Source organism: Cyprinus carpio, chromosome B4 (genome assembly GCF_018340385.1).
Source record: "Cyprinus carpio isolate SPL01 chromosome B4, ASM1834038v1, whole genome shotgun sequence".
NCBI classification, from domain to species: domain Eukaryota; kingdom Metazoa; phylum Chordata; class Actinopteri; order Cypriniformes; family Cyprinidae; genus Cyprinus; species Cyprinus carpio.
In genome coordinates this window covers 2133816-2277994 of record NC_056600.1, presented here as the reverse complement: position 1 = coordinate 2277994, position 144179 = coordinate 2133816, and the positions used below count along the sequence as shown (strand labels likewise).

Sequence of the window (144179 nt, the reverse complement as noted above, 5' to 3'; positions counted from 1 at the left end):
TATATATATATATATATATATATATATATATATATATATATATATATATATATATATATATATATATATATCTCGAAGCGGTGGGGGGCCGACCTGGACCAAAAAATGCCAGGGCCAATTTTTTGTCCCAGTCCAGCCCTAATTTTAAGGCTATATTGCCCACCCCTAATCTTAGATATAGGTTTTTAAATTGCTCTTTTAATAGTATTCCAACTTGTTACCCATCCTGAAACTAGCCGAGGAAGCTGGTATGACGTTAAATACATCAACCAGCCAATTATCAGTCAGTAGCCTACCAGTGTACAACCACCAGTGTCAGAGTATGTTTTTGTGTTGTAATTGAAAGTATTATTATTATTTTTTTCTGTTCCACACAATTAAAGTTGTCATTTCATTTATTGTACTTACTCGCACATGAACTGTATGAAAAAGAGCTGCACAAAGTGAAATTTCCATGGGGAAAAAAAACAGCATAGCACGATTTGGAAAAAAACATTTGTGTAAGCAAATTATGTACACAACCGGAGTACAAGCAGATTTTATTACTTACACTTTTCCACAAGGTTCTGCATTCTGGCCCAGGTGGTGAAGATCATTGTCTGAAAATGATGGTGCTGATATTTTTCTTGTTCAGGGGTCGTGTTCGGTACTGATGGCCGTTTGAGTCTGTGTAGATAAACAGTAAGATATTTAGTGTTAACTGGGTAAAATGGGATTGCAGCTGTAACCAAATGCTAATTTTGGAAAGACTCACCTTTTTAATGTATCCTTGTAATTCTGAATGAGAAATATAAAAGCAATTAGTGCTCGGTAATATGATTGAGCAAACATCATGAACGTTTACTATCAGACATGTTTGTTTCAGGTTACAGCTCTCTGATGGACTTTTGTCCGTGGTATTGTGTGTATCATTGAGTATTTGATCTGTACCTGGAGAAATGTGATGTTTTCTTCTTCCATATCCTGCCAGACAGCCGCCATATTCTCAGACAGATCTGATATCTGTTTGGAGAGCTCCTTCATTCTGGCCTCGAGTTTTCTATCTTGACATTCCTTTTCTTTACGCAATGATCTGATGTGTTTCTCCTCCTCGTCTCTAAGAAACTGATGGAGCTTCTCAAATTCCTTCTTCATCTGGTTTTCATCCTTACTAGTGCGTTCCTGAAATGGTTTAACCCTTTCTGTTAACAGTATACAAGTTCACTTCTGATTACAACACTAGTGGTGTGTTCAAATCATTAATTCGCAAAATCGTCGTAAGTTCTTAACACACCATAACCACATACCTTACTGAGCTCAGCCTGTTTCACACAGCTCTCCCGGGCTTTCTTGAGTTTATCAAGGGTCTCCTGCAGTCTGTTCATCTGTGTCTTGAGATCTCTCTAGAATCACATCATAAACTCTTAATATTGAGCTTAAAGAAGCCAGATCAGATTCCAAACTCTTCATACCTTCAAATTCCCAGCGGCCTCGTCGACAGGAGAACACTTGTGATTTTCATGCTTCTTTGATGTGTAACAGACCACACAGATGGGCTGCTGGTCCTTAAAGCAGAAGAGTTTGAGTTCCTCTTTATGTTCTGGACAAACGTCTCCTGAAACAGCAGTGGGTTTTCTGTTCTTGAAGGTCTCACAGAGTGCTCTGAACGCCAGGCTCTTGGTGGGCTCGTCGTGAGAGCATTCCTTCCGACAGACTGGACACTGCGGCACATCCTGAGTCGTCCAGAAACGCTGGAGGCATTTCTCACACAAACTGTGGCTACATTTCAGAGTGACCGGATCGGTGAAGATATCACAACAGATGAGGCATGTGAAATCCTCCTCAAAACAGGACAAAGCTTCAGCCATGAAGTCAGTTCTCAGTAGAAACACCCGACTTATAAAATTTCCAACAGAAATTGTAGTAATAGCAATAGCTGCTTTACTTCTAAAACCCAATCAATTTACTTCACTTTCTAATTGGAGATATACTGCAAAACCTGCTTTGCCTTTCCCCACTACACCCAAGACTTTAATTTCTTTCATTTAACTTTCATTTCACAAGAAACACTATCAGCTCCTCCCTCCAGGATGTCACATTACAGCAAATAGCAAGCAGGAAATGATCTCACATTGCACATAGCACAAAAATCTTAAATTAGAGCAAACATTTTCCATTTGGGGATTAGCAACTAGTTTGTAATTCACTTGTTTACTTAATTTGGTTAACTGTATGTTTGGTCATAATCTCAGAATGCACAAGTAATGATGTCTAGTCTCTTGCACTGATTACTTACATTTTAGTTTAATAGTGAAGTGCTTAGACATTTTTTACTGTACATGTATGATACAACTAAGCAAACGTCTTGAGGGTGTGTAAATGATGACAGAGTTTTCATTTCTTTAATGCCAGCAGCAGGAGTTGTATAAATTATCACTATATGGCATTTTTCACTGAAAGGTTTGTAGTAATAGTAATTTAAGGTTGTTTTTTTTTTTTTCATTTTTTTTGTGATTATTTTTTTTAGTTATAAATAATTATTTATTTTTATTGTTTTTACGACTCTGCACACTCCCTAGTCATGTTCTCGTGCCCCACACATTAAAAAACCTTTGTGGTAGACCACCTTCTCTTGCATTAACTCTCGTGATTAGTAGTTAATTCACGGTATCATGTGTTCCGGAGAATTCAGTTCCACTTCCTCCTTCAGTGCATCTGGGCAACATCAAGACGAAAACCACTTCCTGATGAACATCAGCGTTCTTTGAGCACTACTTAGAGCAGAACTACTATGCATCACTCATTCATAATTTTACTTGGTTTATGGCAATGCTCATTTCTTATTCATCAGTTGCATTCGCAATTGCAAATTTTATGACAACAACTGCTACAACTGATAGCAGACTGCTTGAGCAGGTACTGTGAGCCGTCTTGAAGTGATAAAATATGATGTAATTCATATGTTGTGTTCAATTATTTACATATGTGGCAAGTAGCGGTATAATAAGCAAGATATTTTTTACAGTGGGGTCTTGTATCATCCTGAAGATATTATTTCTTTTTTTATTTAATTTTTTACGTTAGATTTGTAGAATAGCCTTGAAGAACCACATGAAAAACTTCACTTAACACTTCACTTGTAGATAGTTACAGAGCTGTCTCCTCCCATTCATAGTCAAAACACTTAAAGGGTAACTTCACCCAAAAATGAAAATTAGCTTGTGTTTTACTCACCCTCGAGGCATCCTTGGTGTATATGACTTTCTTCTTTCAGACGAATGCAGTCGGAGTCATATAAAAGTGTTACATTAAAAATGATTTTTTTTTCTTTTTAGAAATACCATTTTTTTAAAATAAATAATAAACACTCAAATACTATTTAATATTAGTGCTTGTGTTATGTGTTTTATTTAAGTATAATCAAACCCTTATCACATAATGAACTAAATTAATTATTTAATGAATTAATTGATTTATGTAATTATTTAATGAATTAAGTGTTTTCATTAGAGCTGTCTGTAAAAACCAGCAGGCAAGAGTAGTGTTATCAGTCTGGAGAAGGAGGTGAATTTAATTCTATCGTAAGCTCATTTTGTTGTTTTTAGGGTGTGATGTGATTTGTAGGTTGAAAGTACTGAATGTTTTTACACTTTTTTTTTAACTGTATAGCCATCTGTGTTAAAGGAAAGTTATCTTTTGTTTAACCCACAACATCTGGCTCTGAATTCTTTATTTTTTATAGAAAAATTTCGTGGGTTTTCATGTCTCATGATTAACTGGGCAACCAGAAGTGACTGGTTCGTGGGTTCACTTTGAGATCAACCACCCCCTAGTGGTGAACCATCAGAGTTTCGAAACAGTGTGACGTAATGAAGCTTCCTTTGCTAAATGAATGATAGCCGCCAATCATTTGAGTCAAAAAGAGTACTCTGTTGTTTAGAATATTAGAAATCATTCTTAAAAACAATATATACAAAAAGATGGAGATTAAAAAGGCATTTAGAAATGTCTGTTAGAAACATTTCTGGAATAATCTGTTCATCTTGATTGTTAGTGGCATTGCTAGCATGGTTAGCCAAACGTCAGTTACTAAAGAATTTAATTACAGATCACTAACTTTATTTTTTTTTTCATATATTTGTGATATTTACATATAATAAAGTGATAAACAATGAGAGTATTTGTGAATACTCCATCAAATAATGAAGGAAAACTGCTATGGTTACCTCTCTTCAGGCAAACGATTTCATTTCATGAGTGAACATTTGCCGTCAGGTGAGACTTACTACTTAAACTGATTAATACTCTACTACATATATGAAAAATGAATGCTAGTAAAAGTTGCTTAACATATGCTTTGTTTTAAAACATTCCTACAGTCATTGGATAAATAAGCTGCACAAACTGCAGGCCTTGGAGAATATGAAGCTGATTATGGAGGGTACATACACCCTCAGGTAGGCACATTTCTGACAGCTCTCGGTTTAATTGTCTTCATGGCCTGAGATTTTCACCAGAGCAGGTATTGCAGGTGTGTGTCATCCTCCACAATACAATCAGGAGGAATTCCACTGGAACATCAACATTAACACTTTATTGTTTTTACATGGATAATCACATTAAACTTTGCGTTAATACATCACCCGATATACTTAAACATTGCATGATTAAATAATTGCATAGCCATATAAATTAACATACACTGGCCACAAGAATTATGTTCACATTCAAGTCACACTGCATGAACATCATTACTTTTGATTATTATCTTGGCATGTGCACAAAACACAGTGTTTAAAAAAAAAAAGCATTAGTTGGTGTTTACAGTTTTTGTCTATTTGCTGGGAAAACATTAAGCGGTGTGTCTACATCTCCAGTACAGAAATATGGGAACACTTTCTCTGGAAATCCACCTGTGTAGGTGCACAAACTTCTGTTTCTGAAGGGTTCAGTGAATCTCAGCTCTCCTTCATCAAAGTCCAGCTGCAGTCGGATGATATTCGGCCTCTCGTTGCAATCAATATCACTGACAGGTTTATTTCCTTTCTTGTATGTACCATTCACATAACGAAAACACCAAAAATGATTCTTTGGATCCATTTTGTAAAGTTTTTTGCGGTTTACTGTCTCTCCCACCACTCCCAGTGTCCAGTGGTCATTGTCTCTCACCTCTACGTCCCAGCAGTGCACACCTGAGCTGAAGCCCTGTGAGGCCAGCACTCCCACATACAGCCTCTCTGGGTTATCATACATATTAATTTTCATTTCTAAGTACTCAACACTGGTGTAATCCTGTGACACCAGCAGTTTACTGGAGGCTGTGTCTGGATCCAGAGTCACAGGAGCTGAAACACAGATGACTGTAAACTACAGAGCTTTTCATCAGGCAACCTTACTTTCATTTGTGGTAAAATTCTTTTTTTTATGTTTTTTATTTGATGGGTTCATATGCTATATATTAAATGAAATGAATGGATGTTTATTTAAAAAAAACTTTATTCTTGTAACTTGTCATGAAATAGCCAAGGAAGCTGGCATGGCGTTAAAACACCAACCAATCAATCAATCATCAGTCAATATCTGATGATTATAGTTAAGCAGGCGTTGTTACTTACACTGTTCAACAAGGTTCTGCATCCTGGCCCAGGTGGTGAAGATCATTGTCTGAATGGGATAGTGTTGATGTTCCTGTAGTTCAGGGGTTGTGTTTGGTACTAATGGGTGTTGGAGTCTGTAGATAAACAGTAAGATATTTAGTGTTCACTGGGTAAAATGGGATTGCAGCTGTAACCAAATGCTAATTGGGAAGAACTCACCTTTTTACTGTATCCCTGTAATTCTGAATGAGAAATAAAAAGCAAATGGGACTTAGTAATGTGGTTATGCAAACATCATGAACATTGAATATCAGACATATTTGCACCAGATACAGCTCTCTGATAGACTTTGGTACCTGGTGTATCATTGAGTATTTGATCTGTACCTGGAGAAATGTGATGTTTTCTTCTTCCATATCCTGCCAGACGGCTGCCATATTCTCAGACAGATCTGATATCTTTGAAGAGAGCTCCTTCATTCTGGCCTCGAGTTTCTCATCTAGAAGTTTAATTTCTTTATGCAAGGATCTAATGTGTTTCTCCTCCTCGTCTCTAAGAAACTGATGGAGCTTCTCAAATTCCTCCTTTATCTGGTTTTCATCCTTACTAGTGCGTTCCTGAAATGGTTTAACCCTTTCTGTTAACAGTGTAAAAGTTCACTACTGTTTACAACACTAATGGTGCATTCAAGTCATGTTCCTAATTCGTATATATGAGCTTCCCAGGAGGACTTGAACATGCCATAACCTCTTACCTTAAAGAGCTCGCTCTGTTTCACACAGCTCTCTTGAGCTTTCTTGAGCTCTGTGATTGTCACCTGATGTCTGTCCATCTGTGTCTTGAGATCTCTCTAGAATCACATTATAAACTCTTAATATTGAGCTTAAAGGAGCCAGAAGTCGGCCAGATCAGATTCCAAACTCTTCATACCTTTAAATTCCCAGCGGCCTCGTCGACAGGAGAACACTTGTGATTTTCGTGCTTCTTTGATGTGTAACAGACCACACAGATGGGCTGCTGGTCCTCAAAGCAGAAGAGTTTGAGTTCCTCTTTATGTTCTGGACAAACGTCTCCTGAAACAGCAGAGGGTTTTCTGTTCTTGAAGGTCTCACAGAGTGCTCTGAACGCCAGGCTCTTGGTGGGCTCGTCGTGAGAGCATTCCTTCCGACAGACTGGACAGTGCGGCACATCCTGAGTCGTCCAGAAACGCTGGAGGCATTTCTCACACAAACTGTGGCTACATTTCAGAGTGACCGGATCGGTGAAGATATCACAACAGATGAGGCATGTCAAGTCCTCTTCCAGAAAGGACAAAGCGTCTGCCATGACTGAAGTCAGCCAATAGAAGTTTCAACTGAAATTGTAGTAGTAATAATAGCTGCTTTACTTCTAAAACTCAGTACATTTACTGTACTTACTCGCTGGAGGTGCTGTGAAACCTGCTTTACCTTTCCCCACCACACCCAACCCTTTCATTCCTTTTGTTTAACTTTCGTTTACATAGAAGAACTCCTCCCCCAAGGATGTCATATTACAATGAATAACAACCAGGAAATGTTCACATAGTGTGGCTGCACCTGCTCAGCATGAAGTCTTACTTAAATTAGAGCACACAATTTATATTTCGGGATTAGCAACTACTAGTTAGTTTGTAACTTGACTTGCATGCTTAATTTGGTTGAATGTACACCCATAATTTCAGAATGCAGTGACAACTTCTGCAGTGATTACATATGTGCAGTGCACCGATATTTAGTGATTATTTACTGTAAATGTATGATAGCAGTAGACAAATGTCCTGAGGATGTGTAAATGATGATAGAGTTAGATAGAGTTTTCATTTCTGAACTATCATTTTAATGTCAGCAGTAGCCACAGTGACCACGGAGTAGGAGAAAAGATCTGAGTCGTATAAAATTGTCACTAGATGGCAGTTGTCACTGGTAGGTTTGCCAAGCCCAAGACGGTTTGTTTTTTCTGTTTTCAGATGCCCTGTTTTGATTGTTTGTTGGTGTGTTTTCAGCTGACTACACCGTGATACAGGTTGGACCTGTGGCGGAGGACATCTTCACTCTGGGCTATTACTCAGAATTGCAAGGGAATAAATTAGTATGAGTATAATTAGTGTGGGTGGTATCATTAGAGCAGTTTTTTAGTGTATGTGTCAGAAGTGGGGATATGAGAAAGGTTTGAGTTTGAGCAGTTTGATTTTGAGCAATTTGCTTGTGAGAGGTGACATCACCACACTGTATTTTCTTTTTTTTCCCAAAATATTTGTATTAAGATTTTCTTCATGTAAATACAATCACAATCTTGTTAATACAAATTTGTCCATGTGAACATAATGGCTGCATTACATGAATTTAAACCCATTAAAAGGCAAGAAAGAAGCAAGAAAGAACTAATACAGTGAACAACGCTTCTCTCTTCAACATGTCATTAATCATAGAAAATAAAAAAACATAGTATAACATATAATCTTATCTCAAAGTGTACATTCTTCCACTTTATTTAAAGTGAAATTTAAACTTAAGCTTAAATTGTGGAACTACCGGTTTCCTTGTCTCCAAAGTCCAAAAAATCATCTGTCAAATCTAAGTCCTTAATAAAGTCTATGAAAGGTCCCCAAATCCTATGGAATAAATGTTGTTTAGATTTCCTAATGTATGTTATTCTCTCTAGGGGGAGGCTGGACATCATCTGCTTTAACCACTGGGTGGCGCTGGGTCTGTTCACATTCTTCCAAGACAAAGCTATACATTTCTTTGCAGACAACAAACTTATATTTATAAAAGTATATTCAGTTTTGCTATAATTATGTTTGTCTGGGTATAAAGCTAATAAAAACAATTTTGGGTCCAAAACTATCTGTTTGGAAGTAATTTTTTCAATTAAATTTTTTACCTCCTCCTAGAAGATTTTTATTTGCCTGCATTCCCAAATGTAATGTATTAGAGTCCCTTTAGAGCCACACTTTATGCATACATCCGGTATATTATTATTATATTTATTTAGTTGTACAGGTGTAATATATACGCGCATTTTATATTGTAGCATTCTAAGACGGCTATTTATAGATATGGTATGGGTTTTAACACAAGCCCTTTCCCACTCCTGCTCTCCAAGCGATAATGACAGGTCCACATTCCATGACATAAGTTTATCCCTCGAATTCTCTGCTACAGTGGAGATCAACAGATTATAAAAATCAGAAATAATGCCTTTTCTCAATTTATTTTTAACCAACAACTTTTCAAGCGATGTAAGGGGAGTTTTACTTAGATTACTATGATTTGCTTTCACAAAACTTCTCAACTGAATGTATTTAAAATAGTGTTTTTTATCAAGTTTAAATTTGGATTGTAACTCTTCAAAGGACATAAATATATCAGACTCTGATGGATAAAGGTCATTAATTGTTTTAAGTCCTACCGATGCCCATCGTTTGAAAGTTGCATCTGCCCTTCCTGGTACAAAGAGCTGGTTGCCCCATATTGGGCTAAATTGTGACAAAATATTTGATTCTTTGAGCGATTTACTTACATCATGCCTGACTTTAATCATATTTTTAAGTATTGGATTTCTAGTTTGTTTCTGTAGGTTTTTTGCCGTGTCAGAATCCATGAATAATGGGAGAGATAATTTTAAATCATGAGACTCCATTTCGACCCAGTGTGGATTGTTTTTGCTTGAAAAGTAAAAGATGATAGTCCTTAACTGTGTGGCCCAATAGTAGAATTTGAAGTTGGGACATTTTAGCCCTCCACCATTGAAGGGTAAATAGAGTAAGGAAAGACGAAGCCTAGGCCTCCCATTATTCCATATAAATCCCACAGTAAATTTTTTCAACCATATAAAAAATGCAGGAGGAGGTGGCAGTGGAACATTTTGAAAAAGGTAAAGTAACTTTGGCAGTATATTAATTTTTAGAATATTGACTCTTCCCATTACGGATATAGGCATGGTTGTCCATCTGTTGATTGAATCATTTATTGTTTTCATTAGATTCTCATAATTAGTTTTAACAACCTGATTCAATACTGGAAAAATCTGGACACCTAGATAGGTAAAATTTTCCACTACTTTAAATTGAGTAATCTCACAAATAGGATTGTTCCTTTCAGCTACATTTAATAAAAGAATGGAGGATTTAGTATTGTTTACTTTATAACCTGATATTTTCCCAAACTCCTGAATTACCACACTGTATTTTACTTGAAATTCAGTAGTATCACACTGGTACACCAAATAGTCTTTATTGCTTTTTACATTGATAATCACAATAAAATCTGCTGTATTAATCCATCATCATTTATATGGAAACATTGCCTGATTAAATAATCACATTACTGGACATACAGTGGCACCAAAATATATCTGGACACTTACTCCATAGTAAATTTATAACGGTCATTTCATTAAAAAAAATCAAATGCCTTTTTGTTTTAAAGAAAGATGGACAAATGCAAAAAACATAACATGCACTCATGGCTATCTATGGTGTTTAGCATTCACTTATTTTATCATGTGTTAAAAAAAATGTCATGTTAGTTTTGTGGCAGTTTTGTTTTTGGTGTTTTGTTTTTTTGATTGTAGAAATACTCAGTGGTGATCTCTGGAAATCCACCCGTGTAGGTGCACAGACTTCTGTTTCTGAAGGGTTCAGTGAATCTCAGCTCTCCTTCATCAAAGTCCAGCTGCAGTCGGATGATATTTGGCCTTTCATTGCAATCAATATCACTGACAGGTTTATTTCCTTTCTTGTATGTACCATCTACATTACGAAAACACCAGAAACAATTTTTTGGATCCATTTTGCAAAGTTTTTTGCGGTTCACTCTTTCCCCCATCACTCCTAGTGTCCAGTTATTGCTATCTCCCACCTCTACGTCCCAGCAGTGCACACCTGAGCTGAAGCCCTGTGAGGCCAGTACCCCCTCCTGCAGCCTCCTTGGGTTATCAGACACATGCAGTTTCGCTTCTACATACTCAACACTGGTGCAATCCTCTGACACCAGCAGTTTACTGGAGGCTGTGTCTGGATCCAGAGTCACAGGAGCTGAAATACAGTAGACTTTAAACTACAGAGCCTTTCAACAGTCAGTCCCAATGCACTACTACCCATGTTTTTGTGTTTTGTAAATGAATGAATGAATGGGGCAGTTGTGGTCTAATGGTTAGGGAGTTGGACTTTGAGCAAGGCACTGAACCCCTAACTGCTCCTCTGGCACTGCAGCAAAACTGTTGCCCATTGCTCTTGGTGTGTGTTCACAGTCTGTGTGTTTGTTCACTACGTGTGTGTGCACTTGGATGGGTTAAATACAGAGCACAGATTCCAAGTATGGGACACTCATATTTACTCACCTTCATGTCTTTCCAAACCTGTATGCTGTTATTTTTTTTCTGTTCCACCCAATAAAAGTGGATGGTAACGAATGGCTTCTTCCAAAAAGACCAAAAAAATAAATAAATAAATAAATTGTTTTATGGTACTCTAGGTCCATTTCATGGCATGTCAGAATAGGCTGATTACAAGAGTTCAACATGTAAAAAGCATTTATGTCATTGTAGAATTCATAATCACAACTCTACCACTACAACGCCACCTGGTTACGCTCAAAATGACAGTGGCTTCAGCAGTAAAATATAGTTAAACAGTGATTTTATAATATATTCATCTGATAAATTTGAGTCCAAGGATGTGTACGTCATGTGTTATCATTTAGTGATTATGGTAATTATAACATACCCATGAACGCAACATTTCATGGTGTTTTTGGTCCATGTTGGACAGCCTCTAGTTATCGTGAACTGTATGGAAAAGAGCTGAATGATATTTCCATGGAAAAAAACAACAGCAAATAATCTAAGCAGTTGCTATTACTTACGGTGTTCCACAAGATTCTGCATTCTGGCCCAGGTGGTGAAAATGATTGTCTGAATGTGATACTGATGAATTTGATATTGCTGTAATACAGGGGTCCTGTTTGGTACTGATGGGCATTTGAGTCTGTCACATAAACAATTAGATATTTGGTGTTCAAATGGATTGCAGTTATATCAAAAATGTTACTTGTGAAAGACTCACCTTTTTAATGTATTGCTGTAATTCTGAATGTGAAAAAAATAAAAGAGCAATTAGTGCTTAGTCATGTGGTTGAGCAAACATCATGAATATCGATTATCAGACATGCTTGCTGCAGATTAGAGCTCTCTGCTGGACTTTTAGTCCCTGGCATCACATTAAGTGTTTACTCTGTACCTGGAGGAATGAGATGTTTTCAGCTTCCATATCCTGCCAGAAGGATGCCATCCTCTCAGACAGATCTGATATCTGTGTGGAGAAATTCTCTATTCTAGCCTTGAGTTTCTCATCTTTAGGTTCCATTTCTTTACGCAACGACCTGATCTGTTTCTTCTCTTCCTCTGTAAGAAACTGATGGAGCTTCTCAAATTCCTTCTTGATTTGGTTTTCTGTTATACTGGTGTGTTTCTAAAATGGTTTAAGAAGATTTAGTCCTTTGTTAAATTGATGTAAATCTTCTCTATGGATTACAATACTAATTTACCTTAATGAGCTCAGCCTGTTTCAGGCAGCTCTTTTGGGCTTTCTTGAGCTCTGTGAGTGTTGCCTGATGTCTGTCCATTTGAGTCTTGAGATCCTCCTAGAATCACATTATAGACTCTTAATTTTGAGCTTAAAGAAGCCAGAAGTCGGTCAGATCAGATTCCAAACTCTTCATACCTTTAAATTCCCAGCGGCCTCGTCGACAGGAGAACACTTGTGATTTTCATGCTTCTTTGATGTGTAACAGACCACACAGATGGGCTGCTGGTCCTCAAAGCAGAAGAGTTTGAGTGCCTCTTTATGTTCTGGACAAACGTCTCCTGAAACAGCAGTGGGTTTTCTGTTCTTGAAGGTCTCACAGAGTGCTCTGAACGCCAGGCTCTTGGTGGGCTCGTCGTGAGAGCATTCCTTCCGACAGACTGGACAGTGCGGCACATCCTGAGTCGTCCAAAAACGCTGGAGGCATTTCTCACACAAACTGTGGCTACATTTCAGAGTGACCGGATCGATGAAGATATCACAACAGATGAGGCATGTGAAATCCTCCTCAAAAACAGGACAAAGCTTCAGCCATGAAGTCAGTTCTCAGTAGAATCACTTATTACCCAAAAAATTCTGACAGGGATTGTAAATATGCAGGAAATAGCTCTACTTCTAAAACGCTGTAAATTGTACTTTGCACTACTGTTGGAGATATTGTGACACCTGCTTTATCTTTCCCCCACACCCCACCCTTGCATTTAAGTCTGTTAACTTTCATTTCACTAGAAGCTTTAGCGAACAACTCCTCCCTCCAGGATATCACATTATAGCCAATAACAACCACATTAGAAAGTTTCACCTGTTCAACATAAATTCTTCCGTAAATTGAGGCATACATTTTGCACTAGAAACTGCTATTTAGTTTATAACAGACTTGTTTTCTTAATTTGGTCAACTATATTTTATAAGGCAAGATTTCTATGAAGTAATTTACTTCAGTTAACTAAGTGTAATAGTGCAGTGCACCAATATTTAGCAATTCATTAGTGTCCAACTAGGCAAATGTCCTAAGGGTGAGTAAATAATGGCAGATTTGTTTTCTTTTTTTTACTGAACTATCCTTTAAAGTCAACAGGCGCTGCAGTGACCAGAGTGGAAAAATAAGAGGGGTTGTCTAAAATTGTCACTAGATGGCAATATGCATCCATGTAATTTGACCTTAGGCCAATGCAGGGCATTTCAAAACATTTCACATTTGATTTTCTTTAAAAGAAAATCAAAAACCCACAAGTGGTTCCCGAACAACCACAATTTTTTTGAAAGAAGTTCATTGTCGCTAAAAGCTGTGTGCATTCATGTGTGTGTTTCCTTTTATTTCATTAGCTTGTTTTTCTCCAGCATATGGTGTCTAAGAGTCCTACAGCTAAACGAAGATCAGTTCATTGCATGGCACTTATTAATCACAGTGGGGCCCTGCAGCTGCTGTTTCTACACTCTCATATGCTTAAAAGGTTAGTTCACTCAAAAAAAAGAAAATTACTCTCCTTCATATCCTTTCAAAGCACAAGTTGAATGTGCTTTGTAATCATTTTTTGCATCTAAGGAGAATAGCCTATATATGATCTGTTCTATGTACAATAACCAAATGAAAATTCTCCTTTTTTTTACTTTATTCCTCAGGGAAAAAGCATAGAACCACAGCATACAGGTTTGGGAGGATGAGGGTGAGTAAATAATGATAATTTTCTTTATTATGTCAACTTTTCCTTTATTAAACAGAAAAAACAAAAACGGGAGATGTAAAGAGATGTATCGCACAAGCAAGAGTATCTGAAAGCCAGAAAGACAGATCGGAGGCAGGAGCTGTGATGTTTGAGGGACCCAGGTGTTTTTATGTGCGCTCATCTCCCAGGGCTCTCCTGCACTGTCTGCGGCGCTTCATCCATGTGGGACGCGACGCTGCATCAGATACTCTACAATGCTGCTGCAATTTGTTTGTTCACCAATATTGTCAATGTCAGTTTTCCTCATCTCCTTCACTCTGTCTCTCTCTCAAACAGTCCTTACATTAGAATTATTGGCAAAACCTCTGTTTGTACTCTAGTCCAGTCAAACACTACAAGAGCTTTCAGTCAAAGGTAAAATGCTCTTGGCTCTCTATGGTACATGTGGAATTGTCATTTTCCATAAAAAGATGATTTTAACCTTGATCCTTTTCTGTTAGAGGAACAGTTTGTCCCAAATGATATTCACTCTTCAAAATAAAGGTTAAAAAAGAGGGGCTTTGCAGCAAAGCCATTAAAAGAAACATTTTTTGGGTTCCACAAAAAACTTTTTTTTCTTCACTATAAAGAACTTTTTGTGGAATGGAAAGATTCCATGGATTTTAAAGATTCTTCATAAAGAACCTTTATTTTTGAGAGTGTTCTGTCATTATTATAGATTCCATTATTGAATCCAAACCCATTAAGAGTTGCTTTATTGTAAAAAGTGTAGCATATGAGTTGACGGTGAATAAATAATGGCATTATTTTATAATGAACTAATCCTTTGACATAACAATATATCATTTTGGTGACAGAGCACTTGCTGCCTGCCTAAGTAATATTCTGTGGCCCTTTGGAAAGCTTAACAAAGTGTTTTATCCAGAATTTAATCTTTGATAGTATATGAATAATCTATCTCATAAATTAATTATACCATGTCAAAAGGCTTCTTTGCATGCCCTCCACGTTTGTAGTGGCGAGCCTCGGTGTATGCGTAATGGGTGCATCTCATTTCAGCTTTCACACATGAATTCAGACCATCGCAGAAATTGGATTAAATGCACAATTTCACCAGATGGACCAGAGCTGCTTACAAAGTGCCAGTCACCTTTTCAGCCCATGTCTCATCTCTGTGATGAACACTGGGATATATAGACAAACAGACCATCAATGCCAGGGGCAAAGATGCAAAGTTTTCTTGAAAGGGCTCTTGATATGCAAGCGCATCTGTCCAGGTTGTTGTGGGTAATGGAATACTTCAAAACAGGCACACATTCATATCTAATTCTGGTCTTGTCTCACGGGAAAAAAAAACCTCAGGTGAGATCTCTTTAAAGGAATAGTCTTCCATAAATGAAAATGTCTTCACCCTCGGGTCATCCGAGATGTAGATGAGTTTGTTTCTTCATCAGATTTGGAGAAATTCAGCGTTCCATCACTTGCTCACCAATGGATCCTCTGCAGTGAATGGGTGCCGTCAGAATGAGAGCTGATAAAAACATCACAAGTAATCCACACCACTCCAGTCCATCAATTAACATCTTGTGAAGCCAAAAGAAACAAATCCATCATTAAGATGTTTTCAACTTGAAACCAATGCTAAAATACAAGTTTTCTATACATATTATGGCTTTCTCCAGTGAAAAAGCAGATATCTCCTGAATCAGACGAGAAATCTGCACAAAGTACTGTTTACAAGCCAAAACTGCTCTAAACAAATATGTGTGGATTTTAATGTGAGGGACAACAGGAGATTTTTTTCACTGGAGGAAGCATTTTTATGGAGTATGGAGTTTAATTTTAGCCAGAAGCAATGTTTTGAAAATAAACTTGATGATAGATTTGTTTCTTACAAACATGCTGATATTGACTTCTCAAGATCTTAGTTTATGAACTGGACTGGAGTGGTGTGGATTATTGTGATGTTTTTATCAGCTGTTTGGACTCTCATTCTGACGGCACCCATTCACTGCAGAGGTTCCATTGCTGAACAAGTGATGAATGCTACATTTCTCCAAATCTGATGAAGAAACAAACTCATCTACGTCTTGAATGGCCCGAGGGTGATTACATTTTTAGCAAATCTTTGCATGAACTTTTCCTTTACTGACCTCACTTGTTTCTCCTAGACAGCAATGAAATCCATCAGCAGCTGAGTGGGGAATAACATGCATTGATAAAGTGCTCAAAATAAGACCAGAAACATGTCAAACATGCAACTTGAGCAATATAGTTATCCTCTGGTGGATGCTATATGGATCTGGCTTCAGGGATTGAGGAACAAAGGCATGAGATGGCCAGTGTTCAAGCTGCACAATCGTGCTTTTTAAAGGTGTAACATCAGTTCAGAAAAACAGAGATGACAGCAGCGCATTTGAGCCGAATCGCTCACCCCTGCAATCTTACCTGTCTTTAAAAAAAACACTTGTAGGTTGTGTTCGGAGGATTAATTTGTACCTAGAGATGTCTCACATTGAGGTTTTTTCTTCCAGGGCAATATAGAGAAACGCATGTTCTGTGCTGGCGAGATGGAGAAAGGACCAGATCTCTGGGTGCACATGGAGATTGGGTTTCAGAGCTCACGCTCACTGTGATCTGCAGCAGTCAGCTTCTACTGTAGAGCTGGGACACACGCACACAATCAGGTAGAGAGCGATGAATTTCAACATGAATTTCAGCACAAACACGTACACATGCAATTATACTTAGAGCTGCTCTAAGCAATTTCTGTGCCACTGGTGGCACCAAACCAAACGGCAAAACAACTTGATTCTTCTTACTGTAGGTTTTTCTGAAGCAAATTGCTTACAGGAACAAGTGAAAAGGCTCCATACATGTCTCTGTAGATATGGCTCGGGTGTATGCAAGTATGGGATTATTTTCACTTACATTTATCCGCCAAGAGAAAATGGTTAGACTCGTCGTTTAGAAAAGTAATAACACACAAGCCACATGATATTCATGCTTAAATGGTGCAGAACGAGTACAAAAGTTGAATTTCAAGCAGTTTTCAACATTGCTAATAATCAGAAATGTTTCTTGAGCAGCAAATCGGTATATTAGAATGATTTCTGAAGATCATGTGACACTGAAGACTAATGATGCTGAAAATTCAGCTGCGCATCACAGAAATAAATTATAATTTCAAATATATTCAAATAGAAAAGAGTTGTTTTAAATTCTAAAAATGTTTCAACATTTTTACTGTATTCTTAATCAAATAAATGCAGCCTTGGTGAGAAGAAGAGACTTCTTTCATAGATATAAAAAATTGTAATTATTCTAAAATTTTGCCAAGTACGGTATAATTTTAAAACAGGAAATTACGACTTTGAGTCAAATTGCTTGCATGAGTCAAAGTAATCTCTCACAATGCATTTTTTGTTCAAGCAGTGTCAGTCCGCACATGAGAACAGAGAGTTCCTGAACGTGTCTTTGCGCGGTGTGAAGATGGCTGTGTAAACTGTGTGTGTTTGAGGATCACACTGCAGTGCAGGGTGATGAATGGAGGGACAGAGGAAATTCGTTGCTCAGGTAACCAGACGGCCGCCGTTTCCCCTGCGTGGGTAGATATAGACACGATCTGCTGGGATGCAAAGCAGGAATGCCTCATCTAGCAATTACAGCACGCAGCACGGAGCAGCAGGCCATAGGAACTTTATTAAAGTTACACAAATGTCTCATATTTCTCTCGGTAGACCAGACTCATTCTCTCTGTAGATCAAATTCATCTCTCATCTTAAACCCAGTAATTTAAAAACTCCCAAACCTATTTACTCCTCTCGGTAAGTCGTTTAAGATATTGGTTGAGTCTCTTAAAGAAATGCTGGGTCATGTTTCACTCTTAAATGAAAAAGGAAAAAATTAATTTATAAGAAGTTAGGATTCGCAGAAAGAAAACAAAGCCTATTATTCATATTAGAAATTAAGCACGCTTCCTCCTGCAAAATCTTCTTCTTATTATTATTAAGGACAGTCACAAAATTTAAATAAATTATTTTTAATTAAATAAATTCAACAAAAATTAAAAACTTCACTATTTATTGCGATTAATCGCATCCAAAATAAAAGTTTTTATTTACATAATATATGTGTGTATACTCTGTATATTCATTATGTGTATAAAAATACAAACACATGCATGTATATTTTTAAGAAAAATATGTTATATATATATTAAATATATTTATATATGATATAAAATATAAGAATATGAATATATAAATGTATAAACGTAAATATTTTCAAAATATATACTGTATGTAGGTGTATTTACATGTACATAATAAATACACGTACACAGTACACGTACATATATAATGTAAACAAAATTAATAATGCATATAATATATATATATTATTTATGTATGTGTGCATATATATGAATATAAATGAATATAATATTATATTACTAATAAATGTAATATGTTTATATAATTGTATATAAAATATAAATACATTAGAATAATTATATTTAATATAATTTGTATTTTATTGAAATATAAATATTAGATACTTCATTTTAAAATATCTGCAAATATTTATTCTTTTTTAATTACTGGAGTGAGAATTGGATATATGTTTATCATTTATAAATCAAATTCATTTTCATTTCTGTTTTTCTTTTGATTTTGGTGTGAAGTGTTTCTCAAGCTTTCATCACACCTGGAACTGTTTGTATTTGTATGTTTCAATATTTGTTTATACTGGGAAGGGGAATATCAAATGACAAGATTATTTTCAGCAAATATGTTGCGGTTTAGAAGACGCAGCGATTACAGAATGATGAGTGTTTATAATCCACTTTCCCACATGATGTAACATGGTTTTATTATTCAGGAGATTAGAAACGGAGTAAGAAGTGTTAGTTAATATCCTCCTCTGGCTGTCATGACTGATGTGTCTTTATTCGTCTTAATAGATTTGACAGGAAGCAAGTCATCCCTGCGATCCTCTTCGTAATATATGAGAGAAAGAGGAAGGGGAAACCTTGTCCAGTAAGCACTCATTGATTGGAGGTTGGTTCGATACACGGCGACCCACTGCGTTTGATTGTGATCAGCAGTGATGTATGTGCGGTTAGCAGACAGGAAGTGGGCGGGTTAATCATTTGACTCATGTTGGTGGTTGGTCTGTGGCTATAAGGTGCTTTATTGAGTTTGTTGAATCATTGACTCTTGATTTTACAGGTCGGCATGACCGTATATTTCATGCAGCTTGAACTGATGAAGGTGAACTTGATAAATGAATCCGTTATTTCTTGCACACATACTAATGAGTAAAAGATGTAGATATATGTGGTGCCAAAATGTTGTTGGAATTGATTACATTTATCTAATGATTCAGTTATTGACAAGAAACTAGACTTCTCAATCAATGCATTTGAGAAAATAAACCATGCTTGTGCGTGCACATCATTGCATGCATCTTTAGTGTTTCACATGCACTTGTGTTTCCGAAAGCGGAGATGAACCTCTGATGATGGAGAGACTAGAACATTCTCCAGCAATAATATTCTTATGGCTTTAATGAAATAAAAGAGCAACTTTCTGTTGACTTTGCTAATATATAAGCGGATTAAATGAAATCCTCCTCCTCCTCATTAAATAACTCATTTGGGAGGAAAGATCATGTTATTGAGTTCCAATGTCAGGCTCGGGGTTGCCATGGAAATTAATGCACAATCCGTGTGCATCTAAGTATTTAAATTTATAAGAGCTAATATATTCTGATTAATAATGCATGCGATTCATAAGCACGAGCTCTGAGAAGGTGCTCAAAGTTTAAAGCAGTGTTTAAAGAGATTGAAGTTTTTATTGTCTGTAATCCTGGGGATTATGTGGGCAGCGCTGAGGTTAGATTAGAGATTACAGCCGGCTGCTGTGTAATCCAGCTCTGTTTAATAACATTTCATACTGAGATGCTCCGCTCAGTAATGGGATATTAGGATCTCCTCTGTGTGCAGAGAATCGTTGTACGGTTTCAGCAGTGTAGCAGCGCTTTTCACCGGGTTTGCATCACAGTATTTGTATAAGTTTTACTTGGTTGCATGTTTTTTTCTTCCTTGTGTAGTTTTGTTCATGGCTTATTAGGATGTGGACGTCACATGACCTGCCCATGTTGACTTCTGAGTAATTTGTAACCAGTAACCAACACAAACTGTTTTTTATCAAATGTTTTGATACAGTAAGTCTTTTTATTAATTCAAGATTTTAAGGGCCATTTTTTCCAAGTGAGTTTTGTTACGTTTACATTAAATGAAAGAATCAAAAGAATAGTTCGTCCAAAAATGAAACTGTGCTGAAAACTTACTCACTCTAGTCTCAGGCCATCCCTGATGTAGATGAGTTTGTTTCTTCATCAGATTTGGAGAAATGTAGCGCTGCATCAGTGTCTCATCAATGGATGCTCTGCAGTAAATGGGTGCCGTCAGAATGAGAGTCCAAACAGCTGATAAAAACATCACAATAATCCACAGACACTCCAGTCCATCAGTTAACATCTGGAGAAGACAAAAGCTGACACAAATCTATCATTAAGATGTTTTATTTTCAAAACATTGCTTCTGGCTAAAATACGAGTCCATAATCCATAATAACACTTCCTCCAGAAAAGAAAAAAAAAAAAAGTCTCCTGTTACATCAAAATCCTCACACATATTTGTTCAGAGCTGTTTTGGCTTGTAAACGGTGCTTGATCTGTGCAGATTTCTCTCGTGATTCAGCCCAGATCACTTTTTCACTGGAGGAAGGAATATAATGAAATTATGAACTTTACATGATACATGCCACGATACCACAAAGGAACATAACGCAACTATCAGTAAAACACTGTTTACATGGAGCAACACAAAGAAATAACATCAGCAGAAGTTCATCCACCTAGAACAGAAGATGCACCTCAAAACAATGATTTAGGCAAGTTTTTAATGAATAATTCATGCAGGTGCTCGAACTGAAAACATATACACTCAGGGACACTTGCTTTACTGTACCATAACTGCTTTCTGCTTGTTTTGATGAGTCAAAATGATTGTCTGTGGAAGTGGACAGCATGTCACTGATGCTGTTTATGGGACGTCCTTTAATACATCTGTGTGTGTGTGTGTGTGTGTGTGTGTGTGTGTGTGTGTGTGTTTCTACAGCGTTTTAAACTCTCAGTTTGACTTGGTTTTTCTGGATCAGTGCGAAACAGCAGATTTCTGAGCACATGCAGTGAAATATGCAAAGCAACAGCCGACTCGTGGTTTTAATATCTGAACCGCTTCGAGGGGTTTTTCAGTCACCACACACACACACACACACACACGCTTCTTTCCAAAAGTGCTAATTATTCAGAATCTGGCATCACATGGATGCGCTCGACGGCCTGCAGATTGTTTCTTGGCTGAATGAAGATTCAAAGTTTGGAGGAGGATTTTAGCATAAAACTTTGTGAAGGCTTTACCCGTCCTTTCATTATCCGACTTACTTTTAACAACAAGAGAAATCAAATCGGTGTGTGTGTGTGTGTGTGTGTGTGTTTAGCTTGGAGTTTAATTTGATTTCCTCTGCTTTTTCTGACTTGTTTCCTTTAGTCGCTCTATGTAAGAAGGACACGGCGGATGAGCACCTCAGCGAGATCAACCTGGTACCACATACACGTTTACAATGAAAAGCAAATTACGTTCGACAGCGAGAAAATGAAGCAATTTATTTATCATTACAACCATTGTACTGAATTATGCAAAACTATTAGCTCATGTTCCTGCGGTTTCTAAGCTCTAACCATCGTGTACTGCATTAATGAGATTCAGAGCTCAAAAAGACAAACATGGACTCATAAATACATGCCAGAGACGGAAAGACATGCATCGGTGGAGAGAGAGAGAGACGGTAGATTAATTCACTTTACAAAATAGAGTTCAGACTCATTTCTGATTTGATTAGTCGCATCTGAAGTTGTCACGCACACAGTTAGACTAATGAATTATACTTTATTCAGATTAATATTAATTAATATTTATTGAACATTAGTTTCTTTTATGAATGTTGCTGCTGTTCATTACAGTGATTTGATCAGGGTTACTGGGTTAAGATCACTTACCCGCAGTAAGAGACACATGGCCTCAAGCGGCTTATTGTGTTAGTCTGAAGTGAAATCGGTGCTGTGTGTGTTGCATTGTGGGTAAACTGTGTAGCATTGTAAATAAGTCTGACTTGTTCTGTTCGGACATATTTAAAAATATGTTAAAAAAAATTATAAAATAAAATAAAATATAAAACATTTTAAAAAAGCATTTTCAGTTTGTAAATTTTATATTATTGATGTATATATTATTAAAAATTTTTTGCTTAGCTCTTCCTTCGGACTTGATTTGTTTGGCTCTATTAACACAAAAAAAAAAAAAAAAAAAAAAAAAAAATATATATATTATTATATATATTTTTTAGATATAGATATTAATATATATTTGTTTTACATATATATATTTGTTTTTTAGAGTCATTAAATAAAAATAGTTTGTTTATTTGAATAAAAATTGATTTTTTAGTCAATATGCGAGGGGAAAATTAATTAAATCTTTTTTTTTTTAAATACCCTTCCAGGTTGTCAAAAGCAGTAATTATTATATCTCTAATTCAAATTCACATTACGTTTCAAAATTCATATGAAACGAATGATTAGATTTAAAAAAACAAAAACAAAAAAAAAACATGACTTTTAAATTAGATTGTTACAGTATTACTCTTTTCATTCTTTTTGTTTTGCATTGAGTTTTTCATAAACATAAGAAACCAACACAGATACAGATAAAGAATGACTCTGCACAGCTAGGTCTTATTTGTTATTGTCCCCAGTATGAGTGAAGCCTGACAGACAGCTGATGCTGATGTGTCTCATATCATCAGAAACAGACCTGCATCATCAGTGATGCAAGCGAGTTTGTGTTGATGCATGCGAATGTGCAGAGAGATTTGAGGTAGAGGGATGTTTTTGGTATTTCGTTCGGTTTCATCAGACGCACTCAAAGGCTGCGGAGGTCCCATGGAAGGACGGCGTGCTTGTAAATAACAGAAGGCCGTATTCAGATCAGACGCGACCTCGTGCTCTCTGGGCTTTCCTCGCAAAGAAGAGAAGTGAAGAAACACATAGAGAAGGAAGGAAAGAAAGGGAGATGGAGGGATGCAGATAGAAGTGTATTATTCATGAGCAGGAAATGAGAGGAGGAAGGAGAGACGTGTTTCTGCAGGTGTTGAGAGCGTCTCTGTCCCTGACTGCCTGTATTAATATTTCATACTGAAGTGATTGTCTTCATGCGCCGGATTTTTCTCTCTCTTGGTAGGATCACAGATGGATTTTCCAGCTGGACTGATGACTTATTACAGATGTTTCGTTTAGCGCTTCCTTCTGCGATCCTTTTGTTGAAGTAAGGGAATATCTGGGCTGATAACGAGTCATTTAACTCTTTGTGTTTTAACTTCTACGGCTGGAGTCTAATAAGTCAGGTTCAATAGCAGCAACACAAGCTTTGTGTTCACATGTTGGCTAAACGTTAACATCTGTGTGTTTGTGTATACAGTATGGGGTTTGTTGCAGCTGGGCACCAACTTTTAACCCTATAAAGCCTGTATTGTTCAATTAAATGATCAACATCAAAACTTTGCTGTTAAACCTGTTGCCCACAATCTACTTCACGCCTTCTGTCGTCTGATTCATAATTTAGATTTTTTAAGCAAGTAAAAGTCCTGCTTCAGCTGGTGCTTCACGTGTTTTTTGCTCTCATATCTGATTTATATCAAGGAAACGTGAGAATAACTGGAGTGATAATTTAGTTGAACACTTACTGGACTGAAGCAGCTCAGCTTTACTTGATTCTCCATCAATCATGTTTTAGAGTCTCAAATCTGATCATCAGGATCTTTTGAGGAACATTTGTTTGCAGAAGCTTTACTTTCACTGTTCCTCAGCGGAGGAATGATCTTCACAAGCCTCCAGAACATCTCACATCTTCTGAGGAGCCTTTATTTCTTCATCTCTCAATCATTGCATTATATGTTTGGAGCATTTCAGTCTCATCTCACTAAGACATATTATTGGAGATATAGAAATTTGTGAAGAGTGACAACTGATATTTATATCATTTTATTTCAGTATCTGTTATAAAGATTAGAATTTCATCATAGAAATATCAGCATCTGCACCAAATTGCATATTTTTGCTCAGCTTCAGTCTCTGAATAAAATGTAGCTGTTTTTACTTCATTCTTTCAGACTATATGAGCCATAAAGGCCTGATATATCAAATATATATCACACATACTTTTTTTTTTGTCTAAAAGTTCAATAAAAGTTATTTCTTAGACTAATATTATATAATATATTATGGAATGTTAGAAATTTCTGTTTTATTTATAAGTTAAAATATTTAATGATATATTGATTTTAATATATACAATGTAAAATACTTTTTTGGTATTACAGTAATTAATTCCAGTGTATTATTAATTCCAGTAATCAATTACAGTGATTATTTAGAAATGTTTTGTTGTCATGTAAATAATGTCAGGATGCAAAAAAAATCACATTAATTCTAAAAAATCATTTTATTTGTCGTTAAGTTTATCGTTATTCTGAATGTTGATTCTCATTATGCTCTAATTACTGTAATATTTTTATTATTATTTTGTATTACAGTATTATATATATATATATATATATATATATATATATATATTTTATAAAAAAAAAATTCTGACTATAATTTCACATCTCAGGCTGCCAGGGTTAAGATCGTCCATGTGCCTGCAGAAAACTGCTGTAAGACACCAGTAGATCTCTTGTGTGCTGAGATTATTTCTATCATTTGTGTGTGTGTATGTGTGTGTGTGTGTGTGTGTGTGTGTGTGTGTGTGTGTGTGTGTGGGTTTGAGACCACTGCCAGGTGTTTGGAGTGCTGCTGCTGGCCTGTTTTCAGACAGAAGACTTGATTTATTTGTACCAGAGTAAGCTGAAAGAAATGCATTTACACCAGACAATCTTCTTATGTGATGCTGCTCGTTTGAAACCATGTTATACGGCTGGTCTGGTGTGTGTCGAGGGAAACTTCATCGAGTGAAAGGTGCTGGAGTTTAATTTCACGCAGCAGACAGAATATATTCTGTTTCCTTTCATACTTTTATCCACACTCTGACTAACAGACAGCTCTCTCTCTCTCAGCATCTCTCTTTCTCTCTCATCCCTGGAATGACCTTGTATAAATGAGAGTGTGATCACGAGTCAGCTGGGCTTTCAGCTCGCGGCAAATACACAAACAATCCCTCCCTCCACACACACACACACACACACACACACACACACACTCTCTCATGTCTGTATTACAGACACCATTAGCACGGCTCTCTGGTGGAAATAGAAAGCTAGAGATAAAGAGAGAGAGACAGGAGGATCAAAAGAAAAACAAAGAGGGCAAACAGGTGGAATTAGGAAGAGAAACAGCAAACTATTCCTCAGACGACAGGTACGTAACTTTAAACCTCCGTCTCGAAGCTCAGAGCTGCCGTAATGCTGAATTCACAACTTCTGCGCTCGTTTAAAGCCAAACAAGGTCTTTTCTCAAGTGTTTTCTTGGAGAAAGCTTGAGCAAATGTCTCCTCAGATCCCGAAATGAAAAAATAATGCAAGTTAAAGTTTTTCCAAAGTGTTTCTGCTCTGGTTGGAGAGCATTACTGAAGGTTATGGGCTCAGTCTCAAGAAAATATGTCCAAGTGACATTTCACCACCTTATAGTATTTTTATGGTATTACAGTAAGCATGTTTCATTATTCTGATTTTCATTAGATTGTAATTACAGTATTTTTTTTTTGTATTATGGTACAAATACTGTTTATGTTTAAATTTATTTTAGTTAATTTATTTTTATATGTATTTTTACATTTTTATTTTTTTTAATTTTTTTTTATATTTATTTTTATTATTATTATTATTTTTTTTTTTTGTATTTTTTTTTTTTTTTTTTATTTTTGATTTTAGATTTTTTTTTTTTTTTTTTTTTTTTTTTTTTTTATTTTTTTTTATATGTATTTTATATATATATATATATATATATATATATATATATATATATATATATATATATATATTTTTTATTTTTGCATTGCAGTATATTTTATTTTTTTTTTTAATTTTTTAGATGCAAAACATCTTATTGACCCTAAAATTTCTTAATTTTTTAATTTATCCTTATTTTGAATGTTGATTTTGATTTCATTCTAATTGTTGTAATATTGTATTTTTTTGTTACAGTAATAAATATGCAATGTTTTAAATTTAAATTTTATTTTTAAATTGAAATACTTTTTTTTTAATAAATACAATATAATACACATTTAAAAAAAATCTAAACATTTTATATAACATTGGTTTATATATATAGGCTATATACTACACATTATTTTGCATTACAGTAACTACAGATTGTGAAAATTGTTGTTAAAATAATTTCATGATGCAAAAAATCTTGTGGATTCTGAAAATCTTGGAATGTATCATTATTCTGAATGCTGATTCTCATTAAATTCTTATTACTGTAATATTGTAATTTCTTTTGTATAACAGTAATACATATTATATAATTTTTTAATTTCAATTTTGTTTTTAAATTTAAATATTTAAAATTATATATTGTTTTAAATATATAATATGATATATATTTTTGCATCAAAGTGATGATATTTTTCTGCAAAAAATGCAGAAATGTCTGAAATCTGAAATGTTCTATTATTGCGGAATATAATTTCTTATTTTTTTGTACTGATTTTGGAGTGAAATCTGACATGTTTCGTGAGATTCAGCGGTCGATGTTTCCCGTGTTTTTCTTTACGTCTTGGTCAGATGATGTAAATGACATTGTTATGCAGGAAAGCATGCATTTCCTGTTTAAACTTCAAAGTGTTTCCTTAGAAAAGCATTTAAATGGGTTTGCCGTGGTCCACCTTTTATCTGTCCGGCCCACATCTGTGCAGGAACATCCCCTCTGGGACGACAGGAGAGAGAGAGAGAGAGAGAGAGAGAGAGAGTTTTACCTTCCTCCTTATCAACACACATCTCATGCTCCTCCTCTCCTCACAGTGACAGGTGAAACCTCTGCAGATCTCAGCGGCTTGCGTCGTCTTTTGAGAGTGCCTTGTGTGTGTGGGTGTACTGTCTGCATTCAGACGTCCGCACGTAGTGCATGTGTGTGTGTGTGTGTGTGTTTTAGAGAGGCCGTTTTTCCCAGGGTGGTGTGTGAAGTGGGTCGTTCCTGACTGGAATGAGAATAAGCGGGGTGCCGTGTGACCCTGTGAGCGCCGAGCATCGGGCCTCAATGCCGCTGCTGTTGCTATAGTTATCAGTTAACCTATCAGAACGAGTCCTGCTCAGATGAACCGTCTCTCACCGTCCTTCTCTCACGTCCAGACCAAGTTATGACTCAATTATTAGGAGACGTGAGTCACTGTTATTTTATTTTGTAATGGAGGCTTTGCTGTTGATGGAGGTTAACCTGAATCATTCCCAGCACATAGTGAGGCACTACTGGACAAATAAAGGTTCTTTATTTGGCTTTGATGGTTCCATAAAGAACCTTTAACATCCATGGAATCTTTCCAATCCACAAAGGGTTCTTTATATTGGAGAAAGTTTCTTTAGTGTGGAAGCTTATTTCCACCACAAAACAAAAAATAATGTCATTGTGACTTTAAATCTCACAATTTTGACTTTTTTCTCAGAGTTTGAAGTTTGAATCCCACAATTCAGTCTTTTTTTTTTTGATTTGTGTTTTTAGGTTATATTTTACAATTCGGTCTATTTTCTCAGAGTTTGCGAGTTTTATATTTCATAGTTTGGACTTCTTTCCCATAATTACGAGTTTTTGTCTTACATTTCAGTCTTTTTTTCTCAAAAATTGTGAGTTTATATCTCACAATTGAATTTCAAGTTAGTATCTCACAGTTCTGACTTTTTTCTTAGATTTGCAAGTTGAAATCTCACAATTCGGCCATTTGCGAGTTTATATCTCATAGTTTGGACTTTTCTCTCAGAATTCAAAGTTTATATTTTATATTTTGAACACAGTTCTGACTTTTTGCTCAGAATTGCTTATATCTCATAATTCAGTCTTTTTTCTCAGAATAGCGAGTTCTCATGATGGCGAGGGGATAAAAGTCAGAATTGTGAGATAAAAAAATCATATGTACTTTTTTTATATATATTTTTTAATGCCGTGGTGGAAAAAAGCTTCCATAGTTTAGATTATTAAAAACTTCTTTTAATAAGAACTGAGCTCTGAGTAAGCAGAACTGGTTCTTCAGTGTCATCGCTGCGAAACTCTCTTTTGGAAGCTTTATTTTGAGAGTGTGAGATCAGTGGAGATTAATCTCCCGTGGATCTGGTCGACTGTGTGGGAACTGGTGGTTATATACACATCCAAACACAAAAGCATGCTGGGTAGAGGTGCAGGGGGGTTGTTGCATTTCTCTGTCTGTTCTGTTCGATTCCCTCTTTTCATTCAAGCAGCTTGAGGCCGCTTTCTCATACATTGGGTCGCTAAGGTGCAGGAGGCCGATGGAGAATAACAGCCCTGCTTGTGTAAGGAACACACACACACACACACACACACACACACACACACACACACACACACACACACACACAGAGTTTGGATTCTCAGAAGGATGTTCCATGGAAACACACACACTCGTGTGCACCAGTGGGGAATACACAGATCTCTCTCTGAACTGACACATGACTCCATTGACTTGATTGACGATGACGATGATGATGATGATGATGATGATGATGATGTAACTGATGCCGTTATGAAACAAGCAGTGGTCTGTGGTTACACAAGTTTTATTCTTAGTTTGGACGAAGCACTGCTGAACTGTGGATTGATTTTATTGTTTCTGAAAGAGCTCACCAAGTCTGATTTATTTGGTCCAAAATACAGTAAAAATTGTGTAAAATTATTACAATTTTAAAATAGCTCTTTACTGTAAGAGTATATGTTAAAATGTAATTTATTTCTGTGATGAATAGCTGTATTTTCAGCATCATTACTCCAGTCTTCAGTGTCACATGATCTTCAGAAATCATCCTAATATGATGATTTGCTGCTCAAGAAACATTTCTGATTATTATCAATGCTGAAAAGAGTTGTGCTGCACAATGTTTTTGTGGAAATTTGGATAATTTTATTTCAGAGTACTGAATAGAAAGAACAACGTTTATTTGAAATATAAATATTTTATAATATGAATGTCTATGCATGTCACTTTTGATCAGTTTAATAAGAAATAATGTTTTATTTTACATTTTTCTTTTTGAATATATTTTAAAATGTAATTTTACTTCATTTTAAATGTAATATAAATGTAAAAAAATACACTAGCTTTCTGTTTTTGTATTCTATCTACTTGTTTTTTCTTTTGGTATGTGTGTGTGTGTGTGTGTGTGTATAATATGTATATATATATATATATATATATATATATATATATACATGTATAAAATAACTGGCTACGTGTACTGTGTTAGGATAACCGAGTCTTGTCATGTACACTTGCATATCATTGCTCTTTTGTTAGTTTTGATTGCTTCTATTGTCCTCATTAGTAAGTCGCTTTGAATAAAAGCATCTGCTAAATGACTAAATGTAAATGTAATTTATTCCTGAGATGCAAAGCTGAATTTATGGAAACCATATTTCAATAATTTTTTCAACTCATTTGTAAGTCGCTTTGGATAAAAGCGTCTGCTAAAATGATTAAATGTAAAATAAGATTTTAAATGTTTTTGAAAGAGGTCTCTTATGCTCACGAAGCTGATTTATTTAATCAAAAATACAGTAAAAAAAAACACATTTATTATTATTATAATTTAAAATAACCATTTTATATCTGAATATACTTTAAAATGTAATTTATTCCTGTGATGCAAAGCTGAATTTATGGAAACGATGTTTTCAGAATTCTTTGATGAATAGAAACGTCAAAAGAACAGCATTTATTTGAAGCAGAAATCTTTTGTAACATTATAAATGTTTTTAATAAAAATGTTAATTTCTTCTAAGAACTCCAACACAAAAAAAAGATTAAGCAGCTAAAACTGTTTCCAACATCGATAATAATAGATTTTCTAGTTATGGCTCCTGGTGGTGGAAATAAAATGCAATCATCCTTAGGCTCATTGGGTTGTTTATCTGAGATGACTGGGATCTGATTATTGATCACCTGGATCACCCGTCTCTCTCTCTCTCTCTCTCTCTCTCTCTCTCTCTCTCTCTCTCTCTCTCTCTCTCTCTCTCTCTCTGTCCGTCTTTCTGTTGGTGTCCCTGTGGGAGCGCTGGCTTGTTTGTGTTTGTCTAATGAAGTGAGATGATTGTCTCTCAGTATGAAGTCACCCGAGACTGAAAGAAAAGAAGCCGTGAAGTAAGTGGAGTGATTGATAGATTGAGTGACTCAGTGGCTGTTAATGAACACACATTAGGTCTGTTAAAAACAGATACCAGGAGGAAATCATCCCAAAGTCAAAGGCTAGAAACATCAGGAAATTATTCAAATTTGGAAATTTTTATGTTCAAATACTTTCTGAAATCACATTACATACTGGTCTATGACCACCAGTGCTATTATAGTCAACTAAAACCATAAAAACCTTAGAACACATGAGAAAAAAAAAAAAAATACTGAATAATATAACACTTTATAGCCTTATAGATTGACATACTGGTCTATGACCACCAGTGCTATTATAGTCAACTAAATTGTTAAATTCCTTAGTAACGTGTTTATGAGTGAATAATGGTATTAAAAATTATTGATTTAAATTTTGTAATTTTAAGATTTATTAAAATTTTTTGAAAATATAGACATAATTAAAAAATAAACAAAAACTAATAAAAATGACAAAAAAAATTATTACTTTAAAATCAGAATGAAAACAGAACATAAACAAATTCAAAATATTAATAAAAAGAAAAATCTTAATAACTAAAATATTATCTGAAACTGAACTAATGCTGGTGGTGATGTATTTTTGTAGGCCAAGCCGGAAGAAACATTACTTCTACCAGTGGTGTGGTTGTGGGCGGGGCTATTCCTTGATCTGACCAATGACAGACGAGGGAGTGTTTCAGAAACCCGATCCGTTCGGTGATGCTGTAGTGCCACAGAAGAGCAGCTCAGCTCCACCTGTTATGCTTTATTGAAAACATTTTTTTTTTTATATTCTCTTTTTCTCTTTTTGGGTGTTTTTTTTTTCTTTTATAGATTTTGTGAATATATTTTCAGAGAGGAACAGTTTAGGTCTCTCAAAGCTCTGGAAACCGGTGCGTTTTCCTTCAGTGATCGGATATACTTCAGAGGAAAGCAGGATGTAGGGTGATAAATAAAAAAGTAGAGCCCTTAATCCACCAGTGATTGAGTGGATCATGAGAAGTGGGCGTTACATGTGGAGGGGCGGAGCTTGAATGAGGGATAGATGATGTCAGCATCAAACCCCCCAAAAATTAATTAAATTACAAAAAAAGTCCATAGTGTGTGTGTGTATATATATATATATATATATATATATATATATATATATATATATATATACATTCCCAGTGGAAATAAAAAATGAGAAAAAAAGAGATGAAAATAGTGAAGAAAAAATACAAAATACAGTAAAATAAATAAATAACTTTTGATTAAGTAAATAAATACTAAGAAATAGATTTTAAAAAATAAATAAATAATACCACTGACAATACAGTGCTGTAATGAGCAAAAATAACATAATGTACTAGAATGATTTTCCAAATAATATTTTACACATGTATAATATTATTTTTGTTGGTGCTTTGTACATTTTTAAAGCCAAGGTTCAAAACTGGTATTTTTGCAGCGATGCCACAGAAGAACCATGTTTGGTTCCCCAAAGAATCTTTTAGTGATCAGTTGTCAAAAGAACTATTTTGTCTTAGTGTGAAGAACATTTTAATAATCTAAAGAACCTTTTCCAATATTGTGAATTGATGTTGAAGGCTCTTAATGGCACCACTGATTCTAATGAAGATCTGTATTTTTAAGAGTGTGTAGGTGGAGAAACGTTGAGTTTTCTGAAAGCAGCTGACTGTGTGTGTGTGTGTGTGTGTGTGTGTGTGAGATCATTATGTAGAGGGAATGCGGTCTGTATGGGGGGTGGACAGAGCATGTGTAATCTCAGGGCTAATAGGCCGACGCAGTGGGCCAGAATAAGTGTTTAATGGGGTGTTGTGGCCCGCTGACTCACGCACACGTAATGCACATCTCACCTTAAGAGCCTCTGTAGTGAACACTGATAATAATAGAGACTCTGCTCTAATGTTGCGGCCCACATGTATTTTTATTGTCTCTCTCCGAGGCCCTCGAGTCATTACAGCTGACACCCAATTAAAGAGGCCGGGGACGTGAGACGAGGGTCCGGCCGATGCTCCGGGGAAATTATGGATTATACCCAATCAGTTTGTTTGTTGATTTAATGAGCTTTTGTGTCATCAATACCTGGAGCACGTAAACAGTTTATGATTGATGGTTTGTGGCTGAAGGAAGAGGTCAGCCAAGTGTCTGTCATCATTTGTGTCTGCAGTGGACACAAAAGACATTGGAGTTGGAATTGAGTTGTAATTGTGAGTTAGTATGATATTACTTGTATTTTAGTTGTATTTTGTTTGCTATCCAGGGGTGTCGTTTGAATGGAAAAATGACAAATAATTGGTTAAATTTGATTAAAATAAATAAGTAAATGTTAGAAAAATATGGCTATTAAACTATTCTACTTTGGGATTTTGCTAGTAGATCAATGTAAAAATGTGTAGAAAAACTGTAAATAAAAAAGTACAAATAAATGAATTATAAAAAGTTAAACCAAAAAAAGAAAACAAAATATTAAAATAAATAATCAAATTAAATAAAAAAAAGAAATACAAAAATATATTTAATAAAAAATATTTAAATAATTATTAAAATAAATGGATACATGTTAGAAAAGTTTAAAATAAGATATTACTGAAGAATTAAATTGAAAACAAAAAAATAATAATAATGGGATTAAAATAAATCCCAAAAAATAGTCACACAAATAAATAAACATGAGATAATATGTAAAATATATAAACAAATGAAAATGGATTTAAATTAATAATGCAGATAACACTACAGTACTTAACTCAGTAGAAAATAATATAATAAACACTAAAAATTGTCCAAATAAAATTTTACACAATATTACTAATAATAAAGTTACTAATTTTCACAGTATAAATTGGATCTTTGAATACATTACAGTATATAGATTCCTTCTACATTTTCGGATTGGGGTCACTTTCACGAAACTAATCATATTTGGGGGTCCATGGCATCTAAAAGATTGAAACCCTTGTTCTAACAATATTCCAAGCCTTCTGAAGTCATTCGAGATTAAAGGACCAAAGCATTAGTGTAGATTTTTAGCAAATAATTGCTTTTAATGAGCGTGTCTTTCACACATGAATTATATGGACTACTCTAATGCAGAGCTTTCATTGTGTTACAATACTCTCCCTCTGGGTTGCACAGAAAACACACCAGGCACTACAGGGGGAGTAAATGATGCCAAAATGTTCATTTTTGGGTCTTGACGTCACGGTGCATTTTAACTTGATTTTAAAAGGCGCTCGACGGATGGTGTAGCTAATCTGAGCGATTATAAGATCTCATCCTCTCGTAGGATTAAAGTGGAGCTGTGTTGGCTGATATCTTCACAAACAGACGGCGAGGAAGAGGAGGGCTTTTGGAAAGTTTAATCGGGGACGCGTCCACCTGATAAACTCGACTGTAGCTGTTCACGAACAAGCGCAGGTCTGTAAATAAAGCAGGAGATGAATGGCGGCGGTCAGGAGTTGGGGTCAGCGCCGCCCACCGCTCCGCCCGCTCTCTCTGTTTCTGATTTCTGAGTGCAGATGAAGTTAGAAGAAGCTGCTGTGGGATAAGAGCAGTGACCTCGGCCTCACCGTGTGTGTGTGTGTGTGTGTGTGTGTGTTCACAGAGCGAACTGTTCTTTAAAGAGCACACCCACTCCTTCTCTCCCTTCATGTCGCTTGCTTTCTTCTGCTTCACACCCTCCAAGTGCTGACCAAAAATAACACAACTCCTCCGTTAATATATGACTGACTGTGAGAGTCCAGCATCCCAAACAACAGCGGGGTATAAAACTAGCAGGGAGAGTTTTATCATTACAAACCATCAACTTTTAGACTTTGAAGCTCTTAACCATCCAGTGTTATTTGGGGAAGTTATGCTAAAAAAGATGAAAAAACACAAGAATAGACAATTGGAAGGGCGTCTGTAAAAGTTTAGAGAAAAAATGGTGTACAAAATGTATTACAAAAAAATAAAAAAGCAAAAGATTATATATATATTTTTTTTAATAAATAACTAATGAAGATTTGTAATTAGTAATATTGTAAAGATAGAAATTGTGTAAAATATCTTAAAAAAAAATAGTAATAATTAGGAATAATAAATAAAAATAAGATTAAACTAGATAAATAAATAAAAATTGTTTAAAATATATAACTATAGTAATTATTAAAAATAGATTTAAACAATGGTTTCCAGTGTTGGGTAAGTTAGTCTAAAAAATAAATTCATTACTAGCTATGTATTACATCTTCAACAGTGTAATTAGATTACTGTACTAATTACTCTCTCTAAAACGTATTGCATTACTTATTACTTTCTAAATTAGATTTCTGTCTCTAATTGCTGTATAATACAAGGATAGACATAAAACTGCTCTTTTAATTATTTAAAATAAATAATATACATTTACATAAATTATTCTTGAACTGGCCAAAGTATTTAAGGAGAGAAGTTTATCTTAAAAACATATAGATTTTCAGATGCAAATTTTTTGTTTTATATACTGTGTAGCTGTTTTGTTTTCTTTTTTATTATTTTTTGTGATTTTATATGAGGTGTATGTGATTTAGATACAGTAAAATTCAGAGTAATCCCTTAAAAGTAATTCAATGACAGTAATTAATATCTTAGTAATGCATTACACGCATTGATGGTTTCCAGCAGCATGCTGCCAAGTTTAATGCAGAATTGGGACACTTGTAAACTCTGTCCAGTGGTGTCTGATATTTCATCAGGATTTAATGGTTTTAACTTGGCAACCAAGAGAAAGCAAGAAATTACCAGTAGAGACCCACAGGGACCATTACAGTTTCCATTAAACCAATGCAATTCCCATTATAACCAGTAAAACCATTACAGATTCTTGTTTTGTTCAGAAGAGTTTGAACATGCATCTTGGTAATATCATGTTTTTGACATGTACAATGATTGATCATGGTTCAGCTTTCTTTTATTTGTCACATTCATTACATCCTCGCCTCACAGTGTAGTGTGAACTCACCTTTTATTTATAATGTGCTACAGCTGAATGTTTTAAAACAACTTCACAGTATGAGACAGTAATATAATCAATGATGCAAACTTCAAAATATAGTAGAAAGAAGCAGAATACACTATTTAAAATACATAGAGACTATGCAATGCATACAGAAGCTATACATATATACAGTATACCACATTAATACCATGTTTTGTGCACATAGATAACTTTCTCCAAGTATTTTTTTATGTTATTGCATTAAACAGATGTAAATTTATTGGGATACATATTTATCAGGTGTGTGTGTGTGTGTGTGTGTGTGTGTGTGTGTGTGTGTGTGTGTTGCTACTGTAGACCCTGAGATTGTTGAATTGATAATTGAGCTAAATAAAACTATATGCTACTGTAGACCAGAAAACTCTTCTGCGTTTTCTGATGCAATCAAACATAAAGAATACTGGTGAGCCGAGTTAATCAAACATAAAGAATACTGGTGAAGTGTGTGTGTGGTGTGTGGTGTGTGTGTGTGTGTGCGTGTGTGTGTGTGTGTGTGTGTGTAGTGTGTGTGTGGTTTTTTTATGTGTGTGGAGTGTTTGTGTGTGTGGTGTGTGTGTGTGTGTGTTGTGTGTGGTTTGAGTGTGTGTGCGCGTGAGTGTGTGTGTGTGTGTGTGTGTGTGGGCTAGAGGCTGATCAGAGCTGTCAGCAACAGCCGTGGAAAGCCTGAGAAGCTCAATAAACTCTAATAAGAGATGCATTTCTCTGAATTTCAGGAATTGCATTTCTTTCACTCTTTGTTTCTTTGTAGATTGTGGGTTTGTGATGAATGTTGGTCTTACGCCGACTGTCTCTGCTTGATTTGAGGAAACTCTCTGAGAGGCCTCAGCGTTTACTCCAAAATCCTTGCATTCAGCGTTGCTATGGATATATAATATAATATAAATAATATATAATATATATAAATAATTTATATAATAATATAAAAATGGACAGGCCAGGACTTACTGTGCCTGAAGAGGGAGCTGCGCCATTTATATATATAATGCAAAGACATATGTCATTTTTATTTTGTTTAACTTGTTTAAAATAATTTAAATTTAAGTAAGCAAAAATAGTATATATCTAAAAATTATTTAAAAAAATGATGACAAAAACAATCAACAAAATTACTAAAACAAATTCAAAATATTAATAAAAATTTATTGCAGTTTTAATATTATTAATAAAAATTTATTGGTACAAAGTATAAGCCATGCGAGTTTAAATAGGCAGCAGAAATTTTCTTTTTATGCAGTATCTGATTCAGATTACATTTATGTCAGAAAATAACACTGGCAGTATCTGATTCAGATTTTTTTTGTTTTTTTTTTATGTTGTTTTTGTTGTTGTGGTTATGTAAAATCTTTTAATGTGTATTTAAGTTTAAAATCCAATTTATTATAAACTGTCAGATCGAATTTGTAATAATGTATACATTACTCTATATTGTATATATATATATATATATATCTATAATATTAGATATATATATATATTATATATATTATATATATATAAATTATTTATATTTTTTTCTGCTAGCTACCAAGGCAACATTTCTCATTTTATTTTAACTTAATGTACTAATACTATATAATATAATTTTTAAAAAATATATATATATTTATTAATTTAAAATATATATAAATGTGAAAATATTTTTAAATTTTCAGGTTGAAATTAAATATAAGAGGAGAATATAAAAATAAAGTCTGATTAAATTTTTTTTTTTTTTAATTTGCCAAATATTGTGTAGTGAATTAGTTAACAACTGTTGAGTGATTTCAGATAAATCTAGTGTTTAAAACACTGAAGTGCAGCTGGAATAAACACTGAATAAACACAGGTGTTCTGGAGTACAGGTGTGAATGCTCATCTAGTGCAGGTGTGAGCCTCATGTTTACAAGCTTACTTCTCGCTTTGTTCTCTGTTAACTGATGAACACTGTGGGGATGGGCATGAATCATTTTACATTACCAAAATAAATCTTTCAGTAGCCCTGAACGCAGGCCGTGTTTTAAAGATGAAGAGGTGAGGGACGTGGGTGGGGGGTGTTAATGATGGAGCCGTTGCTCTGTTTTGGATGTAATTGTTTTGTTCACGCACCTGCTTCCAAATGCACCATCTGTCATCAGCCCGAGAAAAACTCACAAGACAATCCAACACGTAACGTCTAAATAATGCTGCTGAGAATCCTGGTGTGGGACACGGAGATGGTACAGACAGCACTGCTAAAGACTGTTATTTAAATAGTTGTCGTTGTGTTGGTGTCAAAACAAACGCACTGCCCTGCATAATTCCTGTTGGTTTTAAATATAGTAAAGGTAGCAGTTTGCATTATGCAACAATACATAGTTGTTACTTCATACTACTGGACAAAAGTTTGGAGTAATTAAATTTGTTTGTTTTTTACGTTTTAAGTCTCTTATTCTCACGAGGCTGCATTTTTTTATATAAAATCCAAGAAATACTGTAATAATGTGAAATATTTTTTTAATTTGTGTAATATTTTTTTTATGTTTATATATGCTTTTTTTTTTGTTTATTTATGTTGATTTTCAGCATCATTACTCCAGTCTTCAGTGTCACATGATCTTCAGAAATCATTCTAATATGCTGATTTGCTGCTCAAGAAACAATCAATGCTGAAAACTGTCGCGCTGCCCAATATTTTTGTGGAATCCACGATATGCTACCATTCAAATGTTTGTGGTCAGTAATATAAAAAAGAGAGAGAAATGTATAATAGTGAAGACATTTAAAATGTAACACAAGATTCTATTTCAAGTAAGATGCTGTTTTTTTGATTTTTATTTTTATAAGAATAATGCTGAAATGTTTTTTTCAAAAATATGTTGTGTATCAGATGTTTTCAACATGTGATAATAATAAGAAATGTTTCAATATTAATAATATTTTTGTGTTATTATGTGACACTGAAGGCTGGAGAACTGATGCTGGACATTCACAGCAATAAATGACATTTTAACATATATTCACATAGAAAACAGCTAAAAAATATTTCATAATTTTACTGTTTTTACTGTATTTTTGCAGCCTTGCTGAGCAGAAGAGACTTCTTTCAAAAACATCCCAAACTTTTGACCAGTAGTATGTACAGCAGAGAGTGTGTGTGTGCTGTTGAAACACATCCCGTGTGTTTGGGGGTCGAGTGAGGCGAGGCGTTGTGCTTCCTGACATGTCCTGAGAGATGTTTTTGGTGTGTGTGTGTGTGTGTGTGTGTGAGCTAATACTCTGTCCCTCGGGCTGAACTTTTCTCTGGAGTGAAATTCATGGAAAGACACGAATGTCAAAAAGTCGATTTGCAACACACATCCCATTTATTTTCCTTTTGCCGGCTCTGAGAGGGTTTTGTATGTGTGTGTGTTGTGTGTGTGTGTGTGTGTGTGTGTGTGTGTGTGTGTGTGTGTGTGTGTGTGTGAAAGTGATTTGGGATTACAGGTTCCAGGCAGGTTTATCGGAGACCCGGCGGCTTTATCCATCCGTCTGTGTGTGTGTGTAAGTCTGCAGGCTTAGTGCTGCTCTGCACTGGGTTTCTCTCTCATGAATCTGATTGTTTGGTTTGTGTTTACTGAGATCAGACGCCTCGCTGACGCTCTGACCCGCAGCATTATCACTACAGGGGAATAAGGTCTGGATTTATTAGCACTGACTGCTCGCTGCATACAGGTCAGGGATTTGAAGACACTGTCAAGTGTTAAAGTGTTGAGTGTGTTTGTGTGTGTCGTCCTGCAGTGTTTGAGCTGCAGATATCAGTGATTCCTCAAATCATGTGTGTTGCTGGAAGATTATTTACAAATTGTAATCCATTACTGATTCCAAATTACATGAATTACAAAAATTGTAGTTAGTAACGTAATCCATTACTTTACAGAATCAGACTTAATTACTTTTAGAATACTTTTGACCTAACTTGTTTATCACATTGATTGTGTTATTGTGTACAATACTGATATAAAAATACAAAAAGAAAAAATATATATTAAAAAAGTTACAAATATATACAAAAAACAATCTCTGCATTACATGTAAATAAGGAATGACATGAATTTGTGCATTTGAATGTGTTTAAAAGCCTTGAAAGAAATAGGAATAATGATAATTTAAATAAAAATGAATATGTTTATCAGTATTTGATGCAATGTTAACATTTCTTAAAAATGGAAATGATTTTTGTGAATCCAGCAGACAAATGGTAGTGACTGGTCTTTGTGTGAATGTCCACAAAACTGAAAGACTTTCTGAATGTATGCAAGCGATAGGCTATTTTAGAAAACTAAATTCAAAAGATGAAAAAGAAGAATTAAGGACAATCAGTGAATTATGAATAATTTATTGCTATTGTGTAAATAATCATGTATTCAAGAAAAAATGAACTAGTCTGATTATGCGTATTTTAAAATGTAATTTAATCTAATCACAAGTACTTAATTTTTGGATTACATGATCTAGATTACATGTGTACTGTGTTAACTGATCAGACGCACAATTGACCGTCAGTTTTGAACAGGCAAATATTTTCATATCATATTTTCTCCAGTAAATCTAATCTGAGTTCAGGTTGTAATGTGATCATATCGTCTCTCTGAGGAAGAATAAACAAGCAACCTCATTCTGAAATGATGAAGTCTTTAGTTATGAATTTGGTTTTCTGATTCATGTCAGAGCGGCTTCCTGTCTCTCTCTGATAATGTCTTTATTTGTGAGTTTGGTTTTCTGATTCATGTCAGAGCGGCTTCCTGTCTCTCTCACTGTCATTGTTTTATAATTCAACAGCAACGCCTGAATTTCGGCCCCAAAACAGAGATGCTCATATTTACTTCTTGATTTCTATAAACGCTATGAAATGTCACTAATAAAGCAGCTGAATGGTCTTGTGTCGGGCAAGAGATTGTAGATGTAGGATTTGCAGTCTGTGATTCTTTTGCTGTAGATGTTGTTATGTTGAGTGGTTTAATGTTTATTGTTGTTTAAAAGCTGAGGTGTTGACATTTTGGTTTCAAAAGCTGGCGTTTTTGTGGTTTTGTGTGTTGTCAGGTTTATTGTTCTCTGTATGCTGAAGTTTTTAAGCTGTCGTGTTTTTGGTTTGTTAAGTTAATATGGAATTGTACGCAGTCAAGTTTTTTTTTTTAGTGTAGATGTTATGTTTTCAATTTTCATTTTCTACTTGTTGTGATTTTTTTATGAGATGAGCGCATATAAACACCGCTATGTCATAATTACCAGCGGGAAACTGTGTGGTTTTTTCTTTGAGCTCAGACCCAGATAACAAAAGAAAGTATAAATACAGAAGATAACAGCTTGCCCCTTCAGCCATTGATGAGTTTTTATGCTTTTCGTGTTTTCACTGTTATACACTCGGGGGCGCTATTACTCTCATGTAAATAGATGCATATTAAAAAATAATGCGATCATCAGCAATAGACAGCATATAAATGAAAACTGCATAATGTTACGGAGTAAAATGATGATCCAGGAAGTGCTATATGTCTGTGCAAGCTTTGGAGGTGTTGGAAGCGATTACTGGATTTATGCTTTGATAATCATACTGAATATTATCAAGATGTAGTTTTTGATAAAAATTTGATTTTCTCACCTTTTTGCTCAAAATGATACATTTTTATGAAGCCTTCCTATATTCAAGTTTTGATAAAAAAAAAGAATGCTTTAAGTTAGAATAAAACAGATTTTTTTGGTTTAAAAGTAGAGGCTTTGGTCTTTATTTTGGTGCATTGCATATTCAAATATTCATACAGCAAAATATACTGTAGGCCATCAAATTTGAGTGAAAATCATCAAAATCACTGGCAACTTTTTTCAAAAATGCTGGCGGGGAAAGAGTTCAAATGTTTTATAAACTTAAGGCAATGTTCTATTTTATGATTTTGCAAACATTATGGGAATGTTACATTTGAATGTTCTCTGGATGTTTTGAAACAAGTAGGAACATTTAAAAATGAACGTTAGATGAATGTCCAACTAAAAATAAATCATTCCATGAATGATGTACAAGTAATGCTTTTTAGAACATTAAGGCCAGATAACTCTAAATGAACATTCTATTAATGTTACTGGAAGAACGTTTGTTCATAACTTTGAGAGAACTTCTTGGAGTCGTGTCTAAACTGAATAGTGGTGGACGGGGGTTTGTGCAGTAAAGCAGTATATAGTGAATGTTGAATCTGTTTTCTTACCCTTATTCCTCTAAAGATCTCTAGGTTCATCTTTTATCCGGGTTCTTTAGATCATCTTCTTGTTTGCTGCATTCTAACAGGTTCTGATAAGCTCCGCCCCCTGATCACTGAAAACAAACCCCCAGAACTCAACAAATCCGGGTTTGGGTCTGAGTCAGAGTAGCTGGATCAAGCATGAAGCTTTTCCTCTCAAAGCCAGACTCAGCGCGGATAACACCCTGTCAATCACAGCGCATATGAAAACATGAGAGGTTTCAGAAGAGCATCTGTGAGATTTACACTGTATATGACAGCTTTATGTGAGGAACAGGCCCAAATTTTGATGGCGCTTTTTGGCTGACCGTCGTTCACTTTCATTCTATGAAAAAAAATAACTCTTATGTTCCACAGAAGAAAATCCCACAGGTTTCGTGTGACATGAAGGTGAGTAGATGAGAACAGTATTTGGCTGTCTGGGTGCACTGTCCCTTTAAGAGCCAATGCACCAGGCTTACAGAAATCTGTCAGTTGCGAATGAGGAGTACAGCTTTCTTTTGTGTGTGTGTGTGTGTGTGTGTGTGTGTGTGTGTGTGTTTCACTCTGATGGATCACGTTGTCACTCTTTCTCTCCTGCTTTTACACTGATCAATGAGCTAATGGAGTGTTAGAGCGGGATAACAGCTTTTCCTCAGTGCTTTACACACACACACACACACACACACACACACATCACACACACACACACACACACATGGCCAACCCCCCTCAGGTCTTCATTCTGTAGGGGTTTGTAAGAAAGCACAAGTCATTTGTCTTGTGACACCAGTGGACTTCCTTTAGGGTCTGTGGAGGTTAAATGTATAGATACTCATGATATCTGTCTTGTAGGATTGGGAAAAATTCACACTGAGTCAATACATGAGCCGAAATTAAATCAGAACGACTGGAAGATGAATGTACTGAAGGAATCAAAGAGTCACGCAAAAGAGGAATGCCGTTAGTCCATCAATAAAAACAATAAAAATGTCCAAAAACAGATTGGTTATTATGTGAACTGTCCTTTACATTTATGAATTTAGCAGATGCCTTTATCCAAAGAGACTTACAGTAGTTTCAAGCTGTATATTTGATCAGTTTGTCCATTCCTGGCTTCATTTAATATGAAAATGGAAGTGTTCTGTAAAATGTAAGTTAATTAAATTTGAAATTAAATGTAGAAATATTTAATTAAATATAATTTAATTTCTAATTTAATTAATAAATATATTTGTATTACTATTATTAATAATATTAGTATTATTAGTAGTTGTATTTATATTAATATGTTATAGTAATTATGAATTAATTATACATAGAACACCTTAGCAATTTATATATATCTGTGTGTGTGTGTGTGTGTAGTTTATTTTTATTTTATATTTTTGGTATCTACTTATATTTGGTTTCTACATTTATCTGACATTTGTTTTATGTTATATAGCCTAACTATAATATCAGGCATTATAAATATCTGATTTTTGTGGCAGAAAATTTCAAGCATTGATTTGCACATATGTCTGTGACAACATGCTTACGGGTAAACCATGATATAAGAGATTATAGAAATGTATTATTTAAAAAAGTGGGTTTGTTAAACTCATTCCATGTTAATTCTATTTTAAGTTAACATGCAAAGTTCTGCACCTTGTTTGCAGTTGTTCATCTGTTCATCTGCATCTTGTTCAATTGATATTGGGGAATTGATTTGGACTCTACGCAGCACCTAACGCTGCTGTCTACTCCTGTCACATCACTCCAGGCTAATCCTCTCTCTCATCCACTATCACACATTCACTTGCAGTGTTGCTAATCAGGGTTTGGAGGGCAGATTATGTTTTAACGATCCGAACCACTTTATATGTCATGACTCATGAGTCTTTGATTGGCAGGTTTTTGCCCATCTGACTGAAATCACGGTTATTATGTGGCACTGACGATTTCACAGTCTGCCTCAAGTGGAACAGCTCAGGTGTGTGCGAGCACCTGCAGCTCGCTCCGGCCCAGTAGAGAGACGTCCAGCGTGATTAGCACTGATAGAGACAGAAATGATGGGACGAATCTCTCAGAAGCATCACCAGGTCTAATTTTTTGGAAATATGACCTTGTTTTCATGACAATTTAGCACATTTTGTCCCAAAATGCTTGTTACTGTAATACATCTGGGTGTTTTTCTTTTGGATCCGGAATCTTTTATCATTCCCACAATTCTATTACATTCTCATTACTGTAATGCAATGAAGTTTAAATTAAAATCTGCATGAATAAAAAGCAGTGCAACAGATATAATGTATAAATGTGTTTCATTTTCACACTTTTTTTCACACATCACAGCAATGATGTTGGATCATGGAAAATTGAAGAAAATGTGCTTAACTGTCTTGAAAATAATACATCTTTCTAAATATAGGCTTCATTCTATTTAAATTTGACCTGGACATGTAATTTACAGATTTCGTGAGATTCACCCGATGAGAGAAAATGGCTGAGCGTCTTTAACATGAGGCAGAACTAGGAAAAAAGTCCAGGAAGCCAATGCTTATGGGCACAGCAGGAAACCAGCCAACCAGAAATAGGAAGAGAAAGGGAGAGAGGGAGGCTCATAAGTAATTGAAATGGAGGTGATGTCGCCGATGGGCTGCACTGCTACTGTAACTGAAGTGCAGCCGAGCGTTTGGGATAAAATTGCTTTCTAATTATTCAATCCACCTTTACTTTTCCTCCTGAGAGACAGAGAGAGAAAATGACTGAAAGAAAGAGAGAGAAAGATGGTCTCTACATGTATGTTGATGAAGCATTTTACAGGTCGATATTTGCACGCTGTTTGTTTTGTTGTATTATGAGCCATACACTTAATGTGCATTTATTTTTTCCCAGCATGCAGCAGCAGTGGGTGTGTGTGGCTTTACTGGCCCTCCTGACTGTCACAGTGACGCTGGCTGATGGTGGAAAAACAGAGAAACAAGGTAACAGAACATTTTCTTTTCTGTATCACTCTTACTGCTCTGTATTGCCACATAGTGCTATAATTTGCTATACATTTCTGTATATATAACCCCATACATGTCTGTATTATCCTCTGCTGCTCTTTAGTACCCCATATGCTACTACACATTACCCTATTAGCCCACATTGCTTTATACAGTATTACCTCTCAATGCACTATATTATTCTTCAGTATACTGTATACATACAATATCGCCACACATGACTGTATATTTCCCTGTATTTCTCTGTATCACCCCAGATTGATCTAAATTTACATTTGCTCTTTCTACTGTATATTATATTATGTGCTTTATATTTATTAATACCATAATGTAAAATTTTCCACACTGCTCTATCTCTTCTATTCTTTCTGCTCTGTATTGCTCTTTTTTATGCCGCTCTGTATTACTCCATGCTGCTCTATATCACCCATGCCGCTCTGTATTACCCCATGTTGCTCTATATCACCCATGCCGCCCTGTATTACCCCATGCTGCTCTATATCACCCATGCCGCTCTGTATTATGCTGCTCTATATCACCCATGCCACTCTGTATAACCCCATGCTGCTCTATATCACCCATGCCGCTCTGTATTACTCCATGCTGCTCTATATCACCCATGCCACTCTGTATAACCCCATGCTGCTCTATATCACCCATGCCGCTCTGTATAACCCCATGCTGCTCTATATCACCCATGCCGCTCTGTATAACCCCATGCTGCTCTATATCAACCGTGCCGCTCTGTATTACTCCATGCTGCTCTATATCACCCATGCTGCTCTGTATTACCCCATGCTGTTCTATATCAACCGTGCCGCTCTGTATTACTCCATGCTGCTCTATATCACCCATGCCGCTCTGTATTACCCCATGCTGCTCTATATCACCCATGCCGCCCTGTATTACCCCATGCTGCTCTATATCACCCATGCCGCTCTGTATTACCCCATGCTGCTCTATATCACCCATGCCGCTCTATATCACCCATGCCGCTCTGTATTACCCCATGCTGCTCTATATCACCCATGCCGCTCTGTATTACCCCTTGCTGCTCTATATCACCCATGCCGCTCTGTATAACCCCATGCTGCCCTATATCACCCATGCCACTCTGTATTACCCCATGCTGCTCTATATCACCCATGCCACTCTGTATAACCCCATGCTGCTCTATATCACCCATGCCGCTCTGTATTACCCCATGCTGCTCTATATCACCCATGCCGCTCTGTATTACCCCATGCTGCTCTATATCACGCTGCTCTATATCACCCATGCCGCTCTGTATTACCCCATGCTGCTCTATATCACCCATGCCGCTCTGTATTACCATGATCCTTGCTGTGCTCTATATCACCCATGCCGCTCTGTATAACCCCATGCTGCCCTATATCACCCATGCCGCTCTGTATTACCCCTTGCTGCTCTATATCACCCATGCCGCTCTGTATAACCCCATGCTGCTCTATATCACCCATGACGCTCTGTATAACCCCATGCTGCTCTATATCACCCATGCCGCTCTGTATTACTCCATACTGCTCTATATCACCTATGCCTCTCCATATTACCCCACACTGCTCTGTTTAACTCATGCAGCACTATATTACCCCACACTGCTTTATATCACCCATGCCGCTCTATATTACCTTATGCTGCTTTATCTCAAAAATGCCGCTCTTTATTACACCATACTGCTAAATATTATCCCATGCTGCTCTGTTGCCCACACCATTCTATATTACAACACCGCTCTGTATTACCCATGCTACTCTATATCAACCACACTGTTCTGTAATGCCCCATACTGCTCTGAATTACCTCTCAGTACTCTATATTTCCCCACACTCCTCTATATTATCCCACAGTGCTCTATATTTCCACACACACACTGCTCACACTCTCTCTGGCTCTCCTACATACAATTGTACGGTGCAACATGAAAAGTGTTTGTGCTCTCACTCTGACAGGTAAGAAAGAGCGCAAATCGGACTGTGGCGAGTGGCAGTGGAGCGTGTGTGTGGCTAACGAGGGTGACTGTGGACTGGGCACCAGAGAGGGCACACGCACCGGCACCGACTGTAAACAGACCATCAAAACCCAGCGCTGCAAAATCCCCTGCAACTGGAAAAAGCAGTTTGGAGGTGAGAAGCCACACAAACACAGTTTACTCACACACACACAGGGCTCAGGGTAAATAAGCCAGCGCTGTGGAGTAACAAGATGGAGATTCTCACAGAATTCTATCCTCAGAAATGACACGACTGCAGTGAGAGCCAGATACAAGCTGGCAGAATATACCACCGTGTGTGTGTGTGTGTGTGTGTGTATGAGAGAGAGAGCATATGCCACCTCCGGGATTTGTAGGTATGCTCATAAACTATCAACAAACACTGAAACTGTAGGGTGTTTTCTCTAAGAAGTCTCTCTCCAGGAAGACCGTCTCACTCTGAAAGAACATCAGAAATCACAGACTTAATAAAACATGATCACACTAAACGTTGAGTGATGAATCCTCTGTGTATTTCTGTGTAGTTCAGCAGCCGTGTCAGGGCAGTTTAGCATCGAAACGCTGATGTCTGGTGCAGAATTTTTCCTCTTGAGTTATAAGGGCTCTATTTCACACCGGCCTCATTTTTGAGGGTCTCAGTTCAGGACAGCAGCCATTCAGCCGGAGGGCTGCTGCATGTAATTACATTCTCCCTGCCTTTAAATATGTCATTAGAGACAATTTTGTGCTTGATTGAAGCAGTTTAACCCCCATCCATTCCGGCAGAGACCGAGAGAAATCGCTCCAACGCATGGACAGAAAGAATGAAAGATGAAATGTGGCGAGATAAAAGAGCGAGAGCATAGATCAGGGCTTCGCAATTGGTTTTGCTTCAGGATCCCAATTTTACATTAACCATCAAGTGCCAACCCAACACAGTACCTAAATTGTTTATCGTGTAAAATTGCATTTCGATGGTCTCATGCTCTCGGCAGCCAATAATTCACCTCGCAAAACAAACTGTGCTCGGCACAAACCTCACTGTAAGTGAACCTGTATTTAATGTAGTCTGGGTTGTGTTTTCTTTTCCCTTGTGTAGCCCGCAATCCGTTTTACTTCCATAATCTGATGTATTTCCAACTGAAACAGGATATTCAACAACTTTGTTTTAAACTTTGGGAGTTATTGCATGGTGAAAAGTTTCTCCGTATGACAGATGGTTGAAAAGGGATTGGAGACGGCAGCTGAAAACTTGTTCAAGATTATCAAGACAAACATTTATTTTTTCAGAATAACATGCACTGATGAATCCTTCACAATAACACCAGGAAGATATAGAGACAGTAAATTTGGATTTCGTGTTGACTTTAACCCTGTTTATGCATGCATGTTTGTTTTGCTTTTGCATTTGCAGTGTATTTTTGCACAGTTTTGTTGCATTTGATCTAGTCAAAATCAAGCTGTGGGTTTTTGTCTTTTGCAGGTGAGTGTAAGTATGATTTTGAAGCGTGGGGAGAGTGTGACTCGACCACAGGAATGAAGACGCGCACCGGTGTGCTAAAGCGAGCGCTGATGGACGCTAGCTGCCTGAACACCGTGAGTGCCTCCAAACCCTGCGGCAAACCCAAGCCCAAGATACAAGGTACAGGAACACACACATAAAGACACAAAAACATATTGAGCATGCTGTGTTGAGCATGCAATGTGCTAAACTTGAACGAATACAAACGCAGTATCAACTGATTTGATTGGAGTGCTAAAAAATTTTTTACATCAAGGCAAGATACCACAGGTGAATAGGGTAAAAATAATAATTACCATGCTTCCCTAGTTGATTAATCACAGTACATTATGACAATTATTATGTATTACAAGTTCTTCTGTTGAAATATGCAAACAAGGTATTATCTAATTAAATATGCACTAATTTGCATACAGTTCCAGAATGGAACTTTTTTATTTCATTTTGTTAAGTGATGTTAGATTTCTTTTTTCTATCACTGCATGAATCAGAATATATTTATATATATATATAGGAATGGAACTTTTTTATTTCATTTTGTTAAGTTATGTTATATATATATAGGAATAAAATGTACTGTAATATAAACCAAGCAGCTGATATATAAACCCCTCAGTTAAACTATTCAGAATATAAGTTTGATGTAAATGCTGCTAAAATGGAGAAAAATCTCACAGCCTTTAAAGATATGAAAATCTACAGATGCAAGACCACAGGTGAATATGGTAAAAAATTAATTACCATGCTTCTGTAGCTGATTAATCACACTATATTAGTTGATTCAGTTGCAATTTCACGGCAATATTATGTTTAAATATGCATTAAAGACATAATTTAATTAATTTGCATACATTTCCAGAGCTGAAATCCAACATAAGATGAAGCCAGACTCAACATTTTGTTGACATATTAAAGGTTTTTATAGAGGGCATATTTTATCACTCCATAAATCAATAAATATTGTCAACAAACCAACAAAAATACATTCTCACCATGTTTTTAGGAATAACATGTTGCATAAAATCAGGTGAATTATATATGAACAAACCCCTCAATAAAAAACCATCAGAAGATAAAAAATGTAAAGTTTGGTGTACAGTATATATAAGTGCTGCTGAAGTGGAGATAAAAACTCATTTTGAGAAATGGCTTTTAAATATATGCATTGGAATTGATTGATGTTATAAAAGCAAAGCAGCCCAAAAATAGACCAGTGCATGAAAAAATAACCTTTTTCCTGGAATGTCTTGCCCCTAAAAAGAATAAAAAATCCAAATGATCCATATTTATTTTGAATCCCAACACGCAGCATTATGCTAATGTCTTGCTTGACATTGTTTTATAGTTTATGGTATGTTGTCATGTCCAGATTGTTTTTTATGTTATTTTTTTTTTATGCGTTTTACAGAGAGAGCCGCGGTAGTGAGGTTAGTATGGTTACACTGAAATATTGATCAATAAGGTCTTCGTCTCTGTCTCGCGCTCAAGAAGATTCTAAAGACTCTATTAAAGATTAATAAATGTGATGGTTTGACAGTGTGTCTGTGTTAAAGGCCACAGACGGCTGGTTGTGTAGGACTGTGTGTAGCTGTTGTTGTTCATATTATTATGAAGTGAATATGCTGAGATTCATGGCACTGCAGTATTTCTAATGCCACTGTCTCCCGCTGATGAATCCCTCGTTCTGTAATATCCCTCATTTGTAAGTCACTTTGGATAAAAGCATCTGCTAAATGAATAAATGGCAAAAATTCTGGCTAATCAGAAGAAATTCGTCTTAATCTACCAAGAGCATCGTTTTTCAATCTGAAAGTCACAGATTTAATTTTCCACCGCAAAACAAAACACACAAACAGACAGCAGCATCTGCATTTATGTAACTGAGTTTAATTAAGTGGCGATATGAATGTGTTTGGATGAAATGGACAGTGAACCAGTTAAAGATGACATATGGGTCAAGAGCAGCTTTTCTAAACCTCACTGATGCTGTAAATGTTATTAAGCAGTGTTAAGGTGCTGTAGTAAGGGTTGTGAATGTCTGGATCAGAAGGAGAGAGGGAGGATGAGGAGGTGCAGGGGAGATGGATGTGACGGGTCTCATGTGCTCATCTCATTTATCAGGATTTGGACTCGAGCTCAAGTGCTGCTGCCACCCTGAAAGAGCTTAAAGAGCCCAATCCATCATCAGACACCGGTCTCTATATGAACTCAAACATTTCTTAAAAAATAGCTCCGTACTCTTAATGCATGTTAACAACTGACCCGTTTGTGTCTGCTTTAATTTCTCTTTCAGGAGAAACATCATGCCAACTCCAATTTGGAATTAATTAATGTTTCTGAAAGAAGTCTCTTCAGTCTGTTCACTTAGGCTGGGTTTATTTTATTTGATATAAAGTACTGTAAATGTGTGATATTTTTTCACATTTTTTTTGTTATTTTTTTTTATTTTGTTTTATTTCTGTGATGCGCAGCTGTATTTTCAGCATCATAACTCCAGTCTTCAGTGTCACATGATCTTCAGAATGATGATGATTTGCTGCTCAAGAAACATTTCTGATTATTATCAGTGTTGAAAACAGTTGTGCTGCCTAATATCTTTGTGGAAACTGTGATACATTTTATATTTCAGGATTCACAGATGAATAGATAGTTGAAAAGACACATTTATTTAAAATAGAAATCTACAACATTATAAATGTCTTTACTGTCACTTTTGGTCAATTTAATGCATTCTTGCTGAATAAAAGTATTAATTTCTCTTTTTTTTAAGTCATACCCCAAACTACACAAAAATATTGTGCAGCACAACTGTTTTCAACATTGATAATAATCAGAAATGTTTCTTGATCAGCAAAATCAGTATATTAGAATGATTTCTGAAGATCATGTGACACTGAAGACTGGAGTAATGATGCAACCTGAAATAAATACTGGCACATCACAGAAATAAATTACAGTTTTACAATGATGCTGAAAATACAGCTGCACATCACAGAAATAACAGATATTCACATAGAAAACAGTTATTTTGAATTGTAATAATATTTCACATTTTTACTGTATTTTTTATTAAATGAAATCTTAATTATTCCAGATTTTTGACTGGTATTGTATAAATGAAAACTATGAAAGCAACATCTGAGCAAATCAGATGTTCTTCTGGGAATGCAGGTGTGTGTGTGTGTGTGTGTGTGTGTGTGTGTGTGTGTGTGTGTGTGTGTGTGTGTGTGTGTGTGGGTGTGTGGGTGTGTGATGCTGTATCTGCAGGTAATGTGTATTTGTGCCCTTTACAGTGTACCAACAAACAGAGGACAGAAGTGATTAGAAACTCCCTAGAAATTCCCTGCAGATGGAGTGTAAACACACACACACACACACACACACACAGGGTGAGGGGGTGTTTTACACACACAGAGGGTCTGTTTGAGGTAGCAGGCAGCAGAGAGGATTGTGGGGGTTTGGGAGCGGGGTGCCACTCATGTCACAGATGCATGAACGGAGGTAAACACACACACACACCACTCATATGACACTTAAAAAAACACACCATGGACACAACACACACACACACACACACACACACACACACTATCATCTCACCTGTTAGTGCGTCCCGTGGTACAGCAGGCCGGAGTGGACGGGACGTGTGATAAGGGACGTCACATTAATGATGATGTTGTTTTTTGAATGGATGGGGATTTTGAGAGTTTGTGGTTGGTCATCTGTGATTGGCCGGGCTTCTGTTTGTGTGTTTGTGTGGGCTTCTGTTTGTGTGTTTCTGTCAGGTCACATGATTTGGCTCATATTAAAGGCTGATTCTCTAATAACAGGCTGAACCGCTGCGGTGGTTTGTGTTTATGAGACGCGTGTGTTTGTTGTTTTTTGTACCTAGTTAACCATATTTTTGAGACAAATTTGTACCCAAAAGTGAGCTAAACCTGACAAAATCTCCAAAAACCTCCCCTTGGGGATGTCCTCATTGTGTGTGTGTGTGTGTGTGTGTGTGTGTGTGTGTGACTGTTTGTTGCCCTTTACAGTGTGCCAACAAAACTGTGTGTGTGTGTGTGTGTGTGTGTGTATGACTTATATTTTTTGCTTAGTGTTGTGTTTTTGTTATTTCTAAGAATTTTTGTGGTTTAAATTTTATTTAGTTTTAAATTATATTTCATTTAATTTAATTATGAACTTTATTTCAGATGTTTCTCCTTAAACTCTTGTGGGGGAAAGAAAAATCTAACACAAACGAGACATTAATTTTTGTCTAACACAAACGAGACATTAATTTGGTTACAGTGTGTGTATATATGTATGTATATTTATGTGTGTGTGTGTGTGTGTGTGTGTGTGTGTGTGTGTGTTTGGAGTAATCAACATTTTTAATGTGTTTGTATAATTTTTAATGTGTTTTTGTTCATGTTTAATAAGATGTTGGTTATGTTTAGAAGGGGTTGGTTCTTAGTTAAATTAAGACATTTAAGCAGCTTTTATAAAAATGCCTTCTAAGAAAATGTTACAGGTGTGCATCTTGAGACAGCACAATGTCACTGACATATTTTTAAATATGTCAGAGCAAGATATTTTTAGTTGAGACAGCTCAAACATGCATTTTAGTCTAGGACTAGCTTTAAGTCTTGTCTGTGAAACCTGCATGGGGAATATGTACAATGTTTTTAATATAAATATACAGTATTTCTATTAGAATATATTTTAAAAAGTAACTTAAATGTAATTTAAGTGTTGCCATCACAGGATAAATTACAATTATTAATAGAAATCCGTTCTAATAATATTTTACAGTTTTATTGTTTGTACTGTATTTTTTATTGATTGATTGATTGATTTTTGATCAAATAAATGCATCCTTGGTGAGCAGGAGATTTCTTTCAATAACATTTAAAAATCTTTTGACCGAAATGTATTAATTTGTTTACACAGTACTTAATCTTGAACTGATGATAAATCTTTGAGTTCATATTGAGATCTGACGTTTGATTGCAGTCTGTTGTGATCCACAGTTTGAGACACAGATCTCTTCTGAAGATCACTCTGGTGTTTTTCTCTGGAGAAACATCAGAGAAACTTCATTTAATCTCACTGCGGTCTAGAAGGAACAGCTGATCTGAAGATCTCATCTGTGCTTCGTCTTTCCTCCGGTTGCATTCTATGATTAGCTGTTGTTCTGCTGACGGTCTTCTGGTTGTTTTTGTGTTTGATTTAAATGGGTTTAATCTTTATGCTAATGAGATGCTAATGCTATGAACGCTTGGATGGCGTTATTGGACATGTAATCATCATCAGACATTTTAATGAAGATCTTCTGCAAATTTTGATTGTTTTGTGTGAAAATGTATTTGTTTGGCGAGTTCAGACACGTCTGCAGACGGCAGGTGTTGATGACAATGGGAACTTTTACACTTGATAAACTCTGATCAACAGGTGACGTCCGCTCTCACTACATTCAGAAGAATGTTAATTAAACTAAGTCAAGGTTCATTTCATATCTGAGATGAGATTTATGCAGAGGAACCTTTATAAATATCCTCACAGAACAATAGAATCATTCAGCGTGATTATCTGGATTTCTATTGTCACATAGTCCTATAAATTATCATGTAATAAAAAAAAGTCATGTTGAATTTAAAATATTTTTGATGTATTTATGTATTCTTTTTGTAAATCCAAATTCATGCAAAAATAAAGTATTTTTTTTGTGTATTTATGTTTTTTTTTTGTTAATTAAATTTATTGAAATAATTTATAAATTAATAAGTTTTATTTTTTATATATTGAAATGACAAATATATATTGTAGATCATATATAGAATTCATAATAAGTTATAATATATATATATGGAATTATGGAGAATGACAAATAATTTGTAGATCAAAAATAGCATTTCATACTGGTTTAAAAATAATTTAATGTATTTTTTTAAATTGTTTCAAATTCTCATTATCATTCAAAAAAAATTTATGGAAAAAATAATTACGTGGAATGGTAATATATATATTTATTTATATCACAATAGCATTTAAAAATAATATTTCTAATTAAATTAAATAAATACAAAATTTATGCATTTTTATTTTTAAAATACTGTAATATTAAATAAAAATAAAATACTGTAATACATTAATAATCAATGACAATTATATATATATATATATATATATATATATATATATATATATATATATATATATATATATATATATATATATATATATATATATAAATACCTAAAAAGGAAAATATTCAAACATGTAAATAATAAATGGGACTGAGAATACAGGGTTAAATGTCTTTGATTGCCATAAAATGTCACAATGGAAAACTGGCTTAATGTACATAAAATAGGCCTCATTTTCTTTAAGCAATATATATATACTTCTGATTTAGGGCAGAAATAGGAGCTTGACGTGTTTTCATGAGATCTGTTCTTGTGTGTGTGTGTGTGTGTGTGTGTGTGTGTGTGTGTGTGTGTGTGTGTGTGTGTGTGTGTGTGTGTGTGTGTGTGAGAGAGAGAAAGAGAGAGAGAGAGAGACTGATGTATAGTTCATCTCCCCACAGATTCACAGAAACCAAAACGGGAAGGAAAGAAGAAGGAGCGAAACCCGACAGACTAGAGGAGAAACTCCACCTGCATCCTGAAGCTGCTCTCTTCTGCTCCTCGGGCAGAGACGCAGAGATGATGCCGGATCTTATTTACAGTAGAATATTTTTAGATCGTTTGTAGCTTTAATTTACTGCTCACGGAATAATACATAAATGATAAAAGAAACAAATGAATTACTAAAATCATCCACTGAATCTTCTAACGTTGTACCAGCAGTATCAGACCGCCCAGGTCACACAAATATGTTCTAAGAACGTTTTTATAATGTTCCCATTAGGTTATGAAAATTAATGAATTTTCTCTGAACTGTCTAAAATTCCAGTTTTTTTAAATGTTTTTTTTTTTTTTAAAACATTCTCTTGGTTATGCAGATGTTAAGGGATCATTGCATTTGATCATTTTCCAAACATTATGAAACAGTTACTTTTGAATGTTCTGATACAAGAAAACATTCCTTGAACGATGCATAAATAACCAGAACATTCTATTAATGTTACTTGAAGAACTTTTATTCATAACTGTACAGATAATTCTGAGAATTTGCTATTAGCTGGACACCTGAACATCACAGTTGAATAAAATGCAAAATTTAAATTCATGAGTATGCATTGAAATGAAACGTCCTCATCAAACATGATGTTGAATTAGAATTTGAATTGTTATTTATGAACAGAAAAGATCCTTAAATGTTCTTAAATCAGTAAATTGGGGGAACTGTCCTTCCACTAAAATGAAATTTACTAAATACATAAGATTTAAAAATGATTATTAATATCATCTGATGTTTCTGGAATATCCCATACATAGGACATATTGATGGATAATAGGCTACATACTGAGAAATAAAGAAATGTATCAATTAAAAAATCGAATTAGAATTCTGCATCCTGTTTGGAGCCACAATGCAAATCAAGTTCAAATTCAAAAACTGAAATTCTCAATTCAGCCCTGCTGGAGAATGAAATAAAAGCACAACTAAAGTTAAACTAATGCTTTCTAAATGAATGTAACATCATTTCCAGTAAATAAAGATGTTAATTATTCCTTCCCGTTTGTGTTTTGTGTTTCTCGTGTCATTTGTTCACTGAAAAGAGCAGAACAGGTGAGTAATTCATCATAACACCTTTATTTGCAAGAACTCTTCTCCAAAAGTATATCACGATACAGCAAATCTTATCAATACACCTCATGTTTCATCAGCGATCACCCTAATAAAGATCGATAACATTCATATTCATTAATAAACACATGTATTTACATATCATGTGTGCTACACATAGAGACTATATAGTATAATACAAACGTTAATCTGATAACAAAGCACACGTCTACTGATGGAAGCCACGACTCGCAGTGAACAGAAGCAGCGATGAGAAGAAAGCGTACGGAGTATTTACAGCGTCCCCACAAACACAGCTCCAGATATCAGCGTTTTTGGTAGGTCTCTGTGCTTCAGGAGGGTTCAGCGTCCGTCTGTCTCCACACACACACACACACACACACACACACACACTATGTTCAGTCTATGTACACACGCGTCAGACGGTCGTCTTTGGCTGCTGCGTCGCCCTTCGCTGTTTTTTCAGAGTCTCTCGCCATGAGTGCTACCTTTTTAAGATGTTATGTTATGTTGAGAGACACTTGCGTTCTGTTCAAGTCCATTGTGCTCCAACCAACTGCCTTAGACCAGAAACATACTCCACACAAGTATTGTTGATAGATAAATACAGTACAATTGTGAGATGTTTTTTCAATTTGAAATGCGTTTCACGTGGGAATATATGTGTCCCTGGACCACAAAACTAGTCATAAGCGTAAATTTGTTGACATTTTGAGATTTATACATCATCTGAAAGCTGAATAAATAGAAATAAACTTTCCATTGATGTATGGTTTGTTAGGATAGGACAATATATTGAGAAAATTGCCTTTAAAGTTGTACAAATGAATTCTTAGCAATGCATATTACTAAACAAAAATATAGTTTTGATATATTTATGGTAGGAAATTCACAAAATATCTTCATGGAACATGATCTTTACTTAATATCCTAATGATTTTTGGCATAAAAGAAAAATGTATAATTTAGACCCATACAATGTATTGTTGTCTATTGCTACAAATATAGCTGTGCTACTTAAAAAATGTAATCGATTGCTGTGATCAAAGCTGTATTTTCAGCATCATTCCTCCAGTCTTCAGTGTTACATAATCTTCAGAAATCATTCTAATATGCTGATTTGCTGCTCAAGAAACATTTCTGATTGTTATCAATGTTGAAAACAGCTGTGCTGCTGAATATTTTAGTGGAGAACATGATACATTTAATTTTTCAGGATTCTTTGATGAATAGAAAGTTCAAAAGAACAACTTCTATATGAAATAGAAAACTTTTATAACATTATAAATGTATTTGCTGTCACTTTTGTGCAATTTAATGCATGATTAATGAATGAAAGCACTTTACAAAAAACACTGAAGACTGGAGTATTGCATCACAGGAATAAATACAATTTTAAAATATATGTAAATAGAAAACAGTCCTTTAAAATCTTAATAATGATATGTTATGATTTTAATCATGGAAAAAAATATAATTTTATTATTTATAAAATTTTAAAATATGTTCTATCAACGTTTTGCTAATGTTCCCAAATAGGTTATGAAAATGTTATTTCTGAATGTTCTCTGACTGTTCAAAACATCCAGTTTTTTAAATGTTTCGTGAATACATTCCATTTAATCAGTTTGCAAACTGTTACTTTTTGAATGTTCTAAAACTAGTAACATTTAAAAAACTATAAGATGAACAAACATTTCAGGAAAAGTTCCACGAATGATGTATAAATAATGTTTTGAGCACATTGTAAAATACCAGATAACTTTGAATAAACATTCTATTCGTGTTACTGGAACGTAGCTTTTGCCAAAACGTTCTCTGTTAGCTGGGTCCAAACTTTCAACTGCTGGAGTAACTATGCTTTAATATGCAAACTTGATTTTGTGTGTGTATTTGTTTTGTAAAATATGTCAGAATTGTCTTTTTCAGATCAACTACTGTCATGGTGGAGCAACAATTTGAAGAGAATTTCACCAAGTAAAATGGTCCACGTGTTTATCGATACCTGAATAATAACATCTGTAACATCACTAAAAGTGTGCCAAATTACAGAAACATTTGAAGGAAACTCTATCAGCCCCTGGCCTTGAGGACTGCATGGGGTTTTTTACCTCCACAATAAGTCGAATGAGACTCATTGTTGACAGAGGACTCGTGTTTGTGTACTTGTGTGAAATATGTTCATGGTCTCACAGTTCTTAGATCTCTTCCTTTCAAACTCGCCATTAATAAACCAAAAATGGAAAAAAACAACAACTTTGAAGTTTGTGAGTGTGCAGACGTCTGCTGCAGTTGCCATGGCCACCAACAACTTCCATAAAGTCCTCACTCTTCTTGTTGTCTGTCTGGAGTCTCAGTCGAATAATATCCATGTATGGCTTGATTCTTCAGCGCTGAAATACTGTACGTCTTTTATATAGAATCATTTACATATGGATTAAAAAAACGTTATAGAAAAGCATCTGTGAGTTGATAACGTCTGCGCTTCAGTATGTGTTATTCGTTTGTTTCGATAGGTCATCGGTCATCGTGTGTCTTTGGCAGCCGTTCTGCTGTGACCGCCATCATCACGCACTAGATTTAAGTTTCTCTCTCACACACACAGCTCTTTATGGTTCATAAACCAAACACAAATATAGTTACATACAATATTAGAAACACACGCAAGAGGCTCGAGGTGCTTCAGGGGCGTGTTATAAAACACAGTGTGAGAGAGCATGCCACAGCTCTTTATGGTTCATAAACCAACAGACCTCACACACACACACACTTTATATTCCTCCGCTGACCTCTGGGTCACGAGCCTGCAGCACTTTTCTTTCCATTAGAACTAACATCCACACACACACACGCACGCACACACACACATCAAAAAATAACATGCACACAAACACTATTTTTTAAAAATACGGATGTTTCTAAACAAACTGAGAACACCCAAATTGAACATTAGAATAGAGATTTTGTTAATTTCATACAATTAAACAGATTAGAAAATACATTTAAGCCCTTTAGTATTAATTGTGCTGTCATAAGGATGATTATGATGAAGATGGACCTGAACCTCTGAACACATGATTAAAAAAAAGAAGAAGAAGAAGAAAAAAAAAGATTCATTAGGTGTGTTCAGATGGCTGTAGCCTTAGCAAAATTTGATTGGCCACTCCAGGTGTCACTCCAAAATGCTAAACTGTGATTGGCTCTCTCTACAATCAGAGGAAGGACCTTTAGTTAACTAGGCAGAACTTCCTTGCTTAACAGGAAGAGTCCTAAAATGAGTCAATTATGTGGATTAAATGGATTTTAGACACCCAAAATTCAGAACGTAAGTATATATTTTTTGATATAACCTACAAATAGCCATTTTCTTTGTATTGATGAAGTTTTAGCACCCCGTCTAGCTAGCTTGCTAGTGCACTACATGGCCTATATAGCCAAATGTGTTGAGACACCTGACTCCTTTCTGAATAACAGCTTGTATTAGACACTTTAACCCAGATACGATGAATCTTACAGGTCTAATATACAGTCAGTTTATGGAAAGCAAATATGACCATCTTTTTATGATAATCACATGATTATATGTTTAGTTGACTGAGTTTTCTTTGATGAGTGTAGTTTAGGTTTGAATTAGTCTGGTCACTATGATTAGCTTTCATAAAAACTGTGGAAATCTATGGTATGTCACATATATAGGCATATTAAGAATTAATATAATAAACAAGTTTTTTTTTTTTTTTAACTCCCAAATGCTTTTTTTTGTACATATCCATTTTAAAATAAAAATATAAGCAAACTAATTAAACATAATAAAATAAAACTTATTTTCTCATTCAAGAAGCTGTTTCACTTATATACATCATACATAAGTCATAGGTCATCATACTGTAAAATATGTACTTTGTATTTTGACAGTCTAAACAAAGTTGTATATTGTTAGTAGGTGTGTGTGTGTATATATATATATATATATTATATATATATATATATACACTATATATATATATATATATAATATATATATATATACATACATACATTACTGTAAAATGCATTTTTAATTTATATGCAAAAAAAACTATACAATTTAGGGTAAATATTAAACATAAATAATTATATTTATATACATATTTAATGGTTATTATTTGGAGATAATTATTTTTTTCTTTCAACCTGTAAGTTTTGGATTTATTTGTGGTCACTACAATTAATTTTATATAAACACTGTAGAAGTGGTATATCCAAATGTACAGAGCTGAATAAATTTGTGTGTGTGTGTGTACAGGTTTATATATCCTGGTGGGGACTTAAACCTGAATACACACAGACTCATGGGGACTCGTGTCACTGTGGGGACCTAAATTGAGGTCCCCATGATTACAAAAACTTCTAAATCATACAGAATGAGTTTTTTGGAGAAAGTAAAAATGAAGAGGGGCGATAGAATATACAGTATATACAGTATATAAACCATTACGCCTATTGTGAATCCCTACAAGGATAGCTAATCAGACGTGTGTGTGTGTGTGTGTGTGCCTGTTTTTAGTGTGTGTGCGTGTGTGTGTGTGTGTGTGTGCACGCTAAACAAATCCCAGCGGGGCACTGGCAGCATCACTGATCCCCAGGATGGCAGTGGCTTTTTCTAGGTGCCGGTTGTGCCTTTGTGTTCATCTTAGAGGTTTTAGACTGGCTGTGCATCTGTAAAGATCATCTTATCTGGCGTCACTCACTCTCAGTCTTATCCCTCGCTGGAGGATGACTGAGTGTGTGTCACCAGCACCGGCCCGTGTAAGGCTGGGGTCACAGGACGGGACGCTCTGAACACTCATCGACACCTGCATTATCTGTCCTGCTCCCAGTTATGAGCACACGGTACCAGTGCACATCTCTCATGACCACCAGCACACACACACACACACACACTACTTGTCGGGGTATAATTGTCTGGGTTTAATAATTCTATGTTTACTTATTGACTGTATACTTAGTGTGGAATTTTGCTTTTTTTCAGAGCAAAATCTTTTTACCATTTTGTTTAGACTTTTAAAATACAAAGTACGTATTTTACAAGTCATCATAACTTAAATGTTCCCCTAGATATATTCTGGTCATCATCATGACCTGTGAAATATGTACTTTGCATATATAGGCATTACATATATATTTTTGTCCATCTTACTGTGTCAACAAGCCATTCAGATTGCAATCCTGTGAATTTTACTTCATTTTTGTTCAAAGTCTGCACAAAACAGAAGTTGCATTGACGGGTCAAACAGCTTCTTGAATAAGACAAATTGTAGGACGGGACTTGATTTTGTCCTAATCACTGATTATTGACTATTATAGTTTTTGTTAATATTTTGAATTAAAAAATTGTTTACTTTCATTTTAGTTGAAGTTTTTGTTAATTTTGTTTTTGTGCATGTTTTTGTGATTATTATTCTTTTAAATATGTCTATAATTAGCATTAATGTTTATGTATTAGTCTTAGTTCATTTAGTTTAGTTATTTTAGTGCACCAAGTTAAACTAAATTGAAATGCTGCTTAGGCAACTTGATGCAATAAAATATGGTTTTTATTTCAGTTAATGTTTATTTTGCTTCAAGGAAAACAGTTTTTATGGTTTTAGTTTTAGTTAATGATAATAACCCTACCACAATACTCCATAAAAAAGAATTTTCAATTTTGATTTTATGGTGACTTTAAACCCATTTAAAATCCATTTCCTTGTAAGATGAGGAGACGTCTCCTCAGTCAGCACAACATAATCTTCTACGTGTCTGTAAATGACTGCATTGAAGTGTCAAACGACTATAAAATTATCGAATGTGGAGATTTTTAGGCTGAATAATTTTAGTTGAGTAGATTGTTCACTTTAAGTACTGCTTTTCTGTATTTTACACCGTCACTGCCAGAACAAGAACTACAGTAGCAAACACACAATCACACACACAGTTGTGTTGTCCTACAATAATCACAATGAGCAGAAGAACAGCAAAACATCATTATGCACGATGCTGTTATATATGAAGCTGTATGTATGAAGTAATGGCAAGAAGGAGAGACTGTACTAAAAGTAAATGCATGCATTATTTGGAAAGTGATTATTGTCATACTTTAAAAATGTTGTGAAATACGTACATAACAGATGGGATGAGAATGAATGTGTCTATGTGTGAATCAGATGATTAATCTTCATATATATTGTAGCGTCTCTGCAACCTCCTGCTAAAATTTACCATGGTTACCAGAGATTTCTAATATCCCATAGATACAATCGTTATTCACAAAGGAAAAATGCCAGATGAGATTCAGCTTACTTTACTATGATTTTACAACAGTAGCTGTGGTCTTTTGAGTGAAACTTCATTACCGTGGTATGATAGTACTGATGCTGAAGCACTGTGATCGAGCTCATCTATCGCACACAAGCTCTATTCCCCCAGCATGCATCACTGTCAAATTTATGAGCTGCTGCTCTGTCATCGATTGACTGACATTTCCCATGATCCTCTGCTCTGAGCGGGGATTCTGTTAATCTGTTTTAATGAATCAAAAACAACTAATGTTGACTTGGTGTGTGGTAATGAGATGAGGACGCTTGTGTACTTTAGCCCTTTAAATTCACAAGGCAAGAACCTGTGAGTTATTTTAAACCCCTTGTCGGGGTGATCATACACACACACACACACACACACACACACACGCTTTCAGACACGTTGCCTGCAGGCGGATCATGAACCCAGAGAGCAGATCAGGTCATCGGGACATTGCATGTCTACAGGCAGCACTTCTGCATGGATCTGCATGTGCCTGATGTCATTTACAAAGAGGCAGAAAGCAAGCGTTTTGGCCTTTTAATAAGGATTTTTTTCAGTTTCACAAGCCGGTTTTGAGTGTCTGCTGAATTAGTGTTCACGTAGCTGGTATTTTCCTTTTTTTGCCCAAGCTTGAGTGAACTGTTTTGTGTAAATGCAAAGCAGAGGTGAGGTGGATGCTAATGGCTGCGTGCCTGTGAGAGCCTCTTTATCCTGCGCATCTGTTCACTTTAAAAGGTTTAGATTTGCATCCCTGGAGACCCCGAGCACTCAAAGCTCATCCACTTTAACATACGGGCACATCGGAGAGCCTCTTCAACCCTCTTATTGCTCTCGGAGAGCACACACATGCGACAAACACACACAAACCCTGCAACCAGCTACCTGTCATTCTGTCATTGAACGTGCTTGTGTTTAATAAAGCTTTAAAGTCAAGATGAGCCTGTTTACTTCCTGAATGCATGTTTCTGGTCTTATTTTACAAGATTCAATGGTGCACAGTATTAAAATTGTCTTTGCAGTCTAAATAAAATCACAATATATGGATGAATTTCACTCGGGTTACAGAAGTAAACAGGTTTCATGTTGACTTGTGCTACAAACTTACATACGCACAGTCATCCAGCATGCAACCACACACACGACATGGATACAGTACATGATTATATACACGTATATACAGGTGTGATTTTATACTGAAGCTCAAACGCGTTTGGTTTGGATCTTCAGTCAGCCCTGTTGTCCCCATATATGTGTATTATTGAATAGTACAGACTCCAATCTGACCATCTATATGCTCGTATTGGGGTATTTTTTTTTGTACTTTTAACATTTTTGTCTATAAATCAAATATTTTAGCACTTCTTTTTCGTCTTTTGTGACATGCATCACCTCTATGCATGTGTAAAGTGCTACAACAGATTCTCTATCTATATATATAAAAACAATAAATGAAATCACACATCCGCCCAGACGCACATTTTTACACTTATTTTAAGGGAAATCTGTGATTTTTAACATGGTGAAATGTGTTAAAATAGAGTCCTTGTAGCTGACAGTGTCAAATTCGCCACACTACAAGGATGACTGATTCCTAAAACTTTGTATATGATGGGTGTTGATGGGTCAATCTTCAGTTTGTAACTGAAGAGTTCATTTGCAAAAACAGATAACTTGGGTTGTTTTGATTAAATAATAATAGCTAAAAATACACACATTAAAACACAATAAAAACATGATAACGGAATAGAAAACATGATTTAAGGAAATGAGTAATCTGTTTTTGCAAATAACTGAACTGGATTTACTGTGTCTTTCCACACATACAAACACATCCACACATGTACCTTTGTGACCAGAACACACATGTAAAATATAACGCATGCACACACATTACTGCTCATCGGGCCGAGCGTATGTTCTTGTACTGGCAGAGCAGCAGATGTTTGAAGGTCTTTTTGAAGGTGATGTTGCAGAGGGCGTAGCAAGCGGGGTTGATCGTGCTGTTGATGTAGCAGAGCCAGTATCCGATGGTCCACACGGTGCTGGGAATGCAGCTGGAGCAGAAGGTGTTGATGAGGACCATCACGTTGTATGGTGTCCACGTAGCCACGAACGCCACCAGGATGGCCATGATGGTGCGTGTCACCTTCTTTTCCCGAGAGGATGGTGCTTTTTTCTTTTTGGGCGGCTGCTTGGTCATCTTCACGATCTTCCTCGCCACGTGGTTCTGTCTCTCGGTGGCTGGGACGATCTCCACCGTCGCGTTCGAAGGTGCGCAGCAGTCGCCTTTTGGCGATTTGGTGATGATCTTGATGCATGTCAGTTTGGAGCCTCCTGCTTTGGCGCGGTGCCTTGTGGGAGCCTGGTTGTCATTGGCTTTGGATGGCGCCGCCTCGTCCTTTTGATTGGTTACAGCTCCGCTGCCAGAGGTGGAGTCATTGGAGCTTTCTTTCTCCTCCGCAGGAACGCAGTTTCCTCGTCCTCCATCTTCCGCCTCTGCTTCTCCACTCGCCGTGGATGGCGCTTTGCCGTTCTGGAGTTTGGCATCGTGTTGGTTGGCGGCGTCATCTGTTAGCTGGGTCTGTCCTCGGTCTGTTTCTTCACCTGTTAGGTTGTTGTTGGTGGGTTTGTTGGCTGTGTTTTCCCGGATCTGATTGGACGAGGCTACATCGAGGTTGCCGCCCGATGGCTTGCGGTTGTCCTTCTTGACGCGGCTCTTGCTGGCGCGGGATATCTGCCAGTACAGCACCATCATGATAATGACAGGCAGGTAGAAAGCAGCTATGGCTGTGCCGAAAGTGACCGCGGCGTTGGAGAAGAACTGAATGTAGCACTCCTTCTCTGGCACCGTGCGGCCGCCAACGATAAACTGCCAGAACAGGATGGCCGGAGCCCAGAGGATGAAGGACAAAACCCATGCCGCCGCAATCATCATGCCTGCCATTTTGGTCGTCCTCTTCACTGGGTAGCTGAGCGGCTTGGTGACGCAAAAGTAACGATCGAAGCTGATGATCAGCAGGTTCATGACGGAGGCGTTGCTGACCACGTAGTCCAACGCCAACCACAAGTCACACACGACCGGGCCTAGCGGCCAGTATCCAATCACAATGTAGACTGTGTACAGGTTCATAGAGCAAAGGCCAATGATGAGGTCAGCACAGGCCAGGCTGAACAGGAAGTAGTTGTTGACAGTCTGCAGGCTCCTGTTTACCTTGATGGACAGCATGACCAAGATGTTCCCGATAACGGTCACCAAGCTTAGTGAGCCAGCCACCAGTACAATGAACACCACCTCCACTGTCTTATACGGGCTCTCGTCCACCGTCTCCAGGGTCTCGTTGCCCTCAGAGGTGTTCCAGAAGGTGAAGTTTATTGTATCCATGGTGTCCACACTCCGGTACAGCTGGTCAGTTCGCTATGGGCAGGATGTATGACTTGTGACACCTATGTGGGAGAGAGAGATGAGATTTAGTATGCTTAGTATGTCTAAATTTTATCTTAAAAAAATGATTTGGCAGTACAATGGTAAAGTAATTGTATCAAAATGTTATAGTACATGATTGCTTGCTTAATATTACCATGATTACATATTTTAAACCATAATTTTTGGAATACATCATTTGAAATACATCATAGTACCAAGTTTTGAAATACATTAAATTAAACAAGTAGCCTGGAAATCATTCATAATTAATAATTTGATAACATACAATGTACAATGTGCAATGTAAAAACTAGTATGAGCTATTTACTTTTTAAAAAATTATGGTAACAATATTACACATAATATTTTGGAGTAGTTTTTAAGGCTTGATTTTTTAATGGAATCTACCTGAATAAATCATGTAAAATCTCCTAAATTATTTAATCTATAGCACAATGATTTTAATATTATTAATGAAATGTACTCATTTATTTTAAGTTGATTCTCTAAAGTCTATGATTTTGAGTTATTTTGTACAAGTAAAAGAATGTATACAGCCAGACAGTTCATGTAGGAAAAACTTTACTGCGTTAGCATTAGCAAAGCTACTACTCATTGAACAGTTTTTTATTTATATTCTTTGGCTACTCTTCTAATTACACAATGGTAGCCTAATGATAGAAACTTCAACATAATACAGACTCTTTCAAATGTCAAACATAAATGAACATTAAACATTAATAGGTGTTTCTCTTTGCTCAAAATAACACATAAAGTGGCACTTAATTTCAATATTTACTTTCCATATGCAGCCATATGCAAAGCATGCTGGGAACTAACAATCACTGCTAAAAATAAAACTGCAAAATTGAGCTAATTCTCTTAAAATAAACAGGTAGCCTTCTTTGCTTTTTTCAGTTTAATTATTTCTTTCAGTTTTGCCTCAAAACTGCTTAAGTTTCCTAAACAAATAAGGAAAACATATCTCTTGTTTTTTTTTTTTTTTTTGTGAAGTTCTTAATATTTTCTATACAACACTGAAGCTCAATTTATTTACATTATTTTTATCTATACTGTATAAGATATATACACTATTTTTAATTATCACCTTAATTATTTTTAATGAAAATTACAAGACCCATGATTATTTTTAAATGTTTTTTTTTTTTTTTACAGTGAGAGCATTATTAGTGTCATTAGTATTTACTAGGCTGTTTAAACATTAGATTTTTTTTTCAGTTTAATTGTTTACATAATGTTTTATACTAGCGTTATCTTAGAAAATAATATTTTTATTAAAAAAAAAAACAAATAGTGAAATTTTGTTTTCGCGCTTAACGCGGTGCGTGTCTCGCGCGGCTGAGAGAAGAATCGGCGGGAAGCTCGTGACATGAAAGCAGCGTCGGGTTTACCTCACAGAGTTTTATAAAGTAATATTTCTGATTTATAAAATTAAAAAGTACCGAATAACCAACAACCTAAACACCATGAGGACATCTGCCAGTCGAACTTGTTAACATAAAGTGGTGAGGTGATTCAGCGTTCATCTGAGGGGAACTCACAACTCTTAATATTCATGGATATTCCCTGAAAAACTGCATATTTTCCCGTACCAGCTCTGTACAGCAGAAATTATTACAGTAAGTGTGTGTTTTGGTTTTAATAAGCCACTTTCGTAACTTATTCCACACAGAATCCGTCAAAACTTCACCGCAACATCACAGTTTGAGGCGAAGAAACGAATAACGTTACTGACATCATATTTCAGTTAAACTGGTTAACCTAGTCTCCATGGAAACGGTGAGGTAAGTTAGTTTAACTAAGTAGTTTAATGTGGTTCAATATCGTTGGCTTCATGTAATAAATGAACATTGAACGGAGTGTTTTTGGACATTTTCCGTGATCACACACACTCGTAAAACATTGAAATATCTCGTTAAGAGTGCCAATTCCAACATCACGCCAATTAAAATGTGAAGGGTGTGATTTCAGCTAATGTGAATAATGAAACGGATGAAATAAGTGAAAGGGAAATTTTAAGCACTGCTCGAACTTGAAAGCGTTCGTGACTTTCAACTTCTTCTTTAAAGTCAACAGCACGCGCGCTGTCTGATCCATCTCCAGCATTTAATTACACTGGCTCCTCGTGAGCGCGCGCAAGCGTGCGCCCGTTCACTTCAGTCCTGCTTTATGTCAAGAAGCATTTGTGGCTGTATAAGGTTCTTGAGCTGACTCATATGCTTCTTTGGAGATTTAATGTTTCATCACATGTTTTTTTAGCTCGGCGTTTTTGATTCTTGGGTTCATTTCAGTACTAGAACTGCATAAAACTAGTTCTGTGAACTTAATGGTAAATCTCATGAAAACAAGTTCAGGTTAACTTACATTTCAGAGCCCAAAATAAAAATGTAAAACTAAATAAATAAATCTTAAAATAAAATTTTTAAATTAAAGTCTTAATTCACTCTTCCACAAAGTAAAAAGGTTTTAAATTGAAGCAAAAAGTCTTACATTCATGAAGCCATCCCATTAAATCTTCCTCAGTATTTTTGTCTTGGTTTCCAATGCAAATATCCAAAACATCCTTAAATCAAGATGTGGTTACTTGAGATGCAAAATAAAATCAGAAGTATTGTTTTCTGAGAAACCAAACAAAATTAAGTGAGTTAAATATCTATCAATGAGGTATTCATCATAAACTCAGAAAACAAGACTTCCTATCTCATGTCATTTTGCTTCTCAAGTAGATGTGTCTTGATTTAAGAATCTTCAGATGATTGCAAAACATGTGGAAGAACATCTGCGTGATCGGAAGGTACAGTAAAAGTATTTCTAGTTAAGTCGTAAAATTACTTTGATGAAACCTACAGAAACCTTGCTAAAAATGGCTTTTTCAGTTGTTGTGAAATAATGTCAGAGGGCAAAAAATCGTAATGGTCCTAAAAATAGTACCCGCTGACATTTGTGAATCATGGATGACTGCACACAACAGGTTGTATGAATTCAGAGCTGGTTCTGTAACCTTACAGCTGTTTGATCCTTTGGACTGAAGATATAAGGAAAAACGACAAATTGGGACTGTCAGCTTAATCTCCCGCTTCTGGCTCAGTCGTGCCTTTCCTCTTTGTATTAAAAATCAGGATTAGAGCAAAGGAACGGTTCCCATATGAGCGCCTGGGGGCAAAATTAACCTAATGCTTGTCTCTCTCTCTCTCTCTCTCTCTCTCTCTGTGAATGTGAATAGATGTGAGTCCGGTAATGGTGATTAGAGGGAAGAGGTTATCAGTCTTACAGAGAGACAGTTCTTTCTGTTTTTCTCCATTAAAACGCTGCCTTATTTGCTGCTTTTCCCCTGAATAACCAGAGAGAATTCACTTATCTCCAGTGCCAGAAAGCCCTAATCATGGCGTTAGCCACAGCACTAAGCCAAACTAATCCCTATAAAAATGCTCATGTCCAGCAATCTGTGTTTTTAGAAGAGGCGAACGGCAACAATGCAGACGGAGCCCGCTGTGTCTGCGGGGAGGAGTCAATAACCGCAACACGACACATCACCGCCTGCTAAAGGCGATCTGCACTCCAGTGCATTCAGACAAGCACAGTTATGTGTACACAGTGGCTTCGTTCCAAAGCCTTGCTGTCTATATAGTCAGCTGCCTTCTAGTGCATCTTAATTAAAACTGCAGATTAGGGATGCTGGGCATACTGTAGGCAGGAACTGTGTGCATCATATAAATAACTCCTTACATGATGCATGCAAGTCAATTGACTCTCAGTCGACTCCAGTAGAGTTCTTTGTTAGCTTATTGAGTAACAACAAAAACAAGATGCTGAAAATATATTTACATTTAAATAAATAAATAATATATGTATATGTGTGTGTTTGTATTTATAAGTATATATGTATTTTATATTGTATTTTATATTATGTGCTGCGGTAAAGTGGTCACCTGTTTATACATTCTAATTTAACTAATACTCATAAAAATACACAGCACACACAAATGTATTTATAATTCAGTTTAACTATTTTTATTGATCTTTTAATATTGAATGACATATTTTAATTGACATTTCTCTCACTTTGTGCGCCATATTTTACAGAGCTCGAGTCGTCGCAGTGCATTCGTTCTGTCCGTGAAGGACACCTACGATGCATTAATGACATTTTTAAGAAAGTTTCTCCTGGAATTATTTTTTAGTAAATATAAAATTTAAAGATTATATGTAATTGTTTTTTTTTTGTTATTATTTTATAATATTATTTTATATTTATTTTTGTTTGTAATTGTTCAATTATTGTATAAAATACATTTAAGTGTTGTTATTTAAATCGTATTATTATGGAGTTTGCCATGAATATACCCTTTGATGCCAATATAGCGTAAAAGTATACATAAAATAACTAAATAAATAAATACAGAGTGAAAATAGTTTCAAAGTAAATCCTGCACCTGATTTTTTCAATGTAGAAACCAGCATGTTTTGGAAGGGATCGTTTGTATTTTTGTAGGCATCATTTCTTCTGGTTTTAATCTACTTTTGAGCTTTCCCCTCTTCAGGCTGTGGTTTCAGGGCTCGTTTCGTTGGGCGTTTGTGTGATATTCTGCTTTTGGAGTCATAAAAGCTCGGACCTGCTTGACTAATCAGGTGTAATGGAATGCATTTGAGTCATTAAGCGTCCATATATTCAGTTCTTCAGAAGCCGGCTGTTTTTTTTATAATGACAAACTGCCCTCATTTCCAATCAGAATTATTCTGCCTGAGACCACATTCATATCCCACTGCTGCTTACTAATGGAGTTCTCTGATCTCTGGTCCAAATTTGAGTCGGCCGGAGCCTTATGTTGAATGACAAAATGGAGAAGTTTGGCATTATGAATAAGTTTTGTCAGCCTTTCGGACTTCAGTTGTTGTGGAATTGGCTCAGTAGAGCTGAAAATTGCCTTTGCCCTATGGGACGCACCAAGGACTGATCTCCAACTTTTACCCCTTTTCTGCTTCCCCCTTTCTGTGCTTTGCTTACAGTTTTCCTCTCCTATTCGGAGAGAGGTTTGTGTCCGCAGTGCAGCCACTGTGATAAATCTCAGCGTCTGACCACAGATGCATATATTTACATAAACAGGCATAGCACAATGGCCATCTTGACCTGTATAATAGATCAGCTCCAGAGTTTGCCTGGATTAATGCTCTCTGGACAGTGGCCACAAAAAACAACAACAAAAGGAAATATAAAAAAATCACTCAGCTGATCGTATTGCTCATGAGTCTGAGCCAATCATATAATTGTTATGAGCATTTTGTTATGATTTTAATAACATTAAGCAAAAGTTCAATCAGAGCATGTTCATCTAGTCTTAATCACAACAACAACAAAAAAAATTTCACTCGGAAATCGGTAGTAAATTTTACAAATTAATACAAAGACATGGTAAGTAACTATGGAAGCTTGTTTCCAACATAAAATAAAAATAATAATAAGGTAATTGAGACTTTTATCTCACAATTATTTTCTCTGAATTCTGAGTTTACATATCACAATTCGACTTTTGTTTTTGCCCTTAAATACAAATAAGAATTTTCATTTTATTCTCACAGTTTTCATTTTTGTCACAATTGCAAGTATATATACTACAATTTTGCATTTATATCTCATAAATCAGCCTTTTTTTCTCAGTATTATGAGAAAAAATTTTGAAATTGTGAGCTATAAACTTGTTTGCTATGGTGATGCGAGGCAGTTTCTTAATATCCAAGTCAAGAGAATTGCAAGTCTCTGATATTATAGATATGACTTTTAAATGTGAGTTTATGGGATTATTTTTCATCTGTTTTATCTGCAACATTAGTCCAGTCGTTCATTTACAGTGAACATGTTTATCTGCGTCTCAGTTAAGGATGAATGAAAATATAGTTTATGGTTTATATAATGTTTGCTTTCCTAAATCTGTTTTCGTCTCGGACTCAGCTCATTGCGGTCTCTAGATGGACCCCCCTGTGGCTTCGGTCTGGATTATGTTGTTATGGTCAGTGTAATCGAACTATTAGCATCCAGTAATTTACTGTGATGTTGACTGACACACACAGCATCAGAGTACAGGACCAGTGTCTTGTCTCTTCTGTATTGACTGTGGCGGTCCTGCAACGGTCTCTGATTAGATAGTGGCATGAGATTTCAGTCTAAATGGATGAATGGCTCCTCAATGCGATTTTAATGATGTAGTTCTTCTGGTGCAGAGATTGTCTTTCCTGTGCAGCTGACGGCGGTGTGGACAGAGAGAGGGGTGTTTTTGTTTGACATTTTAATGATCAAGAGACAAAAAGTGTGTTTAAAGGGGTCATATGATGCTGCTAAAAAGAACATTATTTTGTTTATTTGGTGTAATGTGTTTATGTTCAAAAAAAACATTATTTTTCACATACTGTACATTATTGTTTCTCCTCTATGCCCCGTCTTTCTGAAACACATCGATTTTTACAAAGCTCATTGGTCTGAAAAGCGAGGTGTGCTCTGATTGGCCAGCTATCCAGTGCGTTGTGATTGGCTGAATGCCTCAAGCATGTGACGGAAATGTTACGCCCCTTAACATACTGTGATGTGTGTCCCAGTGTCACAATAATGGATTATAATGACTTATACTGTCTTTAAACACGTTGTTACGTATTGCGCCATGTAAACAAAACCATGTCTGCATTTGTGATCAGAGAAACGACAAACAACAAGTGCTATTCTACATTGTGATCAGAGAAACTTTGAATAATCAGTTGCAAGTTCTTTAAATATGAAAACGTACTTACAGGCAGTGAGTCAGAAGCGCCAGACTGTCCTTGCAAAGTTGGAATTTTGCCACTTTATAGAAACAGTCTTTATGCACAACCGGACACTGGCATTGTAGGCTGCTCTCCCAGGTTCAGGAAAACAGTCCTCCATAAAATCTGAATATTTGAGTTGAACTGTTCTGGAACAGTGTTGTAAATACAACTTAACCACTGATTTCTAGTTGAGTCCTCTTTTGGAAGGCCAAACAAAGTAGTTTCGCTTTCACAACGAAACACAGCATCTCCAAAACATGGTGGCGTCAGCAACAATACTACAGCCAAGCATCAACCTCCTGCTCTCTCTCGTGAAGCCAACACTGAAGTGTCTTAAACTGTAATTCGTCAGCTGGCCGCTAAAGGCTGGCTGCAAAAGGGAGTCAATCCCATAGATTCCCCATGTTAAAATGCCCAACTTTACAGCCGAAAAAAACATGTTTACAGCCTGGTTCAAAAAATTATTTTGGTCTATATAGCAAATTTTGCCCTTCATGACAACTGTGAGGGGGATGTTTTTTTTTTAATAACTCATCCATTTAAATTATATTATGCCTTAAAGTTCTGCTTAATATAGTGGCGTGGCCACTTGAGTGACAGGTGGATTGCCGCTGCTTGTTATGATGTCGAGCTTTGTGGGCGTGGATTAAGTGTTCAGCTCCCGCCTTTTTGCCCATTTTCGATTATCCGGGAGTCACATGCAGTGACGCACTGCCAAGATGGCGACGGACTACTTTAGGCTTCAAAAACATTCTTCAGAAAACTGCGGGTGACGTCACAGACACTACATCCATGTTTTTATACAGTCTATGACTACAGCGAGAATCAAAGTTACGCCTTCTTTCTTTGCATGAATATTTGGGCGGGGTTATGCAAATCATCCCACACAGTAACGTAGACATGTGGGGGCATGTTTAAATGAGGCATTTTAGGAGGGCATGGAGTCTTAACTTTTGAGACTTTAGTCTTCTTTTAGCAACTTTAGGGATCTTATCTATTCACAAACAGCTTGTAACACTCCAAAGAGAAAGGAAAACATGAAATTGCATCATATGACCCCTTTAATTGTCTTTCATGAAAAATGCTTAAATTATTTTTTTTATATATATTAAGAATATTCTTAATATTCTTTTTCATTTACTTAAATAAATTGTATATATGTGACCCTGGATCACAAAACCAGTCATAAGGGTCAATTTTGTGAAATTAAGATTTATACATTGTCTGAAAGCTGAATAAATAAGCTTTCCATTTATGTATGGTTTGTTAGGATGGCTGAGATACAACTTTTCTGAAAATCTGGAATCTGAAAGTGCAAAAAAAATCAGAATATTGAGAAAATCACCTTTAAAGTTAAGAAACCATTCTTATTATTATCAATGTTGAAAACAGCTGTATGTAGGTATATGTATGTAAAATGGTGTGTATATATGCTGTCCAGGAACTTGGGAAAAATTAATGTGGTCTTTTGTGATTTTTCTTTCCTCTAGGTGTGTGAGTGACGTTTCCACCCTGTTACAGATATCTGACACAGATGGACACATGGTTATATCCGAGTGAACTCACAGCAGGTGTGTGTGTAGCAGGTGTGTAGGTCAGGCTGAAAGGTTAATGACAAACTGAGGAGAGGCTCTATGAGCTCAAACCTGTGAAAACAGACTAACAACAGATTCCACACGAGCTTGTTGGAAACATTTGGTAATATTAAGTGAATATGCGAGTGTTTATAGTCAGCAGAGAGTGTTTGTGCCCTGATACAGATGCCTGATTGTGTTTGACAGGCAGCAGTAGTGTTTGCGACGTCTTCCATCTGCTGCTGTCACTCTGGACTTTTAGTGTATGACAGCATGCTGACAAACACACTTAACGTCTCTGAATCATCCTGGAAGACGTTTACTGGAGTGAGTGGCTCTCAAACATTTCATTCTGACACCTGAAGCCATCAGGTTTGACCATCAGAGCATCAGTCCTGCTGAGTAAGTACGCAAATACTCAGGCTGTGGCATTCATATATATGTGTAGATTGAGTCTTTTGTTTTTGTTGAGTTTTTTTTGTTTTGTTTTTTTTTATGTGTGTGTATTTGTGTGTTGTGGTGTTTTGGTCAGCAGAGTGTGTTGTGGCGTGGGGCCTCAGCTGTGAGTGTTGGCAGATGGAGATGGTGCTCAGCGGGGCTCTGTGGACGCTGGCACTGCCCCTGAAACAACCCATTATGGACACACGGAAACATCTGGCGGTCTGGATATCAGCTCAGGACATCTGATGCAATATTAGCACACATGCACATATGCTTTTTGTTACAGCTTCTTCATTAGACAAAATCTTTTTAGCTGTTAGTCAGTCCTGATTTAAAGTTGTGCGTGTTTTGCTTTTGAGTGCATTAGTGCCCGTATATATTTTTAACAGTGTTGGTTCCGGAAGTATATTTTCCATTCATTTTTCCCATAGGGATTTAAAAAAACGTCTTCCTTCACGCTACAATTTAAATTGTGACATTGCATTTTTTGATTTGTATTAATAGAATTGTTAGATGGTTTGACATAAAGTAAAAAGAGGTTTAAGGGTGAATTGAACGTCTTTAATGAGGGAAGAAAATCACAATCCCATGATGCATTGTGTAGGACAGTCAGTCGATGGAGAAATATAAATCTATTCATTTAAAATAGTCAATTATATCTACTGTATGCTCGATTATGTCATTTGCGGTGCTTATATACCTGAAATGAGTCAAAAAGTTTTTTGTAAAAAGTTTTTCTTCTGCTAATATAGTAAAAGCAGTAATATTGTGAAATATGAAAATTTAAAAGAATTTTAGCAATGCTTCATGGGAGCTCTTTTGGTGTTGTTTGCTCATTGCGACTTCTAGACAGCATCATGGGTAATGTAGTTTTTCACCACAAATGCCTCCGTTAAACATGATTATTTTGAGTGAAAATGATGCTGATGTCTTCCAGAAAAACATATACCACCGATTAACAACCTTAGAACTCACAGCAGGTCTGTCTATAAAGGTTTATAGTTATAAATCGATTTCCCTATGGAGAAAATGTTTTTACGTCCGGCACGAATGTTGCACTCTATTTAATTTTTCCCTTGAGGTCCACTTAAAATGTTTTTTTTTTTTGAGCCAGTATAGTTTTTCATATCCATTTTCCACCCTCTCTATATGGTTACATGCTTTTGATAGCTCATTTGATGAGGTTAGATGCCATTTTCCCAGCATCCTCCTAGATAATGGCCTGGATAAGATGCATTTCAGCGTGAAGAAGGTGAGTAATTCATTTGATCATGTAGATCTGGCCTGTTGTTATAATCTCAGCACTGAGACATATATAAAAGCACATCACATCAGGAGTGTGTAGGGTGTTACAGCGGTTGTGTGTGTGTTTGTCTCAAGGGGTAATGCTCTAGTTTGAGCCATTACAGCCTGACAGCATGCTGGTTAGTAGTGGGTTTCGCCTCTGCTGCAGCCTGGCTCCACATAATGCATGGCAATGAGGTCCACAGACCCGAGCGTGTGTGTGTTTGTGTCCACAGGGTCTAATCGTCTCTCCGACTGCCCACAACCTGTGATAGAGAGTCCAATCTGAAATGGGAAACAATCTGGTTAAATAGCCCTGTTTTTCTTGTTCTACTCCATTAATATATATAACACCCACCACCTATAACTTTACCAACTCATTAGCTACTTCTACGAACACATCGATAATGTTAATTAACACTCCTATTACTGTAATCAGTGTTTGAGTGGTTTGGTAGGCCAGAAACATACTATCATGTTATCTTGATAGAATAAAACTGACAAATATGTAAATCTCTTAATAGATCAAAATCGTCCAACATTTAAATCTCTCAACAGAACAAAACAACCAGTATTTAAATCTCTTAATAGAAAAAAAAACCCTGACAAATATTTGAATCTAATAGAACAAAACAATCGATATTTGAATCTCTTAACAGAACAAAACAACCAATATTTATATCTCTTAATAGAAAAAAAACTGATATTTTTTTATTTTATTAATAAAACAAAACAATCAATATTTAAATCTCTAAAATGCTCGGATGTGCATGAGTTACTTGCGGCACTGATATATGTGCTGGACAGCACTATAAGTACAATATAGCTTGATATAAATCTGGATGATTACTTGTATCATCATTATATATCGCTCGATCACCCAGCACTTGCGCTTTGTTAAATCACTAAGGCATTATAGACATAACAGTATGACTTTATTGATAAGCTGCTTTGAAAGGATTTGTATTGTGAAAAGTGCTATACAAATAAATCTGACTTGACTATAAACATGTTGACGCTTTAACTATTGCTCTGACTATAATGTATGTTGTGGCTGCTGCTGTATATCCTGCTGTCAGACTCCGATGATAAATATTAGCCTTCTGCTTCTGTGTTTGAGAAGGTCAGAGGTGATGTGTTGCGAGCGGACTCCGAACACGTTGAAAATACAAATGTGTGTTTGAGATGCACCGCAGACCGTTACTGTCTAGACAGCATATATACACACACACCAACATGAGTCATGCGTTTAAAGGGAGGAAGAAACTGTTTAAATGTCTCGATTTCTTAAACAGCGAAGACATGCGTGAGATTTTGAGGGTGTTTTTCTTATGCAACAGGACGCTTGAGTAAAAGTCTCTGTCCTGGAGAATACACCGAGATGTTAAAGAGAACTCATTTGTGATTTTCCTTTCCCCAGGGTGTTTTCATGCTGCGTTTCTTTCTTCCCAGAGAACAGACGGCTGCACAAAAGCACCAGTTATGGTGCACAGCATCAAGTCAGAAGAAGCATAGAAATGCAATGAGTTTCTTCTAACGGTGCCCTTGAGAAAGAGCCGCATAGAGCCGAGAGTAAGTGTGTGTTTGTGGACTCGTCTAGTCATTGTTGCTGAGTTGTGTTTTCCGTGTCCCATCTCCCTCCTGTCCTCGCGAAGTGGTGACGTACGGCCCGTGTGCCGCTGTAGGATGGACGACTGTGGTACTCATTAAGATCGGGAGCGATAGAGAAAATGGGAAAAGAGAAAGAGCAGAAAGGAGATAAAGCGTTAGCTTTTTGGAGTTGTTTCTCTTCATTATTTTCACTGACCTCTTATTCTCTTTCTCTGTGTTTCTCAGTTTCTCTCGTCTTACAGCATAAATATGTGATGCGTCACTTTAGATCTGAACGGATCCAGTGCCAAACGAGATTTCAGAGGACGCTGGAAAGGTAAAGAAAACTCTTGCCATTGCATTGCGAGCTCATGCTGACATTTAGTAATATTACCAACTTTTAGTTTAGCTGACTCTTTTATTTTAATTTTAATGGAAAGCAACTTAAGCCGTCTTTACACTGCATTTTATTATACCTTTAAACTTGTTCATCTCTCTTTAAAGTCAACCTTTTCATCTATTGCACACCATTCATGTTATTAAGAATCATGTTTGTGTAAATTTAATTAAATATAAAACAAATTTTGATCTCATAATTCTTAATCAACACATCATTACTCAGCTTTCCAGTTATAACGACAGACTTCTCTCTGGTTGCGTAAGCCGGGCTTCAGCTAGTCCACTTAAAACTCACCCCTTTCTGCCTTCATCCAATCAACAATCGATGTATAAAACCAAGTCCCCAGCCCTACATGTTTTTCTTTCTCTCAGATAATTTCACTCATATATACATCAAAATACGGAAGAAAAGATCTGTCATTTTCTTGTGACGTTTTTGTGCCTTTTGACTTTTTGTGACATTTTGTGACATTTTATCTTTTTTTTTTTATTGCAACCTTTTTTTTTTTAATATATATTTTTTGTGGCATTTTATGGTTGCACAGAATTTGGAGGCGGCACAAAGCTGCCTTAAAGGAGTATTCTGGGCCCAGTACAAGTTAGGCTCAATTGACAAAAATGAATTTCTATTTATGCCTCCATTTTTTAAAAAATAGCAAAACCTTGATTGCAATGGGGCATTTACAAAAGAAGTGAAAATCCATAAACATCATAATGCTCACTGTTTCAGTAGTATAGCGACAAGACATAAATAATATGTATATGTTAACATGCTTTTAAGGTAAAAAAATGCTTGCTAACCTGTTTCTCATATACAATTTTATAACTTTGTTGCCAATGCAGTGCCTTACACCCTAAAACAATGGTAAAAATGATGATCCAAACAGCTTTAAGGCTGAAAGAATTGAATTCAAGTACTCTCATATAATTCTAAACTCAACATTTCTGCTTTCAAATCCTCTAGAAATTGGCCCAATTAGCTTTCATTGTAAGTGGCTTACTCGTAACCTTGATTTTTACTCCTCCCTCGCTTTTTGCCACTGTGTGACAGTGTTCCTCAGAGCTGGAAGTGCACAGCAGCTCTGACGCTCACATCGTAACTCACAGATGCTTTTGTTTGGAGTATGTCTGCGAAGTCTAGCACAGATCACCGCCAGTGTCCTCGGAAAACCCGGCTGAGAGTTCTGGGATGAGCCCGGTGTGATGACACTTAATCCCTGGAATGGAGTTTTGAGCTGATCATTGTATGCATGACCTGCGGCAGTCATAACACGCCACACTTGATCCACTATTAACCTGACACCTTATCCAGCTCATCACGCCCATCCTCCTCAAACACACTCTTACAGGACACATCACATTTCGAGTGGCTTAACCTTTACCACCAGGCCTGTGTCTGACATAGTGGAGCGCAAATGGAAGCAGGCAGGTCAGTAATGAGTCAGCCGTAATGAATTAATAGCCTTCTTTGGCTCTGCGCACGGCTCTCGGTGTCCCTCTAATGCGCGTGTGTCTCTTTCTATATTCGCGGCGTATGAAAATCAGCCTTGAAAATCTTTTTGTTCATCAGATGCCATACAGAGAAGTTCTCAGCTATTCACAAAACCGTGCCTCAATTATCCTCTCTCTCCTCCTCTGCCCTCATCAATTATGCATACTGTATATTAAATACCTCACATTTGCACATCCGCTCATTTGCATAATTTCCAGCGTCCCAGTTGGCAGAAGAGCAGAAACCGGGTGAGAGGGTGATGCCACTGAACTCTGTTGTTTCCTTCACCTCTTCAAGTCTTCCTAGTCTTGAAGGAATACGTGTTTACAGCATCATGTGCTGTAGATGATGATCCCTCTGTGCGTATAAACCAACGAGGAAACACGTTGACAGATGCACTTATAATAAAGGCCTGGCAGGCAAGTGCGTAGATAAACATTTGAGATATGCAACTATTACTGTGTTTTGAATGTATAATCGTGACATGTTACAAGAGAAACCGTAGCTTCCCAAGCCACGAGCGATTCATAATTGATAGTAGTTAAACTGTGAGAAGAATATTTCAAAACAAAACCATAATGTATTTATGAGTAACACAGGATATTCACTGAGGAAAAATGTAGGACAGGACTTGATTTTATCAATCAGGAAGGTAAGTCAAAAATGCAAACACTCAAATCGTTTACAATAACACCCGGAACATTTTTTAAGAAAGTTGATTGGATTGGTTTTCATTCCACGTTGACTTGAACCCAGAATATTCCTTTTATTTTGATGTTCTGTCTGATTGTGAATTGACTTGCTGTCGTTTTATGTCCTGAGAGAGGTTTGGTATTACATTACTCCATATAAGCTCTTGACATGAGGACAGTGTTGTGTGTGAATGACAGTATTGTGCTGCAGCGAGAGAGATTTATTGGTTAGATAAAGAGGACACAAGAGAGGCTGAGCTGACTGAAGTCTGTAATGTGCTCAAGGGTGATTGGTTTTCATTTTCTCTCCTCCCAGCGAAAGCGTGGAGGAGTAATGGCTTTAAAATATTGCTGTGTGTTTGAGCCAGTGAGTACTGTGCAGCCCGGAGCCTGTCTGATCCCTCCGCCGCCATCCATCTGAGATCTGAGGTACTGGGGAACACTTGGGGATGCTCAAACATGGTCAATATGACACATGTGCTAACCACCATCAGTCGATCAAGTGCTGTGCAAAGATCACAGCTTTTTTTTTTGTGTTAATCACCATCATTATTTTAATTGATGTGAGTTTGTAAAAGCCTATATGATTTTGTTTTGCATTGTTTTTTTATTTATGTTAAATCACTACTTTACTAACCGATCAACAGATGTTGACCTGTTGGTATGGGTGAAAAATGTCCTATTTTACATTGAGGGAGGGACCTGAGCCATATCTAAAGAACAGACTATCATTGACTTGAGGTAAGCAATCATCAAGGAATCACCTGAACACCCCAACTTTATAGCAACACTCTGGCAACCTTCCAAAACACTCCAACAACAGCATGGAAACAAAGTATCGGCTGTTTCTCAATATGCGTTCTTTAGCGATCTTGCGTCCTTGTGTTCTCGCTCTACGTCATCATTAACCGTCGAAGTTCAGTTCCAATTCTCAAGAACGCGAGTAAAGAGGACGCATGAAAGTTCCTGGATGTGTTCTTGATATCGAGGATGCATCGAGTGCAGACTTGAGAGAATCGAGCCGTTAGAAATCACAGAAGACGCTGCGCGCGGCCGCTGTACGGAAGCCTGCAAGCTTTAAACTCGCTCTCGCAAATGCTTGACGGCTCTTGAAAGTAAACATTTACCGTTTTTTTTTACTTATTTTTATTAAAGTTATAAGTCTGCAGTATTTTTACTGGCATATTAAAATTAATCTTTACATAGTCATAGTTGAACATATAACGCTGTAAAATAAAACGATATAAGATTATATTGTAAGTAAATATTATCTATAATAATATGAAATGTTTTAATAAGTTATGACTAATAAGTTATGATTAATACGTTATTTGTTTGTAATGTTATGTTATATTTATGGTTCATTGGCCGCTGCTTAAGCTTGTGACTATACGATCAGTTAAGCAAGAACGCAGCACAACTCAATACTCATAAGGGTGCGTTCTGTGTTCTCGCGTCCTTCCGAGTTCGTTCTTTCAAGGAAGCTTACCAAGACCGGTCTCCAAGAGAACACAAGTCCGTTCTTTGCATTCTTGGAATTGAGAAACAGCCATCAACTACTCAGAACACTTTAGCAACTGTGTAGCAAGTTCTTGGAATTGATAAAAAGCACTCCAACAACTGCCTGGAAACAAAGTAACAACTTTTTGTTATTGTTTTGCTTGTAATTAGTAAAATCGTTACAACAGTGCATTACACTCCAACAACTGCCTGGAAACAAAGTAACAACTACTCAGAACACTTTAGCAACTGTGTAGCAACACTCCCCTTACGAAAAAGAAGTTTATTCAAGTGTGCTATTAGTATACTTCTTTTAAACTAAAAATAGGAAAGTATGCTTTTAGTTTACTTTTTATGTACTTCTCAGAAATGGGCTTTATGTACTCCTCAGAAATATACTTGAATGTCATTTTTTTTTTATTTATTTATACTTACAAAAAGTCTAAATATACTTGAACTTTACTTAAGTATACTTAATAAAATAAACTTGAAGTATACTACTTTTTGGTAAGGGTCTGGCAACTATCCAGAACACCAAAGCATTGCAGCAGCTAGTTTTGAATGGGCAAGTGAATCTCATTGGCTTGAGCATGATTTTGAACCAATGAGATTTCACTGTGGGCGTATTTAGTCACAAAAATGCCCTGTACTGAACAGGTTAATGTGGAAGAGAAGAGTTAATGTTTATCACTTTTTTCCTTTTATCGTCACACCTGGTTAGGACACAGTGTAACAGAGCCTTTAAAGGTTTTGCTTTTATGTCAGCTACTGACAGTGATGATGCATTACAGAGCTAGCATGCTGGTTTTCTAATGTCAGTATAAGCGTGCAGCGATTTTAGCATCCCTGAGATGTGACTGAGGCAGAGACAGAAAGCGAGCTCTAATGTTTGAGAAGAGGACTGGCAGCTGTCCAGCAAATAAAGTCATTTCTCAAAGCTGCTGCCAAAATAAGCCCACTAATACATCCTCATTAGGAACCGTACAAATAAACCAGGACAACAAGACTCAAGGGCTTCTGGGAATCAGGCGTTGTTTAAGGATGGTGTTCAAAGCTCACGGGAAGTCAGAATTCATTCTTTACTGTCTCAATATACTGTCCTTGTCTTATTGCAAATGTTTGGCCTCATAATCTTTAACCAAACTTGCTCTGCCTTACAACTAAGGCTACCGATTTGTCACATTTAAAGTAAAATGAGGCAGTGTTATTTTAATATCATCTAGACAATATTATAGTTTTTATTAATATTTTTAAATAGTTTATATTTTTATGTATATATTTGAATTTCAGTTTTAGTTCTTTTAGTACATCAGGTTAAGATAAATAAAAATTAGATTGTTGCCTTGGCAACTGGCTGAAATTTTATTTTATTCACTTAATATTTATTTTGTTTCATGTAACGACTTTATATGATTTTACTTGTTTAGTGACTGTGTTTTGAGTCAATAAAGTCCTGAAAATTCATCTTTTATAAATATATTTGTCATATGCTGATTTCCACTCCAATGACCATAGATCTCTGGATAGAATACAGACATAAGAGATCAGTGGAAACGGTCTGTATGCCACAAACCATCCTGACAGGAAAGTGTTTTAGTCAGCGTGGCTGTAGTGCAACAAGGTCTTGATTTGCAAAATCAAATTCTCTGACTAAAGTGGCAGTGAATAAGCAGTCAGGCAGCATGCTTCATAAAAGCTCATATGCTCGGAGAGGCTGATAGTGTGAGTGGGGTTTCATTTGAGCACCGTAATGAGCTATTAATGGTGCTTTAAGGGCTTTCTCGTGGTGTTTGTTTGCTTTTCGGCATTTGATTTGTTTGTTTGTGTAGCACCCGACCGCCTGCGGAGCTGAGACCTGTCTGTCTCTCATACTAGTGCAGCAACATACTACGTTTGTCTGAAGTGTGCAAAAATTGGAGTTGATATTGTGATTTTAATCATTTGCTGGGAAATTCAAAGTCAAGTTGAGTGCTTTGTAACGTGGCATACAGTTGCTGCACTGCAGATTTTGGGGAATGTTGTAGGCAGTCTCGAGTAAATTCAGATGGTGTGCACAGTATGCATACTGCACCAAGTATGTGCCAGCTAGCGTGCCATTCAGAACACAGCCCATGTGGTAATGTACATATGAAGTTCACCCGGGGAGGGACTGAGTGTGAATGATTTGTATAAAGCTGTTAGTGTATAGCGGGACCCTCAGGAGGCGTGCGTTCACTCTGACAGCAGGAATGCTGGCCAAGCGAGACAGGAAATCTCTTATGGGAGGGAAAATTATATTAGCCTTCACTGCTGTGTGTGGCTGTGATTATCATATATATTAGTGCACGGTGGGTTATGGCTGTAGGCTGGAACAGAGGCTGCTTTAATGTGCAGGCGACACACACTAGGGCAGATACTACAACACCAGGTCTGCAGGAACAGACCTCACTTACTAGAGGTGCAGACCTTCACGGCCATTAGCATATCAGCACTACTGTCACTCGCTGGTCTCTTGTGAGCTGCCTATGTAGGGAGCATTTTAAGGTGCACTACAGACATAATAAGGATACTTTTTTGGCCATAGTCTAAGGCAGTGTTGCATGTGTGACTCCATGGAGAATCCCAGTATTTACTGCAATGAGCATAGTGTATATATTGATTATTAATATAATTTTTTTTCAATAATGAAAACAGATAAAGATAGTTTGAACTAATTTAAAAAAATATCCTCAGTGTTTCATGCAGTCTGTTCTGGCAGTATGCTGCACATTTTGGCAAATGAATTAGACCATCTGGCTATTCCATGCAGAAAGTGCACATACATGCTGTTCTCGGGATATATTGTGTGGTAGTATGCCAGTCTGAACATACTCAATGTGTTTGTGTTTATGCTAACTGTAATACTAGTATGCTACCTACTCCATATTGGGCAGTATTTACGGTATGCTGCCATCCATTTTAAATAGTTTGTGTAACACTATGCTGTATTATATGACAGATGTTTCAGTCTGTAGCCTGCTGTATTGTTGTCACATGATCTAACTTATATATATATATATGCATATATTTCCTGTTGTATTGAAGTATGGATACTTTATTTGTGTTGGGGGTCAAATTGCTCCCCGTTGGTTTTCATACAGTTTGCCAAAAATCAACACTATGAAAAACACTAACGAGTCATGTTGTTACATAAAACCTTTATTGCAGTTTGTCAGAGTTTAAAAAATAACCCTTTTGGTGTCAATTTGTATTTGGGGTCAGTTCTTTTAGTCATGTTTATTTGTAGCCTCTGTGGTGGATACAGGTGAGCAAACCAGCGCAATATATCAGAGGCCGCACTTAGCTGAGTTATAAAACAGATACACATTTAAACATTGTGAGTTTTTCCCAACAAGAATGCCTCAAACACAGGAAGATGATGGTAAGGGGTATTTACATACCAGATCATCGCTGGAGAACTGGTAATGCACTGGAGAAACAGGCAATTTGCTGGAGCTACAGGTAGGTTTCTGCAGTGTCAGGAGAGTTGCTGGAGAAACATGTGCATTGCTGGAAAAGGGACTGCTCCTGATGGTTGGTGACCCCAGTGTTGTGGCTGTCCCTGTCCTGGAGCTGCGCTGTTGGAGTGTTCTACGTGAAAGTTGAGGAGAAGGACCAGATCTGAGGGACCCAGGACTGTTCTTGTGGGGGTATTCTTCCCAGTCAACCAAGTATTTGAGATGACGACTCCAGTGTCAGGAATCGAGGATGTTGATGACAACATATACCAGGGAAATGTAACTGGTATGTGACTAGGTGTCACCTTTTCAGCATGATAAAGGGGCCGATGAACAGACTGAGCCAGATGCCCTGGGCAGAAAGCCAGACCTTTTGCCTGGGTTGGTAGGTGAAAGAGGGGGATCTCTGGGTGTTGGCCTGACTCTTCTGACTCTTCTTAATTACGTATAAGATCGTCACTGCAGAAGAGGTAATAGACTGGAGAAACAGTTAATTTACCGGAGGTAAAAGAGAGTTGCTGGAGAAACAAATGAGTCGCTGGAAAAAGGACCGCTACTGAGGGTTGAAGACCCCCTTGTTGTGGCCGGCCCAATCCTGGAGCTGGACTTGTGGGGTGTTCCATGTTAAAGTTGAGGAGAAGGGCCAGATCGAGGAAAGTCATCTGAGGGACCCATGACTGATCTTCTGGACAGTATTCTTCCCAGCCAACCAAGTATTTGAGATGATGACTCCAACATCAGGAATCGAGGATGTTGCTGACCACATGTATCGGGGAGATGTAACTGGTATGTGACTAAGTTGAACTGTTTCAGTATGGTGAAGGGGCCGATGAATTGATGATTTTGCAGACTTGCGGCTGCACAGACTGAGCCAGATGTCCCAGGTGGAGAGCCAGACCTTTTGCCAGGGTTGGTAGGTGGGATAGCAGGATCTCCGGGTGTTGGCCTGACTCTTCTTATTTACATATAAGATCATCACTAGAGAACAGGTAATGAACTGGAGAAATGGGTAACTTACAGGAGAGTTTCTGGAGAAACAAATGAGTCGCTGGAAAAAGGGCCGCTGCTGATGGTTGGAGATCCCAATGTTGTGGCCGGCCCCATCCTGGAGCTGGGCTGTTGGGGCATTTTACGTGAAAGTTCAGGAGAAGGGCCAGATCGAGGAAGTTATCTGAGGGACCCAGGACTGTTTTTTTTTTATTTTTTATTCTTCCCTGTCAACCAAGTATTTGAAACAATGACTCGATGACGATGACAATGGCTGTTGGGGTGTACTACATGAAAGTTGAGGAGAAGGGCCAGATTAAGGATGGACAAAGGATGGATCGACAGGAATCAAGGATGTCCGTGACAGCATGCACTGGGGAAATGTTGCTGGTATGTGATTAAGTATAATTGTTTCAGTATGGTGAAACAGCCAATGAATTGAGAACTTTGCAGGTTGTAGGTGGGAGTGGAAGATCTCCAGGTGTTGGTCTGACACTATTGGTGCTATACTACTCTCTGAAGGTGAACTTGGGCTGCATCCTTAAACTTCTCGTTCTTATGGAACCAGTGATCCAGCTGGAACCTCTGAAGGCTCTCCCGATAGAGGAAACAAGCATGCACTGGAATGGGGTGAGTTCAGTCACAGGCTGACGGAGGGAGTTTTGTGCATACTAGATCCAGGAAATGAACAGGCACCTGCTGTGTTGGTTGGTATGGCAGAATGTCCTCAGTAAGCATCCTATTTCCTGGATCTTTCTCTCGGTCTGCATTTTGGTCTGTGGGTGATAACCAGCAAAGAAGGTCCACGTGCACTCTCAGGAGGGAGAAGGCGGCACACCAGACTCTAGAGATAAAATGGTAACCACGGTAAGATACTATGTCCTCTGGAAGTCATAGCTTCATAGTGTTGGAAGAGGTTTTCAGCCATTTCCTTCGAAGTAGGCAATCTTTTTAGGGGAACAAGTTGGTAGGTTTTGGAGAACCAGTTGACTGCTAAGAGGATACAGCTATGCCCTCCAAAATCTGGTAAGTCTGTGACAAAGTTCACTCCCGGGTGTGATCATGGTTGATGTTGGTACAGACAGCAGGAAGAGTTTGTCAGCTAGTCGGTAGTGAAGAGACTTGGCAATGGCACGTTCAGGACAGCCCTGCATGAAGCAGTGTACTCCTTGGGACATACTGGTCTACCAGTGCCATTGTTGGAAAGGTGAGTGTGTCTGTGTAATTCTGGGGTCACTAGTGCCCAGGGAAGAGTGGACTAAGCCTCAATGAGGGTAGGCAGGAGAGTGGCAGGTATGTAGCAGCATCCCTCAGGGCAAGGTCCAGTTTATGGGGCTGACGGTCAGTGATGACTGAAGAAGGTCCAGTTTATGGGGCTGACGGTCAGTGATGACTGAAGGATGGGTTCAAGCTTATTGGCCCTGGATGTCAGGAGATTGCAAAGTGAAAAGTGGATAAGGCCTACAGGATTGTGACAAGACCATAAGACAGGCAGATATGACTTGTTAAGGAATCTGAAAATGTGGATGGCTATGAACCACAGTACTAACATTTTTTTTTCTAACAAGTAGGGATTGAATACATGAACACCAGTGGCGAGCGGTGACTTTTTTAACTGGGTATGCTGAGTTAAATTCACCCCCCCATCAGCTTTTAGGATTCAAAAGAGGGTCAAATAAGAACACTATGGAAGGGTCAATTAAAAGTTTAAGTTTTTTGTGGGGTGTGGTTTAAGGGTTATTGGAGGTTGGAATCAATGTGGGATGTGTTATTGTAAATACTATGGCAGGTGTTAATGTAAATTGGTTAGTTAAAACATGCTAGAAAAATATGGCTGGTTTTCTAAGTAAAAACCACCAAATAGCGTTTACACATAGTTATGTATTCCCCCGGTCTATATGTCTCTGCATCTGCTAAAGGTTTTTTTTATTTTTTTTATTTTTTTTTTTATTCTCAGTGAATAGGAGTTAAAACTCCCACCCAGGTGACACTACTCCAATAACAGACCGTGCAAAATACCCAAAATAATAATATCTTTAAAATATTGCCAAGTAACGTTGCAACATGGCAAACAACAATAAAATCAGAGAAGAAGCTTAACTGTAAGTGACACGAGCAAACACAAAACAAAGGGAACAATAACATGTTAATGTTCAAAATGCTCAGAGGATTCATGTTTCTTTCTTTTCCTGATGTTTTTTATTATTAAAATTTTATATAGCCCACGTTTTAATAAACATTTTTTTTATTTTAGCAATTAGGTATGTTGACAATAACGTAGGCTATATCTTCAACATGCATACGTTGTCTGTAACCAAAAATGTAAGAAGATATGTTTTCAGTGGACTTTTAAAATTTGCTTTGCTTTGTAAAACATAAAAATACAGTAACACTGTGTTTTTTCTTTTGATTTAGTCGAGTTGGTTTTGCATTAAACACAATGTGATTTTCAGCAATTGGGATCTGACAGCAACAGCACATTTTTCCACTTGGGCGAGCTCTTCGCGGACAGCTTACCTCGCGCATGAAATCGGCCACAGACCAGTAAACCGATGAGAATACGTTACAATCCTGATGAGTCACAGCGACAGAGCGAAGGCGAGAAAGCTCCGGAGAATCCGCTCAACTAGAAGCAACCGCAACTGACGTAGATTTACAGAAAATTACTGACGTCTGGCATATAAATCATTTTACGTACTTAATCCTAACTCTTTAAGCTTTAAGTTACATTTCAAATGACAAGGGCTCAATTTATAATCATGTTTATATTAATTATCCGGTGAACTTATTTTCTCAAATGGCCTGGGTATGCAGAGCATTCGCAGCTTAAATGGGCGGAACGCCACTGATGAACACAATGGTAAGGAGTATTTGCATACAAGATAATCAGCAGAGAACAGGTAATACACTAGAGAAACAGGTAATTCTGTAAGATGCTGGAGTAGCCATAGAATCGCTGGATAAACAGGTACTAATTGTAACAGGTAAGACACTAGAGTCACATAATAATGAGACAACGAGAGTCCTTGTGAAATGCCAGACTGTGACTGAGGGCAAGTGGTGAGCTTTTGTGCAGTACTGAATAAATTTAAATTTGTTGAGGAGTGCAAATCGGTCACTTTCTTTCCTTGTTGCTCATTTACATAATATTTAACTGTTTGCATCGGCAAGTAAGCCCAAATAACATTGCCAATGGTGAGCAACCTTTTGGAAGGTAGCTGCCTATGTAGACAGTAGACAACAAGGCAGCACACTTGGTTTTGGAACAGACTGTATGCATTGTATTCTCAGTACAGCTAGCACAGTCTCACATACATACCTACAGTCATATTATGGTCACCATAGCAGTAATGATTGCTCAGGGCTATTGGGCAGCTGCAGGCTGTGGTTTTCATATCGTGTGTGCGTGTGTGTGATGAGCAGCTCCAGGGTTTGCACTGGGTCACTGCACACTTTTAGCAGAGTGCTTTCAAAACTCTCTCCTCTTCTCTCTCTCTGTGACGTGCAAATCGGAGGGAAATCAAAGACGGAGGAGGAAGAAGAGGGCTGGTGATGCTGTTCAGCATCTCCGGTTGCTGTCTCCTCTGTAATTTTTGGAGTGCCAGAGGTGTGAAGCGTGGAAAATAAGCTGTTTTAAAGAAGCCGAGCTGCTGGAGGCATGACTGCTGTATTTCTGAGAGGTTTCTATAAATTATTAAAGGGTTAGTTCACCCAAAAAATAACAATTCTGTCATTTATTCACCCTCATGTGTTCAAAACTTTGAATAGGTTGAATTAATATGATATAGCTAAAAACGACCAAATTAGTTTATTTATGTATTTGCCTTTAAATGTGTAAATAGCCCTAGAGCTCTAATACTGGTGTGAGACATAGCTGGGACAATTGTGGTCTAATGACAAAATAAAAAGCACAATAAAATCATTGTAATAGCCACAATGTTGCTTCATTAGCATTAATATATTTCTAAATTCATCCCTTCTAAAGCTCCATTGCCTCCATTGTAGCAAATCCACCATCTTAAACAGTACATTTTAAGATGACTGTTGAATGTTTGGCCATTGCATCATGTCTTTGTTTTTCTCAGTATTTTGTACTATGAATATTGCATTTTTAGAGCATTCCACTCCCATTCCACTCCATTATGTCTATCGTCTTTTGTGTTTTCCAGTCATAAAAGGTTTAAATCAACATGAGGGTGAGTAAATCATGACAGAATTTTCATTTTGGATGAACTATCCCTTTAATGCCTGTGGATGTGAATATCACGACCCAGCCTGCATCAGTGACTGTGATTACATGTCCAAGGATAATCCCACATTATTCCCCAGATCTCAGTTCTCAAATCCCATTTCAAATCCCATTTCCCACTGATTGAGTAATTTTGGGGAATAAGCTGTTTATATGCCCTTTCAATGTCCCTGTTATGAGTCGGCCCTTTATCCAGGAAGAATCTGCCTATTCACAGCAATGCGCAATGCCAGTCTTCATCTGAACCATCTGCTGTTCTTCTTTGCTCTGTTTTATTGTGCAGATACATGTATAGTTCGTCCTGTTCATTGTGCTGAAAGGCGAAAATGTAAAACATCTTTGAAGGATTTCAAATGACCTGAACATATAAAGGAGCTTCAAGCGTAGATGTTAAAAATGGCCATGATCTAAATGATAGATTATTCAAATACTGTAATCAGCACGTTGCAACTGCATGAGCCATGTGATGATAGAAAATATTGCAGGTTGATGTGATCAGAATATAGATGTGCTCATAAATTCATGCGCTTTGATTTTGTGTGTGCATGTAAAGTGTTTTCACCTCTTTCACCTCCAAAGATTTGATTGGTATAATGTGAAGAGACCGTGAGCATTTAAACCTAATGCATCCATCCAAACACACAGTTTAAACAAACACGAACACACTTATTTTTTTACACTGCTCACTCTACACACACACACACACACACACACACTCAGAGGCATTTCATATACATTTATATGTCTTTCTTTTGTTCCATAAGGCATGTTAAAAAATCTGTCAATTTTAGGAGCCAATGTAAGAAGGCCACTATCTGAGGGGACAGGTTTCCCAGTTACCAAACATTGACAGTTACTGGTGAAGGACTCATGCTAAACTCACTTAATCATAAGGATTTCAGCTTGGTGATAATATTCCACTACAGGAAAGGAGCCAGAAGTAGGGTTTACCTGGATTTTCCTACACTGGCATGCACAGGTTCCTGGCAAGGTAAGTAAGTTTATTTATTTATTTTTCTGGCAGGTATTATTGCTCCAGATATCAGGCCTGATGGTTTGAGGGGGAACTGCAGTGCGCCACAAAATGCAGACTTCTGTATTTTGGTGTGTTAATCTGTCAGATCTCTACTTGGTCTTTCTGCTCGTGTAGCTGAATACTGTAATAAGAAGGGATGCCTTTTTGACCATTTTCTCAGTTTGGTTTTTGTAGGTTTGGTTTTTGGCTGTAGTAGGTTTGCTTCTGGTTATTTTACTGTAGCGTCTTGTACGTCAGAGTCCTTAGCCATCACGGCTGCCATGCCAGGGTCCTCACCCATGGTGGCGCAACTCAGAAATCCCTGCATGCACCATTGCTGATTGTGCTGCAAAAAGCATTTGGCACCGGCATCAAAGGTTTTGGACCAACCAATGATGTAGACACAAGCTGCGTTGAAGGTTAGTCCACTGGTATCAGCGCTCTCAAGCTCCACAGCCTCAGCAAAATTCAAAGCCCATGGTCCCGAGTCCGATGGTCTCAGTACATCCAAGTCCAGCGATCCCGAGTGTAGGGGTCTCTGAAGTTCTCCCACTATCTGCAGTGCTTCCTGTAATGGCGGTCTACTGCCAGCTCCATTGTGGTGGTCTTCTGTTTGGCCTGATCCGCCATTGTGGTTATCTGCCTTGGAGGTCCTCAGCCCCTTCTGCTCTCCTGTGGTGGTCTTCTGCTCTGTCCTAGGGATCTTTTGTCCCATCTACTCTGCTGTGGTGGTCATCAGGTCCATTGTGGAGATCTTCGGTCCAATCTACTCTGCTATCATGGTCTTCTGCTCCACTGTAGGGGTCTTCAGTCCCGTCAACTCCGCCCTGGCCACCTACCCAGCTGGGTTTGACCTGGCCTCCTGCTCTGTTGGCTCTACCCTGACCATCTACTCTGCTGGCTCGACCTTAGCCACCTGTTCAGCATCTCCGCCTAGGCCTCCTCTCTGCCGGCTCCACCATGGTTTCCAGCTCCACCTTGGTCTCTAACTTTTCCCTGGCTTCCTGTTCCACCTTTGTCTTCAGATCCTCTTTCACCTCACGGGCCTGGCCCTCTGTCCCTCCCCCTGCTCTCCTTCAGTCAGTGGTAAGTTTAACAAATGCTTTGCACTGACTCAATTAATGTTCTGTAATATCGCAGAAGGAACAGAATTTCCAGAGTTGACAGGGAAGTTACATTTTACTGTGTACATATCCACTCCTTGTGAGCCAATCTCTCCATCAAATTAATGATACCAGGCTTCATAGTGGAACTAGTTTGAAATGTCATGTAAAGTAGGTGCAGTTACAGGATTACATAACGTATGACGGTGGAACTCAGCAAGTTGGTCAGAAAGAAGCTTGCTTCTGTGTGACCCAAAATTCAATTCAGTGTCACCTCCAGGTCTTAAGGTTTTAAGCCAACCCACCAATGACTGTACCTGAAGATCAAACTTCTGGAATGCAACTGTATCTCCACAATTTACATCAGGGGCTTCCAAGACTCAAAGCTAGCTGGTGGGGATTACCAAACTTCTCATGGAGGGCCGCAATATTATAAGTAAATGGGGTAAGCAAATTCAAATAAGCATCTACTAGTATTTGATATTTAAAGAGCTCAGTTCCATCTGTAGTACCCAGATTGTCTAAAACTCTTCATTGTCTGGCAAACTCACTCTTCATCATCAGCTGTTGTGGCCAATCCATTCTGGTCTACGTATCAGGAAAGTCTGGATGGTGGTAGGAAGTCTGGTCATACTGGAGAACTGTCATAGCTTTTAGCTGTGTTTAGGCCTGGCCTTTCATCAGTTCTTTAAACTGAGTAAGCACTTCTTTCAACTCCAACAGGTCAGCACGAAAAAGTTGGTGTGACTGCATCCTCGGCTTGGGGTAACTCTTTCACTGGGCTGATCGTGTCATTTATTTATTCTATCTGTTGTTCTTTCTGTCATTCTGTCGAGCGTTTAATTAGTCTAGATGTCATTCTATCTATCGTGTCATTCATTCATTCTATCTGTCATTCTCTCAGTCTCTCTCATATGTTACGTCTTGAGGGTTGGAGCTGATCCGTTCGAGGCGTGCAGTAATCATCCGCAGTGAGGGGCAGTCAGAGGTGTTTGGAGCTCAGCACGGGGGAAATGAAGAGGTCTCACGCTCTCAGCAGCTGCATTCTGTGGCTGCAGGATTAGCTAATGCGATTAGCTGCGTCTCACAATCAGCCGCACTGAATGCATGTTGTAATTACTGCACCTCAATGAGAAAGGTGTGTGTGAAAGATTAATGCAGGTGACTGGCAGGCTGTGATAGATACGCTCTGCTAACGTGCTCTCCACAGCCAAGCATGTGTGTGTGTGTGTTTGCGAATGGGACTGAATGGGAATGTAGCTCATCTGCACATATGCGACCCAAACACAGACTGTACAGGTATGCCAAGTGAAGTCTGAGCTGATGGTTAGGTACTGTAGTGCTCCAAATCGGTTTATATTTTTGATGTTGATGTTATATTTTCACAGTACTAAGGATAGTTGACCTGTTAACACCCTGAAGATCCAAAAATCAACATTTCTAGTTGGCATGATTACAAAGTTAAATTATGTGACATGTTTTTAAAAACTTTATGGAGTGTAAAACTCTGATGCTCTTTCTAACTCTAAGTTGATATCATGAGACAAATAAGTCATGATCTCATGAAAACCAGGCAGAAACCAATAATAATGCACAGCCTCTCTGGGCTTCAGTCATTATTTTTGCAAAATTCTGCTTTGGTGCCACTATGGATTTAAAATCTCTGTACTATTCTAGGACGTGGTCTTTTGTCTCATGAAATCAGCGCGACATATTTCCACACAGGATTTCTCACAGCTTCAGTTCCATGCTGAAAATCAGTGGACATGCCAATTGACTCCAGCTGAATCGCTGCCCATTCATTTAGCTCTGATTCAAGAGGCTTCTAGCTTTTTTCCTCACAGTTTTGAGTCTGCCTTCTGCTCGCATATTCTTTTTGCCTGCGATGACATCAGATGTGTGCAGCAACTGAGAGAGAATCCTGGCTGTGAATTACAAGGTGGTGTGATTACGAAGGTAGAGGAGGCCAAAATAAAGAATAAAAGAGCTACAGAATTGTTATAATTCTAATACATCAGAAATTTTGGTGCATGTGTTATTTAGGGCCATGATGAAGAAAATGTAATTTGATTGCATTTTAAATAATTGTTGAAGTTTTATGTATTAATTTGATTACCACCATTTTTTATGATATCATTAAACACAGAATCCAGGAAAAAATAATACAGACAACAACACGGTTGTCCATTTCATAAAAAAGAACATTGCACATGACACTATTGTTGTTAACGTTGTAATAAATTATTACAATAAATTATATTAAATATGTTTCATGAATTCAAATGATTAGCAAATTTGAAAATTAAATCTGAAATGATCTGAAAATCACATTAAAATGATTTTGATGTGTAATGAACAGATGAACAATTCAGATCTCATCCGCATAATCTTTAATTTGGCCTCAAAAAATAATATAACTGATTGGCAAATGAAAAAAAAAAATTTTTTTAATTAAAGCTACTCAACACGGTTTCTCTGAAAGATCAAGCTGATTGTGGTCCTGAAAACACATCAGTTCTGTTTTCCAAGCAATACGAAGACTTGTTCTGAATGCTTTTCGTAGAAAGCTGAAATGTTTCTAACACACGTTGTTTCCTCTTTCAGATCTTCATTCGCTGCCTTTCGTCAGCGAGCCGCCAGAAGGCCGATAGCCAAACGCTAACATTTGATTGAATTATCCCTCAACATGATGTGGCAGTAAACTGTTATTCCTCCATCTTACCAGCCCTCTGCTGTCTCGCCCCTGAGCGACGACTTTCATCCTCTCTCATATCTCTGCTGTCATAGACATACTGGCACTCGTCTGCCGCCGCGATGGCTTCGGCCTTTTGCTCATTTAAGGCTCTGTATTCCCGACAGGCTGTCTGATTCCTGAGGGGAGGCCTGTGGAGGACGCTCTGTTAAATGTACGGCCGTATATAAATATATATGAACGTGCGGTTCTCTCAGATTGAAAACATATACCTGCGACGATTGCCTGCTATGAAGTTCATTCCAGCGGTAATGCTGTTTTTCCCCCCATCTCGTCAGCTCCTTCAAAGAACGCATCCTATTTTTCCTATTTTAAGGCATGAGAGATATATGGAAAGGAACAGGGTAAATATTTGAGAGTATCGCAGCCTCATTTCTTGGATTAATTCAGTTGGTTTTCTTCGACTGGCTTCTCCACTGGAAAATCCATTCTAGTCCAAGCAACTCGAGGAGAGAATGCTTTCTCACTCATGTTTAGGTTGCAAATGCATTTTAGGAATTGAGAACAATGCACGCTGCTTGTTCAACATGATTTCTGCGACGATGAGTTGCAATGAGAAATATATTATCAGGTAACTGTCAAATATGTTGTTAAAAGAAGTTCACTTACACAAATCAAGCTGAAATGCTAAATGTAAACCATACTGAACATCTACAGGACCCATGCAGGCATGTCCGAGTTCAGAAAACAGCTGTAACACTAACAAAAACAACCATCAAAATGCACCAAAAGCTCATTTATGAAAATCCCACAAGCTGCTTAAACTACAAGGTATGCAAAATCCATTCAGTGAGTTTGGAGCATGACATTTTGAGAAACATTGTGCCATTTTTAAGTCAAATACAACAAATGTAAAGCACTGAAATGTCAAGCTGGGTGTTTTAATACTAACACAAAGACTCATTCTGATCACCGTGTGTAGAAAAGTGAAGCATCTCTTTCTAACACACTTTGTTTTTTCAGATCTTCATTCCCCTTGTGTCATCAGCGAGTCGCCAGGAGGCCGCTACACAACCGCTAACGTTTGATTGAACAGCTATAACATCCATCCATAACCATCAGACATCAGGCTTGTGTCTGCAACAAAAGTTGTATAATGACGAAAATCCCTCAAGCATCTTACTCTACAAGGTATGTAAAACAACCATTGCAGGTTACTTTTTTGCATGACACTGGAAGAAAAAAAACTGTGCATTCTGATTCTAGAAAATGCATTAGTCTATTCAGTGAGTTTGGAGCATGACATTTCTGTTGCCATTTTTAAGTCCGGTATGCATCAGGTGGTCTGTGGTTGTGCCATCTGAGGAAGCGAGGGCAGACACGTATGTGTGTCATAGCTGCAGGCCACCTGCACAGTCGTCCTGACTCTAGAGCATCATTACACACTCATTACACACCTGCGGACCGAGTGCAGGTCAGAGAGCATGCGGTCATCTCACATGAAAGCTGCTCTTCTGTCTAGGGCCAGAAATCTTTACACTCCCGTCCTACACAGCACTGAAGTAGACAGTCTAATGCAGCTCCTCTCAAATCTTTGGCTAAAATAAAACTAAATCAACTGTGACTGCTCTGTCAAACTAAAGCCTGAAGGTCTACTGGAATAAAAGGGAATCTTTATTTTAAAATAGACTCCAAATTCTGATTGCATGAACCACATTTGTGAGATGTGACTGCATTAATTTGTCTTTACGTTATGCCTTTTTTTTTCTGCCACATGACCAAAACTGGTGGAATTAGTTTCTGAGAGGTGAAAAACTTTGGAGGATCCTGAGTTTAAGTGTCTTGTTCAAAGATGAATCTTACTATGGATTACTGACACTGTTACTAAGCCACTGGGACAGAACAACGTTTTGTTTTGGGGTGGTTTAGTTGATTGGATTAAGAGTTGCGCTCCCCCTTGTGTTTGATCCAAAATGTACTTACACTCTTGGCAATGTATAGTGAACACTTTGTTTGCATTTCTTAAGTGCTTGATACAGATACAGTAGGTTTACTTAACATATTGAAGTACAAATCTTTTGTTGGTTAACATTAATGACACTGATAGGTTTCTAATTAGGAATGCTGTCCCTTTAAGACAGAAGGCATGCATGTAATACTGACACACGTTCAGTTTTCATACACCTGTTTACATTCACTTAATCCATAACCGACGGTATTTACGTGAGATACTCTACAGGGCCCTTATCTGATAGTTTTTATCATCAGATATTAGTTTTAGCTCGTCAACGTCTCGTCTTGTTTGTTAAAGAATATTTTTCGTCGCCGTCTTCGTTGACCAAATTAACACTGGTTTGCATATGATGCAGGGAATCCAAATCTCACTCATATGCTTTATGTACATAGGTGTACTAAAGGCTGTAGAGATGAATTATAGATTTGTGTGTTGAGCAGCCTCTGGGAGATGTGTGTTATTCCAGCGTGTCAGGAAATAGAGTGGGTGGACGGGATTCTGATTAGAGCCGGAGCTAAGATAGAGAGACAGATCTATGGTTTCTATATCCGTCCCTGAACAGAGAGAGATGTGCCTTATCATAGACACCGACAGACTCCCTGTACACTCGACTCAGTCCGTATCAGTCAGCTGAGGACCACACAAACACACACACACACACACACACACACATGAGTAGTGATAGCACCCATTTATCAAGCACTGACAACTCACATTGAGTGCTGCAGGACTGCACGCTTTCTCTTTGTTTTTGTCCGATGTCTCCATCGTGTCGTTGTCAAAGGGTCTGAGCTCTAGGTAATATGCTGAGTGTGTTCCTGAGCCTGATCCATCGATTCGTGAAAAACCCTGGTAAGTTACGTAAATGCATAAAAGGAGACAGATTGGCTCTTTTTTAATTCTCAATTTTCTGCCGCTTGATTAAACTTGCTGCAGGATCAATCCAGCGCTGAATCTCAAATCAATTTTGATAGCGTCTGGAAAGAAAAACGAGCCGCGTACTCATGCCCTAAAACACATCAACCTGTGGGAGGCTGATTGTGTTACAGAGAAATAGAAACTTAGTCATCACTTAGACTGCAGAAACATCTCTCAGTACCTTTAACCTGGTTTTTGATGAGTCTGTAAGGCTTTGGGTATTAGCAGTGTTTGATAAGACATTTGGACAAACAGCAAAAAAGGAATAGTTCACCTAAAAATGAAAATGTGCTGAAAATATACTCACCATCAGCAATCCGAGATGTAGATGAGTTTGTTTCTTCATAAGCTTTGGAGAAATGTAGCATTCCATCACTTGCTCACTGATAGATGCTCTGCAGTGAATGGGTGCCGTCAGAATGAGAGTCCAAACAGCTGATAAAAACATTTCAAAGTAATCCACACCACTCCAGTCCATCAGTTAACATCTTGAGAATACAAAAGTTACATGTTTGTAAGAACCAAATCCATTTTTAAGGCATTTTTAACTTCAAACCATTGCTTCCATGCTTGAGTACATAATCCATAATTTTTGCTCTCCAGTGAAAAAGCTGTCTCGAATCAGGAGGGAAATATGCACAGATCAAGGACTTTTTCCACTCGAGGAAGCATTATTGTGGATTATGGACTGATATTTTGGCCAGAAGCGATGATTAAAGTTAAAATGACTCTCATTCTGACGGCACCCATACACTGCAGAGGATCCATCAGTGAGCAAGTGATGGAATGCTACATTACTCCAAATCTGATGAAGAAACTCATCTCATCTACATCTTGGATGTCCTGAGGCTGGGTAAATTTTCAGCAGACGTACTTTTTTGGTTGAACTATTCCTTTAAACTTCTGCATGTAACTCGTTCTGCACTCAAATCGAATTAGGAATAAAAAAGCTAAAACACAATACAGAAATCCCCTATACAATAAGATTATGTCTTAGGTGGTGCACAAGAAAACACTGCTATAATTTTGTTTTTACAAACTATAGACGGCATCACAAACACCGGCTTAGGGAAAATCCTGCATTCTTTATTCTCGCAGCGTAGCCTTGATTCGATCCATCACGTACTATCAGCTCAGAAATCGTTGGCCACCTTCATCAGACCTACAGATCTCATTTTCCTGTCGTATTTTCCGCACTCACAGAGCCGGGTCGCTCCAAATCATTTCAACAGACCCTCGGGCCACGTAACCCAGAGAGGATGGTGGAAAAATAAGGATTTCTACGAGGAATGCATATATTATATATTATAAAGGTGTTTTGGAGGCATTTACAGTTCCTTATTATATGCCATGTCGTATTTTGCAAATGATATTAACTACAGTTATAATTCAAGCCTATTCATATTTATTTGTTTAGATATTATATTCCATTAAAATACATAATGTCATGGTTTATATGCTGTAATGCATTATACTGAAACCGTTTGCAACCTCAGGGTTTGTGTGATGCAATCTAGCAGTGAGATTTTATAGAGGTGAAATTCCCTATAAATCATGTATTTTCGCATACAGTAAGACCAAATCTCCGCTGTTTTTATGGAAAAGCAAGGTCAGCACTCAATGCTAAGGATTTTTTTTTTATTTCAGTGTAGGTTTTTACATGCCCTGCCAAAATTTTAATATGCCCGCCACCAATAAATGAATAAATAAACAGAAATGATTCTTGTTTTCAGTTAGTTTTTGACCCGTGAAACTCTGTAGTTTGATAAATAAAATTATGACAGCAACATTTAGATACAAGTAAAATTTAAAACAAACAATTTCGATACCACAGTTTAAACATTATTAAAGACAAGACAGTAATAAAATATGAACAAAGAAAGAAATGAAAAGAAATAGCACTATTTTCTCCCAACGGTTTATGTTCACTTAAAACATAACAAAACAGTTATATATTGATTTGTGATGCATATTATTATATATTGCTTTACATGAGTGTACTGTATGTGGATAAGGTTTGACATATATCCAACTTTATATACAGAGCTGTGCGATAATATAGTTTACATTTGACCATACTTCAGTAATTCAGTTTGTTTTGGGGGAGCACAGTTTGAAAGAGAGATGGATTTGTTTGTTTAGAGAGGATTGTGTGTTTACGGTGTGTTTATCCTTCTTTGATGCTTTTTTGGAATTCTTTAATATTTTATGGGGGGAGAATCTGTGAGCGCGCTCCTTTTGTGTGCGCGCTTTTGTTTGTGTCTGTGCGAGTCGTGATGTTTCTTTACCAACATATAGATCTCTGGTTACTATGGTGATGAGCCTCCCATTAGCTGATGATGATGATGGAGGTGATGATGTCATAAGAGCAGCGTCTCAAGGGTCCTACAGACCCTCTTCAGAACTACTTCCACACACTGACCTAGCGAGACTAAACAAGTGGCTCCCTTCTTAGGCAGCATCGTAACTGAGATGGATCCTGAGAAGTGAGTGAGAAGTGCTGCACATACTGTAACACGAATAGTGTGAAGCAAGCAGAAAACTTAACTCACAATCGATTTCAGGAGAATTGAATGATTAATAAAGTGATAATCTAACCAGGGTTATTGGTAACTATTGGTAAATAAAATAAGCGAAACTGAATAAACTGAAACGTTGAAAGTATTTATTTTCCACTGTTTGGAAAAGCAATATTTCTCATTTTCATTCAGTGTAATTTGATGTGCTAAAATTAAAATGTAAGAAAATGAATAAAAACTACATTTACTAAAAAAACAAATAATAAATGACAAAATTCCAAAAGTAAAAACTAATTGAAAAGAATATAACAATATATAGTTATTTACTAGACATATATAAAAAAAAAATGGCACAAAGTTACTCAATCTTGAACAAAAATTTAAATGAAACGGGAAATATGAAAAATAGAAACTTTAAAATATCAAATAATACAGTAAAATTCTATCTATTACATTTTACGTTACTAAAGAAATATTAACTGAAATGAAACATTTCTCATTTCCATTAATTTAACTAAAACTGAAATAAAAATTCATTACAATATTTATTTACTAGACATTAAAAAACAATAACTAATAAAAAATGTCAAGCACACAAAATTACTAAAACGCAAACTAAAATTAAAATGGAAAATACAAAAAATGTAATTACATTTTAAAATATTAAATAAAACTCTAATAGTATCTCAAAAAACACTGACTGTAAATTAACTCTAATATTAACTGTTATCACTTTTTTAAATATGTTTATATAAAAAATGATGCAATTATTAACTTCTACATGCAGCTATGTCTAGATATGTTTTAGATTTTTCCCACACATTCATTTTGGCCATACAATAAGAACGGCTGAAATTCCTCTCTTTCATATTGTATTTTTCGTTCTCCTTGAATGTCTTGTTCTGCTGGACATGTCACGCTGTGATGAAGTCAAGTAAAATGGGTTGCAGACAGGCTTCATGTTGAATTTGAACTGCTGTCTGCTGTGTGTTAAATGGTTTTGGACTGGATTTTGCTGCAGTCAGCAGATACAGCAGGTGTGTGTGTGTGTTAAACTGTATGTAGGACTCTGTATTCTGACTTAAACACTAATGACTAATGACTCGTGACTGGTTCCTCTTTAGTCTTAATTACTCTACACTTGCATTTACACAGAAACTGCTGTGACACCTTAATGAGACGTTGCTAGGATGCAAAAATGTTGATTAATTAAGAAGACAGAAGCACAGAGGTCATACTGTCTTGAAGATTCTTGTCTTTCTGTCTTTGTTTGATTTTACATGTTTTGTGCATTCACATTTTCGACTAATTTAGAACTGGGTCAGGCAAAGACTTTGGCAGACTGAGCAACAGCTACACTTACATAAAGAGTAACCAAGACAGAAAGAAGTTTCTTCTTGACATTTCAAACCTAATTAAAGGAGAAAGTGAAGTGATCCGAGAGGTCAGCAACTCATTACAATCACACAATCACACACAATCCAGTTCACTTCTTCTTTGCTGATTTTGTCTGCAAGCTATTTATATACTACTGTTCAATAGTTTGAAATAATTATGATTTTGTAATGTTTTTAAAAGAAGTCTCTTCTGCTCACCAAGGCTGCATTTTTAAATAAAAAAAAAAATACAGAAAAATAGTGAAACATTATTACTATTTGAAATAAGTCTTCATACTGTAAAAACAGTTTTTTATTTATTTTGTTTATTTTATTTGTTTTGAATTTTCAGCATCATTATTCCAGTCTTCAGTGTCACATGATCTTTAGAAATCATTTTAATATGCTGATTTGCTGCTGAGAAACATTTCTGATTATTATCAATGTTGAAGACAGTTGTGCTGCTGCTGCTGACAATAATGAGAACCATTATTATTAACTGAGCACCAATAATAGGGCATGTAATAAGGTTTTTTTATCTATTTATATGTTATTCAGTAAATATTTGGTTAAACAAACCACTAACTAAAATACACCTTTGATCACAGAAATAAATTACATTTTACAATATATTCAAATAGAAAACGGTTATTTAAAATTTTAATATTTCACTGTACTATCACCATATTTTTAGTCACATAAATGTTGCTTTGGTGAGCAGAACGTCTTTCAAAAACATTTAAAAAATGTAATTATTCCAACCCTTTGAGCTGTAAAGGCACATTCACACCAAGGCCTAATAATAACTATAACTGTAAAGTTTTAATAATCATTCTAATTCTATGAGAAAAGGGATGTCCACAGCACAAGTGTACCAATAACAGCACAGAGAAACGATATCACTGTCAGATTAAGCTCACTTGTGGAGATAAATGTGTCCTCATACCTGAATAAACCCTCACCTCACCAGACCCTCTTAACCTATTAAGTGTGTGTGCGCGTTTCATGAATGCGAGTCGGCAGCCATCAGGAGCGTATGATACGCCGTTCTTTCACCAAACGCTCATTTAGCAGCAAGAGAGAGAAACTGTTCCTCCTCCTCCTCTGCTCTCTAAAACGAGAATCTGACGTTCTTTTCTTCAGCACAAAAACCCATCCACGTCATTCACTGATGTGCACACGCTAAATTTAGATGCATGAACAAGCGGGGAGCTCAATTGCGAAGACTAATCCATATTTAGACCAGCACATTTATGTTTACCTGCTAGCTTGCTCTCATTTAATAATCTATTTACTGCTGTGAAAATGGCTTTCATGCATATTTCATTTGCATAATGTCACATGCACGTGATTATAACGGTCTGCTGTTTGCCATTGTAAATATCTCTACTACTGTTGCATTCACTAACACTGAGTATTAAAGTTTGTTTTGTTAACTCAGGGTAAGTTTTTCTGTTCTCTTATCGTATCTATCTGGTTTCTTTGCCGCATCAATAAGATTGAATATCTCTAGCCTTGTGAGCTGAATGAGGATTTTCTGGCGAACCGAAGCAAGTGTGTGCGTGTTTGTGTACGTGATCTGTTGTATTCGACTCTGATTGACAGCTGTCTGAATTGTGCACACAGGCTGCAGGTGTTCCCTGACCATCAGTGTGTGTGAAGTGACCTGTGGGTGTGTTTTTGCTGTGCCGAGTGTCCTGCAGCATTTCCATCAGGCCGGCAATGAGAGGACCATGTCACTACAAGCTCCTCAATCTACGGCTGTTACAGAAATCAATACTGCCTGACACACACACACACACACACACACACACATTCAGGAGAACATCTCTATTGCTCTACAAATATAAAGATGTCTACAGAAGTCAAAACATTAACAATTATCTTAATTTGAGCTTTAGGTTTAATTAAAAATGAACGATATTCCTTGGCATCTATTGTTTTTTATGTACAGCTAGTTATAAATACAGTAACGTAACCCCATCAGAAAACCTTCTGCAGGTTTACTTTTTTTGTTTTTTTTCCAATCATTGATTTTGTAGCTCAATTCTGGGTACAGATTTATTGTCAAAGTATGGTTAAGTAGGTACTTACACACACATACAAACAGATCAGTGGTAAGTAGTCACTTATGTGTATAATAGTTTCGCATATAATGCATTTTTGTAATTAAAGTTTTTATTTTACTCAAGCTTATAGACTGATACTACAGCGGATTTCGCGCTTCTCAATTCAGCCAATCAGTGTGTAGATTACGTGGCCATCTGATCACATGATCATTCGGTAAGAGTTCCTCAGAGTCCACGGCTGCATCACACTTTAAATACAATGTGAAGTAAGAATTAATGCATTCCAAGCCATAATATGTTTAAAACAGTATGCTGCTAAAATAATAGGCTACATCTGAAATGAAAGTAATTATAAAAATAAAATAATTATTCACTTTAGCGATATTTATTTTACATTTATGCATTTAGCAAACGCTTTTATCCAAAGTGACTTGCATTGCATTCAGGCTATACTTTTTTTTTTTTTTTTTATTTTTTTTTTTTTATCAGTATGTATTTTTCCTGGGATATTTTTTTTTTTTTTTTTTTTTTTTTAGTATTTATGTTTATTTGTTTTTGCAACATTCTGTGGACAAGAAAGGGCCACTGTATTTGTCGGTAGCATAGCGTTGTATAAAGTCACTTTCAAACTAAGCAGCTTTTTGCTGGTGAATGCCGAGCGAAATCTGCATTTGGAACTTTTTCACAATCACATAAAATTATACACAACATTTGTAGTTTCCAACTGAAATTACTGTATTTCACCCTAAAAATTCAGTAAAATACTGTAAATGTGTCCTTTACTTCTTGACCACCATAAAAGTATATTCTGTGCAGCATGAATGGATGTAGTATGATTGTAATCCAGACATTGTACCAGCATCAGTTGCATCGGATGGACACTTCAAAATATATCCCCAGAAATGGAAAGTCATGGGTGCTGTTTTATGAATACTGCAAATTTGGAAATTTCATCTACTACACTAATAATAATTTGGTATAGAAAAATTATCTACTTAGAAATTGCTAGTAAACGTAACTATAAATTACAAAGAAATGGCAAGTAATAGTGAATTAAACAAGAAATTTTGAAGTACAAAAAATTATGTGGTATTTTCTTTTAAAACATGCTCTAATAAACTAAAAATATTTTTTCCAGTGTTTATGGTAGGGAAGTATGCAATGTCAGATGCAGCGTAAGTGAGCTTTTTCAGCGATAATTACCTGCAACCAGAGAGAAGTGTGTGATTTGTTTATTTCAACTTATCTAGTTGTATAAATGTGAGGCTGAATGCATGAAAACCTAAAACTGTGCAATAAAGTAGTGAATTTAGTTAGATGCTAATGCTTACTGCTTTCCCATCATCAGCGAAGTGGATAGTAGAAGTATGCAAATTAGCATGCATACCTCTTTTAAACAGGATGACTTTTTTCATTAGATAATTGCATTTTGTAAATCGTTCTGTGGTAGAAGATTAAGAATATATTTCATATAAAATTATCAATGCTTATGTATCATACATTAGTAAGTAAATCTGCTTAATAATAGTAAACAACTGGCTACACAGACAGCGACTTACAGTACATTTTAACCACTCTACAACCAATAATAGTTTAGTTTGCCATGTAGTGCAGAAGGAAAGCTCTTGTTTATGTTCCCAACATGTGATTGTGTGTGTGTGTGAGAGAGAGAGAGAGAAAGTAGTGTGTCATGGTAGACTTGAATTCAGAGTTTTCTCTATCTGCAGAAGAGTGAATGTGGAAGGATTCATCCATTATGAATGTCTCAGAGAAACACTGTCACCTGGACTGAGCTACTCAAACCCCGGCGCACATGAGCAGAAGGTCTGGAGCGTATGAGTATGTGGGAGTATGTGAGCATGTGTGTGTGTGTGTGTGTGTGAGATGACAGTCTCTCTGCCTTCAGGAGAAACATCATACTTCACTTTTACACGCAGCTGATTTTGTCTTGTTAATAAGAGGTTTTTATGACATGCATATTATACAATATCTCAGGAGTTAACAAGCACATTTGTGTGTGTGTGTGTGTGTGTGTGTGTGTGTGTGTGTGTGATTCTAACGCAATAATGTGCAGGCGGTGACATTGTGAAGGGCACAGTGAGGCTTGAGTAACATCCAGTTTGGAATATTCAGTCCCTTTGGGTTTATTAAACACAAACACTCACACATGAATCTCTGTTGCTCTCGCTTTCAAACCTCTCACAAGAAGATGCATAATAATGTGCATAAAATGCACATTTGTAGAGAGAGAGGCCAATTATTGGTTATACAATATATTGTCACTTGTTTAATTAGATGTATGTTCTTTAACATCGTTTCTGCTTATTTCATGTATTATTTGCATAAAATACACTATTTAAAAGCTATTTATTCTGAGACTCGAGTAGCATTTTTAACTGAACAGTTTGAGATTTTGCATAAACATAAGCATTAGTATTTATAGTTATAGTTATAAAAATATTTTTATCCAAAGTTAAAAAGACATAAATAAGAAATAGATGTTAATTTAGAATCAATGTTATTTTAGAAGCATTGATATACTATTATGATTTTTGTTAATATTTTGAATTAGATTTGATATTTTCTGTTTTCATTTCCATTTTTTTATGTAGATTTTAGTACTTATTGTTTAATATTAAACTAAATGAAAAAGAGAAAGGTTGCCTTTGGCAAAATAAAACAAGTTTATATTTTAAAATAGGTTAATGTTTGATTTCTGTTAGTGTTTATTTTATTTCCAGAAATGAAAATGTTTTTTATTGTTTTAGTTAATGATAACTCTGTGTAGAATTAATAGAATTAAAATCATTTCTGTATTTCAGGTATCATACACTTTAAATCAGGCTCAGATGATCTCTACACTTTTGAAAGGTAAGTAAAAATAATAGTCCAAAGCATTTCTATGAATTGGTTCTTTTGAACGCTGTGTTTCAATTACCCTTAACAAAAAGAAACAATTATCTTCTTCATTTAATTTCTCGTCACTAATGTCCGCTGTGGCGTATTACATTCTGGAACATGTTTTAATAAAGCCATATGTAGACACACATTGCTGTTGATTAAGTTTTTATGTAATTAAGGTATATTAATTATAGGGCGTTTTGCGTATTGCGATTCATGTCCCAGTGTTTTGCACCTTAATTGAGATTAATGTTCATACTCCATAATGTCTCGGGTCTGGGCTTTCCCTGCATGTTGAATATGACTGTGACAAATATTCATGAGCTGCATTACAGTTCTGCAGCTAAAGCATCCGTACAGATGGTTCCCGGCTCATTTAGAGTCAGACGTGTCTGAAACGGACAGTCGAGAAGCGCTTAGACTGACTCATTGAGTTGAGGAGCCATTAACTTCCCAGACTGATTCAGTCCAGTCCACGAACAAATCGCTCAGTTGGTGAACCAAACCAACCAATGCACTGACTCAAAAGAATGACTTTTTCATTTGGAGACCACTAGTTTATCTTCAGCAGATGCTGATTAGAAATCATATCGAGATCTTTGATTGCAAGCTGTCTTGGTAAATCTGAGTACAGTTTGAGATATAATCAGCAAACATCTCATACATCTCAACATCTCATCTAGAAATTGAAGGGATCTCATCTGCGATTTGTCTTTTAGCGTATCACGCCTGCCAGGAATGTGCTCAGAAATGCTGCATGGTTTTTGGCGAACGTGTGGAATTTGATACGGGGAACATAGGGCTCTTGTTAATGTCAGCGCTGAAGTGTTTTCACTGGAGCTGAAACATGTGGCCGCGTTTGGCTGGACTTCTGCACCCGCGGGACATTAAAGGACACCGGTCGGCTGTTTTCTTTCAGGTAGTGTTGCTGTTTTGTGTAAAGCGCCTTGCGCCCGACGCTTTGTTGGAGGGATGTTCCGGGTTCAATGCAACTTAAGCCGTATACGGACAGCGCTTGTGGTGTAATTTCCAAAGAAAATCATTTCTGAAACAAATTTGTTTACAGCAGTCCGTAGTGCTAAATAGATGATTTAGACTCTTTGCAGCTCAAATAACACACTTTGTTTTGTATGGAACAATTATTTTAAGTGCTTGAAGCTGCACATTTGAAGCTTTTAAACATCTTGCATTAATCAAAATGCATTTGTTCTCTGCTTTTACAAACCGAGTGACAAGCTGAAGTCATTTTCTCTGGTAATCAAGAGATTGAAGGGTTTTTTGAACCCTTGAAGAGCCGCGGTGCAGTTCTCGCATGTAATGGCGGTAAATCTTCTTTGCACAGAGCTCAATCTGAGTGGCTCAACGCAGCTGTTTGGATAAATCTGTACGGAATATTAAAGCGCAGTTTAAAATTCTGTACATTAATCTCTCTTTCAGCGCTGATGTAAGCAGCCTCGCTGCGGGGATAAATATAATCTAATAACGCAGTGGCTTTTACAGTCATTCAAATGAAACCAATTAAAAAGCCTGCGTCTGCGCAGACGCGTCCCTCGAGTGTGAGTTTACACGAGGTTTAGATCCGACGACTCCCACCTAACAGATCACAACCGTCTGTCTCTCTTTGAGTCCATCTCTCTGGGATTGAGAGCTTGAGGAATCGTTTAAGAAGGTCGCTGGACCTTGAGACGGAGATATGTTGCGTCTATAAACAATCTGTCATGATACATGCACAAACACGCACACACTGTCTGCACAAATGCATTAGCCAAGGCAAAACTGGCTATCAGAAATCTTTAAGAGAGGCTTGTGTAGTGTATCATTCTTATAGTGCATTATTATTGATAATTAATCATCTATAAAATCAATCTCTTCCTTGTTATTTTGTGTTTTTGTCACGATTAATGTATGGAATTTTATCAGTGCTTTGGTTTCTTGGTTTCATTTTCAATTTTCACATTCAGTTAGACAGACAAATTTTTTACTGCATGTACCCCTCAAAGAAACACATTTTTTGAATTAAATACAAGATTTATTTTATGTACGACTGGTTTTGTCAATAAAGGACGTCCCTGTATATACCCAAAGGGAGGTTTGTCAGATTAAGCTCGCTTTTGAGGACAAACTTGTCCTTGAAGTCTCAGAAAGTAAACACAAACATGTGAGCATAATGGTTTGTGTTGCTCAGATTAATGCAGACCGCGTCCTGTGAGAAACTTTATATTGTCTTTAACCCTCAGAGGTATTTAAGCGTGTTTGTGTGTGTTGATATTTGCACGAGTCCCCTGGAGAGTGTGTTCCGTGCGCGTGTTGACAGCCGTTCAATGCTTTGTAAATCCCAAACCAACCCCCCCGACGCGGCGCTCACGCTCAGATCGTGCTTTGTGTCGTAATTATATTAGTTATTCTGAACCACTTATGAAAAATAAATAAATAAACACTGGTCCTGAATGCATTTCAAGATGTTTGGTTGCATAAACGGTTCTTATTGTCAAATTTGTGAACAAATGATTCTTATGAACCGGTTCTTTCTTATGAATCTTTCAAGAGTTCTCAGACTGAATCAATCGAGTGACTCACTGAATCAGAACAAAAGAATCATTAGTGGAATTGGAAATGTTAAATTCCTAATTTGTTGCTTAAAACACCCATATTCTGCATGTTAAAATAGGCGTATGTTTTGCACATTAGAGTTTAACACCTTAAAAAATGGTGTATAAACAATATACACTCAGATAATTTTCCTAAACAATTACATAAAATGGCAAGTAAAACATTGAATTAAGCATGAAATTTTGTGGTAGAAAAGCTAAAGCAGTATTTTAAAGTAAAACATACTCCATTAATCTCTGAAAAATAATTTTCACAGTGCGTGAATTAAAGGGATAGTTCACCCAAAATGAAAAAAATCTGTCATCATTCACTCACCCTCCAGTTTATCCAAACCTGTATGAGTTTCTTTCTTCTGGTGAACACAAAAGAAGATATTTTGAAGAGTGTTGGTAACCAAATAGTTGGTGGTAGCCATTTACTTCCATAGAATGGAAGAAAATACTATAGATGTCAATGGCTACCGGCAACTGTTTGGTTACCAACATTATTTAAAATATCTTCTTAAAGAAGAAAGAAACTCATAGAGATCTGGATAAACTTGAGGGTGAGTAAACAAGGACAGAATTGTTATTTTTGGGTGAACTATCCCTTTAATTTTACAGGCTGTTTTTGCTACTGTACCTTTAAGAGTTCTATATGCAAATATGCTCTTTTAGTAATCTCTAACCTGCTTCAGCATAATTATCCTTGCGGGTCAAGTGGCTGAATATGCAGTAGTTCTTGATATGCAAATGTGGGTGGTCATATGCTAATGAGTTGTAGTTTGATCTTCTGGGTGGACTGGGGAGGATTTCTCTCTTGCGAATGTTACAATATGTCCAGTACTCTAGTATATTGGAATGTTTTTATTTTTTTTAAAAGAACAGAAGTCATCCTTTGATCCATTATTCCATTATGCCGCCCAAGCGGCTTGCTAAGAAAACCATTGTCTTGTTTTCAGCGCGGGAACATTTGCGGGTTAATGAGGTGACTTTGGCCTTCATTAGCATTTTGCATGTCACAACAGTGGCGCAGTTTTCAGTGCAGGGCATCACCATGGCAACATCTGCTCTGGGCCAGATTATGGGATGCGGTGTAATGGTTAAAGCTCAGCGCTGGTAACCAGAAGGTTGATGGTTTGACCCCATGAGGGGCGAGTTATGAACAATCTCCACCGTACCCTTGAGCGAGCCCCTTCACCTCAGTAGAAACCTTCATGACACTGGTGATGGTGATATCGCATGCTGCTTTATGACGCCATTGCCTGGGCGAGTAGTGATAAATAAACTCTTCACTAGACCATGAAACCCATTTAGGAAGATATTAGTCTAAATGATAGCCTGAAGTCCTTGACATCTGTCCGTGACAGAGCTAGTGCTTCTCTGTACAGGAATTGGTTAAATGACGGTCTCACATTTGTGCCTCCGATTTAGATTGGAGAGATTTGGCGTCCTTGATGTCAAGAGTGAGATTTGAGAGCTCACAAAGATTATTATTGAACAGCTTATGGTCAATTCATCACACAAAGTATGAACATCGTTCTACAGATTTGGAATGACATAAGGGATTTTTAATAATTAAGAGTTTTTAATCTCATTGAAAGAGTCTCTTCTGCTCCACAAGGCTGGATTTATTTGATCAAAAATATAGTAAAAACTAATATCGTGCAATATTATTACAATTTAAAATATTTGTATTTGTTTTTTTAAACATTTATAGGGTTAAAACATTGATTAGCATTGACATTGATGTTTTTTAACATTGAATGGCAGTGTATCACGGGTTTCACAAAGATATTGTGCAGCACAACTGTTTTCAACATTGATAATAATCAGAAATGTTTATTGAGCAGCAAATCATCATATTAGAATGATTTCTGAAGATCATGTGACACTGAAGACTGGTGTTATGATACTGAAAATACAGCTGTGCATCACAGGAATAAATTACATTTTATAGTATAATATATTCACTTACAAAACAGTTATTTGAAAGTGTAATAATATTTTACAATTTTAAATGCAATTTTAGTGAGCAAAAGAGACTTATTTTAAAAAATCATAATGTTTCGAACAAGTGCAGATTTCTTTAAAAGTTTCAGAATGAATGTTTTTACTGTTTAGTTTCAATAAATGCTCATTTAGAACCGGAGAAGAGGTTTTGAGTGCTTAAGTTTTGAAATGTTTCCTTTAGTAGAATGAACTCTTTGTTGGAAACCTGTTTCCCATGACATGAAGTCTTTATCGTTGGCAGTAGTGAAGAACCAGGATGATTGTGTCAGTATTATCAGCCAACAGCTAGAGGAACCTTGACTGGTCTCCAGCGGCTCGGTGTGTGTGTGTGTGTGTGTGTTTGAGAGTGAGGTCGGGGTCGAGGTATTGCTCTGTGAGACATAATTAAATCAACAATGAAAGATTTGCAGGGAGCAGCCGTTTAAAATTTAATTTTCTTCTGCAAGACTTTCCGCAGCGGGGAAGATCCCAGATAGACGCGGGAGCAGAAATGTGGGTTAACCAGAGGTTAGCACTAGGAAGTGGCCTTCTGTTTAACCCACAACAAACAGCTCCGTTCAGATGAACAGATGGACAAATACACGCTCGTAGAGAATGTGTGGTCTGTTAAAATGTTTTTTAGTTCAGTTAAATGTCTCTGTTTATATGTTGAGATACACTGAAAGTCAAAGGTTTGGACTCATTTAGTCATGGTTTATTATGATTAATTTTCACATGTTAGAATAGTATTAAAATGAAACTCTGAAATAACACAATTAAAAATCTAGGACTGTTATTATACTGTAGTTAACTTAAAAAAAAAAAAACGGTAAAAAAAATTGGTTACTTGAAATAAATGTTAACTGAAATAAAGTAAAATAATAATAATACAAATTTCAGCTAGTTGGCAAAGAATCATTTCTCATTTTCATAAAGTTTAAATTTATGTACTAAAATAACTAAAACTGAAATATACTTATATTAATAAAACTATATAGACATATTTAAAAATAAATATAAAAAATACACAACATTACTAAAACTAAAATGAAAATGGAATATACTAAATAAAATAACTTATTAAATATATTAAGAAACAATGTTAATATAGCTTACTGAAACTAAAACAGTAAAAAAAGTCACTTAAAGTTATATATATACATTTTTAATTTAAGCTAGTTGACAAAACAGCATTTTTTATTTTTTTGCACTTTTATTTTGTTTTACTTAAATGTATTAATGATAATTAAATGTAATATACTGTTTATATATTGTATATACTTTAAAAAGCTAAAAACAAAATCACTGAAACTAAATAATGTTGATGTACTGTACAAAATATTGTATGTAATGTAAATATTCAAAATATGAATAAAAACTACAATAGTTTCCCTTTGATACTAAAATAACACTGGTGTGCGAATGATGCAGTGATCAAAATATGTAATACAAATGAAAACTTTCTTATATTTGAGCTGCTTCTTTGTCTAGATTCCAGCACTGCTCGCTCTTGACATTCATCAACCAACTTCATCAGATGCATCCTGGGATATTTTTGAACATTATTTAAGGAGGAACTGGTACGCTGCAGATGTGATGATTCTTTCCCTTCACTATACAGCTATTATAATTGTTTTAATTAAAATTTACACAGTGTGTCTGCAGAACTGATTCCAAGCGTTTAAGCAGAAGCTTTAACATCAAAAGATTTTTCAATCACGAACCCGTGTCTAAACGTTTTCCTATGTTTTTTGGAGCATTAACGAGATTCTAATGTGCTGCCACATTATCCTAAAATTAAAAGTCAACACACGACCCCACACACTAACAGCCGGAAGAGATGACGGATTAAAGCTGCTGTCTGACATCTCTGATTATTGTGCTGAATTATTTGGGAAGTTTTATTATGTCTGTGATTTGTTCGTTCTGAGTAGAGATCGGCCTGTTAATGAGAGCTGTGACCTGACACGACTCATACCGACTGCAAAATTGCACACTCCCTTTTTGGCCCGAAATATACTTTGTAAGTGAACACAGATGGTTCTAGCTGCGCGAGTGTAATTTGCATTATTCTGATACTGTACATGCACATTTCATTACCTAATGCATTCTTAATGTTGCCATACATTTTCAAGAATTTGCATACATTTTTTATATTAGTTTAGTTTTTCTCTTGTCGATTTTTTCTTTCAGATCAACTGCTGTCATCATGTTGGAGCAACACTTTGAAGATTAAGCATCTTGCTGAGTAAGTTAAAAAAAGATTGTTCTGCTCAACAAGGCTTCATTTATTTGTTCATAAAATACAGTAAAAATAGTGAAATATTTTTACAATTTTAAATAACTGTTTTCTTTTTGAATATATAGTAAAATGTAATTTATTTCTGTGATGCGCAGCTGAATTTTCAGCATCATTACTCCAGTCTTCAGTGTCACATGATCTTCAGAAATCATTCTTATATTCTGATTTGCTGCTCAAGAAACATTTCTGATTATTATCAATGCTGAAAATAATCGTCATGCTGAATATGTTTGAGAAAAGCATGATATACTGCTATTAGAAAGTTAAACAAATAAATTATTCAGCAATAAATAATAAAAAGTGACATTATATTGATTAAAAGTGGCAGTACAGACATTTATAAAATTACTAAATATTTCCGTTTTAAATAAATGCTGTTCTTTTGAACTTTCTATTCATCAAAGAATCCTGAAAAAGAAAATATATCACAGTTTTCCCAAAAATGTAAGCAGCAGCAAAGAAAAAGTTTCTGTTTCTGAGTTCTGAATAATTACACATATGGTTATTAACACATTTGCAGTGTTCCTGCCAAGTAAAAAAATTGAAATGTGTTTCTCGCCTGAATTTTCTGTCCAAAATGCAAGGATTACCAGTGCAAAATTAATAAAACATTAAATATTTATAATAATAAGTTGCTGTTTTCTTTCTTTAATAACCTAAACTCAACCCAAACCCATACTTCTGCAAACAAGTCTCGAAATTTCCTCCAGCATCAAACCTGTTGTTCTGATCAAACCGCTAGGAAACACTCGCAGCGTTTTGTGCTCTCTAGATGTAATTCAGTTTGCAGATAATTTTGGGAAACAGGACTTCGGGCCGGAACACAGTGCTGAAATACAGATAACACAATGACACACGCTCTCATGCGCACAGAAGCGGCTGATACTCAACTTCCCCCGAATTAATCAACTAGACAACAGTATCCCATCAGTATGCAGAGAGCAGCGGTGAGCAGCAAACACAGCGGCGGATCCTGGAGCCGTGTTGTGTGTCTGCGGCGGGATTAATCCTGCGTGCTCAGGTGCGTCTGTCTGATAACCCACGCTATTGTCCGGCCTCACGCGGTGTGACGGCTCCAATCTGCCCGGAGAACACCGAACGTCTGTGGAAGTGTGCTCTTAATATAAGCACAAACTCTTTAGAAACCATTGTTGAGTGTGTGTGTGTGTGAATCTCTGGGTGAAAGTTTACGGCTGTGCCTTTGAAAAAGTGAAATTCTCATTTTGGTATGAAAAGCTGATCTCACTGTATCACCAAGACAGCAACTTCCCTGATGAAACTTTCCGCCTCGTTCAGCACTTTCTATGGTGCGCTGATAGATTAAAGCCCGTCGAGAAACACGGATAGACAGCCGCTGCCCGTTTGAGAGCTAGGTGGGTGTTTAGGTACAATGCACCCAGAAAAATCTGGACACTTCGACCAAAAATGACATTCTGCCATCATTTTCTCCCGCTCATGTCATTCCAAAACTGCATGACTTACACTCTTCTGTGGAAAGAGGATATATTGCACGATGTGCAGTGTGAGGTTTTTGTATATTGGGCTGTCAAGATCCAAAAATGACAAATGAAAGTGATCTATACGTTTCAAAAGCATTATTTTTAAGTCTTCAGAAGTTCATAAAGTACTTTGTGTGAACTAAACACCAAAATTCAAGTCATTATTTGACTCTGCTGTTGTCAAATCTCATTTGGGTCACATATATTGCTTCAGCCAGGTTTGACATTGATGTCAAAAGTTTGGAACAGTTATGCTTACTTTTGCCACTTTCGATCAATTTAATGCATCCTTGCTGAATAAAAGTACTATTTTTTTTTTTTTTTTTTTTTTTTTTTTTTATCTAACTTGCTCAAACAATTGAATTTGAAAATCAGAGTATCACATTTTCCCCCCGAAATTAAATCAGCACAACTGTTTTCAACACTAATAATAAAAAAATGTTATCTAAGCAGCAATATCAGAATGATTTCTGAAGGATCATGTGACACTGAAGACTGGAGAAATGATGCTGAAAATTCAGCTTTAAATTACTTTTAAAATATATTACAATAGAAAACAGTGATTCACAATTTAATTATTATTATTATAGTATTTTGTATCTAATCTTTCAAAAACATTTAATATAAATAAAATGTAAAAAAATATATATAAATATACAACTTAAATATATTAATATATATATATATTCAAAAACATTTAATATAAATAAAATGTAAAAAAATATATCCTAGTATTTGCTTTTTTTTTTTTGGTTTCATGATTCTGTATTTCATTGGCTTTGTACTCATTTAATCTGGTTTAATCTAAAATGAAATATTTTAATTATATCCTTATGGTGTTTTTTATTCTTTTCATCGCTCGACAGCATCCGTCTCTATTACGAATAAGCACTGAGTCTGCAACTCTCCGGTTTCTGTAGTTCACAGAAGAGAAGTCGTCAATACGTGATGAAGTGTGAGTATGGCAGAATGCTCATTATTAAGTGTCTTATGAGTCTAAATTGCTTTAGGGGCCTCTGCGTATGCGGATGTGGCAGGTATGCAGCGGTGTTACCTGTCTCAGGTGATTAGACAGAGAGAACTTTCCTCGTTTCTTTCCTCTTTCTCTCTCAGTGTCCTTATTTTTGCGCTCTCGCCACACTCTGGCAGAATAATAGCAGCCACAAATCATCCCGTAGGCTTCACTGGGCAGGAAATTGATGTTCTTTCATTTCAAAACAATGGAGAGCCTTATGAGGGGCCTGATGATGTCATAACTCCAGCGGCTGACAGGTTTGGGGGGCGCCGGGACAGCTCAATCAATCCCAGCATGCACTGGGGCTGCCATCGAAATGCAGAGCAGACATTCTCAATCAGTCGTTGTGATGTGTCTCTCACACACACACACACACACACACACACACAGCTGTAACGTGGTGATGTAAGAACTCCGCAGGTCGGTAAAGTCAGTCGACGAGTGTTATAAATCTGTAACGTTTTGGAGAGGAGTGTGTGTGATTTAGCCTCATTATACCTGATGTGGCGATCACTTCAAGTCAACATGACATCTAAACTGACCCTATTTACTTTCCTGGTCTTGTTGAACAATTCTTCATTTATGGCTTCGCTTAAAAAGGAAAAATTATTGTCCTTTTTGTAATAATCATGAGTAGCAGTCAAATAATTACTTGGTGAATCTCATCACAGCATGTCCAGCTCACATTCCACTCTAAAATCAAAAGAAGAGAAATAAAAAATTGTTTAATTTCATTCCATACAGAAAATTAAGCCTGTTTTGTATTGAGAGTTTATTTTAATGACATTCAAGCTCATTTTCTTCAAATTCTCCAAATTTTTTAAAGATTGTTTTTAATTCCCATTATTCTCAAAAACATTTTATTTATATATGGTTTTTATCTATGCTAAATATGGTTATTTTTAATTAATTTTTTTATAATACTAGTGTTTAATTTAAAGAATTTAGTTTTGCAAATAAAATGTATAATAAATAAAATACATTATTCTCAGTGGTGACTATTTAAAAATTTGGTTAATAAAAAACATTTAAAAAAAAAAATTTGATAATACAAATTTTCCATTTAAATACGTTTTTTTTTTTTTTTTTGCAAATCATTTATTTTTTGCTTGTTTGAAAATAATTATATTTTATTTCATTTCATTAAAAGACACGTTACTTTTTTTTTTTCTATCGTGAGTTAATTTTAAGCTAATTTCCCCCTAATTCTCTTTCTTTATTGTAATGCATCTGGACATTTGACTTGAACAAAATAGTTTGTAATTCCTCTTATTGTCAATGGTGGCTATTTAATTATTCTTATTTATTATAGGAATAAAACCATGATGTTTAAATACTTGTTACTTTAAATTGTGTTCAATTTAAATAACTGTTTTTGCATATAATGCTTGTGCTTAGTTGTTATGAAAAAAAATGCCACAATCTAAAATATATATTTTCATGAGTGTATATAGTTTCATGAGATTCACCGTGTAATCATTGTGTTAACGTGTAAGCACCATGTAAGACGTGTTCATTTCTGCCATAAAACACTCTTCCAATCAGCCCCCGAGGATAAAGTCCTGCCCTACATTTTAATCTCATTGAATTTCCAGTTATATTTTGATATATGTCACATAACATAAGTCAGTAGGTTGTACACGCCATTTCACTTTCTACTTGGAAAATATATATATATATCGTACAGTTAAAATTTTAATTAGGCTTTCAAAGTCTGATTAAAGTCTCTTAGCAGGACAGATGTTGTGGGTTAATTATGGCACATATAAAGCACTTTAAACTCAGCAGAAAGCTCTCCGGCAGGATACCTGCTCGGTCTCCAGGGAAAAATCACAGCGATGAAGCCCCCCTGACCGCTAACACGGCAGAAAACACTTCAAAGCCACCGGACACATGTGTGACCAATGGCCCTTTCCTGCCTGTCAGAGATGAGAGGGGGAGAAGCAGCGGGGATATCTCACACACACTCCAGAACACACTTCCAGAGCATCTGACGCCTTCCCCGACCGCGCCGCTGTCAGATTTATGGTTATGGTTGGCTGATTGTTGAGTGATGGTGGGGTGTGAACACACACACACACACACACATCGATGCTAAACCTCAGATCCACAGACAAGGTCATCATCAGCACGACAGATTCAAGACAGAATACACATATTATGGAGACTGTATACAAATTTTTCAATATGCATAGAATATATAGATGACCTCAAGGCTGAAGTTTCATTTCAAACATGCATATGTGTATATACATCCACAGTAACACACACACACACATACACACACACACACATATATATATATATATGCAGCACTGTGTTCCAGTACATGTCAGATCTCAGTGACACGGAGAGAAAAAATAGAGAGAGAGCTGGAAATGAGGTTATGATATTGAAGCAGCAGTTATTTCTATAGTTTCATATTCATAATGAAACATTTTGACAGGTTCTCTCTTCTGAAGCATATTGAGCTGCTGAAATGTCCAAATATCTGTGACGTTAAATATGCTCTTTCATTTTTTCTGTCATTTTCTTAAATACTGATTTCTTGAGAAAGCTGTAGTAGATGAAAAAGATGGATTATGTATGTAGATTTTACATTTAATTGCAGTTAAGCACATTGTCCCTCAAATTCTCATCTCTGTAACACATCCAAATGCTTCATTTTTAGTTTTTAATTTTTATTTTGTAATTTTTGTTAGTTAATTGTGATTGTAATTGCTGTAATGCATTATTTTCTTTAGTACATAAAAAATAAAAATACTGTAGTACAAATATTTTAAATTGGCATAAATTACAATTTAATTGATCATGAATTAAAGGCCAATATATGATAAATAAATAATAATTAAAAAATATTTTCACATTACTTTAATGTGCATTTCGGGGTAAATGTGTTATAAATAATATCGCAGTGCTAGTCCCATTATTGTAATTCATCCAAATGTTTTATTTTGTTTAGGTTTTTTTTTTCCTTCATTTTGTAATTCCTTTTATTGTTTATTTTGCATTTCTGGTTATTTTTTTTCATTTTGTAATTTCTGTTATTGTTAAATTTTGAAAACAGTTGTTTTTTTTTTTTTATATTTATTTTTTACAGTAATGTACATTTCATGGTAGATGTGTTTAATTGTCATTAAAATAATGTCACAATGTAAGTCCTAATATATGAAAAATTTATAGTGTTATATTTTTATTTGTAGATTATGATAATTTTCATTTTTATTATGTGTCTTTTTGAAGCTCCGCCTGAAACGAGCCGCTAGTATAACAAGGTCGTTCTTCCACGAGCTCCAGACTGGAAGTGGTACTTTCCAGGCCCAGGGCGATGTTCTGCTGTCTGGAGATGTAAATGCCAGGACCGGTTCTGAGTGTGACAGCACCGGAGCTCTCGGGAATAAACTCTCAGTCAAAACCTCTCCATACCTGCTCTCCAGACTGAACCGGTAATCAGAACAGGCAGATTCTGCTGTGTGGAAAACTGGGTCTCTTTTTGGCTTTTTAAGAGCCTCTCATACACTGCAGTATTAGAGCGTTCACTGTTAGACCACATATAACGACAGCACATCGGCTCGAATCTACAGCTAAAACATAAACCCGTCCTGAATTCACTGACGGAAACCACAGGAGAAGTTTTGTTAACATCGCGACCTGTAATTTCACTAAGACTGCAGTGTTTTCAGAAAGCCTTTTAGAAACAGCACAGTGTTTTCAGCTGTCTGTTTGGGATGTAAATTTCTAGCCATTTCATTTTAATGTCATTTCTTTGGCTCGAAGGCTTTCATTTCCCTTTCAGAGCAACACTAATGGTGTAATTACAAGCCCCACAATAAGCTGCCATATATGAAGAACTTGAGCAAAAACAGTGAAATCCTTTCAAAATGAAAAAACGTTACAATAAACAGATGCAATCTGGCGAGCGAAAACATCTACCGAAAGTGCAAAGTGCTGAAGTGAGACACGGGTGCAAATCTTCAAACACAGCAAAATGGCTATTAAAAAAACGGAGACGTGTGGTAAAACTACAAAAAGAAGCCCTATCAAATAATCTTTCATTTTTACGTGTGCTCATCCAAAAGATAAAAGCTTTAAAAACTTGAATTAACCACAGAAAGCAATCAAAAACGCGTAGCCGTGATATTTCATTAAAAGGAAGAGGAAAACACTCTCCTTTGCCTGAGCAGCACACACACACACACACACACACACACCTGATACCATCAGAGCTTTTCCAAGTCCCTCGCTCAGCCGCCGATGTCTGTGATCTAGAACAGAGCGCTGATCTCTCAAAGTCACAGCAGTGGAGCAGCATTCAGAGGCCAATAACCCCGCAGTCGTCAGACGTATCCCGGGGATGAGCCTCTGGGGGGCTTTTAAACGGGATGTACAAGCCCTCCGCGCTCACTCAGATTAGCTCTGTACTAAAGCACTGCCTAAAGACCTCAAAAAATGACGATTCGTACAGCTTCTTATTTAAACTCCTCTATCTGACGTTGATTAGTCAGAGGCTTCTAGATGTTTCTCCTGAGAAAAAGACCTTAAGTGTCTCTCAAAACTGTGCTCAGATTAACAAATATGAGTTTGGGTTGAATATCAATAATTGACTTAAGCTGCTATTCACATTCATTTGATAACACTTTACAGTAAGTTCCCATTTGTTAATGTTACTTAAGTAGATCGGTTAACATGAACTAACAATTAAAAATATTTCCAAAGCATTTATTAATATTAGTCACTACAAAAAGTAATTTTTTATTAATTTCTTTGTCTGTTTTGTAGTACTAATATCTCAACATTTACTTACTATGTTAATCAAAATTAAATGTGTTTATGCTTAAAACAAGACAAAATAGCTGCCAATGGCCTAAGATAAATAAACTTAATTCAAATAAATAATTGTAACTTTTTAAGCAGAAACATTTAATTAACTTGCATATACACATATATGTTTTCCCCCAGAAATCAAATCTAACATGAACAATAAAAGTAGTACTTTCATTCATTTGTACTGTATTTTCACTAAGTTTAATGAAGGTTTTTAAATACTGCAACAAATGTACTGTTTATTGTTAGGTAATGTTAGTCCACTAATAAGACCTTATTGTAAAGTGTTACCATTAATTTTATGATCATATACACTTGCTGTATGACAACTATTGATTCATTTGTGTCTATTTTTGTTTCTCTGTAAGTATGTAAGGAGAGAAACATCTGATACTGTTAATAATTAAAAATATTAATTTAAAATTAATGTAATTTCACAAACTTTCCACATGCCTCAGGTACATATAGAGAATTATATTAATATCTCAGTTTTAGTACCTGAGGTCCACACAGAAAAACTGATGTTTCAGATAAAAGGAAAGGCAATTTTTCCTTTTAATGTCCTGAGCAAACACAAACTTCAGTTGTTGTGGGACTGATCGTTTTGTCTCCAGGGCGAGTCTTTGCTGTTGCTCCATATTTGAGCCATGTTTGGTAGTGAAGAATATTGTTTCTAACCAAAGCTTGCTTCCCGTTATCGTTTCATCTGGTCGCTCGTGAGTTATTGAGTGGGTCATGGTGTTTGTACAGAAAACATGTAATAAAAGCTGACGATAAAAGGAATCTCCTCTGGGTCTGGGGGCCCTCAAGGTTCAATCCTCAGCCCTTTTCTGTTTTTTTCAGTCAGTGGGTTAGTGGGGTTACAGGAACAATCTGCCGCTGCTGGCGTCTCCCCAAGCAGTTCAGAGATTTTGTTTTTCTCTGCTGTACTGAAGCCAGGCGACTCAGTTAATGCACTGAAGAGTGAAACGCTGAGCAGTTGAGTGCATGACACTGTTTCTCGCTGTAAATCCACTTCCAACACTTCACAAATACACTGGCCTTTTCCACACAGATGGTTGAATTTTAAAGAAAGTTACAATGATCACAACCTGTCTAAGCTCCAAAAAGCTGTGCATATGTACGGCTTAGTATTTTTGTCTGATTTTGAATACTGTTTTCTTTATTTTCCTGTACAAATAAATAAACAAACACTCTTTAATCAAAGTATATTTACTTAAAAATTGAAAGGACTTAAGATATGAAGTGTTGTTTTCTGATACAAATGATAATTATCTGTGTTCATGCATTCTCTATAGTTATATATTATTTTCTGATAATTATCAAAATTAAATGAGTTTAAGCTGAACAGGAAAGCTGCTTTCACTTTGAATTAAGTAAAAAAAAAATACCCCATGGACAGATATTGTTTCTTGTTTTAAATAATATAAACTCATTCATTTTGATTATTTTTTAATGGGGTCAGGAAATTTTATATAGTTTAATTTGTTTTTTTTGTTTATTTTTCTTTTTTTTTGGTTAAAAATGTGTAATGATTTATGATAATTTGCTTGTTTTTGCTAGAAAATACATAAACAAATTAAAAATGAGACAAAAATACTGATTAATCTCTTTGCTGTGCTGAAAATCCTTTACTTAATTTGGTGTTCCCAGTCAAAACTGACTGTTTTTTTAAAGTATGCTATATTAAAAAATTTTTTGTGTAATTTAAGTGAAAAATTGAAGTTTTATGAGTACTTTGGGTGGATAAGTTTATTTTTGTGAAAAAGTGTTGGGATAATTACTGTTTTGTTATTTTTTTTTGTGTTTGTTACACTTTAATGTTTCAGATCATCAGACAAATTTAAATATTAGTCAGAGATAACACAAGTAAACACAATATGCAGTTTTTAAATGAAGGTTTTTATTATTAAGGGAAAACAAAATCCAAAACTAAATGGCCCTGTGTGAAGAAGTGTTTGCCCCCTGTTAAAACTGTGGTTTATCACACTTGTGTTTAATTTCTGTAGCCACACCCAGGCCTGATTACTGCCACACCTGTTCACAATCAAGAAATATCTTAAATAGGACCTGCCTGACAGTGAAGTAGACCAAAAGATCCTCAAAAGCTAGACATCATGCCGAGATCCAAGAAATTAAGAAACAAATGAGAAAGAACGTAATTGAGATCTATCAGTCTGGAAAAGGTTATAAAGTCATTTTTAAAGCTTTGGGACTCCAGCGAACCACAGCGAGAGCCATTATTCACAAATGGCAAAAACATGGCAAAAACATGGAACAGTGGAAAAGTGGCCCCCAAAATTACCCCAAGAGCACAGCGACGACTCATCCAAGAGGTCACAAAAGACCCCACAACAACATCCACAGACCTGCAGGCCTCACTTGCCTCAGTTAAGGTCAGTGTTCATGACTCCAGCATTAGAAAGAGACTGGGCAAAAATGGTCTGCATGGCAGAGTTCCAAGACGAAAACCACTGCTGTGCAAAAAGAACATAAAGGCTCTTCTCAGTTTTGCCAGAAAACATCTTGATGATCCCCAAGACCTTTGGGAAAATACTCTGTAGACTGAGACAAAAGTTTAACTTTTTGGAAGGTCCCATTACGTCTGGCGTAAAAGTAACAACGCATTTCAGAAAAAGACTATCATACCAACAGTGAAATATGGTGGTGGTAGTGTGATGGTCTGGGGCTGTTTTGCTGCTTCGGGACCTGGAAGACTTGCTGTGATGAATGGAACCATGAATTTTGCTGTTTACCAAAAAAACCTGAAGGAGAATGTCCGGCCATCTGTTCGTGACCTCAAGCTGAAGCGAACTTGGGTTCTGAATTGGGTTATTGATCAGGACAATGATCCAAAGTCAAGTTCTGATTTGATTGGGTGAAGAAAAATGAAGTGTTTGGTTTGGAGTGGTCTAGTTAATGACCTGAATCCTATTGAGATGATGTGGCATGACCTTAAAAAGGTGGTTCATGCTCGAAAACCCTCCAAGTGTGGCTGAATTAACAATTCTGCATAGATGAGTGGACCAAATTCCTCCACACCGCTGGAACAGACTCATTGTAAGTTATCGCAAGCGCTTGATTGCAGTTGTTTGCTGCTAAGGGTGGCCCAGCCAGTTATTAGGTTTAGGGGGCAAACACACTTCTTCACACAGGGCCATGTAGTTTTTGGATTTTGTTTTCCCTTAATAATAAAAACCTTCATTTAAAAACTGCATGTTGTGTTCACTTGTGTTATTTTTTACTAATATTTAAATTAGTTTGATGATCTGAAACATTAAAGTGACAAACATGCAAAAAAATAAGAAATCACACCACTGTATTTCTTGTATTTTTGTGTTTTTTATTTTTATATATTTTAAGTAATTTTGATGCATTTTTCAGAAATGTCTTAAGTCATGTCTTACGCTTTTTTGTGACCGTGTCTACTGGTTTAAGAATGTGTAGCTATTTGTACTGGAAAAGACAAAAATAGCTTCAACTTTTCCATACAACTTTTGCACTATATTTCAAGTCTTCCTTAGCCAAACTTACAGCATCACAATAGTCACATGACACCAAAACCTACGGCGTTCAACACCACTGACATCAAACCCTGTTGGGTTCCTTGCATTAAGCTTTCATTTTACTCGAAATTAATGTGCATTAACGTGCTTTTCATATCATTCTGGAGCACAACTGCATTATTGCCTTTCACTGTATGATTCATCTAAAGAGCTCTTTTTGTGTTCCCCCAAAAAAACGAAAGTCATACAGGATTGGAAGAACGTGAAGTGGAGTAAATGGCATGTTCTTCAGGTACAGTGAACTGAACTGATTTGAGCTGTATTCACACACACACACACACATTTGGAGTGGAGTCAGCGAGGGGGTCAACATTCATTCATTTATTTCTATATTGAACGCCTGAGCTTTATCTTGTCATTATCACCTTTTTTCCAGGTGACATACTACGTTCAATCCTCCGGTCGAAGCGTCAGTGGCTCTCCGTCCGTCTCTCCCCGTAATGAGGCAGTGGAGGAAATGAGCGAGTGAATGTGTGGAGGTGTAATAGTCGGAAGGAGAAATGGAAAGAGATGAATCGCTAGCAGATAGATAATTGGAAAGAGGCTCTCTGGAGAAGCGCATGAGAAGGCTTGTGTAATTAGAACGGAGGAGTGTGTGAGGAATCTAAATGTTTCTGTGTTTGGGTCTGCCGTCCTGTAGAGCCACTCAGACACACGAGTCCATCTGTTTCCTGCTGCTTCACCTGCATCCAGACACACCAGCAGCTGTTCGTTTGTTCGAGTGTGTGCTGATGATTTAGTGCATTGATCATATCTCATCACACTCCACGTAAACACAAGTGCCTCTGGAAATAGAAGCTCACTTCTTAGCTGTGCCACAAGGGTGCTGCTATGGTGGCATTAATGTAAACTTTCTTCTCCTTTCAGTTCTTTGGCAGAGCAACAGTTTTTAGAGAATCTGACTGAGCAAGTAAGTTAAAGTTAGTTTATAGTTAATATTTCTATTACATTTCAATTTATAGTTAGTTAATGAAACAAAAGAAGTGTGAAAAAACTTTTTCTGTGTGCTTTCCTGAAGCTCAAATAGAGAGCATGGTGCTCGCAACGCCAAGATCATAGGTTCAATTCCCATTGAAATTAATATGCATGAATTATTAAGAATGTATGCAGTGTATGTTTATTCGGATAAAAGCATCTGCTAAATCTATAAATATAGACAACCTAAGAGTAGTTGATAAACTGACTTGCATGCAACTAAAATACATTAAACATGTGTTTTTGTTTTTTGTCTGTGCACCGGCCTTTAACCATGAAACATACGGGTCAAACTGACCCGCAAACATCATAATCATAATATAAATTCATGAGAGTGTTGACCCTAAATGAGAAAAAGTTACAAAACCTTTTTAAAAACATCATAAGTTAGCCAGCATTTATATTTATATTATTGGTGCATTGACCTACAACATAATATAAAGGTTACAATAATGGTTTAATTTAGATGTTACTAGTATTAGGTGAACTTTTGGGGGTTTTAAAGCACAGCTAATAATTGGACAAATCAAATAGTGTCTCATTGCATAGGCCGTGGTGGCAGCAAAATCAAAACTAAAGTTTGTGACATGACGTCACACTCTATGGAATCTTTTTTAAAAACAATTCAACATATAATAAATCCAAAATGTGAAAATGCCACAATTTACCGCGACTAATCTTAAATTCACATGAGTTTGCAAAAGAAAGGAAGTCATTGGAACAAAAAGTGTAGTGTGAACGGCACTTTAGATATTCAAGTTGATAAATAGTAAACTCATCTTTATCTTTTTTTATGCTTTTAATGCCATAGTTGGGAAGATTTCTCTCTGATGATTTGAGAGCGTATATCTGTTGCCAGTGTTTAAGTGTATTACACTGCGTCTCCTGTTCTTTGCTTCATTGTTTTTGGAACAGTCTGTCCTGGCACTACAGGTCTAAGACAGAAAGGCTGAAGATCCAGACTCCAGAATCCTGCCAGAGCCAGAACGATCTACCTACGAGACTAAGAGAGCGTGGTGTGTGTGTGTGTGTGTATTGATTGCTGTGAACGCACTGGGAAAACTAGGTTGATGACCTTGTGTTGGATCGCGTCCAGCACTGTTAGCCCACTTTATGCACTTTAAATGAAGGATGAACACTAGCCGTGAATACTGATGGGCAGTCCAACCGCACACACTTAAACCTGCACTAAACCGATAAAGGTTGATTCCAACCTAGTCTTAAGCCAGTCTTATTGATCGATCGCTAGTTTTAAAGCTCTCACGCACCTTTATTTCAACTGTGTGTGTGCTTGATCTTCCAGGCTTATCAATAATCCAGTTTAAAGGCAGTTGAATTAGATAAGCCCAGTATTTTAGTTTCTGGAGGACAAACACTGAAATCCAGACAAATAAAACCTGCATTCTCAAGCGTCCTCACAGACACACCGCGGCTGTAAAGATGTAAAACAGGCGTCTCTGAATCTAAACACATTCTCACTGAATCCCCCCGCTTTCCAAATATCGCTCCTCTGATGTCGGACCGGCCGTCAGCAAGCACACTAGTTAGGGATAATGTATCCATGCCGACGGAGAGCAGAAGTGTGTCGGGGTAAATTAAACACACCGCAGCTTCTGTACATTGTAAAAGCGATCTGTGAATTCAGATTTGATTAGAGTTTGGAGAAACTGGAATGATGTTCTCCCATTTCGACTGGCTGTGAGCCCGCCGTGTTTACTCTGGGTTATGTGTCGGCATTTGACTAAATTACCTCGTTAGTGTGTTGGGTTTGTTTATACAGAGAGTCGTGAGGATGGAAGACAGGCGCTTTATTAAAGTTTTCACTGATATCTTCCACAGTGGTGCGTGTGTGTAAACAGCAGAAACACAAGAAGATTTCACATTTGTGTTTAATTCCAGACATTACTTTTGTGTCAGATATCTGGTTGAGTGGTATTATGTAGATTTATGTTTATTATAGAAATGTTGAAGCTGTAGCTAGAAACATTTATAATAATAATATATTCAGTGCATGTTTGCAATAACAACAACTTTAGTTGATTAATATTTTATGGATTTATGTACTGTAGATGTTCGTTTTAAAAATGTTAAAGCTGTACCTAGTTACATTAATAATAGTAATACTAATTTATTCTGTAGACATTTGCAATAACAGTGAGATTGGTTAATTAATATTGTATAGATGTGTTAAGCTATTTATTTTAGAAATGTTAAAACTGTACCTAGTTTCATTAATAATACTATACATTTATTCTGTATATTTATAACTATTAAAGAAATGTTGAAGCTGTAGCTGCTTGGATTGATAATAATCCAAATTTATTCCATAGTTTACCAAATTCTAATGGTAAATATTAAAAGTTGGTTAGATCATGAGTGAATAATAACTCAAATTTGAGTCTGTTTTTTTTCATGCAAATCTATTGTAGAATATATTCAGACAATTTTTGATTATATACTGTATGTCAGATGGTTTTTTAGAGTTTTATAAACAGGTCTGTTTGAAGAAACTCATACGGTTTTGAACGACATGAGTGTGATTATGTATGTTGGATTGTTTTTTTTAGTTTTGATGTTAGTTTTGAGTTTATATTTATTGATTTGTTATTTTCGGTTTAATGTTTCTTTTGATTAAGCCTTAAAGTGTTGGAGTGAAGGGTTATGGAATGAGAGCTCACCAGGGGTGCCCTGCTATTTCAATGATGAACCATAACCTCCAGGCCCCTCAAACACACACACACACACACACAGTTTCCTCTGTCCTGTCAGATCAGCTCGTGTCTGACAGCGTTTTGTGCCTCTGGAGTCCTGCACAGAGAATATCAGATGTGAAATGTAGAAAAATCCCTCCAACACGCCGTGTTGCACAAGCAGAGAGATCACCAGAGTGTGTCAACAGACTGACTGCTCACACACACACACACACACACACACACTCGCCGCCTCAGCGAGACCGACGCCCATGGGGAGAGGAGTGAGTGTCACCACTCTGAATGTCATGAAGTCTGTGTGTGTGTGTGTGTGTGTGTGTGTTTTGCCCCTGTTGGTTCTGGGGTTGCGCTGCTCGTGGGAGAATAACTGCATAATCGTCCTCCTTTACTGTCGGATTGTGAGTATCACACACTGTGTAAGCTCTCATAAGAAAACAAAACTTAAGAATAAGATCTCAGTTATGTCTCCAAGACAGCAATGAGATTAAACAGAGTGCGAATGGAGCCTTTTGCAGCTTTTAAGTGTTTCTCTTGTTAAAAAAAAAACAAACAAAAAAACTCAAATGTCTCTTTTAGAGGAGGGTTATTATAAATATTTATATTATACTAATAAATACCAAAATATCTAATCTAATAAATATGATAATACATATACTAACATATAAAATAAAAACGTAAACGTACACATTTTATTTCAGCTTGCAACATTTGTCATTTTAATTTAGTTAGCTTGATGTACTAAAACAATTAAAACTAATAAAATTAATAGATGACATAGATGTATTTTTAAATTTAACTAAAATTATTTTTTTAAATAAAAAAAAAACATTTTTATTAAATTTGCATATATTATAAAAATACATTTTTATAGTTTAATAGTAAAAACTATACTAGTAAATCTCGAAGGCACTAAAATAGCATTAATTTAGAGACAATATCTCAAACTATTTTCATTTGACTGTTTTCTCTATCTGCAGTTTTTGACACCCATGTTAAGGTTTTCCAGCTCCGTTCCTGCTCAGATTAACTCATGACTCGTCATCAGATCTCAATATAAACATTTCACTTACAATGCTCTATCTGCTTCTCACTGGTTATAAGGGTTTTTACTCCTTCCACTTTTTTGTGTCTGTTTTTATTTCTCCTCAGGAGAAACGTGTGAGACCGTGTTGGTACATGAAGCGATTGAGAAGGACATTGTGTCTCCAGAGCTGCGCAAGAGCAACATCTGAGCAATAACGCTTTCCTCTGGGCTGTGCTCTACAGGCTCCAGAAAACAGTAAGTACATTTGCATATCTTTTTCATTTGTCTCCCTTTGTGGAACAAATGACGGAGGTTTTGCAAACCTGCTGTGAAGCTGATGAGATGCAGGGAGAGTGTGTGGGATCATTAGAGGAGCAGTTCAGCCCAAAACGAATGTTCTGTCATCACAGTCACTCTCGTCTGAAGGAAAGGAGGCCTTGGTATCTTCTGTTAAACATCTCAGGTTTGCAACGACATGAAGATGAGTGAATGATGATGGGATTTTCATTTTTGGGAGAACTCCTTATAAGGAGATATGGGATACTAAACGCTGCTGCCCAAAAATAAGAACGTCCTTACGTTCACCTTGAGTTATTTTAATTTTAAAACATCCTGGTTTCTAAAAGTTTTTTCTTGGTTGTTTAAAAATTAATAACATTCCGTTTTATAACTTTAGAATGTTAGGTGAACGTTACTTTTGAATGTTCTCTGAATGTTCTGAAAGAAGTAGTAACATTTAAAAACCGTTCATTCAACTGAATTGTTTCACATTAATGATGTAGAAATAATGTTTTTGTACTAATGTGTTGAGAACATTGTTTTGAACAAACGTTCTGTTTAAGACAGTAATTCGGCTCTCCTGATGCAATTCAAGAGAAGAATACAGCGCTTCAGAGCAAACGAGCGGCGTTTGGATGAATCTGTAAATATATGCTGCGTGCTTTCCTCCCAATAACAAAATAAACACATCAAAAACTGACAGCGGTGAGAAAGCAGCAGTTTAAAACTCATCTGATTTCAGCTATGTTTGCACGAGCCCTGCATTTCAATACTCCAGTAAAGTCCAGTCACGTCACGTTTATTATTTCTATAGTACTTTATGCAACAGATAACTTTAAATCAAGCAGCTTTACAGCATTAAACATGAAAAACCAGCGTTGCTTTCAGTTCGAATTACAATTTGATTTTCTGTCATAAAGCAGCTCTCCAGTGTGGAGCTAGCTAATGATTCAATCTGTTTATTAGTGGGGAAAAAGCATTTCATTTAAGTTATAGTTTGGCTTGCAGAGATCAAAACTTGATCTAGCTCAGGACTGTTTTGATTATCCTAACCCTTAAAGGTATTTTAAGAGAGACTATGTAGTGAATAAAATAGATTATCCAAAAATAAAACGTCTTATCACTAAACATTTATTTTTTTCTTATCCATATGACTTACAAAAAGATTTTAGGAAGAATGATGTGTCATTCAGCTTCTTTCTCATATATCTAATTAAATGGTGAATAAGAGTTTCTCTGCCATCTTATTTTGTTGCCAAATATTTATTTGTATAAATTAATTGCAATTACATAATACGACTTTCAAAAGCTGAAGTGATTAATTTATTTGTTCGAATATAACTCAATATTTTAACTAATTGCAAAAGCTGAATAATCAAATGTCTACTGATTAATCCATTAAATAACCGATGATTAGTAGATTAATCGTTCTAATAATCGTTAGATTAATCGATTATCAAAATAATGGTTTGTTGCAGCCCTAGTGCACACCGGCATGAGATCACAGCAATTAGTAAAGAACAACGATCCAATCGATTCAGTTAATTCCCAACGGACAAAATCAAGACCCCGCATGTGTTTTTTGTCATCGGAGAAACCGTTTCACTCGGATATATGTCACAATTGGGAAGAAGAGATGCTCACAGCTTCCATTTCATCCCATTTTAACAAATTTGTCTCCAGATTATAGCTCAATAAATTCATATGCATGCTATCGCTTCCGGAATACTTTAGATGAGGACCTTCAGAAATCATTACATGACTTTAAACCCACGTTGCATGACTAGTCTTATAAGTTAGTCATCTCATTTTTTTCTTTAGGACTGGTCATAACTTATATTGGTCAAAGTTTGTTGGTTTTAAAGACACAGACTTAACACTGTGGCTGTTTATGCAACTGAACCCAGATGTTCAGATCAGACGCTCAGTGACTTTCTTCCTCTTTACTGTTGTGCATTTAGATTCTGTGACAAACAACTAGTGCTGCAAACAAAGCAGGAGCAATGATTCTCTCTCACACACTCAGTACCCAAGGCCCTCTGTGATATTGACCCGCTACACTAAGTGTGTGTGTGTGTGTGTGTGTGTGTGTGTGTGTGTGTGTGTGTGTGTGTGTGTGTGTGTGTGTGAATAACAGATGAGAAGGAGAGTGTGTGAATGATCGGAGTCCCTGTGAGCGTGTATGTAAATACTGTGTGTGTGTGTGTGTGTGTGTGTGTGTGTGTGTGTGTGTCAGTCAGGCTGACACAGTCTCTACAGTCCTGTTAGCACTTCTAAATGATCTCAGCTGCAACTCCATAAACATTATTCACCTAAACAACCCCCTGCTGCCATTAAACACCACCACAACACTGTCTGCAGTCAAACATCCTCTCACACTGACATTAAACTCTGAGTGGCTGACATTACACACACACAGGTCAGCGTGAATGAGTCCTGTGTCCATCAGTGGCTGAAAGACTTTGACGGGCTGATTTAAGCGATGCAAGAACAGTGTTGTGAAAAGACACACACACATGCAGCAGCTGATGGGTGTTACTGAGTGTTGATATGTACACAGCACAGATCATCACGTCTTTTCTTTACCAGCTCAACACCAGCATCAGCCAAACACAGGGGACTCTTAAAATAGATGAATAAGATGAAAAGGTGAATATTGACGGACCGTAAGCAGGACTTTAACAGCATCAACCAACACAATATCCCTTTCTGTTTACATATTTAATGTGTGTTTTAATGAAAAAAATATTTTATTACAATGTTTACGATATAAATGAATAGCATTTTAGTGCTAAAACATTATTTTTATATTCAATATATTTAAACCTGTTTAATATAAATTTGTTATATGGATTTTTATAGTAAAAAAAAATTTTATTTTAGTTTTGTTATATTGTTTTTTTTTTTAATATATTTTATTATTGTTTTTGATTTTTTATGTATTTTTTTTGTTTATTTTTTTATTTGTTTTATTTATTTGTCTTTCTGTTGCTAACACACAAATGTTTATTGTTCATTTGATTATTTATTTAGATCGTTTAACCCTGTTTGGACCCTGTGCCAACCACATTGGTCGACTTGAGATGGGCCTTAAACTCATGTTGCTCAAGGAGGACTGAACCTGTGCGAATTAGATCATGTGACATCAGGGGGCGGAGCATTCTCATTCTAGAGAGCAAGTGATTGGACAAAAAAATGAGTTGAATATTTTGGTCTTTTCCATTAAGAGAGAGACTTGTTTGCATGTTGTAAACTTGTATGCTTGAGACTAAATGTATTAGTATTGAATGTTTTTGTAGTTTTCATTTGGGGTGAGAGTTGTTTGTGTGTTGTAAACTTAAAGACACCAAACTTCAATTTTGATTTCATAAGAAGTTTATGCTATTGATAAAAAAAAATTAATTCTGTTTTGTTAAATTTAAAGAATTTTTCTTTTATTATTTTATTGTTACTTAGCTGTAATTTTTATTTTTTTACTTTTGTTTTTTTCCCAAGATTTTTGAAAATTGTTAAAAACGGAGCTATCTATTTTTGCAAACTCTTCTCACACACACATATATATGGTTAAAGTATGTAATATAGCTATTTGTTAAATGAAAAAAATATGGTAACGTAAATTTTCCACTTGGCAGTCTTTGCTTTATAGCATTTTTCCCTAGTGTACCTGTGCGCATCCATGCGCGCTCCCGTCTTCATGTAACGCGCGCTCTAACGGGGCAGAACGCGCCCAACCAAAAGAGCGAAAAGCGTTCAACAGCTTAAAAAACATCTCGTGAAACCTCTTCAGTGTTCATAGAGCTTCGTTTCAAACGCTCACTCGTTCCAGATCGGCATATTTTACCTGCACAGCGCTGGGTTCCTCCGCGTCTTTGCGCATTTGGATTTTCTCTGTCTCGTTTCCTCATTTCACGCATCAGACTCTTTGAGCAGCGCAACAACCCAACAGTGCCAAATCCACTGATACTCAATATACTGCTCGTGTCCTGATCGATAATCAATCACTTTAACGAGCACAGCTGGAATCGATACCTAAATTGTGAGCAGTCATGAGTGAATCTCTGTTTTCTTCACCCCTGTGAAATATTTGCCAAACATAAAGGAGGTTAAAAATAGCAGATCTGACCACCTGCCGCGTAATGCGCTTTGATTATCGATGAGCGCGGTGATTGATCGATTCCACGCGCGCGTCCTGATCCATGAACTGAGCATGCAGAGGAAATAAATTCGAGTTCTCCGCTGAAAACTTCCAGCACAAGTTATTGATCAAACTCTATTGATTAATAACAGATAATCCTTGCCCAAACATTAGAGGAACGCATTAGAGGCCAGGAAGGTTCTGCCTGACCGTTTCTGAACGCTTCAGTGCTCAGCAAAATCAAACTGAACCTGAACAGCCAAATAATGATGTGAACTTCATTCGGAGAATAAAACAAAACGCGCGCTAAGGAAATCCTCCATCCAACACACACCGCGTAAAGTCAATTCAATGCGGATTTCCACATTTCTGTTGAGTTGGAGACATTTATACGAGTTTGATTCGTGTTGTTTTTGTCAAATGTCTGTAGTAGGAAATTAGAGCCTTGAACAAGAGCAAATCACATCAGCTGGAGAATCAGTTCACACATTTAATTGGGACGGTGTCCAAATCAGTGTCATGGCACATAAAGGCACTTTATTTGATAATAGTCGAACCGTGCAGACATTTTTGCATTATTTAAAGCAGATGCATGACGAGCAACTGACCAACTATGTTACATAATTAGTCCGTCCAGTGTTTAAAATGAAATGTAGCGCTCAAGTTCCGTGCGCAAAAACCCTTTACGCACAACTTGAACGGCAACGGATCCAACTAAACCAGTTTCTTCTAACCCTCAAATGTTTGATCAAATGCCCAAATGTTATTAAAGAGATCAAAGCTAAAATTCTCGAGTTGGTTTGTGCGTAAATCCCGTTTTGCGTGAGTCTGCATGCGCGCAAACGGAGTGCGTTTTCCAGCTTAGGTCTGTTCTGGGTTGCGCGCTCGGATCTGAAGGAAAAAGTCTAAATGGGTCTCTGATGAGTGAAATCTTGAAGTTGAGTGAGTTATGAAGGGGAAAGCGCGCGAAATCGGCGCTGCTTTTGGAGTCTCCATGGCTCAGTCCAAGAAACAACCACAGTGCTCCGCGTCTTCTGCTGCTTTTCATCGAGCCCAGGCTCAGCGGAACGTTTTAAAGATCATTTTTCTGAGTAAACCTTGTGTTGGTTGCACTTGACGCGCGTGCATTTGTTTGCAGTTACTGGCTTGTGAAAGCAGTGACCCGCGCGTGATGTAACAAATCGGTTGCAATATTTTCTAGATAACGCGCAGAAACGGGCTAGATTGTCCTACCTGCTCTCAGTCGCTCCTGGCGCCCGCGGGGTCCCTGCTGTCCGTTTGGTCGCGCAGCTGGACGTCTGAGGACATGATGCTGGACGCTCGCATCTCTTCTCGTGGGTGAACGCGAAATGAGGAGTGGAAACAAGGAGCGGGAGAGCAGGAGGAGGAGGAGGGAGGGGAGGAGACGCAGGAGGTCCCTTCACATCATAAACACACTTCGGTTTACAGGCGTCTAGGCTTCATCATTATCGCGCAGTTGACAGTGTTTACGCGCAAATGCGTTATGATGCGTCAGGCTCGGTCTTTTATAGTCGGGAAATGGGCTTTAACTGGATCAGATGCATGTGACGTTCAGGTGAATGATCGTGTGATTGAGCGCGGCTTCAGATGCTTCTGGATCGATTCTATCTCCGGACGACGCGTTAAGGATTAAACTGGATTTGATGTTTTTTTTATTTTTTTTAGCGTGCTGAGAGTTCTAACAGATCCGTTTAGCGGAAACTTTTAGCGGGAAAATTTACCGCTACGCTCCATGTGTAACGCTCGCAGTACTTGTACATGATCGAACTTGGTATCGCCTGCGTGCACGTCCAGAAATGTGCTGTTTTCTATATTACTCTCCAAACCCCTGGTTTTACTGTGGTACGAGTCCAAAACAATAGCATTGTAATGTAACGGTACTTTGATCGTGGTGGTCCATGATTATCATATTCACGTTTCATCACGATCCATTGCATATGCAGTGTGTCCAAAAAACATTGTATCAATCAGCATATTCAACCAGAAAGAGCACCTGGAAATAGAAGTGGCATAGCAACACCCTAGCAACCTCTTACAACATCCTAGCAACACCCTGGCACCTTTGTAACATCTCATAATTTTTTTAAAAAAAAGTTCTAAAAATGCACTTATTTTATTGGTTATGCAAACCTTAAGGAAACATTCCATTTTATAATTTTGCAAACATTATGGGAACGTTGTTTTTGAATGTTCTCTGTTGTGAGAACCTTGCCAGAACGTTCACTATATATATTGAAAATATTCATATGCATTCAGCATGGTGATATTTCCAGTATAGTTAAAAATCATGATTATATACAGTGCATGTGTCCATTAGTGTCATTCAGTGAAGCACTGCACTCTTACATGTAACCTGATATCAGATTAAATGAGTTTTTCCAGTCAATTAACTCAAAGATCAAAGCAGCTGATGTTCTGATTGTGTTTGTGCAGGTGTTCCTTAAATACAGTACCATAAGAATGTAACATTGTAATATGCTGTGATGTTTTTGGAAGCCACGATGTTCTTTGAAGTGCCTTATTATAGTAGCATTTAAATACTGTGGCGTATTGCAAAGCACCATAGAGTTACCTTAGTGCCTCCGCGGTGCTTTTTGTAAGGGGTGTGTTTGAGGGCTTTCAAGCATGAATGTGCTCGAGTGTTTGAGGATGTGAAGATTACACTGACATCTACCGGGGGAAAACACAGAAGAGGTCTGTGTGGTTTGAGCTTTGCTTGTGAATTGTGACGTCCCTCGCTCACTGTGTGTTAAACACTTTCACACGACACACACAGCATGCATCTGCCCAAGCCATGCACTCGCATGATGTTTCTCCACATTATCAGTCGCTCTTTAACAGTGTTGTGTTTGTTAAATGAGAGGAGAAAGTGCGTGCTCGAGAGTTTGATTAATAGCAGACAGTGCTGTTGGTTGGATCTGAGTGTTTAATTAAGGTCTTCTGCATTAGTTCACATGCCAGTTTAGCCCTCGCTGTCAAGCTAACGCCACCCACACTGCATATACCTACATCTATACCGCCACAATCCGATCGGGGTTTAATTGGCAGCTGCTATTAGAAGAGCCTCCGTTTCTGCAGCCGTGGCTCTCATTTAGCAAAGGAGCAGCACACAATACATGCACACAATCAGCACGGCTCCTCTCGCAGCGATAGCTTTGTCTGCCGCCCCAGAAAAGAGCCATATGAAGTGGAGGAATGGGAGACAGGCAGAGAGAAAGACAGCCCGGAGTGATTGTCTCAGTTTAAATGAACTGTCCATCAGCCGCCTGTCACTCTCACTGGGGGCTAAGGGACCAGCCGGGGATCAGGACAAATAAAAATCAATAAGAAGAATTTGGAACCGGTTACTGCTGCGTTTTTCTGCCGGTGTGTGACATGTACGACAGTGTTGCATAACCCCACGGATACAGTTATCAGCATTTTTATGCTATCAATTTTGCAAGTGTTAATAGATTTACCAATTTTGCCTGACCAGTAAGCAATCACTTAGAAATCTAGCAACCTCAGAAGATCTTAGCAAAACCCTGGCACCCTCATATTGTACTTTCTATTGCTTATATAGCATCCCAGCTAAGAACGTTTTCCTAACGTTCCTATTAAGTTTCAATGCCGATGTTTTCTTAAGCATTCAAAATGTCAATTTTTTTTACTTTATGAGTTTCTTTCAGCTGTTAAACACAAAAGAAAATATTATGAAGAATATTGGAATCCAAACAGCTGACGGTAGCCATTGACTTCCATAGTATGGAAACAAATACAATAGAAGTCAATGGCTACCGTCAACATTCTTCGAAATGTCTTCTTTTGTGTTCAGCAGAGGAAAGAAATGCACACAGGTGGCGAAGAGTAAATGATGGCAGATTATATTATGTGTGTTATGTTTATGAAAATAATTCTTGGTTATGCGAACTTTAAGAGAACGTTCCATTTTATCATTTTGCAGACATTATGAGAACGGTACTTTTGAATGCTCTCTGAACATTCTGAAAGAATTAGTTACATTTAACAAATGTTAGACAAACTTAAATCTCTCAACATTCCAAAAATATATAAATAATGTTTTTGTGCTAACGCTATGAGAGCATTATTAAAGATCAGATAACTTTAAATGAATTTTCTATTAATGTTACTGGAGGTTTGTTTGCTGGGATATATTGAGATTATTGACTGCTCTCTCTCTCATCTGTTTCAGGGCCGTTAATGTCTTCCTTACTCACTAATGTCTTTCTCTCGGTGTGAACAGATCCCCGGGGAGACGACACGCAAGCCTGCGGACAATCCTCGCGGTCCATCAATGGGTCTCTGGGGTCTCTGGGAGTCTCTGACGTGCTCAAGTGCAGGTTAATTCTTGGCTTTTAGTGTCAGTAAACAGTGTGCTGGATTAGAGGACAGCCATCGATCTGACCGCTGCATCAATACACACACATTCACTGAGAGACAGACACTCCCGCTAAATTGCTTTGAAATCCCCATTCAGACATTATAACATTAGCAGACCGCTGAATGCCTCCAAATGAACGAGTGTTTGTCAGGAAGAATAGAGCTGTGTCTTATACATTTTAAAGGGGAAGCGTGTCATTTATGCACTTCTAAACATTAAACTTGCACACTTCTGTTTATACATGCATACACACATATGTAATGTGTGTGTGTGTGTGTGTGTGTGTGTGTGTGTGTGTGTGTGTGTGTGTGTGTGTGTGTGTGTGTTTTTTTTAGGTTTTTTTAAGTTTCTTTATTGGTTTTGATAAAAAGACAATTTTTTTATGTTTCTTATTTTAATATATTATGAAACGTAATTTATTCCTGTGATGCAAAACTGAGTTTCTTTATTATAATCGATTACTATTAATCATATTAATTATCAGTATTATTATCATCAATATTATCGAAGATTGAAACGGTTGTGCTGATTCATATGCAAGATATGTTCTAAGAATATTTTGCTGAGGGTCCAGTTAAGTTATGAAAATGTTTTAAAATAGGAAAAAAAGTTCTTATGTGAATGTTAAGGGAACATTTCATTTCATAATTTTGCAATATATAATATTTATAATGCAATATATAATCTTTTTTATGTGATATATATTTATAAGAATCTCATAAAAAATCTAACACATGAAAAAATCTATCTTAAAATGTTTATGCAGCTTTCTCCAGCAGCTACGGAGACGTTCTTCAGATTCATACTGTAGTCTTGAGCGTGCGTTGCATCATTCTGTGCTGCTGAACTGAATACCCACAATCCTTCAAGGCACAAGATTGGGCCCAAACAGAAACGGAGAGTAACGTTTGTGAAAGCTGCATCAGTGTTCAATATTCATAGAACTAGCACAAAAAGTTCTACTAAGTGGAGAAATCATGTAGAACTTCCTTCACAGAGGAACAGAAGCTCCTGTCCTTCCTCTCATCTGTTCATCTCCACAGGTTTATTAATTGAAGGAGTGTGAGAGAATTGCATGTTGATATAGTCTGTCCTTCCTCTCATCTGTTCATGTCCACAGGTTACACAACACACACACACCACACACACACTCTGCACACAACATTCACAACACACACACACATAACTCTCCAGTGTTCGCTTTATAACCTCTGTTGCTTAAGTGATTCTGTTCTCTTTATAACCTCCAGTGACGCGTCTGTTGTAAATGTAGTGCTGGAGATGAAAACAGTATTAAAATATCTTTCATTTCAGTTAACATTTATTTAAAGATTTTTTTTTATGTTTTAGTTTTTTTTTTTTTTTTTTTTAAGAATGATGTATATATAGTTTTTAATGTAATCATTTATTTAGTTTGAGTTATTTTAGTACTTCAAGTTAAATAAATGGAAAAATGGAACGGTTGCCTTGACAACAAGCTCAAATAAAATAAGTTAGAGGGTTTTATATTTCAGCTAACACTAATTAAGATAATGCATTTTTATGGTTTTAGTTTTTTGTAGGTTTTCTTAGTTTTTTTTTTTTTTTTTGTATGTTTTTATTAGTTTTTTAATATGTTGATTATTTTTATTTATTAGTTGTAATTTATTTGATCGTAGTTATTTTAGTGCTTCAACCAAACAAAAATGAGAAATGTTGCTTTGGCAGCTTTAACATTAATTTCAAGCATAATTTTTTAATGTATATACTGAATTTTTTTTAAAACATTATTTTATTTAGTTTTAGTTATTTTAGTACTTCAAGCTAATCTAAACAAAAATTAGAAATGTTGCCTTGGCAAATAGCTGAAATAAAAGTACATAAAAAAAAGTGACTTTATTTCAGTAAACATTCATTTTATGTTTTTGTATGGTTTTAGTTTTAGTTAATTAATAACCCTAGTGTGTCGGTGTTTATCATGAAGTCAGACAGCTGGAAGGCTTTAGTCACACTTTCGTTTCATAACATTAATCTCTCTCACACACAATGGCTTGTATTTGCCCTTCTGCTCATTTTTCATGAACTGAACTCTGGTGTTTAACTGCATTAAGATTTGACAGATGAAACACCCGCAGTGTGTGTGTGTGTGTGTGTGTGTGTGTTAATAACTCCAGCCACTGCAACATCAGCACTCACGATACTGAAAGAAACGCTTATCAGTGGAGCACAAACACACACGCGCTCTTCTGTATGTGTGTGTAAAGTGCTCTTTGTTTCAGGCCTCTCGTGTTCCATTAGTGTTGCCATTGTTTCTGCTAAATGAAAGCTGCTCGTGCACCAGGGACACTCGCACACTAACTAGTGCTCCCTGGATATCTCATCTCAACATGTTAATTGAGCCGAATGTGCTCATGCACTTGTTTTTCAGGAGTGACCGTGATAATGAGGGCCGGCCGCTGGGTTTGTACTGTCATCGTATAAAAACATCATTTAAAATAACCTCGCTGGACATCACTAATGACTTTTATTGAATGCAGCAGAGCCGTTTGAGCTGTTGAAGGTGAAGTGTGTCGGTCCTGAGCCGCTCGTATGATTGAGACGCTGTTGTTTTGTCCAGCTGAAAGTCAGCCCATATTCATAACACCCTCGAGCTGTTTGCATTCATTCATACAAATACAGCTCATAAATGCCTGAATGGGGAAAGACTGAAATATATGTTTGTACAAATTACATTTCAGTGATTGGTGGGACTCTCATTCATACACTGAAAAATTGGTGTAGGATTTAATTTCTTAAAAAAGGTTCACCCAGTAATTTCTAGTAAATTTCACAAATGTGTCCCTGCAGCACAGAAGCAGTCATCAGTAGCACAGGTGTATTTGTTGCAATAGACAACAATACATTGTATGGGTCAAAATGATACATTTTTCTTTTATGCCAAAAATCATTAGGATATTAAGTAAAGATCATGTTCCATGAAGATATTTTGTATATTTCTTAACGTAAATATATCAAAACTTAATTTTTGATTAGTAATATGCATTGCTAAGAACTTCATGTGAACAATTTTAAAGATGATTTTCTCAATATTTAGAGTTTTTTGCACCCTCAGATTCCAGATTTTCAAATATCCAGATATCAGCTTTCGGGTGATGTATAAATCTTAATTTCACAAAATTTACCCTTATGACTGGTTTTGTGGCCAGGGTCACAAATAATTAAAAAAATGAAACAGTGAAATGAAACAAGTAACACATTGAATTAAATATGAAATTTTGAAGTATAGAGACTATCAAAATCTTAGAAATAGTATTTTTTTTTAACTTAATATATAATATATATATAATATAATATAATATAATATTAATATATAATATATATAATATATATATATATATATTCCAGTGTATATGCTTAAATATATTTATTTATTTATTTTACAGTATATCACGGATAAATATATGCAAAATGGAACAGAATGAATTTGCTGTGCACTCTGAAAATCAGGTGCAGCAATGTGCAAAAGTATAGAATAAAAATTCAAAAATCTTTACATAAAAAAAGAAGAAAAAGCAATGCCTTTATGTAGACACGACTCCTTAAAAAATATATAGAAGTAAATGTAATGAAAAAGTAATAAATCAATACAGTTCAGGTGCAGCAATGAGCAGAATTGCAATGTAAAATTTAAAACAATTTATTACAGTTTTTCTCAATCCATTTGACACTTTTCTCCAACGCAGTGCACTTGTTCTCAAAACAATTAAAAAAGCAGTCATCAAAAAAAATGATTTTTTTTATAAAAGCGTTTTGTTTTTATTGAAAATTGAGGAATTGAATTTTTTTATTATTGTGTTTTTTTTAAGTGTATATTTTTATATAATCTATAGGTGTGTTCTCTATTGATTATAAAACACATTCAGCTGTAGATGCACAAATATGCAAATTCTTCAACAGGGAGTTTTGTTTTATATATATTTTGTATATCTAAATTAAATAAAAATTGTTATCCAAAACCTGCTGTCGCCCATGAGAACAGTGACCTGAGTTTGGAGAAAAGTGTCAAATCGATTGAGTAAAACTGTAATGAAAAATAATATACAAGGCCTTTACATAAACGCAAGACTCTGGCCAATATTTATAAATATATTAAAAAAAAGTGCCCAGTGAAAATAAGGTGCAGCAATGCACAAAAGTATTATATAAAAATTAAAATAATATAAAAAAAATAAATCAATAAGGCCTTTACATAGAAACACAACACATTATACATTATATATGTAAATTATTATATATTTTTTTTAAAAAGTAGGTGCACCAATGTGCAATGCTATAAATATATGAAAAAAATGTATAAATAAAACAAAAAAAAATGTAATGTTGTTACATAGACAAACGACTCCTTCATGACTACATATTGAATATATACATATAGATACAATTAAATAGAAGTATTATAATAATACTTGTAATAATAATAATAATACTGCTGTTGTTGAGGAAGTGTGATGCTCTTATTGTTGGACAGCCCGTGTTTCAAACATTAAATCATGAGCGCAGCAACAGCTGAAACAGACTCAGAAACTCACCAGCTCGAAGCTGTGATGTGTTTAGAGTTACCCACAATGCACCGTGGCATGCATTAATAATGTGGATTACCGTGTTACTGTCCGCTGCTGTTATTTATGCTGCTGTTGTTGTTGTGTTTGTCGTATGGGAATTATTATTATGAGCTGATCTCTTACTGTCTGGTTAGCGCTGTCCGTGTTTGTTCATTATAACGGGACGGATGGTGTGTTTCCACAGAGCGCTGACAGTGTCGTTTGTATGTGAAGTATCTTGATGTCAGAGGTGAAATCTGTTTATTCATTCATTATGAAGCGAGTGGAGTGAGTTACTGTCCACTTCGTCCAGAAGGGTCTCCTCAGGGAGAAGAGCTCCGATTGCTCAAATCAAGAGGAATTAGACCACCACGGGGAGAGGAATTACATCAAGTGTGTGCTTGTGTATATATGTGGTAACCCATACTCGGAATTGGTGCTCTGCATTTAACCCATCCATGTGCACACACACAGCAGTGAGAAGTGAACACACCGTTAAACACCGTGGACCCCACCGACGGAGCAGCGGGCAGCTGTATATCCAGCGCCCGGGGAGCAACTGGGGGTTCAGTGCCTTGCTCAAGGGCACTTCAGTCATGGGTATTGAGGGTGGAAGAGAGCGCTGTTCATTCACTCCCTCCCACCTACAACTCCTGCCAGCACCGAGACTCGAACCTGCGACCTTCTGGGTACAAGTCCAAATCTCTAACCATTAGGCCACAGCTGCCCTATGTGTGTGTGTGTGTGTGTGTGTGTGTGTGTGTGTGTGTGTGTGTGTGTGTCTGTCTGTGTGTGTCTGTCTGTGTGTGTGTGTCTGTCTGTCTGTCTGTGTGTGTGTGTGTGTGTGTGTGTGTGTGTGTGTGTGTGTGTGTGTGTGTGTGTGTGTGTGTGTGTGTGTGTGTGTGTGTGTCTGTGTGTGTGTCTGTATCTGTGTGTGTGTCTGTCTGTCTGTCTGTGTGTGTGTGTGTGTGTGTGTGTGTGTTCTGATGTGTAGGTTTGTTTGTTTCTTTTTGTTTGTTTGTGTCATCTCTAAGACACTGGCCGATCACTATATTAAGTGTGTGTTGTTGTAGTTGTGTTGTGTGTGTGTGTGTGTGTGTGTGTCAGTGGGTGTGTGTGTGTGTGTGTGTGTGTGTGTGTGTCTGTGTGTGTGTGTGTGTGCGTGTCTGTCTGTCTGTCTGGTCTGTGTGTGTGTGTGTGTGTGTGTGTGTGTTGTGTGTTTTTGTATATTTTAGTGCTTTCAAATGATTAATCGCATCCAAAATTGTGTTGTGTGTCTGTGTGTGTGTCTGTGTGTGTGTGTGTGTGTGTGTCTGTCCTGTCTGTGTGTGTGTGAGTGTCTCTTTTTTGTGTGTGTGTCTGTGTGTCTGTGTGTCTGTGTGTGTCTGTCTGTGTGTGGTGTGTGTGTGTGTGTGTGTTTATGGTGTGTGTGTGTGTGTGTGTGTTTGTGTGTGTGTGTGTGTGTGTGTGTGTGTGGTCGTGTGTGTGTGTGTGTGTGTGTGTGTGTGTGCTGTCGGTCTGTGGTGTGTCTGTGTGGTGTGTGAGTGTGTGTGTGTGTGTGTGTGTGTTTCCTGTCTGTCTGTGTGTGTGTGTGTGTGTGTGTGTGCGCCTGTGTGTGT

General features: G+C 36.7%; 5 protein-coding genes and 4 long non-coding RNA genes across 10 annotated transcripts in view; 5 read left to right on the top strand and 4 right to left on the bottom strand.

Annotated features, from left to right (window-relative positions):
- Positions 1-2056, bottom strand: part of LOC109062151 (zinc-binding protein A33-like) — a 5539-nt gene extending 3483 nt beyond the window's left edge. Inside the window, exons 1-5 of the mRNA XM_042721576.1 lie at positions 1452-2056; positions 1287-1382; positions 931-1161; positions 755-777; positions 551-666 (exon numbers count right to left, since the gene is read on the bottom strand). Of these exons, the coding sequence (XP_042577510.1) occupies positions 551-666; positions 755-777; positions 931-1161; positions 1287-1382; positions 1452-1847 (862 nt within the window). The 5' untranslated portion in view covers positions 1848-2056. The remainder of the gene's footprint in view (positions 1-550; positions 667-754; positions 778-930; positions 1162-1286; positions 1383-1451) is intronic.
- A 2495-nt stretch (positions 2057-4551) lies between these two features.
- On the bottom strand, positions 4552-7044 carry LOC109062153 (zinc-binding protein A33-like). Its single transcript, XM_042721577.1, has 6 exons — positions 6507-7044; positions 6331-6426; positions 5963-6193; positions 5796-5818; positions 5595-5710; positions 4552-5324 (listed from the first exon to the last, which is right to left on the bottom strand). Exons 1-6 carry the CDS (start codon positions 6900-6902, stop codon positions 4801-4803), a joined length of 1386 nt encoding a protein of 461 aa, XP_042577511.1. The 5' UTR covers positions 6903-7044; the 3' UTR covers positions 4552-4800.
- Positions 7045-10123: 3079 nt separating this feature from the next.
- On the bottom strand, positions 10124-14904 carry LOC109062127 (zinc-binding protein A33-like). Its single transcript, XM_042722605.1, has 7 exons — positions 14827-14904; positions 12322-12687; positions 12146-12241; positions 11839-12069; positions 11665-11687; positions 11465-11586; positions 10124-10635 (listed from the first exon to the last, which is right to left on the bottom strand). The coding sequence occupies exons 1-7, from the start codon at positions 14902-14904 to the stop codon at positions 10124-10126; spliced, it is 1428 nt and encodes a 475-aa protein (XP_042578539.1).
- A 10338-nt stretch (positions 14905-25242) lies between these two features.
- On the top strand, positions 25243-55742 carry ptn (pleiotrophin). 2 transcript variants are annotated; one of them, XM_042721575.1, is made up of 5 exons: positions 25243-25391; positions 44455-44543; positions 46541-46714; positions 48044-48202; positions 54654-55742. In XM_042721575.1, the coding sequence occupies exons 2-5, from the start codon at positions 44456-44458 to the stop codon at positions 54707-54709; spliced, it is 477 nt and encodes a 158-aa protein (XP_042577509.1). In that variant the 5' UTR covers positions 25243-25391; position 44455; the 3' UTR covers positions 54710-55742. The 2 variants fall into 2 exon arrangements, with proteins under 2 accessions (XP_042577509.1, XP_042577508.1); XM_042721574.1 differs by lacking the exon at positions 25243-25391 and adding an exon at positions 44306-44358.
- Positions 55743-62674: 6932 nt separating this feature from the next.
- On the bottom strand, positions 62675-135191 carry LOC109072325 (muscarinic acetylcholine receptor M2-like). The gene is made up of 2 exons (XM_042721573.1): positions 134812-135191; positions 62675-65584 (listed from the first exon to the last, which is right to left on the bottom strand). The coding sequence occupies exon 2, from the start codon at positions 65520-65522 to the stop codon at positions 64038-64040; it is 1485 nt and encodes a 494-aa protein (XP_042577507.1). The 5' UTR covers positions 65523-65584; positions 134812-135191; the 3' UTR covers positions 62675-64037.
- LOC122136964 lies at positions 66223-74351 on the top strand. The gene is made up of 3 exons (XR_006154446.1): positions 66223-67204; positions 73868-73948; positions 74159-74351. It is a non-coding gene; the product is annotated as an uncharacterized LOC122136964 (long non-coding RNA).
- On the top strand, positions 74946-81051 carry LOC109077271. The gene is made up of 5 exons (XR_002015561.2): positions 74946-75644; positions 77129-77248; positions 77513-77603; positions 80166-80278; positions 80497-81051. It is a non-coding gene; the product is annotated as an uncharacterized LOC109077271 (long non-coding RNA).
- On the top strand, positions 93689-104167 carry LOC109104155. The gene is made up of 4 exons (XR_002020191.2): positions 93689-95502; positions 95589-95702; positions 95895-96062; positions 103325-104167. It is a non-coding gene; the product is annotated as an uncharacterized LOC109104155 (long non-coding RNA).
- On the top strand, positions 119309-125247 carry LOC109049265. Its single transcript, XR_006154447.1, has 3 exons — positions 119309-119510; positions 124637-124686; positions 124831-125247. It is a non-coding gene; the product is annotated as an uncharacterized LOC109049265 (long non-coding RNA).
- Positions 135192-144179: the final 8988 nt, after the last annotated feature.

Bases quoted from the DNA above. Each gene is read 5' to 3' on its own strand.
- ptn (XM_042721574.1), top strand. From the start codon at position 44,321: ATGACTGAAAGAAAGAGAGAGAAAGATGGTCTCTACAT. The intron at 44,359-44,454 runs GTATGTTGATGA...ATTTTTTCCCAG, and splicing joins GAGAAAGATGGTCTCTACAT to CATGCAGCAGCAGTGGGTGT. The intron at 48,203-54,653 runs GTACAGGAACAC...ATCTCCCCACAG, and splicing joins ACCCAAGCCCAAGATACAAG to ATTCACAGAAACCAAAACGG.
- LOC109062127 (XM_042722605.1), bottom strand. From the start codon at position 14,904: ATGAGATGCACCCATTACGCATACACCGAGGCTCGCCACTACAAACGT. The intron at 11,587-11,664 runs GTGAGTCTTTCA...TTTATGTGACAG, and splicing joins TACAGCAATACATTAAAAAG to ACTCAAATGCCCATCAGTAC. The intron at 10,636-11,464 runs GTAAGTAATAGC...ACTGTATTTCAG, and splicing joins GCAGAATCTTGTGGAACACC to CTCCTGTGACTCTGGATCCA.
- LOC109072325 (XM_042721573.1), bottom strand. From the start codon at position 65,522: ATGGATACAATAAACTTCACCTTCTGGAACACCTCTGAGGGCAACGAG.
- LOC109062153 (XM_042721577.1), bottom strand. From the start codon at position 6,902: ATGGCAGACGCTTTGTCCTTTCTGGAAGAGGACTTGACATGCCTCATC. The intron at 6,194-6,330 runs GTAAGAGGTTAT...AAACCATTTCAG, and splicing joins AACAGAGCGAGCTCTTTAAG to GAACGCACTAGTAAGGATGA. The intron at 5,325-5,594 runs GTAAGTAACAAC...TCTGTGTTTCAG, and splicing joins GCAGAACCTTGTTGAACAGT to CTCCTGTGACTCTGGATCCA.